Source organism: Furipterus horrens, unplaced genomic scaffold (assembly GCF_987537825.1).
Source record: "Furipterus horrens unplaced genomic scaffold, mFurHor1.1.pri manual_scaffold_3, whole genome shotgun sequence".
Classification (NCBI taxonomy): Eukaryota; Metazoa; Chordata; class Mammalia; order Chiroptera; family Furipteridae; genus Furipterus; species Furipterus horrens.
The window spans coordinates 72,005,370-72,127,265 of record NW_028327173.1 but is presented as its reverse complement, the minus strand read 5'-3'; the positions used below and the strand labels follow the sequence as shown (position 1 = coordinate 72,127,265).

Here is a 121,896-nt window from a genome sequence, read left to right as displayed (position 1 = left end):
CCTCTAAGCTTTAATCAAGAATTGTTTGCATGGTATTAGAGATTATATAAAAAGTCAAGAAACAAAATGCCAAAGCAAATTCAGCAAAATAATAAAATATTTACATTATTTAAACAGCTCGTATTTATTCCTGTTTCTGGGATTACCCTTCTCTTCAATGAATTCTTTTTTTAAATTATATTTTATTGATTATGCTATCACAGTTGTCCCAATTTTTCCCCTTTTACCCCCTTCACCCAGCACCCCCACTCCCTTAGATAGTTCCCCACCATTGTGCATGCGTATGGGTCATGCGTATAAGTTCTTTGGCTACTCCATTTCCTATACTGTACTGTATATCCCCATGGCTATCCTGTAACTATGTATTTGTACTTCTTAATCCCCTCACCTCTTCACCCATTCCCCCACACCCACCTCCCATCTGGCAGCCATCAAAATGTTATCCGTGTCCATGATTCTGTCTCTATTCTTCTTGTTTAGTTGGTTTTTTTGGATTCAAATGTTGATAGATATGTATTTATTGCTATTTTATTGTTTATAGTTTTGATCTTCTTTTTCTTAAATAAGTTTTTTCTTGTCTGGGAAGCTCTTTATCTGCTCTTTGATTTTAAATGATAACTTTACTGGGTAGAGCAATCTTGGCTGTAAGTCTCTGCTTTTCATGACTTTAAATATTTCTTGTTAACCCCTTCTAGACTGCAAAGTTTCTTTTGAGAAATCAGCTGACAGTCTTATGGGAACTCCTTTGTAGGTAACTCTATGCTTTTTCTCTTGATGCTTTTAAGAGTCTCTCATTATCTTTAAACGTTGGCAATTTAATTATGATGTGTCTTGGAATGGGCCTCTTTGCATCATTCTTGTTTGGGACTCTCCGTGCTTCCTGGACTTGCATGTCTATTTCCTTCACCAAATTAGGGAAGGTTTTTTTTCATTATTTTTTCAAATAAATTTCCAATTCCTTGCTCTTTCTCTTTTCCTTCTGGCACCCCTGTGATGAGAATGTTGGAACACTCGAAGCTGTCCCAGAGGCTGCTTACACTATCCTTGGTTTTTTGTTTTTGTTTTTTTTCTTTTTACTTCTTTTTTAATTTTTTAATTTTTTTTTTTATTTTGGTTTTTCAATTACAGTTGTCCCCTTTTCCCCTAATTTCTCTCCCCCACCCAACCCACCCCCTCTCCCGCAGTCATATCCCTCCCCGTTGTCCATGTCCATGAGTCTTTTATACGGGTTCTTTGACTAATCCCTTCCCTTACTTATCCCCCTTCTCTCCCTCTCCCCTCCCCCCTATTGACTGCTATTCTGCTCTTTGTTCTATTTAGTTCCTTTGTTTGTGTTGTTCTTTAGTTTCCTGTATTAGGTGATATCATATGGTATTTTTCTTTCTTTGCCTGGCTTATTTCACTAAGCATAATTCTCTCTAGTTCCATCCATGTTGTTGCAAATGGCAGGAGTTCCTTCTTTCTTTCTGCTGCATAGTATTCCATTGTGTAAATGTACCACGGTTTTTTGATCCACTCATCTACAGATGGGCACTTAGGTTGTTTCCAGCACTTAGCTATTGTAAACAGTGCTGCAATGAACATAGGAGTGCATAAGTTCTTTTTAATTGGTGTTTCAAGATTCTTCGGGTATAATCCTAGTAGTGGAGTCGCTGGTTCAAAAGGCAGTTCCATTTTTAATCTTTTGAGGTAATTCCATACTGTTCTCCATAGTGGCTGCACCAGTCTGCATTCCCACCAACAGTGCAGTAGGGTTCCCGTTTCTCCACATCCTCGCCAGCACTTGTTGCTTGTTGATTTGTTGATGATGGCCATTCTGACTGGTGTAAAATGGTATCTCATTGTGGTTTTTATTTGCATCTCCCTGATGGCTAATGATGTTGAGCATTTTTTCATGTGTCTATGGACCTTCTGTATGTCCTCTTCGGAGAAGTGTTTGTTCAGGTCCCTTGCCCATTTTTTAATTGGGTTGTTTGTTTTCTTGATGTTGAGTCGTATCAGCTCTTTATATATTTTGGAAATCAGTCCCCTGTCTGTGATGTCATTGGCAAATATGTTTTCCCATATAGTTGGTTTCCTTTTCATCTTGCTGATGTTTTCTTTTGCTGAGCAGAAACTCTTCAGTTTGATGTAATCCCATTTATTTATTTTTTCCTTTATTTCTCTTGCTTTAGGAGATGTATCCGTGAAGAGATTGTTACATGAGATATCTGATATTTTCCTGCCTATGTTTTCCTCTAGGACTTTTATGGTGTCACGGCTTACATTTAAGTCTTTTATCCATCTTGAGTTTATTCTTGTGTGTGGTGTAAGTTGGTGGTCTAGTTTCATTTTTTTGCACGTCCCTATCCAGTTCTCCCAGCACCATTTGTTAAAGAGGCTCTTCTCACTCCATTTTATGTTCCTTCCTCCTTTATCAAATATTAGTTGATCATAGAGGCCTGGGTTTATTTCTGGACTCTCTATTCTGTTCCACTGATCTATATGTCTGTTCTTATGCCAGTACCATACTGTTTTGATTACAGTGGCTTTGTAGTATTGTTTGATATCTGGTGTTGTGATTCCTCCTGCTGTGTTCTTCTGTCTCAAGATTGCTTTTGCTATTCGGGGTCTTTTTTGGTTCCATATGAATTTATGGAGTATTTGTTCTAGGTCTGTGAAATATGTCATTGGTATTTTAATAGGGATTGCATTGAATCTGTAAATTGCTTTGGGTAGTATGGCCATTTTGATGATGTTGATTCTTCCCATCCAAGAACATGGTATTTGCTTCCATTTATTTGTTTCTTCCTTAATTTCTTTCTTCAATGGTATGTAATTTTCAGAGTACAGGTCTTTTATCTCTTTGGTTAAGTTTACTCCTAGGTACTTTATTTTTCTTGTTGCTATAGTAAATGGGATTTTCTTTTTTGTCTCTGTCTCTGCTATTTTATTGTTGGTGTACAGAAATGCCTTAGATTTCTGTATATTTATTTTGTACCCTGCGATTTTGCCGAATTCACTTATTATATCGAGTAGTCTTTTAGTGGAGTTTATAGGATTCTCTAGGTATACTATCATGTCATCTGCATATAATGAAAGTTTTACTTCCTCTTTCCCAATTTGGATGCCTTTTATTTCTTTTTCTTGTCTGATTGCTGTGGCTAGGACTTCCAACACTATGTTGAAAAGGAGTGGAGAGAGTGGACAACCTTGTCTAGTTCCTGAGTTCAGGGGGAATGCTTTCAGTTTTTGTCCATTGAGTATGATGTTGGCCTCAGGCTTCTCATATATAGCCTTAATTATGTTAAGATAGTCTCCCTTTATTCCCATTTTGTTGAGTGTTTTCATCATAAATGGGTGTTGTACTTTATCAAATGCTTTTTCTGCATCTATTGAAATGATCATGTGATTTTTGTCTTTCATTCTGTTTAGGTGATGTATTATATTTATTGATTTGCGAATATTAAACCATCCTTGCATCCCTGGAATGAAGCCCACTTGATCATGATGTATGATCTTTTGGATGTATTGCTGGATCCTGTTTGCCAATATTTTATTGAGGATTTTAGCATCGATGTTCATCAGTGATATTGGCCTGTAGTTTTCTTTCTTTGTTGTGTCTTGACCTGGTTTGGGGATTAGGATAATACTGGCTTCATAGAAAGAGTTTGGGATTTTCCCCTTTTCTTGGATTTTTTGGAACAGTTTGAGGAGGATAGGAGTTAGTTCTTCCCTGAATGTTTTGTAGAATTCGCCTGTGAAGCCATCTGGTCCAGGGCTTTTGTGTGCCGGGAGATTTTGGATTACTGTTTCAATTTCCTTTTTTGTTATTGGTTTGTTGAGACTTTCCACTTCTTCTTGATTCAGTTTTGGAAGGTTGTATGTTTCTAGAAATTTGTCCATTTGTTCTAGATTGTCAAATTTCTTGTCATACAGTTGTCTGAAGTAATTTCTAACTATCATTTGTATTTCTGAGGTATCAGTCGTGATTTCTCCTCTTTCATTTCTGATTTTGTTTATTTGTGTCTTCTCTCTTTTTTTCTTGATTAGACTGGCTAGAGGCTTGTCGATTTTGTTGATTTTTTCGAAGAACCAGCTCCTAGTTTTGTTGATCTTTTGGATTGTTTGTTTAGTCTCTATGTCATTTAGTTCTGCCCTGATCTTGATGATTTCATTCCTTCTTCTTGCCCTAGGCTTTGTTTGTTGTTGTTGTTCTAGTCTTGTAGCATTGTGGTTAGGTTTTTTATTTGAGATTCTTCTAGTCTTTTCAGATATGCCTGTATTGCTATAAACTTCCCTCTCAGGACTGCTTTTGCTGTGTCCCACAGGTTTTGGGTTGTTGTGTGCTCATTATCATTAGTTTCTAGAAATTTCTTGATTTCTTCTTTGATGTCATTGTTAACCCATTCATTATTTAATAGCATGTTATTCAATCTCCATGAGTTTGGTTGTCTTTGATTTTTTTTTCTGAGGTTGATTTCTAGTTTCAAGGCATTGTGATCTGAACAGATGCTTGATATGATTTCAATTTTCTTGAATTTGTTGAGGCTTGTTTTGTGACCTATCATGTGGTCTATCTTTGAAAATGTCCCATGTGCACTTGAAAAGAATGTATATTTTGCTTCTTTGGGGTGAAAAGTTCTATATATATCAGTTAGATCCATGTGGTTTAGTGTGTTGTTCAATGCCTGTATATCCTTGGTGTTTCTTTGCTTTGATGATCTGTCTATTGTTGATAATGGAGTGTTGAAGTCCCCTACTATGAGTGTGTTGTTGTTGATATCCTTTTTGTGGTCTTCTAGTATTTGCTTTATGTATTTGGGTGCTCCTATGTTGGGTGCATATATGTTTATCAAAGTCATATCTTCTTGATGGATTGTTCCTTTAAGTATTATGAAATGTTCTTCTTTGTCTCTTTTTATTGTCCTTGCTTTGAAATCCATTTTGTCTGATATGAGAACTGCTACCCCGGCTTTTTTTTCCGGTCCGTTTGCTTGGAATATTTTTTTATATCCCTTTACTTTCAGTCTGTGTAAATCTTTTGTTTTCAGGTGTGTTTCTTGTAGACAGCAAATACGTGGATCCTGTTTTCTTATCCATTCCGTTACCCTATGTCTTTTAATTGGAGCATTTAATCCATTTACATTTAAGGTTATTATTGACGTGTATTTATTCATTTCCCTTTGTATCTCTGTTCCTCTCCTCTCTTGTTTTTTCCTTCTTTTTCCTTAGAACACTCCCTTTAGCATCTCTTGCAATGCTGGTTTGGTGGAGATGTATTCTTTCAGTCTTCCTTTGTCTGAGAAACTCCTTATTTCACCTTCTATTTTGAATGAGAGTCTTGCTGGGTAGAGTATTCTTGGTTGTAGGCCTTTGTTTTTCATTGCTTGAAATATTTTTGACCATTCCCTTCTGGCTTGTAATGTTTCTGTTGAGAAATCAGTTGATAGCCTTATCGGAGCTCCCTTGTATGTTATTTGCTGCTTTTCTCTTGCTGCTTTTAGAATTCTCTCTTTGTCTTGGAATGTTGCCATTTTAACTATGATGTGCCTTGGAGTGGGTTTTTGGGGGTTCCTCTTGATTGGAACTCTCATTGCTTCTTGGACTTGCATAGCTTTTTCTCTCATCAGGTTCGGAAAATTTTCTGTCACTATTTCTCCTATCAGATTTTCAATTCCATGTTCCTTTTCTTCTTCCTCTCGTATTCTGATGATCCTTAAATTATTTTTCCTAATGCTATCCTGTAATTCCCTTACATCTTGTTCATATTTTTTCAATCGTTTTTCATTTTGCTGTATTGTCTGGGAGTTTTTCTCTACATTATCTTCTAACTCACTAATCCGATCCTCTGCTTCGTTTAGTCTGCTTTTGACTGATTCTACTGTGTTTTTCAGTTCAGAGATTGTATTCTTAAGTTCTTCCTGGTTCTTGTTAACAATTTCTATGTCTTTTTTGATGCTGGTGTAGTTCTCTGCAAGTTCCCTGTAATTTTCTTGGAGCTGTTGGTAACTTCCTTGAAGATTGTCATAGTTGATTTTAAGGATGTCGAGTATATTGAGCTTCTTTACCACCATTGTTTTGAATTCCATGTCTGACATTTGGACTATGTCTATTTCCTCTATCTCTCTTTCTGAGGATTCCTCTTTTCATTGAGGGGTTATTTTTGCGTCTTACCATGTTGGATTCTTTTTGTTTTTATTTATTTGTTTGTTTGTTTTTTGGGGGGGTAGTCTGCTTTGACTTCCCTCCTTTGTGGTGTAATATTCTTTATCGAAGGTCTGGGAGTTTCAGTGGTGCAGTCTCTTTGATATCCTGAGCCTGATGTTCTTGAGTTACCCTTTATGTCGTTTGTTTATGCTGTTCGGTTATATTTCAGATGTTCTTTGATAGGGTCTTCCTTCTGGCTAGTTGGTTGAGAGTCACTCTATCCGCTTTTTCTTGAGTTCTTTTGTGGATATGCTGTTAAAGACATAAACACACAGCCCAGGCAGGAGACCCACACCCTCAAAAAGTATCCCCGACTCTATCCTGCTATCGTTAGCCAACTAGCCCGTATTAATATAAATGTAATGAGAATTGAGCTTTTATACTATAAGAAGAATAGATAAGAGTTGTTATTGGGGAGGAAAAATATAATTTTTGATAGAGGGGGTGATAGGTTAATAATATTTGAGACTGTGCAAGCCAGTTAGTAATATTTACATTGTATGTTAATAAAAATAGAAGAAAAGGATAGAAAAATACATAATATAGTAAGAAAGTGGGATTGTATTGTATTTGGGTTTATATAGTAATTATATTATATTATTTAGAGTGATAGGGGGGCTAAGCTAGACACACAAACGAATAAACAACGATTAAAGAGAAAGGATGAGAAGGAGAGGTTATATGCAACACGTTAGAGATAAAGTTTGTTATTATTGGAAGAGGTGGAGGAAAAACACCCCCCCAAAAAATCCCCAAGAAAATAGAAGAAAGAAAAGAAGAAAGAGAGAAAGAGAAGAAAATAAAAAATTTACCACAACCCCCCCCAAAAAACCCCAAAAGGTAAGCAAGAAAGGAACAAAGAAAGATAGAAAAGAAAGAATACAGAAGAAAGAAAGAAAAAAGAGAGAAAAAAAAAATTGAACAACAACAACAAAAAATATATATATATATATATACCCCCCAAACCCCCCCCCAAAAAACCCCAGGAAAAGAATAAAGAAAGAAGGAAAGAAAAGAAATTATTAAGAAGAAAGAAAGAACAAGGGAGAAAAAATTTGGGAGAAAAAATTTGGAAAAAAAAAAACGATGTTTTTACTCCGTTTTAGCCTTGGTGTGTTGCCTTCTTTTTCTGGGTCCGCAGCTGGTCTAGTGTGGCAGGTCAGAGGTTCTTGTTTTTTTGCTGGACTGGTGTGCGCACCCGGTTGCCGCTATGGTGCGCACCCGCGGTTGCCGGCAAGGCGCGCTCCCTTGCTGCTTGCTGGAGCCAGTTGAGGTGCCCTTGCGCGCGAGCCCCTGCGCGCTCGGGCGGCCCAAGAGTTTGCCCCGCGGTTGGAGCCCACTGCTGCCGGGCCGCAGTGGTTCCCCGTTCGCGCCGAGGTGCCCCTGCGCGTGTCCCTGCACTCGCAGGCAGCCCGAGAGCTTTCACCGGAATTGGCTCCTGCTGTCGCTGGGCTGCGGCAGTTCCGCGTTCGCGCCGAGGAGTCCCTGCGCGCGTCCCTGCACTCGCGGGCGGCCCGAGAGCTTTCCCCGGGATTGGCGCCCACTGACCCCTGGCTGAGGTGCTTTCGCGCTTGTGCGCCACCCCGTGCCCTCAGTTCCGCTGAGCCGAGCTCCGGGAGTTGGTCTCTCGCCTCTTAGGGCAGGGCCGGGGACACTTGTGCTCAGTGGAAGCGAACGTTTGTGGGTCGTCGCCTCCCGCTGTTCCCGTGCTGCAGCCGCCCGCCTTCCGTCACCCGTCTGGGCCGGCACAAACAGAGCCTGCGCTAGTGGTCTCCTTTCCGTCCTGGGGCCCTGCGCCCACGGGAGCTGTCTAGGGGTGTCTGTGCACGGTTCTCTGCCTGTTCAGTGGGCCCTCCCTGTGCCCATAGGGGCACTGATCTTATGTCCGTTGGGGAGTGTCCGAGGGATGCCTGGACTCACGGCACCGCGCACCTGGGCCAGTGAGTGAGAGCACTTCCCTATGTGCGCCCCCGCGACCCAAGGGTAGGGTTGGGGAGTGGATGTGCGCGCCTCTGCACCTGGGCTCCTCCAGAACGGCCTACCACCCCCAAACTTTCCTCCCCTCTCCACCGTCCACTAGAGAAAAATATAAAGGAGAATTATGTTCTCACTTGCCCGGCAGCACGCTGTCTCCTGTCCTTCAGCGCCAATGCCACTTGGTCGAGTCCCGTCTCTGCCAGCGGGCAGAGATCTGCTCTCCGCCTGACTCCTCTCCGGGGCAGCCTGTGGTCGCCAAAAATCCTTTGTGTGCTTCCCGCCGCAGCTCCGGCAGCCGCCCCAGTTAGGAATCCCATTTCGTCCCCTTTTTCTCCGCTATCCTCACTAAACAGGTTGTTCCCAGATGGATTTTCTCTAATCCAGCAGTGCCTGGGCTCAACTCCCACCAATGTCCAGCTGCTCACTGAGATGTTCTGTCTGCAATTAGCCCAAACTACAGACGGGTCTCCGGAGCCTAAAACCGCAATCTCTCCTCACTCCTCCGCCATCTTACCTCTCCCTCTTTTTTTACTTCTTGTTGTTCTGATTTTTGTTTGTTCGTTTGTTTGTTTTTGCTTCCTTATGTTCCAAATTGCTTATTTGATTCTCACCTTCACTCACTCTACTGTTGTTTCCCTGTAAATTGGTCTTTTTTTTCAATTAGTGTATTCTTCATTTCTGACTGGATCTTTTTTATGCTGTTGAGGTCCTCATTAAGTTCCTTGATCATCCTTATAACCAGTGTTTTGAACTCTGCATCTGATAGATTACTAATCTCCATTTTGTTTATCTCTTTTTCTGGAGTTTTGATCTGTTTTTTCATTTGTGCAATGTTTCTTTGTCTCCTTGTTTTGGCAGCCTCCCTATGTTTGTTTCTATGTATCAGGTACAGCTGTTATGACTCCTTGTCTTGGTTGCATGACCTAATATAGTAGGTGTCCTATAGGGTACAGTGGCACAGCCTCCCATGTCACCCAAACTGGAACTCCAGCTATGCCCTTCATGAGGGCTGAGTACACCCTCCTCTTACAGTTGAGCCTTGGTTGCTATTGGCAGGTCAATAGGAGAGATTTACCCAGGACAGTTAGCTGCAAGGATTGACTGTGACCACTGACCACCAACCTCCACCCTCCATGGAGGATCAGCTATGCAGGGAACAGGGTGATGGTGCTCCAATGTGGTCTGTAGCTGTCCACTGGATGCGCTGGCCTGGGAGTTTCCCATGTGGTGCAGGCCAAGGTCAGCCCCCACCTGTGTTTTACCCAGGGACCCCTGCCTGAGCTATAAAGCAATCTGAGATGGCTGCTACTTTTGCTGGACTTAGAGATTCCCAGGCAAAGCCAAGCTGTGAATCTAGATTTGCTGCTGCTAGTGCTGGGCCTGGGGCAACTTAGCAAGAGGTACAGGGGCTGGAGGCTCACTGAGGCCCACTGTTGCTTGTTTGAGAGGTTTTAGGAAGTTGTGAAGAATGAGCTAAGACTAGCCATTCAAGTGAGAAAGCCACTGTTAACACCTGTAAGTTGGGTGGGGTGGAACCTCAGGGGATCTCCAGGGTGGAGCAAACACTGTTAGCGAGCTTGAAGGAGTTTCAGATATGTCACCTGCCTGCCAGCCCTGTGCCTGTGTGTGGGGAGGGTTCAGAAAAGGGACAGTGACCTCTGTCCATCTTTTTGTCTGGGAGAAATCTGTCCCCTAGCTCTTGCCTTGATACCAGACACTTCAGTTCCTCCCTGTATGCCACTAGTGCCTTTCAAGCTGCTACCCTAGTCCTGAAGCTCAGAGGGAGGGAATCTGAGTAATTCCATGTGTGGGTTCTTTAAGGGGAAAGCTTGGAACTCCAGAAGTTTCTTCCATCGACTCAATTCCCACTCGTTTTGGCTGCCAGAAGTTATGGGGACTTTCCTACCTGGCACTGGAACCCTGGGCTCAGGCTGGGACTCTCGCTCTGGAGATATCACTCCTGAATTTTTACCTACTACACGGGGATGTGGGGCCAACCTGTTCTACATCTGCACCCCTCCTACCAGTTTGGATGGATATGGTTTCTTTAATTCCATAGTTGTCAGACTTCCATTCAATTGAATTTCTGACATTTCTGAATGATGGTTGTTCTATATTTTAGTTGTAATATTGATGTGGTTGTGCGAGGAGGCAGGCTGTGTTTACCTATGCTGCCATCTTGACTGGGAGATCTTCAATGAATTTTTATTCACCTTCATTCAGACAACAAATATTTATTCAAGATTAGGCACAATTTCTAACCTTCAACTAAAAGGAGGAGCTTCTTTTCCACCCCTCTCCTACTTCTTACCAACTGGAATTCATCTTTCTTTTTCATAGTAGTTTGTCTTTTAATATAACCAATTACTCTCAACAACAGTAAGTTTCTGGAAGAAAGCTCCATAAATGTTCAATTTGAGGTGAATTCTAAGTCTACTGTATATGAAATTTAATAGGAATAAATAATCTATAGGAACGGATGATAAAATCTTCCCTGATCTCACTGGTTTAAGTTTCTGTTTAGGCTGAACTTGTCTGGAAACTGCCTTATATACCACTTACAGTTTCATATGATATGCTTGGGCCTTGTCTCCCAAACTACAGTTTAAGCTTCTCAAGGACAAAGATCAGTTCTTATTCTTTGACTTCAGACACTGCCCAGAAAATTGCTTTAGGTTGACCTTTAATTGATGAACATGAAAAATGAGCAGTTTGGAGGAATGCCTTTGAGAAAGAAAATGAACTAAGAGTAGAGCAAAGCGAAGGAAAAGGGTAGAAGGGGCGCTTTTACATTTACACCTGTTTATGAGCTCTAAAACCAGCTAGTATTTCAAAACCTTGGAAGACACCAACGCTGTTTTTTTTAAGAGGTATGTAAGGAACTCACCAGTGTGACCGCCCATTGGCTGGGGGCCAGACAGTGAGCGCAGTTGGAGGCACTAGGTAGAGTTAGCCTGCCCACCCTCCTCTGACCGACAGGGGGAGCTCCGCCGAGAGCCGGCTCCGCCCCGCCCCACCGCGCCCAGCGCACCCCGCGCGCCCTCCGACTGCCACGCCCGCCTCAGGCCGAAGGCTGGTCCTCGGCGGGCCAAGGATCTCCAGCTTACTTGCTGCTTCGCTTCGCCCCGCCCTGTCAGGCTTCGCAGCGGGACCGGTAACGGTTACGAAGCACTTTTACTCCGCTAATACTGCTTAGTCATTGTCTTCCAGGAAACGGCTCCCTCCTTTGGGAGTCAACTCGCCTGGGGCGGCTGCAGTACCAGGAGCCGTAGCCACCAGCGCGTCTTACTCGGGAAACCGCTACGCCCCCGCCGCCCGGCTTTCCTCGGGCCGAGCGCAGGCCGAGGTCTCGCTGCGCAGGGCGCGCAACCTTGCGCCCGGCTTTTCGGCCTCGGGCACTCTGTCTGCAAGGCCGCCTTCTTCCCTGCCTGTGGCCCCATCACTGCTTAGCCCCCTTGTCAGCCGCTGCCATGGGCACCGACAGCCGCACAGCGAGGGCGCTCCTGGCGCGGGCCCGCACCCTGCACCTGCAGACCGGGAACCTGCTGAACTGGGGCCGCCTGCGGAAGAAGTGTCCGTCCACGCACAGCGAGGAGGTGAGGGCGGACGAGGGTGGCCGGCGGAGACCGGAGACGAGGACCTCCCGGGCCAGGCCGCGGGCCTGCCGGGCGGGCGGCTATGAAAGGCGAGGGCGGGTGGTCGGGCTCAGCGCGCACCTGGGCTCCACCCGCGGGAGGAGGCTGGGGCAGCTGCCCGTGCGACATCGTACCCAAAGCTGCTATTGGGGGTAACGGGTCTTTAAAAACTTGGCAGGTGCAACTTCACACCGAATGACGCCTCCATTCGTAGTTACGGCTGATATCCAAACTCGCAAACGTGTGGGATCCCTCACCCTGGCTAGAGGGTTAGAGAAAGCCTGTACATCGCTAGGTCCCGCCCCCTTTCCCAGTATGTGTCCAGGTGAAAAATAGCTTATAGAGAATGGTTTTTGAAGAATTCAGACTAAGTAGCAGTAGTAGTAACAATCCACTTGGCTTTTAGGATGTTGACAATAGTTTCTCTGTTGTTGTGAGGCAAATAACTAAACAATCAAATCCGGCTTTGAAGCAAAGTATACTCGTGTATTTTTCTTGCCAAAGATAAATCTTAGTTTATTTGTCTAAAGAATAACCACTAGTCCGAAAGTGGCAGAGGTTAATCTGGAATCATACACTTGTTACCTAGCTGTTCATTCCTGCGTGTACAATCATTGACGATGCACAGTTAATTGTGGAGGCATGTTGGTGGTATGGGACAATTTTAGTATTAAAAAATAACAATAAATAAAACTTAAATTTAGGAGCGCTGTGACTTTGGGAAAGTTACTCTGACTCTGTAGCTTTAAAGCTGGATAATGCCTTCATCAGCGGGTCGTTGTATTAAAATATATGTGGAAACATTCACCATAATGGCATTTTCCGGTTCAATCAGAAAGATAAATGTTTTTTAAATATTTTCTTAATTTTTCAATTACAGTTGACATACAATATTATTATATTAGTTTCAGGTGTACAACATAGTGATTAGACATTTATTTAACTTACGAAGCAATCATCCTGATAAGCCTAGTACTCATCTGACACCGTACAATTAAGACAAATCTTGATTAAAAGAAAAAAATGCCCTAAATTATATAATATGTTGTTATCAGCTGTGTTCCTAGACAGTTTCTGTTCTTTATACAAGATGCTGATGATTATACGGCAGCACATGGCATTCCTCTGAGTATGCACTAGACCTGTGTACAGGTTTGGTGCTGGGAGTGAGTACCCAGCAAGAGATGAGAACTCTGGTTGTAACTTGAATAGGAATCAGAATCCTGTGCCTATTCTGTGTCTAGTATGTCTTGTTTTGTTCAAACCACCCCCTTGCACTATTTCTCCCAAAGATAAATATTTCTATATTTAGTTCTAGACCTTTAATTATCTCCAGTGCTGCTGGTTCAGTACACCATTTTGCATGTAGATTGATAATATTGGGTGAAATTTTCTCTTATCACACTATAACACTCTAGAGTAGTGGCTTTCAATATTTTTACCGCAGACCCAGTAAGAAATGCATTTATTTTGCATAACTGTATAAGTGTGTGTGTGTGTGTGTGTGTGTGTGTGTGTATATATATATGGTTTCATGAAAAGACACTAACCCTTATTATATATTGTATATTCTGATGTTTTCCTATCCTATTTTAATTTTTTAAAAACTTTATTTCTTAATGAAGTTATGAGTCACATCCCACATTTTTAAAAACATCTTTCAAAAGACTAAATCTGGTTTGTGTGGGTTTGAGAGGGGGTGCAGCATAAGAGGGAAAAAACTAAAGAAATTAGAAAATATTTGAGGAACACTTGAGATATGGCAGCATGTTGTAGGGAAACTATGCATGTTTTATTTCCATGTAAAAAAGAACTTTGTAATAACCAGGGTTTCAAATTAGAGTATGCTACTTGAAACAGTTTGACCTCATTGAATAAAGAAACTGAATAAATCACTCATTATTGAGAAAGTATACACATTGAGTAGAGAGTTTAATTGACTTTTCTAGAAGTTTTCTTCTACATTTCCTTGTTTGTTTTTATTCTGTGATCTCTGCCCAGATGTTTGGTTACACTGGAATTTTATGAAATTAGATTTTGTTTTTTAAATGCATCATTATGGGACTGTTTTGCCCAGTTCTTTGTTGTAAGGATAGTTGACCAGTTGAATCATGTGCTATTTTTAAAACTCTTATACAACCGCAGATTTAACGATACTCTTATGTTTTGATGATACTTATCTTCAATGACAGTGTGTGTTAAGAATAAAGAAAGCAAAGAACAAAAACGTACAAGGTTAATGTTCAAGCAGTACAGATAACATGTAAAAGATTAAAACTTACTGGGTTTGTGATATAGTCAGTTAATTTCTCCTATTATTGCAACATTGGACTGTTCTGTGATTTATCCTGACGTTTTTCAGAATCTAAGATTAATTAAAGAAATAGTTTCAAGAAGGGGATAAATACTCAAAAACCAGAAAAGCCTTAAGTATGCAAAGGAGCCATCCTTTCAAAGGAAAATTTCATCAAATTCTCCCATGATTTGAGCCAAAGCACTCCTGATAGAATTGTTAACTTCCAGTCCATCCTGCTGCCTCAGCTTTTACTACTTTTTAAAAGAATATTGACTTGTAATTCTGTTTAATTTTTATTTACTGACTTAAATTTGATTATAAATATACTTTCTGTAAAGATATAGACCTTGTAAATTAAATTCATGTGGGATATTATATTGTCGTGAATTATAAATCTTAACATAGGTGACCCTGAGCTCTTCAATTGGTAAACCGGTTGCACTTACAATTATCTGTACTAAGATATAAGCAATAAAGTGCTTATATCGGTCTTTATCGTAAGTAGTCACAGATCAGATAGTTCAGAAGTTTAGTCTCTGTTATTGCAGTTGGGAAAGTGCTTTCACAATTCAACTCATTTGTTTTTTCATTAATTGTTCACAGAATGCAGAGCACTGTGCCCTTGGGTATTTATAAGGCATTGATTTCAAACTGCTAGTGTTGACCATTTGTAGTCATAAATCAATTTAGTGAGTTATGGAACAGCACATTTTTTTAAAGTATATTTGATTACACTATTACAGTTGTCCCAATTTTTTCCCCTTTGCCCCCCTCTGCCGGGTACCTCCCTTCCCTCAGCAATACCCCCCTTAGTTCATGTCCATGGATCATGCTTATAAGTTCTTTGGCTTCTCCGTCTTTGTTTACTTTACTATTCTTAACATCCCCCTATTTTGTACCTACCAGTTGTGCTTCTTTATCTCTGCACCTTTTTCCCCATTCTCCCTCTTCCCCCTCCCTGCTGATAACCCTCCATATAATCTCCATATCTATGGTTCTGTTCCTCTTTTAGTTGTTTGCTCAGTTTGTTTTTGGTTTTTAGATTCCTTGGTTGATAGTTGTGAGTTTGTTGTCATTTTACTGTTAGCACATGTTTTTCTAATTAGTGGAAGCCATCAGAGTGTGCCTGGCATGTAGTGAACATAATATTGTTATGCAAATTTTTGTCTGTTATATATGTATGAGGTCCTCACTATGTGACTGTCTGTCTTACTTTGGACCACTGTCAAATAAGTTTGAAATGTACTGACATAAGAGATAAAAGAATATAAACACTTAAATGAATTTATAACAAAATATAATGTTAGTGTAAAAATTTTATTTGTTTATATAAGAAAACATTGAAGACAGGTTGTAGATGTACCCAAGTGTTAGGAAATAGCACATGAACTGACGTGCACATGGACTTTTGTAAGATAAGGCTGTAGTGGTTTTCAGACTTTAGAGTACATATCAATTGCTTGGGGTGCTTGTTAAATAAAAGTTCTTCCCTTATACGGTGATTAAACAGGTCTATCATGGGGCTCTGAAAATTGAATTTTTAATAAATACCATAAATCTGATGTAGGAGTTCCTCTGGGTACATTTATAGAATATTTGTTTGTCTTTGAGGACTATAACTTAGTGGTTAATATGAAATCTAACCAGGCTGCCTGGACTTGAACCTGTATTTCTCCATTATAAACTTTATTCTTGAGTATTTTTTTTGTTTGTTTCTTTATGGATGTTTTTATGTCTCAAAAGTTTACTTAAATTTTTATCGATACAAAGACTTTTAAAATAGATTACTGCTTTAGGTCATCAACATTTGAGAATTAAAAGTAGGATAAAAGCATAAATTTATCTTTGTTGAAGAAAACAGCTTTGTAGAACTAAAACTTTGGTTTATATGATAATTCCTATTGACATCTTTTTCCTAAATATCAAACTAATGTGCTCTTATCATAGAAATACAGAAAAGTATATAGAGTTTGATTAACAGTTTCAAAATGCATTTCTTTTGCAGCTTCGAGATTGTATCCAAAAGACCTTGAATGAGTGGAGTTCCCAAATCAGCCCTGATTTGGTCAGGGTGAGTAAAATATGGGTCAAGAAATCATGTAGTCCAAAAAGAAGTGAAGTAAGCAGGAAATTAATTTCCTCGGTTTTGATAGGGAAGTCAAATAAGCAATTAACATAAAACTCCCTGTGGCTGATATGCTGAGATGTTAGGCTTAAGCATAAAACAGGAAATCTAGATTGTGTAGTCAAGGCTTCACCTAGACAAGATATTGGGATTCTGTGTGCTTCAGAACTCCCACCAGAGTTTCCTCACAGTGTATTTTGTTCCAGTTTATATTTAGCCTGACAAAGGTATAACTATTATTAAACAGTGTTGGTTTGTAGATTGCTTTGATAGAGTATCACCCCAATAATATAGTTACTAGAAATAATTTCTGAAATGTCAGTTTCTGCTGAAACAGTAAGGAACTGTGTTTTATTAAATGTCAATATATGGCTATTATCATTAATGTTACTATATAGAACACTTGACTATAAACCTCTCTTTGGGATCCAGCTTAGCCAAAGGTATGTATCAAATTACATAGACTATTGTAAAAGAATGGAAGAAGTTGTGTGCTGGACATATTTGTTCCCCTGGGCATACTGCAAGTTTTATAACTATAGCCGCTAGACATGCGATGATTAATGTCTACTATCAGTCTCAGTTTCTCTGAAATGACCATTACTCGATTTACGTATGATTAGTAAGCACTGCACGAAGACATTGTAATATGCTCAAGAATTGTGAGAAAGGGCTTCACTGCTTACTTTGTTTTAATCTTGTAAATGTGAGTTAATATGTTTCTGATTAATATGTGCTAAATTTATTTTTCTCATAAATTATTCATTATGCATTGGAATGACTTCCTTTTTTTTTATTGCACTCAGAAAAAATGTTTTCTTTAAGATGTTTGTGATTAATGTAGAAAGTTTTTAATGTGTCATTATCCAGAACAGATAATATTATTATTATTATTTTTCTAAGTAAAATTATCTACTGTACTAGTGGTTCTAACTCCTTACAGGCCTCCTGCCCCCATTTATTTATTTATTTATTTTTTGCCGTTGTGTTTTTTTGAATCATGCATCCCTTTGAGTACCTGATCAAAATGCCATTTTTCTCCCCAGAGAACACACACGCACACATGCACACACACACACAATGTTTTACCTGTATTTCAGGGCTTTACAAACCTTATGAAGCCCATTCTCTACCACACCGAACCCTGTTATTTTGGGGGTTCCCTGCTTTTAAAGGGCATTATGGACAGTAAGAAGTATATAGCTAATCTGAAACCTTTTATACTTATTGTAAACATCATATGTTTATTATAGGAATTTCCAGATGTCTTGGAATGTACTGTATCTCATGCAGTAGAAAAGATAAATCCCGATGAAAGAGAAGAAATGAAAGTTTCAGGTAAAGTCTAGCCTTTCTAATTCATTATGTTTAGTACAGTAGAAGTGATAGTGAGATTTTGTCAGGCATGGGAATAAGCCTTTCTTTGCTTCTGGTAATGAGTGACTCGATTATTAAGTGTGGGGCATGTGAAAATTCTCTGAACATAATTTTAATGTCAGCTCTTAGAGGTAGTTATAGGAGGTCAGTGTTGGTTTCTTCAATGGAGTCACAGTAAAACTTTACCTTGCTGTTCTTCACAGCCTGTTTTGCTTTTAATCCTCAGCCGAGGACATTTTTTTCATTGCTTTTAGAAAGAGAGGAAGGGAGAGAGTGGAATATCGATTGATTGCCTCCCGTATGCACCCAGACTGGGGAATAGACCTGGGAACATAGATTCCCAGACTGGGAATGGAACCTTCAACCTAGGTATGTGTCCTGACCGGGAGTTGAACCTACAGCCTTTCAGTTATCGGATGATGCTTTAACCAACTGAGCCACACCGGTCAGGGCCACAGCTGTTTTTATTAATTTATATTTTGGACTTCAGAGCAGTGGGAAGATTAAGGTAGAGGAAATGGAAAGAATAAAGGGAAGTCTTAAGAACATTGTCTACTCAAAGCAGGCATAAGCCCTCCCTTCCTGGTGGGACACTGCTAAGTAGTGGCTGAGATAGCCTGGCAATGAAAAAAGAAGTGTGAAACAAGTTGCATAAAGAGAAATAAAATACATATTATACCCATTCAAGTGACTACTTTACAGAGATTATGTCAAACTCAAGGAATGAAAAAATGAAAAGGTGCACTGTTCTTGCACTCAGCTTATTGTCAGCATAGCACCTTGATTAAAAGCTTGAGCCTGACTAGACTGAAATTCCTGAGTATGCAGATACTGACTGGTATAATCTTAGACTAACAAGTTATTTAATCTCTCTGAGCCTCAGTTTCTTTATCTATAAAATGGGGATGCATCTGTTTCACAGGCTTATTTGTAAGTTAGATGAAATTACAGAAGCACTTACCACAGTGCTTGGCACAAAGTTAAGTGCTAGTTAACTATTATTTATTACCATTTGTGGTTGTGTTATGGTTATTTTTTTGTGGTGGGGGGTGGGCATGTAAGATGAGATAGGGCATTGTGTTTTGACTCAATCATAACTGCCATTTGTTGAGTCTTACTTTGTACCAGGCACTATACTTGGCACTTTTAAAATTATATTTCTTATAAGTCTCAAAACAATTCTACAAGGTAGGTCTGTTAATCCCCCATTGCACAGGTGACATTAAATAGCTTGAAAGTTGTCATACAGCCAGTAAGTAGTTGAACCGGGACTCCACCCAGGTATGCCTGACTCCAGAACCCATTTCTTCCTATCAATATCACATTGCTATTTGTGTTGAAAAGGAAGTAAAAGCAACATTTTCTCTGTGGTTGATTGCAGTTCACCATGGTTTAGGTTCATCTCACAAGTTGTCCTCAATTCCTGGAGGGCTTGATAAGATCAAAATTCTCCCAATATGAAGAGCTTTCCTCTATCTAAAAAATGCCTCTTCTTTCAGAGAGAGGAGACCATTTCAAATGGCACTAATTTATGATCAGAGGCATTGTGATGGGGAGGATTTTATAGTGTATAATTATGGGAGCTAAGGTTGGGCCAAAGTGGTGAGAGTGACTCATCTGGTAGAACTGTGCTGGCTTTTAAATAGAGAAGTAGCATGAGGAAAGCAATGTTTTAGGAAGATTATCTAGCAATTAAAGGAAATGAGAAATAAAAGAAATGTACAAGGAAAATTTGTTGTACAGTATTCCCTCACTTATCATGGGTATTACGTTCTAGATCCCCCTGCGAAATAGGAACCTTACATTTATTCTACACTCTTAAAGCTAAGTAACTTTAACAACATACGTATACAGTACCGCAAAATCCCACGATATAGCAAAAAATCCGCGATAAATAATTAAATATAATATTTTTTAAAACCCCGCGATACAGTGAGGGTGCGATAAGTGAACCGCGATATAGAGAGGGACTACTGTATATATTGAATGCCATGCCCTTTATATAGGGTATGTCATTAGCCTGTTTTCTAATCATTCCCCTTTGGAGTTTTTTCTCTTGCTGCTCTCCTACTGCTCCATTTATCTATTTGAGTAAATTTAGGTTTTTGAACAATGAATTTACATAAAGTAATTACAGACATGTAAAGTTGAGTTGGAATCGAGCCAAAGCCATAATCTTATAAATTTATAAAATAATTCAAAATTTTTCTGGTTAAAGCTGAGAAAAGAAATTGCCAATTAATGTGGTCCTGGAGAGGTATATATTGTATCTACTAAATTAGCAAATATATATATATATATTTTAATAACATTTTTTATAAGTCTATATTGTTAGAGCAACTCTGGTCTGGTAAAATTTAGGAGGTGGTCTAGTAAAATTTAGGAGGTAAATAGAACAATACTCACAAAAAAAATCATATTTTTTGACTCATAATCTCATTTCTGACAATTTGCCCTTGGGAAATGCTTCAGCATAATGTTGAACAAAAAGTTATTGAGATGTTTGTATTAGCATGATATGTAATAACATAATGTTCAAAAAGCAAGAAATCATTTAGTAAATTATACCTATAAAAATTACAGAATAATGTTCAACTATTAAAAATGAGGGTTAGGGGAGATTAATGGTGATGGATGGAGACTTGACTTGGGGTAGTGAACACACAATACAATATACAGATGATGTATTATAGAACTGTACACTTGAAACCTTTATAATGTTATTAATCAATGTCATCCCAATAAACTCAATAAAAAATAAGCATGTAAAATTATTAAAAGTGCAGAGTACAGAAAGATTTAAACAGTACTTGCTTTTAGTGGTGAAACTATTGGCATTTTTTAGAGGGGTCTAGACTCCTTTGTAGGTTTCCCTCACTTCTAGAGTGAATACATTACTATTATGGTAAAAAATTAAGATAATTACTGAAAGAGAAAAATAATTCATAAAGGTAGACCAAATAGAATTAGAAACAGTGTTAGACCCTGTTTTATATGACCAAGAATTAGAAAGTAAAGTCTAAATTTTTTTAAATGATTATATTAGGAAAGTTGGCTTGTGAGTGTTTTGTTTGTTTGGGTTTTTTTTGTTTGTTTTTGTTTTTTTGTTTTCTCAGTTTTCTTCTCATGAGAAATTTTAATTTGGTCTATGTACAGATTTTTAGTTTATTGGAGAAAGTAAATAATATGCTTCATTAATGATTAATTTATAAAATGTACATTTTGAATAATAAGTTTCTCTATCTGACCTGCCTTCTAACAAATGGGTAATTAATGTTTGCTTTTTGGTTTTGACAAACAGATATTTGGTTGCAAATAGCATATAGTTTAAAAATGACAATAGAAGTAAACTTTTATATCTTAAAATGAAAACTAAAATTATGTGACTAAGAGAAAAAAATAATTCACTCAGGATTATGTGTCATCTTAGAATTAGCAGTGTTAATACTATATAGTAGAATGTTACTCAAATGTGGTAATCAGTTTTTCTTTGTTACCCAGCAAAACTGTTTATTGTAGGAGCAAACTCTTCATCAGCAACTAGAAATGCAGTTGACATGGGTAAGCAAAATATTAACTTTTTATTCGTATAGTGGACTTTAAGTTAGAGCCATATTAACTATGTAAGAGGATGTATAAGAGGAATGTAAAAGATGTAACATAATTAAATGTTAACTATATGTTTGGAGGTAGAAATTCTAAATCATATTCTTAGCCCTTTTAATAGTATAAATGAAATACCAAAACAGCTACAACAAGCAAGCAAAGCCTTTTAATCTATTTTCAGTACTTGGTTTAGGTTATTGTGGTATTAACAGTTATTTAGTACTTTTTTCTTTTAAAACATTCTTTCAGTATTTATATATTTTGGACACTAAAATAATTAGCTCTTTCGTATAACTGTTCAATGAACAATTATCAATAAAATAAACTCTTAAATTATTTGTATAGAAACTAAGAAATTACCTACCTGTATAAATATAGATTAAGACCATACATTCAGTTTTTCAGAGTCTCAAGTTTATTTTTTGCTGTGACTACCAATTGCAGAATATTAGGTCAGCATTCTTGTGATCATCTTTATGAGATACTAGTAAAAATAGAGAAGAAAATGTTACGAAGATAAGGAAGCCACCAAAAGATCCGGAGACCTAGGAAATAAGGAGGTCTGTTCACCCAGAAACAGGAGCCTGAAGTAGCTATGGGTTCCCCAGGAAGAGGCAGGTCAAAGAAATCCACTAGCCTACCACATAGACCAAGTGGATTAATGGACACTTATATTTTTATAAAAGATGGAAATAGTAACAGATAAATTATGAAACTGAGTAAAATAATCTGCTATATAGAAAACCAGTGAATATTTGGACAGAATTCAGTGGGATGCTTGAAGGGCATTAGAAGTACTTACTTTTACTATGTAACAAATGTCCCTCCTCTTTGTGTTTTCCTTCGCATAAGCCTGTTCAATCCTTGGAGTCGCACAGCTGGATTCTGTGATTATTGCTTCACCTCCTACTGAAGATGGAGTTAATCTTTCCTTGGAGCATTTGCAGCCTTACTGGGAGGAATTGGAAAACTTAGTTCAGAGTAAAAAGATTGTTGCTATAGGTACCTCTGACTTAGACAAAACACAGTTGGAACAGCTCTATCAGTGGGCCCAGGTAAAGGACACCTAGATCATGGGCACTCTGGGGAGGCCTGTCTTTTACTGTCTTTGCTGCTTACTTTTGAGCATTATCACATAGTGGACACTCACTGTGGGGTGACTATTCCAAATGTGGAAGTTTTGAGGCTGGCTTTATATATAGCACTGGATTTTTTCTCAAATATATGTCTAGTTTAACTTATTAGTCTCATTTACAATGAGTGACAAAAACACTAGAAAATGTGTATTGAAGCATTCATAGCCAAATGAATTATGTCTGTTTCCTTCAGTTTTACTTATGTGATAAAAATATGACATTTTTCTTTACTTATTATCAGGCCATGGTTCTAATTTCCTAAATAAGAGGACATCATATATAACAAATATTTTGCTGACTGTTGTTTAAAGACATATAAGACTTAGTTCATACAACTTGATAATGGAGTGGGCATCATAAATTAATCCCCACCACTATCTGGCCTAATAATGTACAAATTATTAGGGAGTTTGCTTACTAGTATTTTACCTTTATTCTCTGTAACTCTCTTTGTTAACTTGTACTTCATCCTCAGCCTCGTCCTTTTCAGAACTTTCAGTTCCTTATGGACAGGAAGACCCTAGAGAAAGTGGTGTCCCTTCTCCCTTTGACTTGGTGGTAGCTGGAATGTGGCTAAGATCCTGCTGGAGAGACTTGGATGATCCAGAATGTACCTATAAATTAACCTGAGGAGCTATTAGAAATTATCTGATTTTTCTCATTTTCAAAATGTGTCTGATCAGTAACCATATTTTATACTTTAACATTAAATGTACTTATTTGTATTTTATCTTCACCTTTAAGACATATGCCCTCTGTAGTTGGAACCATCACACTTATCAAGTTTGTTTCTGGGGCAGATGTATTAGATTGCAGATTCTAGCAGGATACGTTTTTTTTACCCTCACACAAGGACATGCTTCTTGATTATATAGAAAGGGGAAGGGAGGGAGAAAAACATTGGTCAGTTGTCTCTCATACACGCCCGACTGGGGATTGAACCCACAACCTAGGCTTGGGCCCTGACGGGGGATCAAACCCAGGCCTTCCGGTTTATGGGATGACACTCCGACCAGCCGAGCCAGACTGGCCAGGTAGCAGGATACTTTTTAATAGTGTGGTACTATATTGGCTTTTCCCTTCCAAGAGCTATTTTTCCTTTCCTTGTTACTGCTAACATGAGTTAGAAAAGCATACATTAATAAATACTTCATGTAAAAGTATTTTAAAAACTTTAAGCACTATAGAATGTGATATTTCATATTTTTCTAAAATTGAGTCCTTGTGCTACTGTCTGCTTCTAGTGGTACTTAATTTAGTGGAGATATGATTTTTTTTTTTCACTTCTAGGTAAAACCAAATAGTAACCAAGTTAATCTTGCTTCCTGCTGTGTGATGCCACCTGATTTGACTGCATTTGCTAAACAATTTGATATACAGCTATTGACTCATAATGATCCAAAAGGTAAGACAGATTTTTTATTTATAGAATTTGATGACTAGCTTTTATCTTACAGGGAGCTACTTGTTAAAATTGCATTTCTAATTGTGTACAGTGATGAATGTACCTAGAACTATTCTTAATGGTTAGTTCAAAACATATGCCTTTGTTTTAGTTTCAGAGAGCTTCACTTTGTACCAATGGGGAAAAAGTGAAGGGAAGGAATTGTTTCCTGAACATTAGCCTGTTGAGATTTATAAATATTAAGTTACACAGAGAAGATCTTTTAAGATACTCTAAATAGCCCTGGCTTGTGTGGCTCAGTGGATTGAGCGCTGGCCTGTGAACTGAAAGGTCATCGGTTGGATGCCCAGTTAGGGCACTTGGCCGGGTTGCAGGCCAGGTCCCCAGTTGGGAACTTGTGAGAGGCAGCAAAACATTGGTGTTTCTCTTCCTCCCTTCCCCTCTCTCTAAAAATAAATTTAAAAAAGAATTTTTTTAAAGGAAGATATGTTAACCTAGATGCACAAATATAATGGACAAGGCTTGCTTAAGGCAAAAATAAACTTTTTACTAAAGAAGATATATGCCTGGAATGAGACTACCCGCCATGACCTGTCCAGTTAGGAATTTCTGATCAGCTCACCCTGTGAGGTTACTTTTAGTTAGATTTATTACAATGCCCTCTTTTTGTCCACAGTATCAAATGTTTTGTTTTTTAAGTCATCAAGTTATAAAAGCATTTAACTGTGCTTCTCATCTAAAATAGAATTTTGTTTATAAGCTCTCAAAAACCCTACCTGTGTTCTAAACTATTCTTATTCCTCAGAAAGTATGTATTTTTCATTATTCTTTGTCCTAGAAATTATGGTAATAATTTAAACAGGATAAAATTGTGAAGTAGGATCTTTCCCTTTATTATTTGCTTTACCTTTCCTCTCTTCCCATTAAATCTAATCTGTTATCCCTTCTTCCCTCAAGATCCTTTTCTGTGTTAGACTATCTGATAAACAAATCCATGTTATTGTTCCTTTTCCAAAGAGACATTTGCATTCTGTTTAAGAAAACTACTTTTACTAGCTATGTGGTCTTGGTCAAGTTATCTAACCTGTCTGCCTTGGTGTTCCCCTGTAAAGGCAAATAATATTTCCTATCTCATAGGGTCAACATGTGGATTCAGTGAGTTAATATATGTAAAGTACTCAGCAAAGTGCCAGGCACATAATGATAGGTAACATTTACTGAGAGTTTACTATTGATGCTTTTTAAATATCACAGCAGTTCATTTGGAGCAAACAGGTCCTTTAGTGCTCTCAAATCATACATTATAGGAGGTCACTTAATATCTAACTGTATGGTTGGTTCTGACCCTAGTGGAATCTTTTCATATTGATTGATTCAATGGACACCTATGTGCCAGGTCTTGTTTCTGAGTACTAGGCATATAGAACCAAGTCAGACAAATACCAACCCTCCTGGAATTTATTTTCTAATGGGAGGAGGCAAACAGTAATATAAATGTTAAGTGTGATAATAATGGTATATGCTATGGAGAAAAGCTGGCTGAGGAAGAAGGGTGCCCAGGTTAGGGATTGTTTTTCTATATAAGGTGGTCAGGGAGGCCTCCCTGCTAAGGTGATGGTAATCAGAGGTCTGCAAGAAGGGAGAGAGCCCTGTGGGTATCTGGAAAAAGTGTTTAGGAAAGGGAGCAGCTGATGCAAAGCCCCCACGGTGTGAATGTGCTTGAGGATTCCGGGATACAGCTACGAGGCCATTGTGGCTGGAGAAGAGGAAGTGAAGGGAGTGGTACATCAGAGCAGTAGTAGAGGGCTTGGACATGAATATGGAATTAGAAAATAATGATTTCTTCAAAGAGACCAATTTAAAAGATAACCATTGGCAAAAAATTCTTTAAATGATTGCTGGTGCTGAGGATAGGGTGAGATTGGCACTCTTAACATTATCAGCTGCTGGAGGAAGTGTAAAGGATGGCCTTTCTGGAAAACAACTGGCAATATGTTTATATATCAAGTCTTCAAAATGTACTTGTACTTTGACCTTGTCACTCATTAGCCAGGCATGCATTTTAAGGATGTTCATTATAGCATTATTTTTATTAGCAAAATATTAGGAAAAAACCCTACATTTTGGCCAACAATAATGTATAAATTATGATAACTGCATAATGTAATACTGGGAAATTATTTTAAATGATGCTTCCATGAAATACTTAATCTCATGAGAAATATAAGTAGAAAAAATAAGTAAATTAGGCTATAATGACAGTATGATTTCTGGTTTTTAAGATATCAAGATAGATATAGAAAAGAAGATGGGGAAAAATACATGGCAGTAGAAATGGTTAGTTTCCAGTTGATAGGATAATAGGTAATTTTTCTTTTTTTCCCTCCTTTCTATTGTACTTTCTTGTATTTTTCCTAGCATTAGAATTGCCTGGAGACCTTCAAAAAATACAAATATCCAGGCTGCATTTACTAGAAGTTGTGTATTAAATAGACTGGGGTACAGGTATAGATCCGTTCTGAGGAACTGCCGGGCTCTTCCTGATATTCTGGTTCAGTTTCACAGCACACATTACGGATAAGCATGTTTTATATTCAGTTTTGAGGTGTTTTGTTGTATTTAAATACTTCCCTCCATAGTCAACTGTGTTTGTTTTCAATTTAACTCCAAGTTTTTATTCGTTGTTGTTTGTTTTAAGAACTGCTTTCTGAAGCAAGTTTCCAAGAAGCTCTTCAGGAAAGCATCCCTGGCAGTCAAGCACACGAGTGGGTGCCACTGTGGCTACTGCGCTACTCAGTCATTGTTAAAAGTAGAGGAATCATCAAATCAAAAGGCTACATCCTACAAGCTAAAAGAAGAGGTTCCTAACTATGACTTAGGATCACAACCTACTGACTTGTATTTTCCTTGAATGTAAGATAAAATTGAGATGTGTAAAAATCTAATTACTGCTGTGTCGCTGAGGCAGATATTCTTTAGTTATATTTTTGACATGTTACCTGTCAAGTTTTAAATACTTCTCTTGCCTCGTATCAGTTCACTCACATGAACCTCTGTATTGTTTTCATTAAACTATTGTTTTCTAATTGAAATTATCTACAAAGAAAATATTTACAATATATTTTTCCTTTATTTTTATGACTAATGAAAATCAAGAAAATGTGTTGTTAGATATATTTTGGCCTAGGCATCAGGGTAATGTATATACATATATTTTATTTCCAAAAAATTCATTAATTGCTTCTTACTCTATAGTATAACTAAATAATTTGGTTACAATTGTTAAGACTGAAATACTGGAAGATATTTTTCTGTTGTTAAGATGATTATATCTCAGAGTAACTGGAGTAGCTAGGATTTATTAGTAGTGTAAATAAAATTCATTTCTTCAATACATGGATAGAAATAATTTTTTTTTGTTTGTTTACTTAGTAACTTAATAACCTTACTTGTAGTTTACCTATAATGATTTAACCTTGCATTCTTGTGCCATATTTTCTCTTGCTATTATTTAGAATGACAAACCAAAGTAAATCTAAAAAGGAGACTAGAAACTTTGAAATTATTGTTTGGGGGTTTTATAAACAACTGTTATCATCTTCAGATTCTTTTTAATTCTTGATTCATCCTTAATATTTTGCTATTCATTCAGGAATTTCCAGTAAGTATTGAGCACTTACCATGTGCTGGGCACTGTGGGGTCTGGAGAGAGAAGGGGGCGCAGGGACTAAGAATCAGTTGTTAAATATGTGATATTTGTTCCCCACTAATAACTTGATTGCGAGGGACTAAAAGCCAGAAGAGGGGTGAAAAAGTTTAATTTATAGCCAGTGTTGTCTGTTTAGACAACTTTGAGATACTGTCTTAATTACTTAAAAGCAAAACAATATAATCAAAACTTTAGAGCTAGAAGAAACTATACATCGTTCGGTATAATTCCTCATTAGTTTAAGAACCAGAAAATAGCAAATAAATAATCTGTGACCTTTGATATATACTATAGGTCTCCTTAATTCTATAAGTTCGAAGAGTTCTTTAAAAATCTCTTATCTCAATCAATACTTTTAAACCATGTATTTTACTATGTGGTATATATATAAACTAATATATGAAACTAATTTGCCCAACTTTTTTCAACTAAGGGAAAGAACTATGGTTACATATTCAAAGTAAATATACTAGACTTTTTCTATCATAGATAAGGTTTTGTGGTTTGGTGGTTGGATAATTTGATCATTAGAATTATGTTAAATCAGCTGACTTACCTGCTAAAACTTGTTTAGACTTTAAGCTTCTTAAAGCCTTAGATAGCCTTTATATTAATTGTAAGTAATGTTATTAAATGTATATCGTTAACTTTTTTATTAGTAAATGTACATTTTTCATATGAAATAAGTCTAAAAACAAATGCTCATTTTAATTTAAGTGTATACAGTGAGTTGGTCAAGATATTTTAAGAAGGAATTTTAATATCACATTTATTGTTACTTTTTAAACTCTGGACTTACAAAAAATGGATTGTTTGAAGGCTTATTTTGAAAATGGAAAAACAATTTATGTTGTTAATGTATCCAACCTTAAAAGATTTTCTGTGTTCTTTTCCCCCAACTCCTGACAAAGATTATAGATTCATTTTGTGAAGGGGATCATGTATGAAATTTTTTAATGAGTTTTTGTTTGTTTCACTTCTGTACTTTTAATTTCTGTTATTGAATAGCCTTTTTTTTTAAACTGATTTTCTAAGGCTTTATAATTTTCCAAGGTGATGTTCACATCTTTTTGTGTATGTGTATGAACTGTCAGAAAATAGTGAATACTTTTCAAATATTTAAGAACTTAATGTTTAAAAAGCCATAATGTAAAGAACAGTGATACTACCAAATAATTCCTTAAAGCTGAGTTATCAATAGTGTCTATAACAGATGTTTTCTGGGGAGATGTATATCCAGTGGACCAAGGTAGAAAGAATTTATATAGTTGCTTGTTTTTTCAGTAAAACATGAAAAAAAAACTGCAGCTTATTATTACATTTTCAAAATACACTGGAGCCTTACTTAAACAAAATGTACTGTAACTTGTAGTTTGTTCTGTGATAAGTCTGTCTTGAATTCTCATCCAAGAAACTGTAGTCACCAGAAGGACCAAGGTGTCTTATAAAATATGTTCGTGTGGTATAAATTCTGAAGCCCTCTTGTGCCAGTAAGCCAGTATATTCATTTAGGGATAACCCATGCTAGAGTTTGAATCACAAATAATAGCTAATAATTTTTCCATTCTCAAGATAGAACAGCTACGTGTGAAAGGGAAATAAAGTCATTATATGTTGAGTAAATAGTTCAGATGTTCCCTATCAGAGAGCTAAGTTATAACTGAAATAAAATCTCAAGTTTTGGTAATGAGAGATCTAAGGCACATTTGATTATCTCTGTTTTCAGAAGAGATTTTCTTTCTAATATTTCCACCCAGCATTTTCAATATTTGGGAATGTAAGTGATTGGTATATTTATTGTATATTGGCTGACAGTTCATCTTTCTGCCAGTTGTACATTTAGAGAAATCTAAAGTTGTTTTAATGAGAATTTTAACTTTGTTTTTTTATACTCATATATCAATTTATGATTCCAAACCTATTTTTTTAAGTTAACTTCCTAATGTACCAGAACTTGTATCTGTCATTTTCCCATAAAGCTGGTGATGGGATATGTCAGTTTTATTTTTGAAAATAGCTAATATAACTTTTCCCTACCAGCTAACTCAACTGGTATGTGTCTGTAGTGGTACACTATAAAATACATGCAAAATATAAAGCATTATTAATATTTATAATAGTTTTAAATTTTACTTATGAATTTAATTAAAATATAATAAGTTGTTTCAAGAGTTGAAAGCATCCTGAAACATTATGGTTTTGAACTATTTGAACTCAAACTGAGTATAACTTGAAAATAAATTATGAATCGTTTTTAAATATCCAATCCATAAAGCTATTCATGCATTCATTCAACAGATATATCAGATGCTTACTATGTGACAGGCACTGTCCAAGATATTGGCAGATAGACACAAATGAAAAAACAAACCATATCTTTATTTGTTTATAGTATATGGTATATTTGGTGGGGGGAGATTTGTATATGAACCAGAGCAATAAAAATATGCACCTGTTAATAATAGCTGTGGTGAAAAGGGATTGGGAGTATGTGGAAGAAAATGGGGCTTGGAAGTACTATTTTTAGAAGACTCTTCTGAAGAAATTAGCGTTAGGGTAGGATCAGAGGAGGAAGTGTGGGTGGACCTTCTGCCCAGAGGCCCTCTATGCCTGGTTTGTAAATATGCTTTTATTGAACGATGAATAGTTTATGTATATAAACTAGAAATTCAGTGAAAACACTTTCTTCAAGAGCGTGAGCTTACCAGATAGAAAGGAATGACTTCTGCTGAGACAAGATTAGGTAAGGTTGGAGAAGTCATGTTTATAAAAGAGAGGCTAAAACTTGCCGAAATCCCCTAAATATGTAAGGATATAGCTTTAAGTAGTTTCACTACCAGAAAAGTCACCTTATATGTATCCCTCAGCAATGAATAAATTATAAAATGTCATAAGATTTCCGTGTGTTGATCTGTTATTTAAAGAAGACTCATATTTTACAATACATATGACTTATTTTGACTCAGCTCTTTTTTTCTCTGTTTCTTTGCTCAGTGTTGATTCTTGCATCCTATTCCATTTATGTTCATTTTTTTCTTGCTTATGCATGTCCTTAGTAATTACCAAAGGTCTTTGGGCAGTAAACTTTAGGTCCTGTTTGTCTAAAAATGTTCTTTATTTTGTTCTCAATTTTAAATGATCATTGGACATTATAGAATTTTAAGTTTCCAAAGACTTTCCTTCAGCAACTTGAAGATAATATTTTATTGACTTACAGTATATATACTCTTGCTAATGAAAATCTGGATTTCCTTCCCTAGAAATAGTCTTTTTGTCTACTTGCTTTTTATATTTTTAGCAGAAAATTTCAACTTATGTTGATATGTACAGAATTATAACAAAGCAGGAAAATTAAAATTAGCTTTTTTCCCCTAAGATTTTATTATCTTCAGAGAGAGGGGAAGAGAGAAAGAAAGGGAGAGAAACATCAATGTGTGATTGCCTCTCGCACGCTCCCAACTGGGTACCCAGTCCAAAACCCAGGCATGTATCCTGACTGGGAATCAAACTGGCAACCATTTGGTTCTCAGACTGGCACCCAGTCCATTGAGCCACATCAGCCAGGGTTGCAAAGTTTTTTGATAAAAAACTTAATCATAATAGAAAACATTGAACTAGACTTAATCAAAATTTAAGTCTTCTGTTCTTCAAAAGACATTGTTAAGAAAATGAAAATGCAAGCCATCGCCCTGGTCAGCGTAACTCGGTTGGCTATCATCCTGCAAAGCAAAAGGTCACCGGTTTGATTTCTGGTCAGAGCACATGCCTGGGTTGCAGGTCTGATGCCCTGTTGGGGCGCATGCGAGAGGCAACTAACTGATTGATGTTTCTCACATTGATGTTTCTCTCTCTCTTTCTTCTTCCCTTTCCCTCTAAATGAGTAAATATTTTAAAAAGAAAAAAAACGCAACCCATCAACTGAAAAATTTCCAGTATATATTTGTGATAAAAATAGACAACTTTTTAAAATTGCACGTCAAAGGACACCACCAAAAAAGTGAAAAGGCCACTCACAGACTGGGAGAAAATATTTACAAATCATATATCTGATAAGGATCTTGTATCCAGAATGTGTAAAGGTATCGTATAACATAGTAATACGACAACCCAATTAAAAAAATAGCAAAAGGTTACTACTTTTTTTTTCAATGATACCATTAATAACCAATAAGAACATTAAAAGATGCTCAACATCTTAGTCATCAGGGAAATGCACTTTAAAACTACAATAAAATACTACTAAAGACCAGCAATACCAAGTGTTGGTGAGGATGTGGAACAAGCAGAACTCCTGTATTGCTGGTGTGAATGTAAAATGGTATGATCACTATAGAAAATAACATTTTCTATGAAATTATACTTAGCATATGACCAGCATTTCTATTCCTATTCAATCAAGAGAAATAAAAACATGTCCCAAAAAGACAAATATAAATGTTTATAGCACTTTATTCATAATAGCTGAAAATTGGAAACAACCCAAATGCTATCAACAGTTGAATGGATAAATGAGCTGTATTATAATCATATAATGGAATACTAGTCAGCAATTAAAAAGAATGAAGTATGGTATACACAGTAGATGAATCTCAGAAACATGCTGAGTGAAAGAAGCTAGACATGAAGAATACATATTGTATTATTTCCTTTACATGAAATTTTAGAACAAAATTATTCAACAGTGACTTATCTTTGCTGTTTGGGTACCTCAGGTCTCTCAAATGGTTCAGTCCAAGTGTCAGCTTAGTCTCACCTGTATGCTTATTTGAGGTTGCTTTTAAGCTTGCTTATGTGGTTGCTGGCTGGATCTAGTTCTTGGTTAGGTGTAGGCCAGAGGCCTCCATCACTTTGTTGCCACATGGCCCTCTCCATAGGGCATCTCATTACACGCAGCTAGCTTCCCACAAGTGAACAAGTGAGAGAGTACAAGATAGAAGCCAGCCTTTTTTGGTAACCTAATCTTTTTCTTTAAGCAACTTCCAAACATTTTTAATGCTAATCCACAATAAAATACCGATTGTATGAAGCAATCCAGACATACACACACATATATATATATATAATCTGAATAAATGCATACAGGTAAGTTTCACAAAACAATACTTTTATATTACATGTGATGCTCTGACTTTTCTGTTCCATCTTTTTTTTAATGCCGGTTATAACCCATTAGGTTGATGACCACTAATGGTCACACCCTATCTGAACATGCCTGCCTTCAGTAGTGCTTCTGCAACATTTCTAATATTTAATATTACCTAGAAACACAAAAGAAGTACTGTCACCATGAACAACTGACAGCTTAATGCACACTGAATCTGTGTGGGCTGTGAAAAACACCTCCTCAAATACAGAAAGAGGAACCCAGAACATTAAGATTAGGGATTTCCAAAGAGTTGACAGATCAGTGTCACGAGCATAGGTTCATGATATAGTCCTTCCTATAAGTCATCTGGGCAACTGCTCAGCTAGCTGCCTGCTGAGCAGCCTGGCACCAAGGAATAGACAAGAATCACACAAGGTAACTATGCTAGTCACTCAGCTTTTATTAAATGCAGGTTCACTCAAAGTACATCAATATACATTAATATCATACTCACTCTAACAATCTTAAGAGAATTATAACACACACACAGCAACCAATGGGAGATAAAGAGCCCAAGTACCAGAGTCTCAGTCTGCAGGTCTGGGAGACAGCACAGTGGGCAGAGGAGTTGTCAGCATCTTGCAAGGAAGGATCTCCGGAGCCAGGTGGGCAGCAGGGTAGACAAGGTCCTCAATCCAGCAGGGCAGAGCTTCTGGTGGCCTGTGCCAATCCAGCATGGCACAGAACAGCACTCTCCCATGTGGAGCTCGGTGGTCTCAGCAGTGGTCTGGAACCTGCCTCAGTTATACCTTTAAAGTGGTGTATTCCACCCTTCTGGATCTTTTTGATAAATGTCTTGGCACTCCTGGGATTTCCCCAGGAGCCTATCTATGGGTGGTCCGCTCTGCAGACATGGCCGTTCTGATCACATGTGCAGCTCTCTTGAACACTCCACTCTGCCAGGCATGGCTTAGGTAATTTCCCTCTTGAACCAAAGTGCCCTGGTGAGTGGCAGCTATCTTGATTGACACGACTAACTCCATTTTGTTTTATATACTTTATCCTATCTTGACCAGACCAGTGCCATTTTATTGGTTCTGCTTTCCACAATCAGTCATCAGAACAGCATGAGCAAGGATTTACCAGACATACAGCTTTTGCTCTGACACTTAGCCCCGGGGATTCAGTTGGCCAACTCCCTCCGTGGAGAATCTCAGCTCCTCCTCCAGCTACTGACTGCTTCCTTTCCTCTTGGCCCTTAACCAACCCCAACATGTGCAGCCCATAATAAACTCCACAGCTAATAGAATCATCCAAACTGGAGACTCTGTTCTGCTAACATCACATTTTTGTGTCTTCTGGACACTCTTCCCACAAAACACTAAGAAAAGATTTTGTGGCCTCCCTGGAAATTCACAATGCATGTTTGCATATAGAAGACTGAAAAGTCCTACAGTAGAAAAATCTGCTAACCTTTAATCTTTAGATTTTACAAGTGTATTTATCCACAGACCCTCCCCCCCTCGTTTTTTCCTACCCTGCCATAGAGTTCCTTTATGCCTAACTCACCCCTGGGAATAATTGCGGAGTAAATGAAATGGATCTTTGTTTTAACTGTCTTCTAGCATATCTCAGACTCCAGAAACCATCACCGCCCCCTTAGGTCTAAGTCCCTCTCCCATTCCCCTTCTCGCCTGTCCTGAGCATCTTCCTGTCTCTAGTGTCCCAAGGCCCAGAGGGAAGAAGATTGAGGTAGAAAACAAAGGGATTGGGCCTAATGGGTTACCTACCCCCCATTAGAATTGGTACAATTCTTAGTACTTAGCAAATTGACTAATTCAGGCATTGCAGTCACTGTTTCCTGGTAGATGGGAGCATGGGAGGTGGGGAAGAAGGGATGGAGGTGAAGCCCTGAGGCCCAATTCCTAGCCTTCTTGTTGGAGGGTCCATGTTCATTCTTGCTTCTCTTTTCCAACTGATGCCCATGTGATGTGAGCAGAAATCCATACCCCACCCCCACCCGGGCATGACATTTCCCAGGGTTGTCCTTTCCCTAGGATCATCTCTGGAAGCAAACTGTTCCTTCCACCTTCCATTGGAATTTTTACCACCTGCTCCCATTCTGTTCTCCTCTCCCCCTGACCACAAACACCTTCAAGCCTAGTTAAGTAAAATTTCCTGTTGGCCAAGGCAGTTTTGGGCCACCCCAGTGTGGCAAGGTCAGTATTTCTGTAGGACAAACACCATGTGCTGGGCCACACTGAAGAGGAGGCTAGAGCTAAGGAGAAATGGTATTGTGCCCCACCCCCAACCTCAGCCTCCCACCCTGCCTGAGGGAAAGGTGTCAGACCGCATGACCCCACCCTGCAGTGCCTTTGGCAGCTTCCTCCCTTGGGGCCCTAGGTGCAGCAGCTTGGAGAGGAGGTTGCTGAACCTGCTCCTGGTGGTGGCTGCTGGCTCTGGGGACAGGCCTGGGCTGGACACGGTGAGGTTCAGCTCCTCAGAGTCCACACAGAGCCCATCGGAGGAGCGCCCAAAGGTCACCTGGCTGATGTCTAGGCCGGCCACGGAGCCTGGGGAGGCACACAGCACATCGGCAATGAGCGCAGAGCTCTCCATCCAGTCCCGCAGCCACTCCAGGCCACAGTCGCAGGGCCACAGATTGAGGAAAAGAAAAGGACGGCCCAGGACGAAGCTGCGCTGGAAGGCTGCCCAGGTGAGCACGATGAGGTAGTTGGTATCGGGGTGCAGAGCGAGGAGGCCCGAGAGGTTCTGGAAGGTGCCCTCCTCCACAAAGGTAATGCTGTTGCGACCCAGGTAGAGCAGCAGCTGGAGCTGAGCCAGGTCAGCGAACCAGGTATGTCCCACGTGGCCCAGCGAGTTGCCACCCAGGTTGAGCGTAAGCAGGCTGCGCAGGCCGCGAAAGGCATCGGCGGGCAGCTTGGCCAGCAGGTTGTCGTTCAGTAGTACGTGCTCCAGGACACTGCAGTCGCAGACCGCCCGGGAGTGGAGGCGGTTGACTAGCAAGGCGGGCGAGTGCCTTCACTGTGGGCCCTGTGGGGAGCTGGAGGCTACTGCGGTCCACCTATGCGTGCGTCAGGTCACCTCATCTTGAAGTGACATCCATCACACCTGTCATTCTTTCCATTGTAAGTAAGTCACTAGGTCCAGTCCACATTCAAGGGTTTGAAACCAGGAGATGAGATTGGGGAACTTCTTATAGGTCAAATTTAATTTAACATGAGCAAATTCATGAAAATATAAGTTAAGGTCGCAGGAGTGGTTTTAAGAAATTGGGAGCGTATAATAGGTATTGTTCATCATCATTCTGCATTATTACATATAAAACATTAGTTTTAAAGTTTTTGTAGAGATTAGTTAACACATGTAAAGCACTTAATACCTAGGATATAGTGTTGAATATTACTATGATGATTAATGCTTTTATCGTTCTGCTGTTGTGACCTACAATAGGTTCACTTTCCTTCCTCTGTATACTGTTCTAAGGCTCTTCAACCCAGCCTTTCTCTTCTGTTCTTCCTCTTACATAGTCTCACTGCTGCTTGGCTCTACTAAAATTCCTTCTTTATGCTCCTCACCACATTCTCCACAAGAGCCAATCTAATTTTTTTCTATCCTTCTGAGAAGATGTATCTTCTATTTACAGAGAAAATTGGGGTTACCTTTCCAAAGTCCCCTCCTATTTTCTTCTCTCCACTTTAATTTCCCAGCATTCACATTCTCCTCTCTGCTTCAAATATCAGCTCTTTCCTCCTGCCTTCAAGGAAGGAGCATTCTTCTGTGGCTATGCCCTCCATCTCTATTTTCTTTGTTTCACTCTTGAATTGGGAATAGGCTTGGCTGAAAATAACAGAAAATTCCCAAATAACAGTGGCTTAAAAAAAAAGACAGGTATTTTTCTCAGGTGAAACAGATCTAGAAGTAGGCTGTTTAGGACTGATATGGCAGCTCCACTAGTTGACTTGGACCCATGTTATTTTCTTTCTCACTCCTCTGCTGTCCCTAAAATGTGGCCCTCATCCTCCTGGTACCCAACTTGCTCCTTGAAAACCAGAAAGCACTTTCCAGGGAGTAAAATAAAGTTAAAGAAGGCAGGGGAGGACCTCTTCTCTTTTAAGATGTCCCTTAGGACTACACAACTCTCAATTTATATGTATGTAGTTGGCCAAAATTTAGCCACATCTGGCTGCAAGGGAAACAAAGCAAAAAGTTATTTAGCTGAATGGCAGTGTGCCCACTGAAAATATCTGTGCTTTATGACATTAAGGGGGGATAAAAGGTTTTTTTGTAATAAAGAAGTAGAATTGAATACATTTAGTGAGGCATTCATCCTTTCTCACCTCCAGCAATATCCATCTGCTTTTCAATCCCTTTCCATTCCCCTCAAACATTCTAGCTTTCCACCCTTTCCCTAAAAGAAACCCAAAAGCTTCTATTGATTCACATCATTCTCTTCCTTTGACTGCAAAAATTTCGTATCACTCTTTATAATTTTACATTTCCTTTCTGCTTATTTCCAATCCTCAGTCATCATCTCACATTTAGATTATCTATAGCTCCCTAACTAGTCTCCACATTCCCAGAGTACTTAACATAAGCATCTTTACCCCAACCAAGTCTTCAAATTTAAATTTTATTTTATTTATAATTAACTTCATAAATAATACAAGAGTAAGGACTGTAAAAAAAAGTATAAATAATGCAAACGTCTAATTTGGCCACACCCCTGGCTACATTAAAACCTTTAGAACTGTCGAACAAATTAAAGGATTTTATAATTCATGTGACGAGGGTCCTATGTCCCTGCGACTTTCACCGCCCCAACTAGGTGCTCTCTCTGCAAAAGGATGGTCTATCTCACGTTCTTGCCTGAACGCTAGACCGCACACGCCTGCGGAGCCCCAGGTCAGCGCGCCTGGGCCTGGACAGGAAGGGCGGAAGTAGGCAAGAGGTTCTCGCGAGGTCCGGAGTCCGCGCGGGAAATGCGAACGAGGCGGTTCTCTGACGCACTTCCGTGACGCCGGTAAAGAAGCAGGCCGTGGAGGCCCACGCCGGTAAGATGGTGGTCACCAGGTCTTCGCGGCCTCGGGCTGCTATTCCAGCTACGTCTGCTGAAAACTCCGGGCAGAAGGTAGGAAACAGGAAGGCCCCCTCATTTCTGCTGGCTGCTTCGCAGAATCTTTCTCGGGGAGGTGGGGCGGCGGAAACGTCCCGGGAGCGGGAGGGGGAGCAGCAGGCGAGGAGCGTCGGGACTAGCCTGCAGCGCTCTTGCGTCCCAGCCCGGCGCGGGGCCTGTCGCTTCCTCTTCAGTTCTTAGTGCAGTCTTTAACGCAGTCCTAGTACGGAACAGAGAAGTTAGGTAACCTGTTTTGGGTAGTCCAGCTCTGTAATGCAGATGGATTGTTCAAGCCTTTTAACTTTACTGTTAACACTGTACTAAGGATTAGTTTTGGCCACCGAGCGTGAGCCTAATGTAGCAGGGTTGGAGAGAAGTGCACCTTTTGTCGTGGGGAGGCTGGCGGTGATCCCCACAGCATCTCCTTTTGACGTAGGGGATGTTAGAAATAGTAAAAACCGAAACCAAGGAAGCCGAGATGCAAGATTTATTAAGAGGAACCTGCCGGGCTGTCTCAAAGGAGAGAACAGCTGCTGGCGTACAGGCTGACAAGGTTTTAAAGGGAGGGATAGAGGATGACTGGAACAGGGATGGGGCGCCTAGTGATTGGTTTGGCCTGGGGGTAATGGCAGGAACAATGGGTTGAGTCTGGGGGTAACGGTGCGAAAATTGGTGGGAACAACAAGGCACTTGGTGTTCTGTTGGGTATGTCGTTCGGGAGAAGGTACTTGGTGATTTATTGGGCATGTTGCTGGGGAGAAGAATAGAATAAGGGAGTAAAAAAATCTTCTACCTCCTACTGGTGTTTTACAAGATTTGAGGAACTTTTCACTGGACTTCTCAGTAGTCATTGTTTGTGGTTTTTACTTCCTGCTAATCAGTTTATTGGGTGGGGATTTTTGAGGCTCTTACTGAACCTAAGAGGGGAGATCTACAGTAATGCCGCCTGGTGGCTCTCAGTGACGCTAGTCGTCCGCTGCCTCTGATTCAGCGATGAAGGAAAACGAGCGTTAATTCACTTAGGTATGTAAAGGGAAGGGCAGCGATCGATTCTATCGATGTGTGTTCCTAATCATATCTTTGGTCAAGTTGCTATTCTGCCTATTCTCTCTTCCCCATATGTGTTGTAATGAAGGTCCAAATGCAGGGGAAGATTCAGTATGTAAGTTTTTAATTTTATTTGTATAAATAATGGGTGGTGGTAGTGGTCGTGGTCGTTTTTGTGTTCATCTTGTTTACTGAGTTTTCTTTTTTCGGAGGTTATTTATTTATTTATTTTTAGAGAGAGGAGAAAGGGAGAGAAACATGAATGTATGGTTGTCTCTTGCACACCCCCAACTGGGGACCTGCCCTGCAACCCCCAGGCATGTGCCCTAACTGGGAATCCAACCAGCGACCCTGTATTTTGCAGGCCAGCGCCCACACTAGCTAGAGCTATTTACTGAGTTTTTTAGTGCCCTCTTAAAATTTGATCCTGAGAAGAGTGTCTCATTCACTTTGCCCATGTCCCAGTCCTACCTAAATTAACTGTGTCTTCTCTGGCTTACAGAATTCTGCTAAAAGAATTGAAGGGCATCTTAAAGGCAGGAAAGAATCTCCATCTGATGACTCAAGTACTGCTGAATCACAGAGCAATAGGAAACAAAGTCCAGTCCCTAAAACTCCTAAAACTGAAAAGAGCAAGAGCAAAACTACAGGCTCATTACCAGAAATGAACAAACCATCTACTGATGGAGAGACCTCTGAGGCAGAGTCGAACTGTTCTGTGTTCGAGCTCCAGGATTCCATTTTAAGAGTAACTAGGAGAAGGCAAATCTTAGTTGCACGCGACCCCCTGTCCAGTGGTCGGAAAAGGCTGAAAATAACTCCAGTAAATGAGTCTCATACTGAAGAAGGCTCTGAAGCAGAATCGCTCATTTCAGGTATTTCTAGAATTGTGCCTTCTACAAGAACCAGAAGTAGGGCTAAATCCCTAACAAATCCAATCCAAGAATCGGAAACAGGAGCTATTTCTGATGCTGAGTCTTCATGCTCAGATATTTCTACATTTTCCAGAATTGCAACTAGGAGAACAACAAGGAGTATGCAGAGGAAATTACAGGCACAAATAGAGGAGAAAGATACTAAGATTATACCAGGAAGTGAAAAGCAAATGGCAAATACACCTGTGAATTCAGAGGATTCAGGTACCAGACAAACGTCTCAAGCAAGATCACTTCCTCAGATAAATAATCCAAATTTCTCTAATAAGGAAATCCATAATGACTTTGATGATGCTTCCATCCACAAAAAAACAGGAACAAAATCAACAGTGCAAGAATACCAATATCTAAATACGAGAGAAGAAAAACAGGCCAAAGAAATAACAAAGCACAGTTTTAAGAGTTTAGATAAAGAAGCCAAAGGAATGATAAGTAAAGGAAAAGGAATTAATGAGAACAATTCTGAGGTGAGTTTTTCTGAACTTCAGGATAGTAGCCTTCAGCAGTTAGCTTCTCAAAGGCAGTCAACACCTCAAAATAACAAAACCACATCAAAGCCTTCAAATCGGAACAGTAAGGCTGCTATGAAATCATTAGCTCAAACATTTGCAGTTGTGGAAATAGGCAGATGGGTTGAAGAGAGAAAGAGCACCATAAAAACAAATGACTTCATATCTAGTAATGATGAGGGTAGTGATGAAGAAGCGTGCACAATTATAGCTGTCAATGACATGAATAAAGAAAGGGATGTAGATTTTGGGTGTGATACTGAACTGTACAAATCTGAGCTCAACACATCTCAGGATATGGGTGATTCTGTTTTATTACTTCTCAGCAGCGATGAAAGCCAGCAGCCTGAAAACAGTGAGACCGAAGAGGACACTGTGTGTTTTATTGAAAATAGTGCTCAAAGGGGGTCATTAAATGGAGACTTAGAGAATAAGTTATGTGACAATGCATTGTTTGTAGTTGACACAACTCCTGGACTAAGTGCAGATAAAAATTTTTACTTGGATGAGGAAGGCAAGGCAAATGAGAGTGCCACTGAGGAAGAAAAAGAAGAGCAAGGAGAGGATGAAAAAAGTGAAGGAGAACCATCAGACCAAGACAAAAATAAAGATGATGAGTGTAGTGATGAAGACGACTTACTAAATGACACAAAGTCTAAACTGTAAGTTTTACCTTTATTTTAAAAAGTTTTTGATATCTATTTCAAAAGACTAATTTACTGTAAAAATATAAAATATTAGAAAGCATGGGAATTGATAGATATTGCCTCAGGCTCTGTATGAAGGAGCTCTTTTATCCAGTATTTGCCTAGTCTCTGTGGATGCCTTTGTTAGTCATATTTTTCCCACCAATGATAGCTAAAAGTGCTTCTTTTGGTGATACTATTAAAAATCGTCTGTCAGGATTTTCCTGCATGATTGTTAATAGCAATATAAAAGGGAAGGGAAATAACCTGTTTTTTTACTATATATCGATTGTTGGGAAATTGAAAAATAAAAGCCTGAGAAAAATAATAACTTATAATCCCATCTATCCCCCACTGAAAAAAGCATTAATATTTGGGGCTACTTTTTTAGTTTCTTTTTCTCTATTATAAAGTTGTTTTTCCCAAGTACATGCCTCTGGTAGCAGTGTATCCATGAAATATAGGCATCCTTCTAAAGAACTATATATTAATTGGATGCCCAGTGAAATCAATCTCAGGGTAGGCTCAGGCATTCTTATTCTTTGAAAGGCATGGTCCTCCTTCCTAGGATAATTCCAATGTCCATTCAGGGTTGAGGAACACTGCCAAGGCACTGCAATAGAATGATTTCACTTTCCAAAAAAAGTTGTTTATCAAAACTTTCAGCTTCTCAATTTATGTGAATAATTAGGAAAGAAAGTGACTATAAGTCCAAGTGTACTTGTTTATAAAAAGAACCTTCAGTATTATAAAGTAGGGATTCTTATTCCATAAATACAATGGGACCCCTGGCCAACTGCAGAAGAGTCTTAATTTGTTAGGTCTGGGGTATGACATTTATATTTTTAAAAAGCTCCAGTGGAAAATACGGATGCTTGTCACTGTTTCAAATGTCCTTAATTTAGAAGCGCTACCAAATACTTTTGGTTACTCAGAAGAATATTGTAAATTTGAATAATTTCCAAGTTCTGTCTTTCTCATTGGTGTTAGAGATGGAAATATGTACGTTTAGTAACTCAATACCTATATATGAAGTTGAGCTGAATTGCCAGATGCATCTCCTCCTCTGTGATTCTTTTTTAATAAAAATCCTGTTATGAAATTATTGGCATATTATATGGCCTTAATCCTCTTAAAGAAAATCTGGGGAATAAATTTGGATGTGCTTCCAAAAAGCTTTTTTATTTAATTTATTATTCATCCCAGAATTTTTTTTAATGACTTTATTAGATTTAAACTATGTATTTGTTCAGTTTTTTCAAACTTCATTGTAAAAATAAGGATTTTTTTTTTGTCATTAACAGTAAAAGGGGAGAGAAGAAAAAAAGTGATTTTAAAATAGTTTCAATTGTTTCTATATTGATTTAATTACTAGATTTTTAAGTGATCATTTCTCTTTCAGTCTGAAGTTGACAAGCAGCAGCATAGACACTGGTCTGAGTATCAAGCAGTTGGGTGGTTTATATATAAATTTTAATGCAGACAAACTACAATCAAACAAGAAAACCCTGACACAGATCAAGGAGAAAAAGAAAAATGAGGTAAATTACATGAAATGTCCTGGAGGCTTTCATAAAACTAGCCAGTTACTTCTAGAAGTGCTTAATCCTTGGTAAGAGACTAATTTTCCTGCAGTGAAATCACATCAGCCTGCTGTGGTCCTTTTTACCTCCCTCTTCCCAAAACAATCATTTCTCATTTTTTATAAAGTCCTAGCTATAAAAGATGACACTTGAAAACATCAAGTAATACAGGATCAGTGTTCCTCTTCTTGCACCCACCAGTTATGATCCCAGGGATTGTGTGTGCTTTTTTTTTTTAAACTTCACTTTTAGTTCTTAACTGTTCTGGACCGTGGTGAGAATCTGAAAGGTGTGAGTGCCTGCCTCCCCCACCAGGATAAAGTGCACATGTGCACATGACATAAAACTGTACATTTAATTTCAGAAGGAAATTACAGGGTAGGTAACCTTATCCAAACCCCCAGCTTTAGCCACTGTCTTACACAGTTCTTCCCACATCTGTATTTTCTAGCCTTGCTCCCTCTTAACATCTTTCTTCAGGTCTTAGATCTAGGTGCCTGTCATTTGTTCATTTATATGTGCTCAGGCACTTGACCTCACTGATGGTTCCACTTCTGTTCCCTGCCTGAACCAGCTTCTCCTTTTGTATTCTCTATCTTGGTTAATGATGCCAAAGTCCTTCTGTGTTGCAGTCACTAGGGCTAGGCTACAGTGCTTACATACTTTCTACTCCTTCTCACCCCACTGTAATGCGCTCATGCAGGCCTTTATTTTTTATCTAGACTACTGCAGTAGCCTCCTTACTGTTTGTTCTTCAAGCTATTCTCCATACTCTTGCTAGATTTTCTAAAAATGTAATCCAATCATGATATTCTCCTGTTTATAAGTCCTTCAGTGGTTCCTCAAAGCCTTCAAGTGCCTCTGTTCCTCCAGCTCTATCCAGCTGCTGTGTTCTCACAATCAAAGACTGCTATTGTTACCTAAACATGCCCTGCTCTTTCCTGGGCCAATACAGAGATCATAGATCATTGTCTTTGGGAAACATTCTTTGACCCTAGTCCTTCCCCTAACCACCTCTGTGCTTCTGCAACAACCAATATGAGTCAGATTCATTGTTAATCATTTGTTATAATTGTTATTTTACTGAATTTTATCTTTGTATTCCTAAAACAGAATTTCTCAGCCTCAGCAATATTTATGTTTTGGGCTCGATAATTCTTTGTTGTGGCAGGGTGTCTGCACATTGTAGGATGTTTAGCAGCAGCCCTAGCCTCTACCCACTAGGTGGGAATAGCCACCCCCCTTACCACTACTACCAACACACATACACACACCTAAAATGTCTTCAAATATTGCCAAATGCTCCCAATTGAGAACCACGGTCCTAAACCCTAGAACAGTACTTAACACACAACAAGCTCTTAATAAGTTGTTAAAAGTCATACTCTTTTTCTGAGTGATAGGAAAGTCTAAGTGGTATTGTTCTACCCAGAAACTTCTAAGCCTGAACCTGAATTGGGGATGTCTGAGTTGATAATGTCAAATATTACTGACCAAATTAATATTGCTGTATTCCTGTGAACTATTTTGAGTACTAAGCAGTAGTCTTCTTTAGTTCTTGTACTGCAGGGAATGACTAATAACTGTGAGGCTTCTCTGACTATTTAATCATCCTAGGCACGTAACAAAAAATGCAGGAGTAGTTTAGGAAAAGATTAACAGATTTGACTGACTATACAAAATTTTAAAACTTAAGCAATTAAGCCTTGACTAATGTGGCTCAGTTGGGTGTCATCCTGCGAAACAAAAGGTCACTGGTTTGATGCCCAGTCAGGGCACATCTCTGACTTGCGTGTTCAGGCCCTAGTCAGGGCATGTACAGGAGGTAACCAACTGGTGTTTCTCATGTTGGTGTGTCTCTCCCTCTCTTTCTCCCTCCCTCCCCCTCTCTCTAAAAATAAATACGATCTTTAAAAACACACATACACACACACTTAAGTAATTAAAAACACCTTAACAAAGACAAGTAAAAGACCACAGATTAATATCAAGATATAAAATACATTCTACAAATATTAGGTACACAATCCTATTTAAAAATGAAAAAGAACCCAAAAGAGTACAGATATTCCCACAGGAGAGGGCTTTATGTGTAAAGATGATCAACAGCCAATGAAAACAGCCAAGAGACACCACTGACAACACACAAAAACATAATACCCTGTGTTGGTGGCAGTATAAAGAAAAGGGCCATGATTACCTGTTGGTAGGAGTTTTATACTATTTGAATGCAAGACAGTTTACCATTACAGTAGTCCTTCTCTATATTGCAGTTCACTTATCGCGGCCTCACTATATCGTGGGATTTTTAAAACTTATATTTAATTATTTATCGCGGATTTTTTGCTATATCGCAGGATTTTGCGATACTGTATATGTATGTTTTAAAGTTACATAGGTTTAAGAGTGTAGAATATGTTTAAGAACATAACTAGTGTTTATAAAAGTGTAGAAAAGGTTAATAAGGGAGTGGGAGAGGTTAATAGGGACTGGGAACGGTTTATAAGTGTGTGGGAAGGGTTTATAAAGCCTTAAAATATATATAAATACTAAAATAAGTGTAAGGTTCCTACTTTGCGGATTTTCACCTATCACAGGGGGGTGGGGAGTCTAGAACGTAATACCCGCAATAAGTGATGGAATACTGTACCAAAAAAAATTTTGAATGCCAAACTTTGGAATCTGTTCTACATAAATAATCACAAGTATGCAGAGGTGATGCTTACAGTGTTTAATGGAGAGTTTAATGGAGATGAATTAATGACAAGAAAAAATGATGTATAATAGCTATTAATAAGAAATTTGTTGCTCTATGTATAAATTGACATTGAAAGATCATCCAAGATACATTGAGTTGCAAAAAGCAAATTTATCCAGATAGTATTGTCTCATAGGTATAACATAAAAAGTATATTGTTGATCAAAATCTATATTGCTGTAAGTATTAATAGTCTAGCCAGTCTCCTCAGGTTACAGGCTGTTTTACTAACATCAAAAGAACTTACTAAAATCTAGTCAGGTTTTTTTTCACCCCCCCCCCCCTCAGGGATTTCAAGAGCCATTATGGCATTGTTCCCATTATCTTTATTTTCCAGTTGTTTTTTGCAGGTGGCTGGTTGCAGACCAATAAATACAAGTGGACATGATGTAAATCTGATATGTTCATATTCACATTAGTAAAAGAAATTTGAACTGATGATTGATTTTATAGATTTCCTAAAGTAATCCTTCAGTATGCCTCCTAAAACATTTTTTTTAAAGATTTTTACTTATTTATAGAGAAAGAGGAAAGGAAGGAGAAAGAGAGGGAAAGAAACATCAGTGTGCAAGAGAAACATCAGTGTGCAAGAGAAACATCACTGGGTTGCCTCTTGTACACACCTCAGCAGTGTACCAGGCCCGCAACCCAGGCATGTGCCCTGACTGGGAATCGAACCGGGCAGCCTTTCACTTTGTGAGATGATGCTCAACCAACTGAGCCGTACCAGTCAGGGCTCCTAAAACATTTTTATTGTAATACAGTTTACAAATTAAGGACAGTAAAAATTTTGCTGTAGTATGTCTGTATAAAGAAGTTTGATATATTTGGAATAGTCCAGTCTGAGAGATGTTTCCCTAGTAAGACAAAAAGTGTTGAACAAGTTATGTGACATTCTGAATTTTTAAAACCAATTTAATATTTTTATAGATTTTGCAGAAAGCCATAATTACTCCTGATTTTGAGAAAAACTACTGTGTCCCACCATATCGTGAATCAAAGTATCAACTTCAAAAAAAACGCAGGGTAAGTGCAATGACTCATTTAGAATCTTTAAGATTTATATGGCTATTGTGTTCAGCTCATATACAACATGGTTATACAGTTCAGAAATATATTTTCAAAGAAAATTGTCATGGATACCTGTGGACCCATAAAATATGGTTCCATAAACACATTTTACATAGATTTTCACAAAGTGAAAGTGCACTGAATGGTGCATGTAGGTACAACTTTTTCCCCTCCTTAAAAATAGTGACTCTCACCATTTAAGGTCACCGTCCAGACCTCTTGGCTTATAAGTACTGTTCACTAAAGGCTAGGAACTCTTGTCTGTTACACGCTCTTGTAGGGAACTTAACGTAGCAGCTAAAAATCTGTGGTCTATTTAGTCTGCCAAATGAAAGAATAGAAACAATTTTCTTTAGTAAAATATAAGGGATTGCTTCCACCTGGCATTTTAATAAGCATAAAGAAGTTATCAGGAGAGTTTGGAGGAAATTTGAGGAAGTTACTCCAATAATGTCTTGTCACTAATACAAAGCACCTTGGCACATGGTAGATGCTTCATAGCATGGGTTGTTTGAATAGAAAATAAAATTGAGCAAATCACTTGCTAGGAGTTTTTAAAAGAATAGATTTTAAAGAAAAGTACACAAATTTCTGGACCTTTGGAGTAAATGACTTTGGGATACCTGGGTGACTGAATAAAAGTGTTAATGTTTACATAAAAGCTTCAAAAGTGAAAGTTTTTTCTGTATTACCTCTTGTGTAGTCTATTTTAGACAACAGAAAGTCAGCAATTCTTACTAAAGTACAAAGTTAAATTTAAAGGAGACCTCATTTATAAAACTGATAATGCTTTACCTAATTTGCCAGAGAAATCATTTTTGTTTCATTCCTTAATGAAAGATGAATCTGAAGACTAATACATTCTGTAAAATAACCTTGTTTTTAATTAATGAAATTTTCTGTATGTATGTACAATTTTGAGGGAATAAGATATAGTTTATACACTGTTTATTGAAGTTTGAATTTTGTGTGTGTTTTTGAAATCTGAATTTCAGAAAGAGCGACAAAAAACAGCAGGTGATGGCTGGTTTGGTATGAAAGCTCCAGAATTGACAGATGAACTAAAAAATGATCTCAAAGCCCTGAAGATGAGAGCTGGGATGAACCCAAAAAGATTTTACAAGAAAAACGATAGGGATGGCTTTCCTAAGTACTTCCAGGTATGAAGCAAATGGAATAATGGATTTTAGCTTGGAAAGGAAGCACTGTAGTGTGATCTTCCTGTTTACTCTGAAAATGGATGAATATTTACCATGAACATCTGCTCAGGCCATGTAGTAATGGCCAGAACCCAATTCATGCAGCCACCAACTTGTAATGGCTTTCCATATAGAGAGACAGTGTTGTGTTGCAGATGGTAACCAGGTTTGTAGGTCAGCTCTCTAAAAGTTATGGAACCTATAAGATGGGCGTTCCATCTGTGACTGGTACTAGCCTAAGAACAAGAATTCTTAACAGAATGGAGGACGAAAGGAAATCATTTACACCAACTCTTCTGTTTTTCAAGGTAGAGGGGTATCCCTAGGAAAATTCTGAAAATAAGTTAAAATTGGTTTTCAGAGTGTTTTCTGATGAAGTCCAGTGGAGTCATTCCCTGGGAGCGCTCAAGTTCATTTTGTTCTTCTTAACTACCTTTCACATCACTCAAAGGACTCATTATTATAATGGTCCTTTGCCTCCAGGTCTGCTCTCCCTTATAGTCCATCCTCCACATGTAACCAGTCATCTATCCTCTAAAACGAAAAAGGGTAATCTGTTCAGGATACACCTGTTAAAGGTATCACAGATATCATTCAGCGATACCTTCAACAATTCTTTGTGACCTATAGGGTAGAGTATCTACCATTTGATATGGCCCTTCATAGTCCCAGTCTGCACCCAAACCAGGTCACCTTGCCTTGTCACAGAGCCCTCTTAAATGCGGACAAACTTAACTACTCAGCCTTAAAATACGCACAGACTGTTGTTGCCATTTGACTTTGTATGTACTTGGCTCTCCCATGTGTACTTGGTGGAATTTTATCCATATAAACCCAATCTAATATGTCATCCTTTGGGAAACCTTTCTCTCTTAGGCAGAATTGGTCATTTAGTTTTTAGAGCATCTGTAATGTTTTGTTTAGCATTATACAGTGTTATGTTTTAATTTTTTAGTTACCTGTCTGTGGCTTTTCCTTTTAAGACTCTGGGCTACTTATTGCCAGGGACCAGCTGATAATTATCTTTGTTTCCCTATACCTAGGACAGTGCCTGGCACATAGTAGACACTTGGTAAAATTTACTTGGTTGAATGTATGAACTAATTCTAGAGTGGTCAATAAGAAGGTTCTAAGCTGGGAGCATTTATAGTAATCTAGGGGATCAGATAGAAGGTGTATAGTACAATTTATCAATTTCATTAAATGGGAAAGCTAAAACAACTTCTAGTTACACTATTCATGAAGAATTTACTGTCTAGCACTAAACTATATAAAAGGAATTTTGGATTTATTACAAACTAATGAAATGTCATTAGGACCTAATGCAGATTGAATAGGTGATTTATTTTTGCTTTTAAAGATGGCAGTTATGTATGCTTAAGTTTTCATTCCTTTCAGTAAATGCATGTTTTAGAGCTACCCTGAAATAGGAAAGCAGGTATTGCATGACTTATATGAATCAATTGTTCATAGATTGGAACCATTGCTGACAATCCAGCTGACTTCTACCATTCACGAATTCCCAAGAAACAAAGAAAGAAAACTATTGTGGAAGAACTGCTGGCTGATTCTGACTTCAGAAGGTAAAAGAATTTATGTTTCAGTTTATAACATGTATGCTTTCCTTTAGAATACGAATAAACAAAATTTCAGATTACTTTTAAATGCTTTAGCACCCTTTCTCAACAGTACTACTTACGTTTTGGATGGGATGTGCATTGTAGAATATTTAACAACATCCTTGGCCTCTTACCCCAGTGTATGCCAGTAGCAACCCCCATTCATGACAATCAGATATGTGTTCAGACATTTTCAAATGTCCCCTGCAGGGTATAAGCATTCCCAGTTTAGAACAACTGCTCTAGGGAGAAGCTGAAAATACCTGATTAGAGGAGAATGAGCCTGCAAAGGAGACTGGGAAGGAATAGCCAAGGGGCCATTAAGAAATCCAGGAGGGCACAGTGTCGTAGAAGTCAAGGATAAGAGAATGTTTTAAGCAGGGATAAGCCAGTGGGAGTAGTTAACAAGAAATGCTGCTGAGAGATCAAATGAAATAAGAACTAAAAACTTCCTTTGGATTCAGTTAAAGTAACTTTGGCAGGAGTTTTAGGGAGTGATAGGGAAGAAAACAACTGGAGAACGAGTTGAAAATGAAGAAATGGACACAACTCTGAAGTTCTGTTGTGAAGAAGAAGAGGAGGCAGGACTAGTAGATAAAGACTTAGAGGATTTTTTTAAGATGGGATAATCTGAATATGTTTAAATGTCCTTGAAGCAGCTACATATATAATATAGGAGATTTAAAAGCATACCTCATGTAGAAACCTCTGCTAAAGTTCCAGATTGGTTTAATAGCAAAATTAAAAATATTTATCTAGGGTTCTAAAAATAATGTAGATTGTAGGTATGGAAAGCAGATTGAGCTCAAAATGTTATATAAGCTATTTAATGAGTCCAGATAATGGTAAAAAAAATTAGAAATAAGCACTATTGACATTGCTCTGATTTCTGAGATTGCCATCATCAAGACTACAAAATGTAGGTCAGTTTTTACCCACAACATGTGGTTAACACTTAGTAAGTGTTAAAAACACATACACAAAAATCTTAGAATAAGGAAGTTGGGGCAGTAGACTAGAAACGTAGCAGCCTGAAACTCATAAAACTGCAGATTAGAGGTTGTCATATCAGTTCATTGTTTCCCATACGTCGGTCATTGAATACCATTTTCAAAATCTTGTACAATTATTTGTATACTGTCTCCTTTATTTTAAAAGGAAGGAGACTTTATATTGCTACCGTAACTGGGTTTGTTAATATTTTCCTATATATATTAAGATAAACTACATTACTTAAAATGAATATTGCCCTCAATTTACATGCCAAAATATGTGAAACATTCTACTAGCCCATCTCTTTATGGAAAATTTTAATCAGTCCCCTCTGCAACTGGCCTGAGGTTTTCTCTGACCACTTTGGGATAGGGAACTTCACTAAATGTATTTAATGCATCAGGTATTCATTAATGGGAATGTCCTGGAACAGAAGAAAATGCTTTTCTGTGTTATATGTGGTTTTTGGTTTTGTTTCACTTTTAATCTAACCTTAGATTTGTTAGAAAGTCTGTGTAAATTGTGCTCATGGGATTGAGTAAGCTGTGAAGTTAAAGGGCTTAAATCAGGGGGCCCCAACCCCAATACTGGTCCATGGCCTGTTAGGAACCGGGCCACACAGTATGTGAGCTTGAATGTAATGCTCTAGAATCATCCCAAACTAGTCCCTGGTGCCAAAAAGGTTGGGGACCGCCGGTTTAAATAGCTTCTGTTTTAAAGAGAATTTTAGCAATCAGTAGCTTTAGTAATGTGATAATAGACTTAAGTGATACAGTGAATGTGCTTTAAAATAAAAGGAATTTTGTATGTTTAGAGAACTTTTAAACTTTTCATAATTAACTGTGAACTGACAGCCCTTCTTTTGTTGAAGCCTCTAGCTACTATAGCCTTTTTTTTTTTGCAATAAATTGTGCTTTTGTGTTTCCAAAGCCCAATGGAGAAATATAGTCTATAGCAGCAATTCTCTGGTCAGAAAATGTCTTTAAACTGTGAAGAATTATGGAAGACCTAAGGAACTTTTGTGGGTTACATTTATCAATACTTATAATAGAAATTAGAATTAAGAAACTTAAAAATATTTATTAATTCTTTTAAAAATAATAATAGACCTATTACATATCAACATATTTTTATGAACAAAACAAAATTAACCTAAATTTAAATTTCTTTAATATCTGACTTAAACTTGGAGTCTCATATGTGCTTCTGCATCAGTCTTCTGTGATACTACACATTGTGTAGCCTCTGAAAAACTTTCCTGCACATTCTTGAGATAATGAGCATGAAAAAAGGCAGCAGTGTTTTAGTATTCTTGTAAAATAGTGTTTACCTAATGGACCCCTGAAAGAGTCTCATTCCTAAAACACACTTTGAAAACCATTGGTCTGTGGTATATTTCTTAAGGTTCCAAGAACTATATTGTATGTTTTCAGGTAAGTGTAAATTTTTTGTTTTGCTTAGTCTTATAACATTTTTAACTCACAAAAATATTTAAAGCATTTGATATTAGCTGAATGTAGTGCCAAGTCTCTAGTTACTGAAAGTTTACATAAGCTTCCCTCTACAGTTGTCCCTTTTCCTCACTAGACCATAAGCCTCATGAGGGCAGGGACTTTGGCTGTCTGGTTCACTTCCTGTCATTAGCTCCTAGTGTGGCTCCTTACACATGGGAATTTAGTACAAATGTGATGAATAGGTGGTAAAAATGCAAAGATATAGAGAGAGAGATTTAAAAGGGGCCTCCACCTCCCCAAAATGTTACATTAACTTATAATGGTGTCTGAGGTGTCCTACTTTAGAACTAAAGATTTGGTTTTTATTTTTAGATATAACCGAAGGAAGTACTCAGAGATCATGGCTGAAAAAGTAGCAAATGCGGCAGGAAAGAAGTTTCGAAAGAAGAAGAAATTTCGCAATTAAGATTCGCCAAGCAAACCATAGTATTTACATCTCCCTTTTATTTATTTACTAAAGATGTTTTTAGAAACTTAACACCATCACAAAAGATTGACGTAGACTGACCCTATTTATAGGGATTTCTGTTTGGAAAAAGTTGATCTGACAGAAAAACAATCACATGCCCCTTTGAATAATAAGTGTGTTTATGAAAGACCCACCCATGCTTAGACCCATTGAGGGGAAAAAAGGAAAAGAACCTTAACAAGCTTAATTGACTTTTTGTAAAATTTTCAATGTTTGGTTATTTAAAGAAAATTGAATTGAACAATATTCAAAAAGTATAAAGTTTGCTAACATTCAAAAAACTTTAATATGATCAAAGACATATAAATATTGTGATGAACAACATTTTAAATAAGAGTGTGTATGTATGTGTAGTGAGAAGTGGGACGTGGTAGACGGGATATGCCCTTTTGTCAACTGTAAATTTTTTTTAAGTATATTTTATTGATTATGTTGTTGCAGTAGTACCACTTTTTTCCCCTTTGCTCCCCTTGGCCCAGTAACCCCCCTTCCCTCCAGCAATTCCACCCCCTTAGTTCATGTCAGTGGATCATGCATGTAACTTCTTTGGTTTCACCCTTTCCTATATTATTCTTAACATCCCCCTGTCTATTTTGAACCAACCGATTATGCTTCGTAATCTCTGCACCATTTCCCCATTTCTCCCCCTTCCCCTCCCAGCTGATAACCCTCCAAATGATCCCCATACCTATGATTCTGTTCCTATTCTGGTTTGCGTAGTTGGATTTTGTTTTCATTTTTTTATATTTGGTTGTTGATAGTTGTGAGTTTGTCGTTTTAATGTTCATATTTTTTATCTTTTTTTTCTTAAGTCCCTTTAACATTTCATATAATAATGGCTTGGTGGTGATGAATTCCTTTAGCTTCACCTTGTCTGGGAAGTACTTTATCTGCCCTTCCATTCTAAATGATAGCTTTGCTGGATAGAGTAATCTTGGTTGTAGGTCCTTGCTTTTCATCACATTGAATACTTCTTGCCAGTCCCTTCTTGCCTGAAAAGTGTCTTTTGAGAAATCAGCTGATAGTCTTATAGGCACCCCTTTGTAGATAACTCACTGCTTTTCTCTTGCTGCTTTTAAGATTTTCTCTTTATCTTTAGGTTTTGGCATTTCAATTATGATGTATCTTGCTGTGGTCCTCTCTGGGTCTAGCTTGCTTGGGACCCTCTCTCCTTCCTGGACTTGTATGTCTATTTCCTTCACAAAATTTGGGGAGTTTTACTTCATTATTTTTTCACGAGCTTTCAATTTCTTGCTCTTCCTCTTCTCCTTCTGGCACCCCTATGAATTGGATGTTGGCACGTTTTCAAGTTGTCCCAGAGGTTCCTAAGCCTCCTCATTTTTTTCAATTCTAGTTTCCTCCTTCTGTACTGGTTCACTGTTTTTCCTTCCTTATGTTCCAAGTCATTGATTTGAACCCTGGTTTCCTTCCCTTCACCATTGGTTTTGTGTGGCTTTTCCTTTGTTTAATTTAGCATAGCCTTCACTTCTTTCCTTATGCATTTGCCATACTTAAGCATATCTGTCAAGCCTGTGAGCATCTTTATCACCAATGTTTTAAACTCTATATCTGTTAGGTTGGCTAACTTCTCATCTGTGAGGTTGGCTATCTCCTCGTCACTTTGTTCTCCCACTGCAACCTTGATTCGTTCCCTCTTTTGGGCCATACTTCTCTTTCTCGTCATCTTGACAGGCCCCTGTGTTTGTATGCCTCTGTGTCTTAGGTAGGGCTGTCACACCTGTTATGTTTAAGGGGCAGAGCCTTAGGTATTCGTCAGTACAGGGTGACTTGGTTTCACCAGGTTGTGGCGCTGTATGTGGGGGAGGGGTCTGAGAGGGAACAATGCTGCCTGCCCAGCACTCACCCCTTTTCCAGGGCACTTCTCCCACTTCCGTATGGACTTGCACCTCTCTAGCCGTTGCCCTGGCTGTGATTCCCAGAGTGGGTGGCTCTGCAGACGTTCTAGGACCACATGAGCCCTTAAACAAGCAGACTCTGCTGAGAGACTGGCAGTTTCTTCCTCCGCCCCAACCCCCACTGGTTTGCACAGTCAGAAGCAATGAGGCTTTATTTTCCCTGGTGCTGGAACCTGAATTGGGTGATCTGGTCTGGTGCTGGGAGAACTCTCCAGGTGTCCCTCCCTACTTTTTAAAATGTGTGCCCCTCCCAGTCGCTCTGCTCGTCGACCGTAGCTGTGTATTCTGCTGTCTTACTTAATTTGTAGGACCCAAATTCAAAGCCATGTCCTCTGAAGAAGGGAAGCTCTTTGTTGGAGGGCTCAACTTCAACACCGATGAGCAAGCTCTGGAAGATCACTTCAGTAGTTTCTGGCCAATTTCTGAAGTGGTCGTCGTCAAGGACCGGGAGACTCAGCGATCCCGGGGTTTTGGATTCATTACCTTCACCAATCCAGAGCATGCCTCAGATGCAATGAGAGCCATGAATAGAGAGTCTCTGGATGGTCGTCAGATCCATGTGGACCATGCAGGCAAGTCAGCCCGTGGAACCAGAGGGGGTGCCTTTGGAGCCCGTGGGCGTGGTCGCAGCTACTCTAGAGGTGGTGGAGACCAGGGTTATGGGAGTGGCAGGTATGACAGTCGACCTGGAGGATATGGATATGGATATGGAAGGTCCAGAGACTATGGAGGCAGCCAGGGTGGTTATGACCGCTATTCAGGGGGAAATTACAGAGACAATTACGACAACTGAGATGAGGCATGCACACCTAATGTAGATACACAGGGAATAAAACTTCTGATCCAGGATCGTCCTTCCAAATGGCTGTATTTATAAAGAGTTTTGGAGCTGCACTGAAACATCTGTTTTAGTACATAAATGTATTTTTGAATTGAGCTCCCAAGGTAGCTTGTTAAAGACCTTTTAGAAAGTTCCGTGTGGTGTTTTTTTTTTTTTCCCCTCCCATTCAAAGACAAAATCTGGGACATTATTTAGTTTAGGCTCAGGATTCTTGGCCACACACACACACACGAATGTTTGACCAGACTTTTTTTTTTCCCACCCCCCAGAAATAATGTGCATCTAGGGACATTTTCAAAACTTATACAGTGTTTACCATGGTTAGGAAGCAATTTCCAAATGTAACTATAGGAAATCAAGAACATGATTACTTTAGAGGTGTTTTTTACTGAAGATCACTGCCCTGATTATGTAGATGTTTCTTAAAATACTTGTGAATGTCATATTTTTTTAATACTGGAAGAAAAATATTCTCTTGTGTTTTCATGTAGCATTTAGGATGTCCTTCATGGAGCCTATTAAAAAGATGAAACCTAAAAAAATAATAATAATAAAAATAAAATGTGTGCCCCTGCTTTCTGCTGGCTGCTGCCGCCACTGCACTGCATCCTCTCCACCCTGGCTCCGCTCCTCCTGTCTGGATGATTATTTCTTCTTTATATCTTTGTTTGTTGGACTTCCATGCAGTTTGATTTTCTGGAACTTCTGGTTGTCTCTAGTTTTGAGGTAGTTGTAGTCCTTCTTAGTTGTGCAGGGAGACGCAGCGAGTCTGTCTAGATGTCAGCTGTAAATTCAGGTCTGGGAAATACAAGTACAGCTATCTGAACTGTCATACAGAAATCTGCTTGTGGCCAGTATAATAGTCATAGTTGAAACAAAAGGAATGGTACATAAGGACATAAAAGTAATGAGGACTACCTAGAAAGTTTGGGTTAAAGCTGATTAAAAAGAAGGGCCTTCAAAATACCCAAACATCCTGATCAATTTCCAAAAAAGCCTGTCTTATTCTCAAGTGTTTTTAAGACAGCTTATTTAAAAATGCCTACAACACAACTAGTTTTTTAAGTGAGGAAACCAGGAAAAGGGAAGGGAGGATGGAAGAAATTAGATGAAGCCAGGGTGAGTTAATAAAACAATTCTGTGAGACTTTAATAGTTGATAAAGGTGGGCCCTGAATATTTTGGCATCTAACACAAAAATTACTTCTGTGTCAGTGTTCTGACACAAGATAACACCACCTTATAGAAGTATTCCTGTTATTAATAAGATCTGACAAAATGTCCCTGGGTCTCCCATAATAAGGATGTCAGATGAGTGGCAGTACTTGGCTGTCCAGAGGATAAATTGGCAAGGTTTTTAAGAAAAGAGAGGGGTAAGGGGCAGAGAGGCTATATAGAAAAGTTCAATAAAACCCTGAGTAAGGTGTTTTTTGGGGGGTGGGGGGGCATAAATTCTTGAGATCCCACTCTTAGAGCAAATTAGAAAACATGCTCATGAAAAAAAGTGACTACTGTTGTTTGAATAACTATTACTAACATTTTATTGGAAGTTATCAGTAAGGATGAAAACAAATTCTTTCTAGGTAACTGATTCCACAAGCATCTAATTAAAATGTAACATTCATCTTGTTACACAGTTTAGGTAACCTTGCGTAAACCTATGAGGTGGGTGCTACTATTATCCTCATTTTGTAAGTGAGGAAAGTGGGGCACAGACAGGTTAAGTGACCTGCCTAAAGTCACAGAGCTAGTAAGTATAATGCTGTCACTTTTGTTTTGGTCTTGCACTATAGCTATCTGCATATCTTTTTCATCATCACCAACAGAAACTGCTGAACTTTTCCCATTACAGTTATAGGACACATGATTTTTAGCTGGGAATGTCGCCACCCAGGGGAGGGGGAGGGGAAGCTAGATTCCCACCTTTTCATACAATGCAAGCAAAAGTGCCCTTCAAAGAGGGTAAGTTTGGAGTGGGGCTCTGTCCCTTATTTTCTCCCAACTAACAAGTGTGTTGATCTGATGATAGAAGCAGTCATCTTAGAACATGAGGTGGGAGCTGATTTTTTAAGGAAGAAACAATGAGGAGGAGCCTGGATCTCTCATGATCAAGTAGCTGCCATTCTCAGGACTTTGACAGGAGAGAAAAGAAGCCGATAGCCAAATCTACTGCTATTTTGAGTTTTCTGTCACGCAAAGCCAAAACCAATCCTTATTAGTGGACTCACTAATCCATAGCTGTCTGTTCCTAACTAGGATGAACTCTTTAAGAAAATATAATTGGTCTCAGTCTTATTTCCTTCCAACATAGTTCCTTGCACAAAGCCAGTACTCTAAAAATAGCTATCACATTGAAGGTGAATGAAGATATATATATATATATATATATATATATTTATCATGTATATACATAATACATATTTTTTGCTTTTATTGAAATATATTTTCTGGGCAGTGCCTGCTACCTAACTCAGTATGGCCTCTTTGGTACTGAAAGCTGGAGAATAAAAAACCAGTAACAAATAAGCCTGGATATTTTTGAATGCACAGTGCATTGGAACTAAAGGCATTAGGTACACAAGAACTGTGGGGGCTAGGAATGGCAAAAGCTTGACCCAGGAACCTCAGGGAAGTGGGCATAGGCTGCTATAGATGAAGTGGCCAATAACTAAGGCCAGCATCTCCAAGGTGCACTCAGCACCACGTGATGGGATGTAGAAAGCCCCAGATCAGCAGGACGTTGAAATGAAACCACTTCTGGCTACTAGTCTTTGAGTCTGTATTGGCCATGAGTGGCAATAAGATGGAATGTCACCCTTCGCGGCAGCTCCCACTTTTTCAGTATCTTACTGGAATCCTGGGTGTGTGAGGCAGAGCTCTAAAAGAACACGAAGAAAATCGGTCCTCAAACATAGCACCTTCAATTTTCCCTTCTCCACCTTCATGCTTTTATCTCTGCCCTCTTTCTACTTGCCTCAGAGAGGCAGTCGTATTTCCATCATTCCTAAGCTAATCCTTTCACCTTATTCCCATTAACATCTTTGCACTGTAATTTTCTTATCCGTAAAATGAGGGTAATTCATACTTCTTAGGATTTGGGAGATAACTAAATGGCAAGTGTTAAAGTTGTTGGCATAAATCAGGTGTTTAGAAAAAATGTGAGGTGTTTCCCTTTTCCTCTTGACTGCCTTCACTAGAGGAAACCTGCTTCATCAGTTCTTTTTTGTTTTTTTTTTACATGAACAAAATTTTAATACAGCTCAGGTAAATAAAATACTGTACAGTGTAAAAGGTCTAGAAACTAGGACTTCAAGTCTCGTTTTAAAACACAGCCATTAAGCGTCACTAAAAAACCAAGCAGAATACAAAACGGTCACCAGGGCCACAGTGAGTCCCTGGCAGCTACATCCCAAGGCCTTTGTGCTGAGCAGCAGCCCCCTCAGTGGGTATCACACTGATGTGCGGCGTGGACACAACCCGTGTACAGCCTCAGGGTGGGGAGGGGGGCTGCATCGGGGTCCCGCTGGTGCTCGGGTATTCTCAAACGAACAGGCTACATAAGGCCAAGAACTGGGGAAAAGAACAAAGGCCAAGAACTGGAAAAAAATAACAAAGGCCAACAATTGGCCACACAAAGGATTAAGTTGGAACGTGTACCCCCCCGCCCTCCCGCCCCCCACTGTCCAAAGCCCCAGCCTTCAACTTCTGGGTTCTGGTTCTTCCTAGGAGCCGTACTTGGATTCTTGTAAGTTTACTGTGAAACGCTGTCCACGATAGTGCCTTCAAGCTTGGTCTAACCGTGGCGACTTCTGTGGCCCTCATGTACTGGGGTCTGATCTGCCCCCCGTGCAGAGCTCACAGGTCAGCCAGTTGAAGTATTCTAGAAGATCAGGATATTCACTTCCATAGGGTTGATGATAATCTGTTTGGCCAGCATTTTTTTGTGATGCTTTTTGAACTCCTCCTCATCTCCTTTCTGAACCAGCATGAAATGATCTAGGACAGAGTTATGCTTAAAAGACTCAGAGGAAAGGACTTGGAAGATGGGGTGATTCACAATCTGGCCACAGCCTAGGAAGAGAAATGACCTCTTTTCATAGAGTTTCTGCATCTCATTCATAAACTCAGCATTCTTGAGCACACTCATACGCCGTGGAATATAGGACGATGCTGCGAGGGTTGGTGTAGACACCATGGAGGTGGAACACGCTCCGCTTCCGCTTTCCCTGTGCCCACTCAAGGACCTTTTCGTCATCAGTGAGGTCAAGGGATTCAAGTCGTTTTCCCTGATCTGCTGCATACAGCTCTAGGATGTTATAAAAATTTGTAGCCAAGCCAGGGCTCCGTTTTCCATCAGGTTGAGAACTGACTGAAGCAGCTGTTTTCCAGGGTCTTCAATCTTTGACCCCAATCCATGAAATACTGCATATAAACAGTCCTTCAAAGACCTGGATGCAACATTACTAGTATAAGGAGAAAGCTTAAGAAGAAGGTCACGGGACACAGGAACAAGATGCTCGTCTTTGTGGAGACGTTTCTGAAAATATCCGCTGGCATCCTCATCTAGAATTCCAAATTCAATGGCAGCATCCAGTAAGGCCTGGATTAAGCCCTTCCAGGATTTCAGGGCTGGGACCTGAGGTGCCACCTCAGCACTGACGCCTGTTCCAATCACCAGCACGAGCTCCTGGGGATTCTTACTTGTCAATCCCAGAAACAGCATCTGGGGGTCAGAGAGGCAGTCGTTTTTCCATCATACCTGAGCTAATCCTTTCACCTTATTCCCATTAACATCTTTGCACTGTAATTTTCTTATCTGTAAAATGAGGGTAATTCATACTTCTCAGGATCTGGGAGATAACTAAATGGCAAGTGTTAAAGTTGTTGGCATAAATCAGGTGTTTAGAAAAAATGTGAAGTGTTTCCCTTTTCCTCTTGACTGCCTTCACTAGAGGAAACCTGCTTCATCAGTTTTTTTTTTTTTTTACATGAACAAATTTTTAATACAGCTCAGGTAAATAAAATACTGTACAGTGTAAAAGGTCCAGAAACTAGGGCTTCAAGTCTCGTTTTAAAACACAGCCATTAAGCGTCACTAAAAAACCAAGCAGAATACAAAACGGTCACCAGGGCCACAGTGAATCCCTGGCAGCTACATCCCAAGGCCTTTGTGCTGAGCAGCAGCCCCCTCAGTGGGTATCACACTGATGTGCGGTGTGGACACAACCCGTGTACAGCCTCGGGGTGGGGAGGGGGGCTGCATCGGGGTCCCGCTGGTGCTCGGGTATTCTCAAACGAACAGGCTACATAAGGCCAAGAACTGGGGAAAAGAACAAAGACCAAGAACTGGGGAAAAAAAAACAAAGGCCAAGAACTGGGAAAAAAACAAAGGCCAACAACTGGCCGCACAAAGGATTAAGTTGGAACATCTCCCCCCCCCCCCCAACTGTCCAAAGCCCCAGCCTTCAATTTCTGGGTTCTGGTTCTTCCTAGGAGCTGTACTTGGATTCTTGTAAGTTTACTGTGAAACGCTGTCCACGATAGTGCCTTCAAGCTTGGTCTAACCGTGGCGACTTCTGTGGCCCTCATATACTGGGGTCTGATCTGCCCCCCGTGCAGAGCTCACAGGTCAGCCAGTTGAAGTATTCTAGAAGATCAGGATATTCACTTCCATAGGGTTGATGATAATCTGTTTGGCCAGCATTTTTTTGTGATGCTTTTTGAACTCCTCATCTCCTTTCTGAACCAGCATGAAATGATCTAGGACAGAGTTATGCTTAAAAGACTCAGAGGAAAGGACTTGGAAGATGGGGTGATTCACAGTCTGGCCACAGCCTAGGAAGAGAAATGACCTCTTTTCATAAAGTTTCTGCATCTCTTTCATAAACTCAGCGTTCTTGAGCACACTCATACGCCGTGGAATATAGGACGATGCTGCGAGGGTTGGTGTAGACGCCATGGAGGTGGAACACGCTCCGCTTCCACTTTCCCTGTGCCCACTCAAGGACCTTTTCGTCATCAGTGAGGTCAAGGGATTCAAGTCGTTTTCCCTGATCTGCTGCATACAGCTCTAGGATGTTATCAAAATTTGTAGCCAAGCCAGGGCTCCGTTTTCCATCAGGTTGAGAACTGACTGAAGCAGCTGTTTTCCAGGGTCTTCAATCTTTGACCCCAATCCATGAAATACTGCATATAAACAGTCCTTCAAAGACCTGGATGCAACATTACTAGTATAAGGAGAGAAGTTAAGAAGAAGGTCACGGGACACAGGAACAAGATGCTCGTCTTTGTGGAGACGTTTCTGAAAATATCCGCTGGCATCCTCATCTAGAATTCCAAATTCAATGGCAGCATCCAGTAAGGCCTGGATTAAGCCCTTCCAGGATTTCAGGGCTGGGACCTGAGGTGCCACCTCAGCACTGATGCCTGTTCCAATCACCAGCACGAGCTCCTGGGGATTCTTACTTGTCAATCCCGGAAACAGCATCCTGGGCTTTTTGGTGGGGCGTGTGCCATCACCGTCTGTATCAGAGGCTTGGTTCCTTGTAGAATCCATCAGGTTTGAGACTGCAGAGCCGGGTGTACCCTCAGCCAGGAGAACGTGCGCCTGCTTCATCAGTTCTTGAAGGTAACACTGTCTCTTGGTGTTCTTCCTACTTCTGGCTACCCTCTTGGTCTCTTTGAAGACCTCATTCTTTGCCTATCCTTCAAATGCCTGTGCTCTGGGCTTCTGTCCTCAAGTGTCATCTCTTCTCACTCTACACTCTCCCTGCACGATCTTGTCTATGTCCAGAATCTTAAGTGACATCTATCTGTAGGGTAATGAATTTCAAATCTCAAGCTTAAATCAGTCTCCTGAGCTCCAGACCTTCTCTTCTGTTCCTCCCCTCTCTTTCCACATACCTGTCTTCCTTTAGTTCTTTCATTCAGTAAATAAGTTTATTATTGAGTGCTTGCTATGTGGTTGGCATTGCATATCCACTGACACTACATCTTCTCCGGAATGTTCCACAGAGACCTCAAACAACCCAGGCAAATCTGTACTTGTAGTTTTCCCCCAAACTCAGTTCCCTCTTTCACTGTCTCTAGCATCTTGGACACTTTCCATAGCAGGTCTTCTTCATTTAGTATTTTTAAAATATTTTATTTATTTATTTTCAGAGAGAGGGGAAGGGAGGGAGAAAGAGAGGAAGAGATACGTCCCCAACCTGGAATTGAACTGGTGACCTTTTGTTTGCAGGCCGGTGCTCAACCCACTGAGCCACACCAGTCAGGGCAGAGAGTTTCCTCATTTTTTAAAGGTCTGCATTATACTCAATGATATGAGGCTACCACACTCTCTTCAAACAGGTCATTATTAACACATCTAGGTTATTTCCAGGTTAGGACCATTCTAAACAATGCTACATTTATGGTAGATGATTAAATCAATCTTTTTAAATATGCAAAATTGCAAAAGATTAGCATACTACAATAGATATGTACCACAACCAAGTGGGCTTTGTTCCAGGAATGTAAAAAAGATTAAATATTAGAAAATCTGTATATTGTACAATATTAGTAGATCAAAGGAGAAAAATCTCCATGGGTTACTGACAAATAGTGATAGGTATTCTCTTAATGTGATATATGTGTGTATGTATGCACCTAATAGTTTAGTGGAGGAGCATTCCTGACATGATCAGGAACAGGAAAAAGCCCACTATCACCATTTTCATGTAAAATTACTTAACATTTTCTGTATATGCTAGCTGATACTATTATAAGAGTAACAAGATGAGGCATAAAAATTAGGAAGGACAAGGTAAAAATATCATTTGGCCTCCCTTGAAAACATATTTCCAGAAAATACAACTTAGTCAAATGAAAAGCTATTTTTCCTTTTTAAAAATTGAGATGTAAATCACATACCATACAACTGCTTCTTTAAAAAGTATACAGTTCAGTGGATTTTTATATATTATGAGTTGTGCAATTATCACCACTAATTCCAGAACATTTTCATCATCCCCCAGGAAAACCCCATACCCATTAGCAGTCACTTCACATTCCAGCATCTGAAAACCACTAATTTATTTTCTGTATTTTGGATATCTAATATACAGTTGACCCCTGAACAACTCAGGTTTGAACTGCACAGGTCCATTTACATGCATATTTTTTTCAATAAACACCTGTACTGTTTCCATGGTTGGAAGTCTGGACATGGAGGGCCAACTGTATGCATTGATCTATGCCATTTTATATGGGGGACTTGAGTATCTGTGGATTTTGGTACCAGAGGTCCTGAGACCAATCCCTCAGAGATACTGAGGGACAATTTAAGCTTTGGGGAAGTCAAAAGTTATATATGGAGTTTCAACTGTATATGTGTGGTGGGGTGGCAGGGGGGAGGTTGGTGCTTCTAACTTCTGCATTGCTCAAGAGTCAACTGTAAATGGAATCATACAATATGTGGTCTTTTGTGACTGGCTCCTTTCACAACAAGCTCATTCGCATGTTTTCCAAGTTTATCCATGTTGCAGCATGAATCAGTACTTTGTTGTTTGTTATTGCTGAATAATATAACATTCCATTATATGGATGTAGCATATTTTATTCATCAGTTGACAGACATTTGTGTTTTATATACTTTTTGGCTATCAAGAATACTGCTACTGTGAACAATGATGTACAGTTTTTTGTGGACATACGTTTTCTGTTCTCTTGGGTATATACAATACCGGTCATACAGTAACTTTATTTTTAACTTTTCGAGGAATTGCCAAACAGTTTTTCAAAGCAACTCACCATTTTACATCCCCACTGGCAATGTATTGGGGTTCCAATTTCCGTACATCCTTGCCAACAATTGTTATTGCCCATTTTTAAATTATAGCCATCCTATTGCATGTGAAGTGGTATCTAACTGTGCTTTTGAACTGAAAAACTTTAGTAAAATAATTCAGTATAAGATGGCTGGATATTAAATTATTATTTTTTAAACCTTAATATACATAACCATAACCAGTTAGAAAACATAAGGGAAGATAAGATCCCAACAAAAACAAAAAAATATCCAGGAATAAAGTTTTAAAAACTCAAGATATATATAAAGAAAACTTTGACACACTGCTAATGGCACATAAGGGCTAAACAAATGGAAAGACAGGTGTTCTTAAAAAAGAAAAAATTTCCCCTGCTACTCTTAAATAGGAGGACTCGACATCATGATTACAGTAGTTCCTCTCTATATCGCGGTTCACTTATCACGGTCTAACTATCGCGGGATTTTTAAAAATATATTTATTTATCGCAGATTTTTCACCATATCGCGGGATTTTGTGGTACTGTATACCTATGTTGTTTAAGTTACGTAGGTTTAAAGAGTGTAGAATCAATGTAAGGTTCCTACTGCGTGGGGGGGGGTCTGGAACGTAATACCTGCGATAAATGAGGGAATACTGTAGTTCAATTCTCCCTATATTAATCTGTAACTAACATGACTCCAACACAAATATCTCCTAAGATCAGAAATTAAAGCCAGCCCTAGGTGGTGGTGCTCAGTGGATTGAATACCAGACTGCCAACCAAAGTGTTGCCAGTTTGATTTCCAGTCAGGGCACATGCTTCCATGGAATGGGGATAATATCTACCTGGCAGGATTGTCAAGAAGATTAACTGCAATAAAATGCATACAGCACTTAGAATAGTACCTGGTATATAATAAGTGCCAATCATTAATAGTTTTTGGGAAAAGTAGTAATTTGAGAATAGGTGGTAAAAAAATCTTTAAAAAAGTTAGGAAGGAGGACTGGCCCTACTGTGATATTAAAATAGCACAGTTCTGGTTAATCAGAATTAAGACAGATCAGAAGAATGGAACGGAAGAGAAAATCCAGAAACCAAAATGTGTATGGGAATTTAGAAAATGATAAAGGGGTCATTTCAAATTAGTGTAGAAAAGAAGGAGCAGTCATTATCAGTGATTCTTGGGCAAAACTCCCATCTCACTCCTTATACAAAAATACATTTCAGATGAAGTAAAGGTTTAAGTATAAAAATAAAACTAAAAGCACTAAAGTGAAACATGATAAAATTATTTAATAATCTGAAGGCAGTATAACCCCACACCTAGAAGCCATAAAAGAAAAGTGATAAATCCAAATATATGAATTTCTGTAAGACAAAAAATAAATACTATAAACAAAGTCAAAAGACAAATAACCTGGAAAAGAATAATGATAATCACAAAGGGCTGGTTTCCTTAATATGTAAACAACTACAAATCAGTAAGAAAATGACCAATGATGCAATAGCAGAACTCATGAAAAACACAGCAGATAAATCACAAAAAGGAACCCTAGCTAAATGGCTCAGTAGGTTAGAGCATAATCCTGATAGCTGAGGCTTCAGGTTCTATCCCAGTAGGGACACATACAAGAATCAACCAGTTGGTGCTTCTCTGTCTCTAAAATGAATTTTAAAAATATCACAAGATGGAAATAAACGATGCTCAGCTTCACTCAAAATAAAGGACATGAATTGAAACTACAACTAGAAATCTTTTTTCACCTGTTGGATAACATGCGGGCTGTGGGGGGAAATAGGCACTCCCACACAGGCTGGTGAGAATAAAATGGTACAATCTCTATAAGAACAATGTCGCAATAGCTATCAAAGAATGCACAAACAAACCTTTGACCCAGCAATTCAACTTCCTAGGAATATACTTGCCCTTGCGTACAATAATATAAGAACAAGGATGCATTGTTTGTAATAGGAAAATATTGGATACCTAAATACTAAATGACTGGGAGCTGTGATACATATGTATAATGGAATAAGGCAGCTCTACTTACACTAGTAAGTGAAAGAACAAGTATAGTACACTACCAATTGTGTATCAACTACGTTACTGACATCAATAAACACACAGTGAGACAATAGATATAAAAATGCTGATGTGCGTTAAATCTGAAAATATTTCCAATAAATATTTTCACTAATGCCTTAGAGAGAAAATTGCAAGGCTTGGATATAGGAACAACAAGGATGTTTACTCTTCCCTGTACCTTTTTTGACAATTTTGGACTTAGTATCTTTTGCACTAAATTGAGTTGTTTGTTACAATGTATTTTGAAAATTCCACTCATTCATTAATGTATTCGCATTTAGTGAGGTGAAACCCTAATCTTGTGCAAAATTTAAGTTGTCAGAAGAGTTACAAGATGGTAATCTCTGCCTGGCAGAGTGGACCTCGGACCTCTGCACTGGAGTTCTGGGGAGGGGAGCGGGCATTCTTACCGAAATACAGATTCCTTGGCTCCACTTCTGATTGACTAAATTACAGTCCCGGAGTGACACCCAGAAAGCTGCATTTCTGACAGGGCCCCCACGGGGGATTCCATTAAGAGGTAATTGTGAAGCCTTCTGGGCGGAAGGGGCAGTTGGCCGGCACAGGGCAGCACCGGGAGTCACGCGTTTTCCAGTCCTTCCTCGCCCCTCCCCAACTGCCACAATAGCCCTTGGGAATATCAACTTTGGAGCACCTCCCCCGCGCTCTCCTTGATGGCCAAAGGCGTGAGGCTTTGCTCTGCCTCCGCCCAGGGCTGCTCTTCCCAGTTCCTGGAGCGGATTCCGAGTAGGCTGTGCCCAACCCCTGAGACACCAAGTCAGGGCAAGTGGGTTGCTGCGGGGCCCGCACGATTCACTATAGGTAAAAGGGCTGCAGAAGCCGGAGGCAGAGCGGGAAGAGAGACAGGTCAGGAAATAGGAAGGGAGTTAAACTGTTCAGGAAAAAGCGAGGAAGGAGAGAAAAGATAAGGGTGGAAAACAATTGCTGAGGGAAAAGGGTACGACTCCGCCGGGACTCGAACCCGGAACCTTTGAATGTCTTCAGCCTCTAGAAGTCCAATGCGCTATCCATTGCGCCACGGAGCCACCTGTTGGAGTTTCTGTGCATCTGCTACATTAAGCCAGAGGCGACGACTCTGCGCCCTTCCCAACGCCCCTTCGGTCGTCCAAGTCGCCAAGGCCAGACCACCGCCAGCCAGAGTAGCCACCCTCTTCCAGAGGCCGGCCCTCAACGAGCTCGGCGCAACCCTCGAGCCAAACGCACCGCGAGCCCGGCGACTTCCTACTGGTACGTCTGAGGGCAGCCGCAACCCAGATTCTGGAACGCCCGAGCCGCCGTACCCAGCAGCGCAGGACAAATCACGCCTGCTTTTTCCTGTCCCGCTCCCTTCCTGCCCGGGCGTCCCGCCTACCGGGTCTCTCCCGCCCTAGCCGATGCAGGCCCCACGGCGGCCGTTGCGCCGTTAAGCCGGACTAGTAACGCCGGGCACTTACGTTGCACCTTTTAGCGGCCGACCCCGAGCTGGCGGCCCCGCGTGGATCCCGGGCTCGTCCCTGGCCGTCTGCGGCCAAGACCCACTGCTACGAGTGCGGGCCGCGGAGACGTCTGTGGGCGTGCTTGCGAGTATCTATTTGCCCGGGGTTTGGTAAAACGGGGTTTGGGTTGCACTTCGCTCCCCACAGACCCAGAGCCGAATTTCTTAGGCATCCGGGCTCTGGTGGACTGAGGGGGGCGACGCGCCCCCCCTCCGCCGCAGCATCCGCCGAAAATTCGTCCAAGCGCCGGGAGCTGCCCCCGCGGGTGCAGCACAGCCGCCAGGAGCCTGCGGCTGCGTGGGCGACACCCGTGAGGCAGACACCTCGCGTGGGGGCGCCGGGAGCATGCGTGTGCGGGCGCGGGCGGCCGCGGGGTTTCCCTGGGATGGCGAAGCCGGAGCGGTCGCCACGAATCAGGAGAATGATTCCAGGCGGGAGGGGGACGTTATTCAGTGCCCCAGTAATCCCCATTACTAAAACCCCGAAGCCACTTGAAATAATCTAAATTAAAACAGCGTGGTTGCTATGCAACCACTGCCGCATGAGAAAACCCCTGGCCTCCCGTTCCAATCAGTTTGCAGCTTTCCGAACCCACCTGCGTAGAAATTGCCGGGCTGCCTCTGTGCCCATCCTGCAGCCTGGTCCACTGCCCATTTCTGCACCGAACCACGGTCAGCCACAGCCCGCCCTGTGGTCCACGCCATTCCTCCCTGTACAGCATCTTCGGGCATCAAAGCAGTCTCAGGCAGTGTTGTAAAGAGGGAAAGGGGACTTCCAGGAACATCCCAGTGCCATAGGTATCTTTGCATTCTTAATTTAACCCCACTACAATACTATCGGCAGGTACTGTTGTCCCCTTTATAAAGAAGGGAAATTGCTACCAAAAGAGGTTAGGTACACTGTGTATGGACTAGCTAGTAAGCGTCAAGAACCGTGAAGAATCAGATTTTGCCCTCCTTGCAGGCTAATATGTCAGCTTGCCAGTTTCATGGGTGCTGACAGAACACACAAGACTACTGGATCAGAGATGAAAGATTTGAAGAAAAAGCAATAACTAGCATGTGAACATGCTTGTGTAGGTTCTCTGAACCCTAGTTCTCACAGAAACCAAGCAGATGGGCCCAGGTGCATGCTGGCACACAAAATGGTTGCATCACAGGAGAGAAATGCCAAGCTTGGTGAACCCAATATTTTACAGCAAGCGGTAAGCAAGCCTGCTCTTTATTCCCTGTCCCTCAAGGTTGCTCCCTCCAAGAATGTGCAAGGATGAGAAGGGCCCTTGGTGGGTTGCCTCTCCAAACAGTAAGTGGCAGGGACCTGGTTTCTGCCAGGCTGTTTCATTCCACCATAATAGAAATATTGTTCCTTGCCAACATGCATTTTATGTTTAACATTGTTATGTCCCCTTTAAGATTAAGAAAATAAAACTCATGTCTTCACATGCATGGAGGAAATCTCACATATACAAAATTGGCCATTAAAACAATGTGACTTAAATCATAGTTATTTAAACAAATTTGTATTGAACTCTGCAATGTGCCAAACACTGGTGGCATCTGAGAGTCTTCAGTGATCCTTGGAATTGCACATGGCAGAACAGGGGAAGAGAGATGCCAGTAGGAATACCTACAGAGGAATTTGGCCTGGAGGTGGTGGAGCCACTCTCCAATGATAAGTCATTGATGTGAGTAAGTAAACATTTAGACTCATAAAAGTTTTGGGCCAGTGAATTGGGAAAGAAACTTTGTGCTAAGGAAAGGTATGTGTGTCCTTAATTCCAATTAATGAATCAAACAATTTTAGATATGTGATTCCTATCACTAGTTGAGACCACACCCCCTATGTCATGCAAAACATTACCAATATACAGATCAGTAGACGGTGTGGGCTGGCCCTGGCTGGTTTAGCTCAGTGGATTGAGCGTCGGCCTGCGAGCTAAGTGTCGCTGGTTCGATCTTCCAGTCAGGGTACATCAGAGAAGGAAAACTCTGACTCCAAAAAACCTCCGCTGCCTTGCGGCATACCTCTTTAGGGGAAAGGCTAAGGGAGTAAACCCCGACAGAAAATCCGGAGCCGGAGTCCCTAAGGCGGTTTGACGTTGTAGTCAACACCGGCAACTCCTGCGGCGCACCTGAAGCCAAGCTGTATCGACTCCGTCTTTCCCTTGGACCCTTCAGCTGCGAAGAGAGGGGGGGTCTGCTGCATGGGCAACAGCAGACCCTCCATATCACCCTGCCCAGGCTCTGTAGCTTCAGCTCCACTGGAGAGGACACTCCAGCGTCATCGCAAGATGTCAATTCAACACGGGAGGAGACAGATGCCGTGTCACTCCCGAGTCGGACTGCACAGCCATTCTCGGCGGTGCAGATAGACACTTAAGAAGCTACACCATCGTCTCTCGAGACGGACGGCTGCCGACGACGACGACGAGACGGTGTGGGAAAACCAGGGTTGTGTGACAGACTCTTTGAGCAATCAAGGTAGTACTTTTCACGCCCTACAATTAGAGGATTAGGAAAGACTAGCAGAACAAGGGCTGCATGTGTTCTCTGACAATGAATGATTTATAGTGACTCTGGCTTCAGAGACAGCAATGTTAGCATGTAAAAGGAATGAAAATGTGTATTTAGTTGCCATCTGAGGAAAAAGACCCAGTAGGTTTTGTCTTCCCCTTTTCTAAGTCTGAGAGCTGAATTTTCTCAGGCAATACATACAGTAAGCAGCAGCCATTACACAACCGGAATCAAGCATTCCTTCAGGTAAAAAAAAAAAAAATCGCTTCTTCTTTTCTGCCAACAGAGGGAGCCAAAGCATGGACTATAACCGCCTATGAACATGCTGATCTCTGCTCAACTGCAATTTGAGTTCCCTGGTAAGTGAAACCCTAAATTGAACATTACTACTTCATTTTGGTGTTTTAAAGTTCAAATCCATTATACATCTCTGAGAGTCTGCAATAACACTTTTCATGTTTGTACAGCAGAATTAAGTTACTATGTTTTCTTATTTGCAGTGCTTGGAAGCAGCTTCAGCCTTCACCAGAAGATCTAGAAATCTATATTGTTATATATTTTCACTAGCTTTGCTTTGTTCTGGAGGGAGAAGGTAGTTGGAGTCTCAGTTTAATTCAATTCAGTGAGTATTTAAGGACGATGCAGTTGGACCTATTGTGGGAGACAGAGTGGATATTCAAGACAGAATTCAAGGGTACTTCAAATTCCACGGGAGGAATATGACCTATGAATATGAAGCAATAAGCAAATAATGCAAAATATGAAAAAGTGGCAGTGATTGGACAACACTACAGGTAAAATCTTTTTGAGTTTACACTCCCAAATAACAAGCACTTAATACTCTGCTAATTATAAAACATAGCCCAAAATGAAATTTTAAAAGGATGAGACTAAAAACAAACAGAGCGCTGATCCCTAGGGTGACTCGGCCGGTTGGGCATCGTCCCACAAAGTGAAAGTTTGCTGGTTCAATTCCTGGTCAGGGCACATGCCTAGATTGCAGGTTCGGTCTCTGGTTCCGTCCCCAGTCGGGGCACATGATCGATGTTTTGCTCACTATCTTTCTCTCTCTTTCCCCTCTCTCTATAAATAAATTCTTTAAAAATATATTTTTTTAAAAAAACACTAGTAGCAGAGGTTAGGAGCACAGGCTGTGGAGTCCAATTCCTGGTGTTCACATCTTGGCTCTGCCTCTTATTTGCAAGACATGATCCTTAACTTCTCAGAGCCTTCTTTTCCTCATCTGAAAAATCCTAAAATAGTGAGGGTTACAGGAATTAATCCTTTCAAAAATTTCACTCAGTCCTGGCATGTGGTATGTTAACAACTTTTGGGTGTTCTTAACAAGCAGCTCTAAATAAAAAAATTCCACATCTTGCAGGAATAAAGAAAAATAGAGATACAGCATGAGCTAAATTTTTTGCACCCCAAGAAACATTCTCCACCTTCCTACCCCACTCCTACCTGACTATAGATATCATGTCTGCTACCAAACAGAACCCTCAGTTTCTCAGACTGAAAACATCTACCTTCAGCTTCATGATTTCCTCACAGTTCTCTCCTCAGGAACCTTAGGTGGGTTCTTATTTTCATCCATCTCCAACCACATAGTTTCCCAAAACAAAGGTGCGGTCCACCCCTAGAGGACTATGAAGACTCATCTCTTGCGAGTCAAAATCTACTTGCAGTACTTAAATGATGGCCATTTTTACCCTAAAATAAATCTTAACACCAAGTTTCAGCCAAGCCAATAACCAAACTATACTATATGGCAATATGGGAATAGGGGAAGGAAAAGGAAAATTTTCCAGGATGAAGAAATTTAGACATTAAGATAGAAAAGAGGGACAAATGGGTCTTTATGATAGGAGAGGAGGAAGGTAAGGTTGGGCAGGAAGGATTGAGGCCAGATGTAGCAAAGGGGGTAGGGGCAGGCTTGATTAAAGATGAGGAAAATGGATTTAATGCAATAGGCAATGGGGAGCTACTAGTTTGTTTTGGCAAGAGAGTAGATGTGCTTTAGAATGATTGATTTAGGGGATGGTGAAATGGGGGCTGAGCGTCAGGGGGATTATTACATCCCGATGAATTTGTACTTGGTATGTTCCTATGACTTCATCTCTTCAGCAAGCAGTGATTGAGGGTTAGTTCACATACAAAGAAAAAAGCCATGTGCCTGGCTTGTAGCCTAATAGAAATGATGTAGTGGTATGGGACTTCCAGGGAGAGAGATCGATCACATCCTGAGATGGGTAATTAGGGAGGAAGGCTGCATTTGGAAAGGACTATTGAACCTAGGTCCAGCTTACACACAAGAATGCTGGGCAGGGTTAGCACACAGACTAGGTGATGTGAAGAAGAAGATAGACTAGAAGATGGTAGAGGCTGAGCAGTCCAATGCAGTGTCTAAATGGGTCCATCTGAAGGACATGGAGTCCAGTGGCGATGTTCTTTGTTTTACTAATCTTTGGTTCTTGCCCACTTCCTTCTTGTAGTGTGTGGGAAACTGCTCCTTGTGGTTTCGAGAATTGTAGCCCAAGCCATGAGCCAGGCCCCCAGGGAGGCCTCTGTGTCTCAACAGAACACTGGAAGGTTGTGCGGCAAACAGGACCGAAGGCCATTCAGAGGGTTTCCATGGGAACTGGATTGAAAGAATGCTTATTATGCTTTGGAGCTTGCTCTGCTTTTCTTATCTCTTAGTTAACTATAAACAATCTCTAGCAAGGAATATATGAAACCTTCCATCTAATGCTAGTGTGGCATCAAGATGTTTAATAGACCCTAACAAAGATGGGTCACTGTGCCCTCTCTATTTATATCTGTAATCTGTAACTGTCAACTGTAATCCAGGCACCTAAAAGCTATTGATGATTTATGAATTTTGACTTTGTATCTCCCATGCATACCCTTCTCAATAAAACGCATGAGCAATGGAGGTCTTGTACTTTCTCCACTAGAGGTAATAGCTGCCTCCTTTTCCTCCCCGACAAAATACAGTGTCCTGGATAAATTTGTTCCACCGTTGTCGTGAAATCTCTGCTGGACAGAGTAATTTCCAACTGAGCGGGTGCGTCGGAAGCAGCTCAGCCTCAGAAGTGATCTACCCTATGCATTTCATTCTATCTTCAAGATGTCAGGTAGATGATCTCAAGCAGTAGCAAGTATGCTGGCTGAAATTCTACTTCCTGTCCTGGGATATCTGTCCTTGAATACAGATGATTTACTTTTATATCCCTGGTAATGTGATTGAATAATTGTGAAGTCATTTGTGTAGTGGTGGGTCACTGTGACTTTTCTCAGCCTGCCAGTAGCAGACTTTAAAATTCCAGAAAGAAAAGGCCTAATTAATATCAAGGTCTCCATCACAAACAAGAGACCTAAAGAGAGGGGCCCCTTTCCCTCTGTTTCACTGGGAAACCCTACTTGGTAGCTAAGGGGTTGTCATATTTAAGTCTATGGTAAACAATAATGATAAATGGAAAGACGCCCAGGGTATGGTCATAGCAGGTTTCATGCCTTGAACATGACTCATGCAAGTGTTGAAAGAATGCATGGATGTATGGGTGAACAGATTAATTCTTCACCTGCAACACGATCAGGGCTGATACCCAGCTGTAGTGCATATAAGGGCCAAGGTCTATTCCCACTGATCAAGTCTCCACTCTGCTGGGCCGGCACCCACACTGTACACTGGATACAGCACCTAGTCTGGGAGAATGTGGCTCCACATTGCAAAGTGGGTTACAAAGAAATGTTTAGAACCCAGTTGATACAGCATAGTCTTAGGGCTATTTAGAACCTGATTGGCTAGAACTCTGGAAGGAGCAGGACCTGAGAGTCTCAGAGCTGCAATAAGGTGGCTCCTGGAGCAAGTATCACAACTTAAAGTAGATTGAACTGAGAAATGATGAATACAGCTATTGAGTAAATCTGGAGGTGAAACCTGAGAGCAACAAAGGGGATACAAAGACCAGGAGCAAGAGATGTGTAGGCTGCGACTCACTGAAGTTGAAGGGAATGGAGAAGGAACAAGAGGGAGGACATATCAGTTAGATTTCGCTGTGAGTGACAGAAAACCAAAGCAACAGATTTTTAAATGAACTAAAACTTTATTCTGTTTTAGGTAACAAAGTCTGGAAGGGAGCCGTCTGATCCAGCAGCTGATAATGGCAGCTTCAGGCATCGGGGTCCCAGGGTCCGTCTATTTTGATTCTTCGCCATCTTCAACATGTGGCTCCTAACTCATGGTCACAGTTGGCAGCTCAGACTCCAGCGAGTTGTATGGCTGAAGGAGCAAGATGAGGTTTCTCTGCCCTGGTACTCGGGGCATTTTAGACCAGATAATTCACTGTCGTTGGGGGCTGTCCTGTGCATTGTAGGATGTTTAGTAGTATCCTTGGCCTCCACCCACTAGGTGCCAATGTAACTTCCTCCTTCCCAGGTATTACCAACAAAAATGTTGCCAAATGTTGCCAGATATACCCTTGGGGGTGGGGGCAAAATCTCCCCAGAGAGAGATGGGTTGAATTCCCAAAGCTGCACCTGATTCGTATGCTTACATGCCTTGATCAGAAATTAATCATGGACTCAACTCTTAGTCACAAGGAGCTGGGAAATGAAATCTTTATTCTAGGCAGACATGTGCCAGCTAAAAAATAAGGATTCTATTACTAGAAAGAAGGTAAGAAGAGATATTGGGAAATAATGCAAGAGCAGGGATTCAGACTTTGGCTATTTTGTCCCTAAACCCAGCTCCTAGCTACTGGTTAAGGATGAACAGACTTCCATAGGAAAACCTGTGATTCCAGCTGCAGACCATGGCATCCTGGATCTATGAGGTGGAAGCTCTCCTCCCAGAGACTGAGCCCTCAGCTGAAGAAGATGAGATTGCGTTCTCACTCATTGCCTTTCAGCATGTTGCCTTAACTCAGGTTAGGAGTATGTTACAACACACTGAATTTCCTGGTCACCCTTTGTTTTAGTACCCATGAAATGGCCACAGTGCAGTTTCTTCCCTTGTTCCCTCCCTTCTCTTTTCTCCTCTCCCTTCCTCCTTTCTTCCCTTTAAAAGTACTAATAAGAGGATTGAATGTAGAATCAGGGGACTGAGACCTGGCCTGGTCCTGCCACAAACTTAGGGTAAGTCACTCAACCTCTCTGGCTTCAGTGTCTTCATCTGTAAAATTAGAGCTGGACAAATGATTCATAGGTTCCTCCCTAACTCCAAGAAGCTTTCATTCTCCGAAGTCCACACAACTGCAAGAATAACAGAGAACCCCCTTCTCTGAGGAGTCGTATCAAGACAGCCCCTGGCTAGGTCTCTTGTTTGCTAGACTCCCCTGTGGTATAAAGTCCCAAGCTGGCAGACATCACTTAGATTCCCCCCGCTGGCTCCAGATAGGTCTGCTTTGGATCAATGGCACACTGGTCTTGCTAAATCTGACCAGCTCTTTACAAACCGGTCCTTGTGCCAGCCAGATGGATGGGATGCTTCCTGGGCTCCCACCTAAAATTGAAATGGCCCTTGTGGTGGCACAGCTGTCCTTAAAAGGTGGTTTTGTTTCATTTTTCAGATCCCCATGTTCTGTTTAAATTCTGTTTCTTTAAGCTAATGTGTTTTCATTTCTTTACTTGTTCAATAAACACTTCTTGAGCACCTGTTACTTCCTCTGCAGGGCTCCAGGAATACAACAATAAATAAGTCACAGACCCTCCCTTTCTGGAGCTGGCACTGAATGTGGCCTTCCTGGTCTTCCCCGATCTTCTCCTACCTGACTCTCCAGCCTTTTTCCCTCCACCTGCTACTTGGTTCTGCTTGGGCTCGCCGGACCCAGCCTACACACACACATACACACACACACACACACACTCATACACATACACACACATGTGCACAAACACACCCCTGCCTCTCTCCCTGGCCCTGGCTTCCTCTTTCTTCAGGCTTCAACCGAAATGTTCCATCTTTAGGGAATCCTTTTCTGTCTCACCCCTGACCCCAGGTTAAAGTACACCTCCCTCATATATACCTCCCATAGAACCCTGACTTTCCTTTTCAAAACATTCACCATCTTGTGACTGAAGTCTTCTCCCTCCAGCCTGTGAACTGCCTGGCAGCACTGCAGAGCCGGATCTGTCCCCGTCACTGCTGGATCATGTTGTAGCTCACAGTAGGTCCTCAACAAATGAAGCAGAAATGAATACATGGATGAATGAAGCTGTCAAAGGGAGAGGCACATAGACAAATATGGTCTGTCAAGTGCTATACCAAGACTGTGAGCAAAGGCTGGTGGAGTCAAAAGAGCTCCTGGCCTCTGGGAAAGGATGGGTGGGAAGGCTTGGCAGCAAATTTGTACCTGGTCTTAAAGGAGTAGGAATGAGTGAAGTGCAGCGGAGAGGAAAGAGCACCTCCAGTGGAAGAAAAGGCATAAGTGAAGACAAGCGGCAGGGGCTCCGGCTTTCCCAGGACCTGGGGAGAAGTTCCGTGGGGCAGACCCGGAGCGTCCAGGGCTGGTGGGAAAGCTGTGAGCTCCCAGCCCTTGGCCTGCCTTTTCATTGGAGAACCTGCCAACTCACCCCCTCTGCTCTGGCTCTCCCCTCCCCCTCCACCCACCCCAGACACTTTGCTTAAGAAGCTTTTGCTTTCAGAAGCTCTGGGTCTGGAGTCCTGAGGTGGCAGGCCATTCCCAAGAACAGAAGTCTCCCTCCCTCTCTCCCTTTCTTCCTTCCTTTCATTCTTCACCAAATTCAACTCATATTTCCTGAGCTCCTTCTCTGTGTCAAGAGTTGGAGAGAGAATTTTCTTCTCACTCTCATGAAGCTTTGAAAGATGAATCCAGCCAGAAACCAGAAATGGAACCCCTGGGCTGGAACTGGGTATGGTTGGAGCAGCAGCAGAGGGCTGGCATGTGGGCAGACAGGCAGAAACACACTCTGGCTGGATCCTGAAGTAGGCACACATGCAGAGGGGCCAGGTTAGCTGAGTGGCCCAGGCAGAAACGGGGCAAAGAAAGAGCAGAACAAGCCTCTCTCCCGTTGCCTGCCCTTTAAATGTCACTCTCTTGTCTGCTCCCTGTGGCCTGAGGCTGTCTGAAATCCTCAGGCAGTGAGGAAGGAGGGAGGCTGAGCTTGGAGGGTAAAGGGGCATCCTGAATCCACATCGGAAGAGGCAGGCAGGGAATGCAGAAAGGCAGGGAGTGTGACCTTGTTTGCTTTCAAAAAAACAAAAAACAAAAAGGCCTCTCTCCTGCTGGGGTGACCTCTGGTTCTCTCTGAAGAGACCTTGACTTTTAAATGCCTTGGTTGCTTTTTCTCCACCGGGGAGGAGCTTAAGCCTGAAAAATACATTACCTCACTGCAGGTAGGAGAGAGAATATGTCAAGGGAGGCTCCTCAACACAAAACAATGAGACAGGATGAGTCCTAAAGGCCAGGCCGCCATCAGTAAGTGCACCTCAGGCTAACGTGTGTGCCAGGGACCAACGGCCAAGATGGAGGCTCAGGGGTGGCACCCTGGAAAGGAGACAGGAGCCATGAAGTTGACTTGGGGACATAGGTTTCTCACTCAAATATTTCATCTTGTATTATTGAGTGGACTTCTGTGTATCCTGGCTCTCTAATTTGACCTTGAGTGGTGAGAAAATGTCATCTACTTACATGTCTCCCAGGGAATCCATTCCAGAGCTGACTGAAACCCACTAAGGGGTCACAGTCAGTACATACAAGTTTTGATGAATTGCTGGAGAGCAGGGGAGGGGTTATGGCGTGGAACAAAACCCAGGTCTGCAGCATGCAGCCAGGCCCGACAGAACTGCCCCTCAGAACCTTCCTCCGGACAGCCAAGTCCTCCCATGTGGAGGGATCGCCCCTCAGGCCACCTGGGTGCACAGAGCAAAGTGCCAGAAGAAAACTTTAAATCCAGATTAAGTGCATTTTTGATGAGACAGAGGAAATGAGGAGGCAGAAAGGCCCTGGCAGGCAGCTTTGGGTTTACAGAGGGCACAAAAAAATGTCATTTGAGGAACAGGGAGAGGAGACAAAAAGGTTAGTGTGACAGGACCCAGGGAGGAATAAAGCCAGGAAGCAGGGTAGGAGGGAAAGAGGGCCACAAAGAAAGGAGGTGGAAGAACAAAGGTGAAGGGGATGGTGCCTCTCAGCATATGGGCGGCCCGGGTGGAAGGAAAACCACCAGGCCCCTGCTCAGCGTTCCCGCTGACATTGAGAGTTATCATCAGACGCCTGCAGAGTGTAGCGCCCCACGTTGGAGGGCTCCAGGCCAGCCCTTGCACAGGAAGGTCCTGCACAGAAGAAAGGACAGGTCCCCTCTGGCTTCCTTAGTGGGAGTTAGCCTCCAGCTACCAGCTGGCCAGCGATGAGCCCCTACTCCTGGCCCCTCACGTGTGCGTACAACTGCCAAGCATCACTTTACAGAGGGGCAGTAGCATTGGGAATTCCAAAGAAAGATGTGGAGAAAAGTTATTTCTGTCCATACTCTTTTATTCTTTGGGAACCCTGAATGTATTGGCAGGGACAGCTCACAAAACTTGTGCAAGGGTACAGGCCAGGCCATGTGGGTCAGGCCTAGGCTGATGGCCCAGACTTAACTTTTTCATTCAACAAACATTTGTTGAATGTCTGCTAGAATAGAGCAAACAAGACAAAGTCGCTGTGTCTTGTATTCTAGTTTACCTTCTAGTCATGGGTGATAGACAAATGAACAATAAGATACTTTGTAGGTGTGTTAAGCAAGCTCCCTGGTTTTTGTTATGTTGTTGTTTGTTTTGGTTTTGTTGGTGTCTTTGCCACTCAGCTAGATTGAGGCTGCTTGGGACCAGGTCTTCTTAACTCCGATGGCAACAAGGCAGAGCAGAAACACAATCAATACTTCTGGGTGTTGACACTAACTTAATTTTGCACAACATTTTATGCACTTTTTTCCTTTTGGCATTTCCAAAATAGTCAATAATCCTTTCAGGGTAAGAGGGAAAGTGAGGCTTCTGAGGGTGTACTCTTCCCAGGAAAGACAACTGCCTCCTCAACAGTATTCCCCTAGCTCACCTTTTTACATGCTTATCTCATCCAGTGATTCCCGGCTTTAGGCGTTTTGATGATAAATCTGCTAGGTGCTTTTGACTCTTTTTATTTTATTTTTTTAAAGATTTTATGTATTTGTTTATTTTTGAGGGAGGGCAAGAAACACCAGTTGGTTGCCTCTTGCACGCCCCAACCAGGGCCCTGGTCCACAACCCAGGCATGTGCCCTGACTGGGAATCAAATCGGTGAACTTTTGGTTTGTGGGATGGTGCGCAACCGACTGAGCCACACCAGCCAGGGCTGCTTTTGACTCTTAAGAAATAAAATGCTGCCAAAGAGGATGTGGGGGACCAAGGGAAGCCTGAAGAACCTAATGGCTGTGAGCACAGTTTTTAGAGTCAGCCCGAGTTCATGTTCCACCTCTGCCACTTCGGAGTTATGTGAAGGCCAAGCCACTTAACTTTTCTTACTTCCTCATTTGAAAAATGATTTTAAAATATACAAACAAACAAACAAAAAAAAATCCATCTCAGTAGGTAGCTGTGAGGTCAATCTAATGAAATAATATAACACATGTAAAGCACTTAACACAATGCTCAATAATTGGTAGCTTAAAAAAAAAATCCGTGGAGCCCCGGCCAGTGTGACTTAGTTGGTTGGAGTGTCTTACTGTAAACCAAAGGGTTATGGGTTCGATTCCCAGTCAGGACACATGTCTAGGTTGCAGGTTTGGTACCAACTGATGTTTCTCTCCCTCTCTCCCTTCCTTCCCTTCTCTCTAAAACAATGAGCATGTCCCCAGGTGAGGATTAAAAACAAATTCAGCCACGCTCCTAGCACCGCTCTCTGCTCCGGTTTCCCGCATGCCTCCCGTGCCTACCATGACCACCACTCAGCAGCTGGTAGGAAGATGGCGCTTAGTGGAGAGCAAAGGCTTCAACGAGTACATGAAGGAACTAGGTGTGGGAATGGCTCTGCGGAAAATGGGTGCCATGGCCAAACCAGACTTTTGATGGCAAAAACCTCGCCGTAAAATCTGAGAGCACATTGAAAACGACACAGTTCTCATGTAGCCTGGGAGAGAAGTTTGAAGAAACTACAGCTGATGGCAGAAAAACTCAGACTGTCTGCAACTTTGTAAATGGTGCATTGGTTCAACATCAGGAGTGGGATGGGAAGGAAAGCACTATCACAAGAAGACTGGAAGGCGGGAAAATGCTGGTGGAATGCATCATGAACAATGTCACCTGTATTCGGACCTATGAAAAAGTAGAGTAAAAATTCTATCATCCTTCTGGACAGGAATTAGCTGTCCAAGCTCAGTTCAATGAGCAAATCTCTCTGTGCTTTCGTTTTTTTCCATTAATGTTCACTTACCTTCATCACAAACGTTTTACATACAACTATTTCCAAGTATTGGTTTAATTAGGACCAACTCTTTGGTTAGTCAATAAATGTGTTTATGCTAAAAAAAACAAAAACAAAAAGCAAAAACAAATCCATGTATTTTAAAAATTATTTCCCTATGCTGTACTTTACAACCTATGACTGCTTTTATAACTGGCAATTTGTTTTTCCTAATCCCTTTATCTTTTTTGCCCATCCTCCCAACTCCTCTCACACCTGGCAACTATCAATTTGTTCTCTGTATCTGAGTTTGTTTCTGTTTTGTTTGTTATTTACTTTGTTTTTTAGGTTCCACGCATAAATGAAATCATATGTATTTGTCCTTCTCTGTTTGACTTATTTCACTTAGCGTAATACCCTCTAGGTCCATCCATGTAGTTGCAAATGGCAAGATTTTATTATTTTTATGTCTGAGTAATATTCCATTATGTATGCATCACCACTTTTTTATCCACTCATCTATCAATGGACACTTAGGTTGCTTCCATATCTTGGCTATTGTAAATAGTGCTGAAATGAGCAAAGGGGTGCATACATCTGTTCAAGACAGTGTTTCTGTTTTCTTCAGCTACATACCCAGAAGTGGAATTTCTGGGTCATGTGGTAGTTCTATTTTTAATTTTTTGAGGAATCTTCATACTGTTTTCCATAGTGGTTGTACCAATTTACAGTCCCACCAACAGTGCATGAGGGTGCCCTTTTCTCCAAACCCTCACTAACACTTGTTTGTTGAATTTTTTGATTATAGCATTCAAACAGGTGTGAGGTGATATCTCATTGTGATTTTAGTTTGCATTTCCCTTATGATTAGTGTTGTTCAGCATCTTTTCATGTGTCTACTCGCCATCTGTATGTCCTCCTTGGAGAAATGTCTATTCGGGTCCTCTGCCCATCTTTTATCAGATTATTTGTTTGTTTTGGTGTTAAGTTGTATGAGTTCATTATATATTTTGGATATTAACCCCTTATTGGGGTGATCACTTCATAGGTTATATAAATGCCTAATCACTGTGTTGTACACCTGAAACTAATCTTATATTGTATGTCAACTGTAATTAAAAAAGAAAACCAAACAAACATGCAATAGTCACTTTAGGAACACTCGGCTCTTGGCCCCCCAAAAACAGAAAGCAAGTCCATCCTGGCCTGCTCTGGGGGTGACCTTTTTCAACCCCTACTTTGATGCCCTTTCCTCATATATGCAAGTGCACACTCACACATAAGGCTAAGTGAAACTCCTGCAGAAACAGGACAGGAAGCTGAAGCAATACTGTAAAGTCACAGCAGGGATTCCTGTTACCAGGACAGTGTTGGTTTAACAGGATGTAGAGGGACTAGGGAAACAGATGGCTGAAGAGTAAATGTTGTGGAACAATCCAGGGAGGTATTGCCCTCCTAGGCTCAAGACAAAGTACTATTATTATAGCTGGGTTTTCTTTCTTTCTTTCTTTTCTTTTTCATTTTTCTTTCTTCTTCTTCTTCTTTTTTTTTTTTTTTTTTTTTTTTTTTTTTTGGTTTCTTAATGTACAAGGCATTTGCTCTCTTGGCCCTGAAGGCAGTTTCAGGACTTCAGCAAAATACAAGTTAGGACCTGTTTTTATAATTATAGCTGATAGTTTAGGGGATTTTGTTTTGTTCTGTCTTCATTTTTGCATTCCTGAATATTTTGGCCTTAGCTGTGATGGTTGTTTTGACATTGTCAATCAAGGACTCAATGGGCAACAGCTTAAATGCCTTCAAAATTACCATCAATTTCTTGTTTAAACAGTTTTAATTTCTAAAGGATTTTATTAATTATCAATTAAAGTAAAACTAGAAATTGCAGCATAATTTCAAAGTATTGCTTGGAGGATATGGTCACAAGAAAACATAAACTCTATTCTCCTGTCAATTGCCAAGCAGAAGTCACGCTACAATAATAAAATAACCAAGATCATGCTGGGCTTCCATTGCAGCTAATTCTTTTATGTGCTTACTGTGTGCCAGGTGTGGCCCTAGGTTCTGGGTATAAAGTGGTGAAGAAGACAGCATAGTCCTTGCCCTCATGGAATTTTCTATTTTCCCAAATAGCATTCAGCTTTTTGCATAGCAGGATGGCCCAATTATTCACTTACCTGTTCTTTCAGAAGTAATGATGAATTTGTGAATGTCCCATTCACATTCTTCCCCAGCATTTTTTTGTGTCTGGAGTGTACACATAAGCGAAGAAGGAGGGCAGGTGTGAATTGAACCAATGTAAACCTCACACAGACTCTGACTATGGCTGCTTAATCTGCACTCTGTTCTAACCTGCTCCTAACCAGGGAGATAAGCATGGTTGCTCCCTAACAAACCATTGTAAAATTATGTTATAAAGTGGCCCAAACATGTTTCCTATACATTTATTGATATATAGGGCATCTCTACACAAATGGTGCATAGCCCTTTTCATGTTTTATTTCATTTTTCACTCAGAAGCAGTCTGTGTGGCAGATGAATCAGGTAATGGTATCTTGCACACGGGTGAGAAGTCACTTGCCTCCAGTCACGTAGATGAGGGGGAGCTGGGCAGATGAGCCTTTCTCTGTGGGCCAGGGCTTCCCCCCACCCTGCCAGTGCCTTCTGGGTACTGGCTTTACCAACAGGTACTGAGCACCGGTGTGTGATGTTCCTTCCTGAGCAGGCTCAGAACCCCATTCATTGAGTCACTGCTTCTTGAGACTCTAAAGAGCCTCCAAACATGAAAACCTCACCAATGCTTCAGAGAATGACTCAAGTTCACTACTCCAGATACTTCTTCTCCAAAGTAAGAAAAGAACTAAATAATTTCATGTTGAAAAGTGTTTCTTTTCTCTCTTTCTTGATCTACTTATTTCTTATAATTCTCCTTCTCTGGGCTTCTCCTTGGGCCCTACAAAAATCTACTGCTCTGACATCCTGGGAGGGCACTTAACAAATATAAAGCCATAATGATGAGGCTCTGACCCAGGTGGGAGATATGAAGTATGACTGAGTCAAGTGGGATATGAATAGCCTGCATCAGCAGCCAGAGCAATTTTATCAGTGATGCAATTGCTGCACTGCTTGTTCCTTTTACCCAATGCACTATAAGCTCTGTTGGGCAAGTGTGCATCCTGCTCTCACAGTGCTGAGCCTGGCATTTGTTGGTGCTCAATAAATATTTATTGAAAGTTGGTAAGAAGGCAGGCAGACAGCATCTGAGAAGGATGCAAAGAAAATGGGGTGAGAGACTAGGTCAGGGTGAGAATAGAGTTTGCACGAAGCCCCCGGTTAGCACAGGTGAAAGCCCAGAGCCTAAATGTGCTGGAAACACAGGTTCGCTGAGTTTGGTGGGGGTTGGAGGGTAAGAGCGCATGCTCCACGAAAGGGGGTGACTTCTCAGGGCTCCCAGCCTGGGAACAGCAGTGTGGCAGCAACCCCTGGAGGTGTGGCTGTAAGGGCTGTTGTATAGCCCAGTGGTGACTCCCAGATGGACCCTTTTGAGCTCCTTCACAATATGACTCGAGGGAACCTGTTGTTCACGTAAGCGTCAGGTAAGGAGGCAGCTCTGCCGTGGCGGCCGCAGACGGGACCCATTGGAGGCTTTGCAGGTAGTGGACATGAGTTCTGAAGAGCAGCTTTGGCATTCAAGGACATCCAGGAGGTATCGTAGCAGCCAGTACATACATCAGTTTAAAACATCACCCTATGACCGCCTTTGTAGGACCCTTTAACACCCAGCCACCCCTTTGAGGGAAGCATGGCAGGGACTACCATGCTCATTTTACAGATGAAGAAATGGAGTTTCAATAAGGCTGAAGGACTTTTCTGAGGTTTGACAACCAATGTAGTGTCCGAGTGAGCAGAGGCACAGCAACTGCAGTGTTGTAAATAGCCGATAGAGAGCATCCTCCACAAAGAGGCTTTACAGAAATCAGAGCTCAGATTACTGTTATTAGAACACACAAACATCATGGACCCCCTGGTTAAGATAAACAGAGAGAACGTAACATCATCTCCTGTGATTTCCTTGCCCCAAAATGCTTACCTAAATCTAATCCTGCAACACTGGCTAAACTCAAATTCGGGGACACTTGACCAAATAACTGGCCAGTGTCCTTCAAAAATGACAAGGTCAAGAAAGTCAGAGAAAGGCTGAGGAAATAATCCAAATTAAAGGAAACTAAAGAGACATAACAACAAAATACTATATATGATTGCTCTTTGATTGGGTTCTTGGCTCGGGAAAAAATATAGGTAAAGGACACTACTGGGACAATTGATGAAATTGAATTTGAACTGTAGTTTATATAATATTCTATCAGGGTTAAGTTTGTACTTAAGTTGATAATTGTGTCTATAAAAGAGAATGTTCTTGTTCTTAGAAATAGGAGTAAAGAGACATAGTGTCTCTAATTTGCTTTTAAATGGTTAAGAAAAAATACAGAAAGAGAATGAAAATGTAGTAAAAGAGATGGAACAAAATGTAAGTCATGGGTGAATCAGGGTAAAAGGTACATGAGATTTCTTTATACCATACTTGCAGTTTTTCTGTAACTTCTGAATTATACCCAAATAAAAAGGTACCCCCCAAAATTAAAAAGATTCTGTCCTGGTTATCCAGAGATTGGACCTTGTAGCCACACTTGATTCTAGGCAGACAAATGTTCCTCTTGGGGGTGAGGGGCATGGAGAGGCCTCTTCTCAGTGAGAGTGGCTTTAGCCACTGTGGAGCTCTGACCTTAGCTTTGGGCTAGCCAGAATGGCTGCACACAAAGCTTACCTGATAACAGAATTGCCTGACCTAGAAGATGACCTTTGGTGCAAATGTTTTGAGAAGAGGACGTGTAATTCACACCCATACAGGGAAAAGGAGCAGTGGATCTAGCTGAATGCAGAATGGAGCTAGCAATACTTCTACATCTCAGTGGGAGCTGGGGACACAGGAAGCTTTCTGAGGCTTGTGAAATACATAAAAGGAATATAATTTGGGATGGACGGGACCTACCACCTACAGCCTTTTAACCTCCCAGAAGGTTAAAATTACCAGAATCTGAATAAGCAGGGGAAAATATTAACAGTAAAAATATATGAGGAGCAGCCATAAAAAAAGACATGAAGTGGGGCCCTGGCCAGGTAGCTCAGTTGGTTAGAGCTGTGTCCTGATATGCCAAGATTGCAGGTTTGATTCCCAGTCAGGGCACATACAAAAATCAACCAATGAATGCATAAATAAGTGGAGAGATAAACAGATTTTTCTCTCTCTCTCTCACTAAAATCAGTTTTTAGAAAACCACTTCATTAAAAAGAAAAGAAAAAGAAAAAAAAGGACATGAAGTAGGGAAAGCCCATGTGAATGGTGGAGAGTAGACCAATTGCGTTAGAATCTCCTGGAGGGCTTCCTCTCTCACCTGCCCCAGAATTGTCATTCACTGACACTTGGGATGGGAATTGAGAACTTACATGTCTTGCAATCTGGACCACACTTCGAGTTGCATTGGTGTAGCAGATGATTGTGTCCAGCCTACCTTCACAGGTGTGAGGGACACAAGAGATCCTCAAGCAAAGTATTCTAAGAAGTCCAAGAGTGACTGAGGTTAGCTAGCTGGCTGATAGCAATAAGGGACAGACAGTAATGTGGATGAAATGCCACATAAACTGAGTTTCAGAAGAGATGGAATGGAGGAGGGCCTTCTAAGGAGAGGAAACTTCACATGAGCAAAGAGTAGTTCAATACAAGTTCCTCATTTGGATTCCCTGGGGGAATAGTGGGCCCAGTGGTAGATTGGAGCAAGGAGAGGCTGAGAGACAGGTAAGGGATTTGGACTGTGGTAGGAGACAGTACAGAGACTCCAATAGGGGATATAACCAGAGGAAGTGTTTTCAAAAGATTGACGAGGCAGAGATATGGTGGAGGGTGGACTTCAGGAAGACTAGAGGCAGGGAAACAAGATAGGTAGCCCTTCCTAGGCTTCATAGAAGATGGATCTGAGGTAAGGACATGGCAGTGAGTGTGGAAAACAGGGAGTTAAACGTTGTAGGTAAATGGAGGCTTGAATTACACCAAGAATCTAGGCTTTTGGCCTAGAGTTACCACTGAAATTGATATCAAGCATTCAAGTTTGCAAAGATACTTTTAAAAATAACCAATCCTCTAAATATATGTAAGGGATGTGTAGAATTGAAAATTAAGTGTGAGCTTTCATATGAACATCTTCAGTCATCTTCTAGGCAGGAAGTGGGCAGATGGAGATAGTGATGTGCTGATAAATACTGGGTTGGCCAAAAAGTTGGTTTAGTTTTTTTCCAGATGATGGTTCCAGTAGTACTTAGTTGTCTTTAACTTCATTCAAACCAATTTTGTTAGATTGTATCATGACAGCTGTCATATCAGCATGCATTGAAAAAAATTGCTGTGCAGCCATTTTAATATTGAAGACAGAAGAAAATACACAATATTTTCAGCATATAATGCTTTATTATTTCAAGAAAGATAAAAAAACAACTGAAATACATAAAAAAAGATTTGTGCAGTGTATAAAGAAGGTGCTGTGACTGAATGAATGTGTCAAAGGTGGTTTGTGAAGTTTCTTGGTACTATTGACATTTTGGCCAAGTAATTCTTTGCTGTGGGGCTGTCTTATGCGTTGGAAGATGTTCAGCAGCACCCCTGGCCTCTACCTACTAGAGGCCAATAGTGGGAGGTAGCTGACATACTCAAAATATACAAATCAATAGTTATTGGTGAAAATGAAAAATGTGTCTTTTACTTTATGGAAAAAAATGTAACAGACTTTTTGGCCAACCCAGTATTTAAAGACAGGCTGGGGAGTAGAGGAGAAGAGCCCTTATTATTAGCATTTGTCAATTTCCATGCTTTAGAATCCTCCCACAGGGGCTAATTTCAAGTTACCAACATGATATCAACCAGTTTGTATAATTTAAAAAGTATACTATTGGCTCTTGGGAGGCAGTGTGATGGGTCACTTAGCACACTCCTGAATGGAGACCAAATGCCAAGGAGATACTGGAGCCACTTAAGCCCAAGAAGTGGCTTCCCAGCGTTGGTCTAAGGACCCAAAGAGAAGCCCATGGGTCTGATGGCTTTGAGCAGCAAGCATTAGGTATCACCTAACTGTGGCTCTTCCCAAAGAATGGCAAGTGGGAGATGTGAGGTTTGTTCTATGGTCCCCAATGCCCAGAGAATGATTTCGCATAATAGAGGAGAGCATAAAGGAAAGAGACTTAAGCTGAGAGGACAGAGACCCAGTTATGAGCCTCTCCTGCTTAGTAGCTCTGTGCTTAACTGCCCTGAGCCTCAGTCCCTTGCCTTTAAAATGAGGACACTACTAACCATATCCCCAGAGGAATGCATAGACCAGAAGCATTCAACACTTGTCAGAACTTCACCTGTCCTTCCCCTTTTTACCCCTCCTCTGCTAAAGTTTTCTGGATATCACCCCTCCCTTGGGTATATTCTGGCTCAGGCCCTGTTTCTGCCCTGCAGGACCAATGGTCTCATCTCTGAGGACTGTCCCATGCACTGGGGAGTGGACCCTGGGAGCTCTCTCTGCCAGCTGGCCACAGAGGGAGAGAGGCTTCACCCTGCTTTGGTCCCACCTGAGCTGCATGCACTTCCTGCCCTTGGATTCCATGAACTTTTTGATAATTTTTTCCTTCACTTAAAATTGAGATTATTCCCTCCTACCCAAACCTGAGACACCCTAATTACCTTCCTTTTACAATTCTGATATAGACAAAAGACTTGTGAGGTGACTTAGCCTTTCTGGGTCTGTTTCTCATCTATAAAATGAACAGATGAACAAAGTGAATGTAAGTGAATTCCAGCTCTAACGTACAGCTCTACTCTTTGTGTCTTTAGGCTAATACGCAGTATGTCGTAGTGACATGCCCACTCTGTTTCATTAGTCATGAATGAGTTTGTTTTGAAGACCAGAGACCTTCATACCAGAGCTGAGTAACTCCCTAGCCAATCCTATTTGGGCCCAATAGATGGGTGCACCCTCAGCTGGTTCAGATCACATGGCTGTAAGAGGGTTCTGGGACTTATGGGGGATGGCGGAGGGCTACTGGCTGCTGGCACTGGCATGGAGAAGGCTGGTGCTGTAGGAAGGCGAGATTTTCATAAATATTTTTGAAGCTGTGCAGAAATCCTAGGGTTCCTGACCCTGACATCAGATGGAGCTGTCTTGGGTCAGTTGCCTGAGTCTTTGAGAGGTGGATGGGAATGGGGCAGGTGGGCACTTAAATCAGACATGACAACCTCAAGTATTTCACACTGGAGACAGTTTGCCTGTGCCCCTGGAAAAACTTAAGGGTTATACTTTAAAAGTTTTGTTTTTTTTTTTTTATTGTAAGAGTAAAAAATGAATTACTATGGAAAGTGTATAAATTATGAAGAAATAAAACACTGTTATCCAAAGACCCAGAGATGACTTCTAACACCGATTTGATTTATAGCCCTCTAACTTTTTGCATACTGTATATTCCATGCAACCTTATATCAGAAATTCCTCATTAAAGATTTTAATTAACAATGTGTGCAAATGGTTTAAGATCAAATAATACCAAACATCTTATGAAAAAAAAGTCATCTGCCCCACCCTGTCTGCCCACAGTCCTGCTCCCCTGAGACAAATTTTCAGCATTTCTTTTAGAGTGCATTTGATGGTTACTTCCATACTTCTAAATAAGACGCTATTTATTATTTCAGCAACTTTAGGCTTTCTATTGACTTCCTACTGTGATAGACCAGTCTGCTCATTTCTGTCCCACTCCCACTTCCTCCCCCAGCTTTCCTAAATATAGTAGTTAAATCACTATTCTCAGAGCTTTCCCTGGTCTCCTCTTCAACCTGAAAGAATACAATTAAACCCCTATTTCCTATTCCACCAACTATAGATTTTACCTCTTTACCCCTTCGCTCTGTGAGGCAAGGACAAGGCACTCCTGCCTTTCCCTTCACCTCTTTTTCTTTCCACCTCACAACCTTTGTCAGCCTGCCCTATACTTTTACTTTTGTTTTGAAATCCTTGTTGTTGTTTGTTTGTCTAAGGTTGATTGTAAGAGTTAAAGACCAGAAATTAATTTTAATTTTGTTTGGCTATGTAAATATAGGTCACAGCAGATCAAAGTCGTGAACTGGGATTACCTTTATTTCTTTATGGGACCAATGTCCCTACTCAATAGAGAATGTTTCTAGAACAAATTTAAGTTATTTTATATTTTTTACATTTCACCAATTTCCTTTATTTTATCCTCATATCATGTTGTCCAAGCTTTCAACCTATTTTTCAAGCTACTTTTCTATTGATTCTTTTCACCTTGCAAAAAACAAACAAACAAAAAAAAAAACAACAACAAGAATTTGCTCTGCTGCAGCTCTCTGTGGTTACCTTCCTGCCCTTCCTTGTTTTCTCTGGGTCTGCAGCATGGTTGTCATATTGCATTTCCCTTCACTGTTTTCAGTGATTTAAGACCCTGATAGCTTCCTCCTTTTTAGTTCACGCTCTCATTTTGCTGGAGTCTATCCTTGCTAACTGCCTCGGATAAAATTTACAAGAGGTAAAATTTAGAGTACTTTCAGACTGCAAATGCCTCAATTTTCTTTTCACTTGATTAATACATTGGCTGTGTATAACAAACATCAGATCCCTTAAAGAAGAGCCTGTTTCTTTTTCTCTGGACTTTTAGCATCCAGTCTTTGGTCTTGGTGTTTTGAAAGTTTTCAGTGATTATGTCTAGGTGTGGATTTTTAAAAATTCATTGTGCTGGGTATTCATTGGGACTAGCAGGCAAAGACACACACCCTTCTTCACCTTAAAAAAATTACTTACTATATTTTTATTTTATAGCTTCCTTTTGTTTTAACTTTTTCTCTTTTTGGAATTCCTGTTATTTAGACCCGAAACCTCTAGATCATCCCTTTATATCTTTTGTCTTTTTTGTCATATGTTGTATTTCTTTTAAAAATCTTAAAATTTATACTTGGGAGATTTCTTAAGTCATCATTTAACCCTACTATTATTATTGTTATTTTGACAAAGATTTTTAATTTTAAAGAGCTCATTTTTTGTTCTCTGATTGTTTCTCTTTCATAGCACCCTTTTCTTGTTTTACCACTAAGATATATTTCCCCAGTTGTCTCTGAGGTTTTTAGAAGCTTTTGTTTATTTTCTTATTTTATTTTTAAAAAAGATTTTACTTATTTCTTTTTAGAGAGAGGGGATGGGAGGGAGAGAAACATCTATGCAAAACATCAGATAGGTTGCCTCTTGTACTGACCCTAACCAGGGACCTGGCCTCAACCCAGGCATGTGCTCTGACTGGGAATCAAACCAGTAACCTTTCAGTTTAGGGGATGACACCCAACCAACTGAGTCACACTGGTCAGGGTTGTTTATTTTCATAATCCTTTCTGTTCTATGAATTATTGATATTTGTTATAGAATCACAGTTGCCTGTTGGTTTATTTTTTTCTTACTTCTTCCTATTGCTGATTTTCCTCCAATGTCTGTTTACTTTGGTTTTTTTCTTTTTTCTTTTGTAAGATTGACGCAGTAAGGAGGCTGACAGGAAGTTTGAAGAGCATAAGCAGAACCTGTCCACTCTCAGGCTTCGCTACAGAAAGTTGGCAGGCAGACAGTTTTTGCTGTTGTTGTTGTCGTTGTTCTTGTTAAGGGTCCCTAAAGGCAGGAATGCAAAGGGCTCCATTCTGAACTTCCAGACTCCTATTGGCTGCCCAGTTCTTCACAGGTGGTTTGTACAATTTCTTCAGAAATGGGCCCTCCGATGTTTGACCTAGAGAAAGTGATTGGCACCAGCCTAACCTGGGCAGAGGTGTCAGCTGTGGCACATATAGAACTTCAGTGATTTTCAGCTCCATTTGCATGCCTACTATCTGGGATCCTGCGTATTTCCAGGCAGAGGCATCTCTCAGTCTGTCCATCAACAGACCTGAGCCCTCATTGGCTGCTGCCACTTCACCTGCTGTATTTGTCAGTATTCACCCAACCCTTTCCACTTCCAAGAAATTTGTTGAAATCTCTGTCTGCTGAAGGCCCCTTTTCCTGTTTTCTTCTTCATTGTGGATTTGTGCCATGTTAATCACTTTATTGTTATTTTAATGGGGGGACCTCAGAAGACATTTATGCTAAATCCTTAACCTGAACTGGAAGCTTGAAATAGCCATTTAAATTGCCACATGGTACTCAGTAACATGGTTTTACCTTAAATTTTGGCAAGTGTATAAACAATGTTGTGATTATGATCCATGTAGCTAGGTCTTTACATACATTCATGATTAGTTATTAGATAACTTGTGAGAAGAATTGCTGCATCAAAATGGAAGCACTTTTTTAAAAAATAAAATTAAGACTTCCAGTCAAGATGGCGGCATAAACAGACATGGCTCGCCTCTTCACTCAACCACATCAAAATTACAACTAAAATATAGAACAACCAACACTCAGTTCTGTCAGAAGTCAAGTTGAATAGAAGTCTGATAACTATGGAATTAAAGAAACCACATCCATTCAGACTGGTAGGAGGGGTACAGACACAAAATGGTCTGGTCCCTCACCCATGTGTGGTGGATAAAAACTCTGGAGGGATACCTCAGGAGTGAGGAGTCCCAGCCCCACACCAGGCACCCCAGCCCAGGGTACCAGTGCTAGGAAGGTAAGTCCCTATAACTTCTGGCTGCAAAAACCAGCAGGGATTAAGTAGGTGGAAGAAACCACTGGAATCCCAAGCAGTTCCTCTTAAAGAACCAAGACATGGACTCATCTACTCAGACTCATTCCATCTGAGCTCCAGCACTGGGATAGCAGTTTGAAAGGTACTAGTGGCATACTGGGAGAAACTGAAGTGTCTGGCATCATGGCCAGCAGAGGCCATTGTCCATTTTCTAAACCCTCCCCCCACAGAGCTGGCAAGCTGGTGCCATATCTGAGACTCCACCAACCTGGCTAACTCTGTTTGACCCACCTTGGAGATCCCCAGAGACTCTGCCCCACCCAACTTACAGGCACACCCAAGCTGCTTTTCCATATGAATGGGTGGTCTTGGCTCATGCTTCACAACTTCCTAAATCCTCTCAAACAAGCAACAACTTGCCTCAGTGAGCCCCAGGCCTGGCACCAGCAGCAGCCAGACTAGATTCATAGCTTTGCTTCACCTGGGACTCTCCATTCCCAGCACAAGTAGAGTCATCTCCGATTGCTTTATAGGTGAGGTAGGGTGTCCCTGGGCAAAACACGAGTGGGGGCTGACCTTGGCTTGCACTGCCTGGGAAATCCCAGGGCCAGCGCACCCAGTGGGTGACTACAAACCACATCAAAGGACCACCACCCTGCCCCTGCACAGCTGATCCTCCAAGGAGGGTGGAGGTTGGTGGTCAATAGTCACAGCCAATCCTTGCAGTTCACTGTCCTGGGTGAATTCTTCGCATTGATCTGCCAACAGCAACCAAGGCTCAACTACAAGAAGAGGGTGTATTCAGCCCACGGGCTGTGCCACTGGGCCCTACAGGACACCAACTACATTAGGCTGCACTCCCAAGGCATGGTGTCAAAGAAGCTCTACCTAATACATAGAATCAAATATAGGGAGGTTGCCAAAACAAGACAAAGAAACTTGACTCAAATGAAAGAAAACTCCAGAAAAAGAGCTAAACGAAATGGAGATAAGCTATCTGACAGATGAAGAGTTCAAAACATTGGTTATAAGGATGCTCAAGGATCTTAGTGAGGACCTTAACAGCATAAAAAAAAGATCCAGTCAGAAACAAAGGATACACTCATTAAAATAGAAAAAACAAAAAAACAAAAAACAATTTACAGGGAAACAATAGTAGAGTGGGTGAAGCTGAGAATCAAATCAATGATTTATAACATAAGGAAGCAAAAAGCAACCAATCAGAAAAACAAGATACAATAGCTAAGTGCTGGAAACAACCTAAGTGCCCATCTGTAGATAAGTGGATCAAAAAACTGTGGTACATTTACACAATGGAATACTATGCAGCAGAAAGAAAGAAGGAACTCCTGCCATTTGCAACAACATGGATGGAACTAGAGAGAATTATGCTTAGTGAAATAAGCCAGGCAAAGAAAGAAAAATGCCATATGATATCACCTAATACAGGAAACTAAAGAACAACACAAACAAAGGAACTAAATAGAACAAAGAGCAGAATAGCAGTCAATAGGGGGGAGGGGAGAGGGAGAGAAGGGGGATAAGTAAGGGAAGGGATTAGTCAAAGAACCCGTATAAAAGACTCATGGACATGGACAATGGGGAGGGATATGATTGCGGGAGAGGGGGTGGGTTGGGTGGGGGAGAGAAATTAGGGGGAAAGGGGACAACTGTAATTGAAAAACCAAAAGAAAAAAAAAAGAAAAAAAAAAGAAAAACAAGAAAAAAAAATTAAAAAAATGAAGATAATGTAAGCAGCCTCTGAGACAACTTTAAGAGGTCCAACATTTACATCATAGGGGTACCAGAAATAGAAGAGAAAGAGCAAGAAATTGGAAGTCTATTTGAAAAAATAGTGAAAGAAAACTTCCCTAATTTGGTGAAGGAAATAGACATGTGAGTCCAGGAAGCACAGAGAGTCCCAAACAAGATGGGTGCAAACAGGCCCATTCCAAGACACATCATAATTAAAATGCCAAAGGTTAAAGATCAAGAGAAACTAAGCAAGAGAAAAGAAGTTAGTTACCTACAGGGGAGTTCCCATAAGACTGTCAGCTGATTTATTTATTTATTTTACTATATTTTATTGATTATGTTGTTACAGTAGTTACAGTTTTTTTTCCCTTTGCTCCCCTCTGCCCAGTACCCCCACTCCCTCCAGCAATCCCACCCCCCCTTAGTTCATGTCCATGGGTTGTGCACATAAGTTCTTTGGCTTCACCCTTTCCTGTATTATTCTTAAATTTCCTCTGTATAGTTTGTACCAACTGATCATGCTTCTTAATCCCTGCACCATTGCCCCATTGCTCCCCCTTTCCCCCTACCAGCTGATATCCCTCCAAATGATCCCCATACCTATGATTCTGTTCCTATTCTGGTTTGCTTTGTTGGATTTTTTTTTCATTTTTTAGATTCAGTTGTTGATAGTTGTGAGTTTGTTGTCATTTTAGTGTTCATAGTTTAGATCTTTTTCTTAAGTAAGTCCTTTTGACATTTCATATAATAATGGTTTGGTGATGATGAATTCTTTTAGCTTTACCTTGTCTGGGAAGCACTTCATCTGCTCTTCCATTCTAAATGATAGCTTTGCTGGATAGAGTAATCTCGGTTGTAGGTCCTTGCTTTTCATCACATTGAATATTGTTTGCTTTCTTGCCTGCGAAGTGTCTTTCGAGAAATCCGCTGATAGTCTTATAGGCACTCCTTTGTAGGCAACTCTCCACTTCTCTCTTGCTGCTTTTAGGATTCTCTCTTTACCTTTTACCTTTGGCGTTTTAATCATGATGTGTCTTGTTGTAGTCCCCTTTGGGTCCAGCTCGCCTGGGACTCTCTGTGCTTCCTGGTCTTGTATGTCTATGTCCTCCGCCAAATTTGGGAAGTTTTCCTCCATTATTTTTTCACAGAAGTTTTCAATTTCTTCCTCTTCCTCTTCTCCTTCTGGCACTCCCATGATTCAGATGTTGGCACATTTAAAGTTGGCCCAGAGGTTCCCAAGACTCTCCTCATTTTTTTTCAATTCTTGTTTCCTCATTCTGTACTGGTTGACTGTTTCTTTCTTCCTTATGTTCCAAATCATTGATTTGAACCCCGGTTTTCTTCCCTTCACCATTGGTTTTGTGTGGATTTTCCTTCGTTTCACTTAGCATAGTCTTCATATCTTCTCTTATGCATTTGCTGTACTCAAGCATATCTGTCAAGCCTGTGAGCATCTTTATCACCAGTGTTTGGAATTCTGCATCTGTTAGGTTGGCTATCTCCTCATCACTCAGTGCTCCCATTGCAACCTTGATCCGTTCCCTCTTTTGGGCCATACTTCTCTGTCTCCTCATCTTGACAGGCTCCTGTGTTTGTTTGCCTCTGTGTCTTAGGTAGAGCTGTCGCATCTGTTATGTTGTAAGGGGCAGAGCCTTAGGGATTTGTCAGTACAGGGCGACCCAGTTTCACCACGTTGTGGTGCTGTTTGTGGGGGAGGGGTCTGAGAGGGAACAATGCCACTTGCTCAGCACTTGCCCCTCTTCCAGGTACTTCTCCCACTTCTGTATGAGACTGGCACCTCGTCAATTTGGTTGTTGCCCTGGCCATCATTCTCAGAGTGGGTTGGTCTGTGGATGTTCTAGGACTGTGGGTGCCCTTTAAACAGGTGGACTCTGCTGAGAGACCAGCAGTTTTTGCCTCTTCCCCAACCCCCACTGGTCTGCATAGTCAGAAGCAATGAGGCTTGATTTTCCCCAGTGTTGGGACCGTGAGCTGTGCGGTCTGGTCAGAAGCTGGGTATGCTCCCCAGGTGTCCCTCCTGACTTTTTAAAACGTGTAACTGTGCTTTCCACTGGTCTGCCACTGCCATTACCGCTGCTGCCAGCACACTGCGTCCTCTCCTCCCTGGCTCCACCACTCCTACTTGTCTGGATGAGTATTTCTTCTTTATATCTTTGTTTACTGGACTTTTATGTAGTTTAATTTCTTAGAACTTCTGGTTGTTTCTAGTCTTGAGGTAGTTTCATTCCTTCTTAGTTGTGGAGGGAGACACAGCATGTCTGTCTATGCCTCCATCTTGGCCAGAAGTTCCATCAGCTGATTTCTCAAATGAAATTTTGCAGGCAAGAACAGACTGGCAAAAAGTATTTGAAGTCATGAAAAGCAGGGCCCAACAGCCAAGATTGCTATATCCAGCAAAGCTATCATTTAGAATCGAAGGGCAATAAAGAGCTTCCTAGATTAAAACAAAAAACTGAAAACAAAACTGAAGGAGTTCATCATCACCAAACCATTACTATATGAAATTTTAAAGGGATTTATTTAAGAAAAAGAAGATCAATACTATGAACAGTAAAATGGCAGAAAATACATATCTATCAATAATTGAATCTTAAAAACAAACTAAGCAAACAAGAAGAAAGAGACAGAATCATGGATATGGAGAGCATTTTGATGGTTGCCCAATGAGAGGAGGTTTTGGGGGAATGGGTGAAAAAATGAGAGGATTAAGAAGTACTAATAGGTAGTTTCAGAATAGCCATGGGGATGTAAAGAACAGTATAGGAAATGGAGTAGCCAAAGAACTTATACACATGACCCATGTACATGAACAATGGTGTGGGTATTGCCTGAGGGAGTGGGGGGTGCTGTGTGGAGTGGGGGCAAAGGGAGGAAAACTGGAACAACTGTAATAGTATAATCAATAAATTATAATTTTAAAAAATGAAGTGATTATTGATAAGTAAAAAACAACCATTAACATTAAAAATAATAATAATAAATAAAATTAAATCTTAGCTAAGAGTCTAACAATTATACTCCTAGATATTTACCAAAGAGAAATGAAAGGATATTCCCACACAAACATTTGTACACAGATGATATTCACAGCAACTTTATTCTATCTACAAGGGCCCTTAAACTAGAAACAAACAAAATGTCCATCAAGTGATAAATGGTTAAACAAATTGTTTTATATTTGTACAATAGCATACTATTCATAAATAAAAGAGAACAAACTACTGGTACCATAACAACATGAATGAATCACAGAAACATGCTGAATGAAAGAAGCTAGACACGAAAGAGAGCATAATGTATTATTCTAATTTGCACAAAATCTAGAATAGACAAAATCTATAGTGAAAGTAGATTAATGGTTGGCTAGGGCAGGGGTGAGGGGACAAGAAATATTTTGGAGGTCATGTAAATGTTCTATATCCTGATTAAAGCGATAATTTTAAGGTACATACTTTTATCAAAACTCACCAAACCAACGTATATGCTTAAAATAGAATTTTTGTAGGCAAATTTACCCCATAGCAATAGTTTTTAAAGTAAAAATAATATGCAAATTAAAATAAGCCTATTGCCCTGGCTGCTGTGGCTCAGTGGATTAAGTGTCAGCCTGCGAGCCAAGTGTCGCTGGTTCGAGTCCCAGTCAGACACATGACTAGGTTGCACGTCAGGTCCCCAGTTGGGGGCGCAAGTGAGAGGCAACCATACAGTGATGTTTCTCTCACTCTCTACTTTCCCCTCTCTCTAAAATAAAGTAAACAAACAAATACATAATTAAAAATATATAAAAAATAAAAAATAAGCCTATTACATTTTTTATTACATTTTCTTAGTACATTGTCATTGCCAGCAACAAAGAAAGGAAAGTTTCCAGGGAACTTTACTTTAGAACATGAAATTTCATCATAATTTCACACTGCCTCCCCTTCCTACCCACCCCAAGTTACAAAAACAATTATCAGTTTGGTAATTATTCTTCCAAATTATCTAATAAGTATACCAATACATAACAACATGTACACTTTTGGAAGAAATGGGATAATACTATATACACATTCTTGCATCTTGTACGTAACATTTTTTGGCTTTTGTCTGATACAAAGAGCCCAATCACTTTCTCCAATAGTGAGTGCCCAGCAAAGTGTTCTGAACATAACAGGTTTTTACATGTTAGAGTCAGTGTCTTCACTTACTGGTGAATATGGCTTCTTGCTTCAAGAGAAAATATTTTAACAACATTTTCAGTTATCATGTTTATTAAAATCACACACTATAAATTTTTGGCATAAGTTCTTATAACCTAAATTCTTTCTATTACTGAAGGGGAGGCAGGTCTTGGTGGGGTCCCTCATGGTGGTTGGCACGGAGCAGGTGACTTGGTGTGGCTTATGGATGGTGAATGACCAGAGAGTGAAGTTCTACAGGGCTTGCAGGGGGAATGGGAAGCCTCTGCCAGCTGGAAGAGACTGGTAGGCACAACAATTTCTGACTTTATTTCACTTTAAGTTGTCACCCGTCATCTGTCTTGTATGCCTTCTTCCCTTCACCTCGTCAAGCTGATCACCAAGCCCAGCATATCCAGTTGCTGAGGATGCAGGACTTCTGCTGGCTAAAGAATGGAACCCTTGCTTCTTCCTCCAACAAAGCCATGGGCTGCTTATATGGTAAACCATGAGCATTTTTCTGAGAAATAAACCCCAAGAAAATGTCTTAAAGGGTTACACAGGAGATGGGTGGAGTATAGTTTTCTAAATTGATACAAAAGGATCTTCTGGAGAGTGGTTGAAAATACAGCTTTTCAGGCCCCATGCTAAGAAAGTTGACGTAGGAGGAAGTATCACAATCCCACTTTGAGGAACACTGATGATAACTAAAAATGCTCACTCTTCAAACTTCAAGTTTGCTTCTGTGCTGTAGGAGGTCCTGAATTGACCTTGGGTCTCTTTCTTTACCCTTTCAGGAGTGTCTCAGGCTGAAAGTTTGATTTTTGACGCTATTAATTATCTATTGCTATGTAAAAAGCCATCCAAAGCTTAGTGAGTTAAAACCCCAATATTAATCTATTTTGCTTATGGATCTGCAGGTTGGGCAGGTCTGAGTAGGAATGGTTTGTCTCTGCTCTACACGGCCTCAACTGAGGCTACTCACATCTGGACTCACTGTCCAGATGGCTGGCTCACATCGGTAGAGCTCCCCACTGTTGGCTCAGAGCCCAGCAGGGTATGTGGGCTGGGTGCTTCGGTTCTTCTCAAAGTGGGCCTCTGCATGGGCTCTCGGGCTTCCTCGGAGGATGGAGGATGGGTTACAGAAGTGAGCATCTCCAGAGAGCAAGGCTGGAATGCATGACATTTTTATGACCTAGCTTCATCCGCCATACTATTGTAAAGTCCTTCTCAGGTTCAAGGAGAGGAAAAATAGCTCCACCACCTGAATGAGCGTCAAGGTTACATAATAAAAATACCATATGAGATAGGAGATATTATTGCAGCCATCTTTGAAAAATATAGTCTGTAATAGATTCTGACCTATGTTGTATTACATTTATAAGTTTTTCTGGTGCATATCCACTAATTACTGTTGGTTTTGTTCTATCTCATTTCATCCTCTTCACAACCCTACGAAGTAGTTATATCCCTTTTTACACATCCAAATGCTACTCATATACATGTTTGGTTTAGCTGGCATCTTATTTTGAAAATTGTGAAATTTTATATAAGTATCTGACCTGGCTTCTCTTTACAATCAGAAGATTGAATCCCTGTAGGCCAGGCTTTCCTCATCCCTGCAATGGGCTAGAGCTGAATAGTGGTGGCCTCCTTAGTGAAGACCCGTCCTCAGTCCATTTGCCACAGTCCCTACCTGTCCCTATCACCAGTCACTTGTTACATTTTCTGTCTCACAAGATTTGACTCTGAGGCTTTCTGCTTTAGTAAAAATAGACCCAGATTCTATCATAGATAAATAGTAGCAATATCTTTTTCTTTTTTAGTTTTCAAAACATTCTTTATAGAAATCTACTTTTTGGGGTTTCTTTTTCTTCTTTTTAAAAATCTGCTCCTTCTCTGGTGGAGACTGTTAGGTCACAGTTTCTTGTTTGAAGAGCATCTTCAGCTGTCTGCTCATTTGAAGAATGGAGATGAGTGGTTTGCCCCACCTCCCAGAATGGTGCTGCTGCTCAGTCCCAGCCCCCTCAAAGCCTGGCTCTTCTGGAAATCCCACCACTGAGCAGAATTCTTCCTGAGGCCCAGCGTTTGTCATGGTCACTGCCTGATAAATGCTGGATCCTCAACAGGATTCTCAATGGGAGTAAGGGAAGCTCATACAGAGAGCACCACGTCAGCATTTCTCAGCGCCACAGGCTCCCCAAGAGCCAAGTCAGCCCACAGGGACGTTCTCTCTGGAAGATAAGAGTCCAGTGTTCATGCCACTGCTCAGGACCAGTTCTGAATATTCCTAATGGCTCAGAGGCACAATGCTCACTTTGTCCTTTCAAAGGTTTTGCTTTTGTTTCCAAATGTCAACAGATAACTATAAGTGTTGATTAAACAGACAGAAGAGCATTGCCCAAGGAGAGCACTCCCTGCACTATCTTGGTCTGGCCCTTCAGAAGAGCTCGGCCCACACTGAAAGGACAACAGGCAGGGGGGCCTGGCTGAGCCCCTCTGTGTAATGGGAACACTTTCTTCTCCTTTGGGGCTTGAGATTCTCTTCAGTTTTCTAACGCTGGGAAGAATTGCTCACCCTCAGCACAGCAGGTGCTCAGGAGTAGGAAAGTTCTGTGGTTTCACTTATTTATTAGAGCATGCTCAGCCATCAGGCTAGACTGCTCCCAGCTGCCTCTAATCAATCACATTCCCTACCAGTAATCTTCACATCAGTAATTGTAATCCTAAATTCTATGTTATCATTTTCTTGCTATTTGTTAGAGTTTGTTTACCATCTGTTTCAGATATCTATAGAGGGTTAACAAACACCCCACAACTTAATGGTGTAAAACAACAGCAGTCTTTTTATTTCTCTCTTTCTCTCTCACACAAATCCAGAGTTTGGCAGAATTCTGTAAGGAAAACTCATCTCTTCACACAGCACCAGCTGAGCTAGCTCAACTGAGGACTTTTGGGTCTTCTCGATGATTTACTTACCCGCTGGCTGTTGGAGCTGGGCCGAGGCCTGGGGCTTTGGCTCTTTCCATGTGGCCTGGGCTTCCTCACAACGTGGTGGCTGAGAGCCAAGGATGGGCATCCAGAGAGAGAAAACCCGGTGGACGCTGTATCGCCCTTTGTGACCTAGCCTCAGAAGTCACATAGCTATTAGTTGAAACAGTCACAGAGTCCCACTTGGGCTCAAGAAAAAGGGACATCATCTGCTGATCAGAGAGTGGCAAGGTCTGGAAGAGCAAGTAGTACTAGAAATATTCTTGCAGCCGTTTTTGGGAAATGCAATCTACAACACCGCCTATGTAGGTACCTCTAGATAATACATTATTTAGTTTTACATGTTTAAACTTTATAAAATATTTATACTAAATATAGTTTTCTACAACTTTGTTCCCCCAACATTTGAGAGTTGTTTATATTGTTAGAAGTTTATTCAGTTTTGAACTGTGTGATATTTCATTGCAACCATTTACTATAATTTGGTTGTCCACTCTTTCGTTGTATAGTTATGTTGTTTCCAACCCCCCTTTTTTGGGGGGTTGTGTTTATGCCTTTAGCCACTTTTACAGTGCTGCTATGACCATTCTTGGAGAACTTGGTTAGCACATATGAGCCTAGAGCAGTGCTTCTCAACCAGGGGTTGAGCAACGAAGACAAAGTCACCAATGCATGTACTCCTGGGCACAGACACTTTGCTAAAGCATTTTACACCACAGGAAAGACCCCATTGATTCAGCAAATGCCCCAGATATTTTTGGTTTTCGTGACTGGAGCAGGGACTGCTGCTACTGACATCTAAGGGGCAGAAGCCAGGAATGCCGTAAACATCCTGCCGAAGCACAGGATAGCCCATGACAGCAAAGAATTATCTAGTCCGAGCGGTCAGTCATGCCAAGGTTGAGAAACCTTAGCTTAGAGCATACATGTAGGAGTAGAATTCCTCAGTAATAGGGTATTTACGGTTTCAAGTTTACTTCAGGATACTAAATAGTTTCCCAAGTGGCTGAACCAGCTCATACTCGCAGAGTGGGATGCTCTAAATCTTTTGATAGTCAACCTTCTTAATTTTTGTTAATTTATGTTTTCTTCTCTCTGAAATGCATGTTTATATGTTTTACCTTTTTTAAAAAGAAGTGATTCGTAGGAGTTCTTTACATATTCAGGATATTAATCCTTTGTTGGTTGTGTATGTTGCAAATATCTTTCCCCAGTTGGTGGCTTGTCTTCTCTCTTCTTCATAGTTCTTTTGATCAACAGAAGTTCTTAAAATTTTATGTAGTTAATTTCATTAATTCTTATACTAGCCTAATTTATAGTATGTAATTTGGGTTTACCATTTAAGAAAACCTGTCTAGCCCTGAGGTTCTCACTGCCTCGCCAAAGCTGACAAACTATTGGATTCTCACCCCTTCCAGGTGGTGAGACCTGCTTGGTTCTTGTGGGTCCTGGACTTCAGCCTTGATTTCCGAATGGGCTGCACTTTTTCTGCCAAGACTGGATTCTTTCCATGACCACTCTACCCCTCTCTACCTAGGACCTAACTCTGCTGTCTGGGGCCTGGCCTCAAAATGAACTGACTTCTTTCCTGGCTAGGCAGCTCAGTTGATTGGAGTGTCATTTTGTGCACCAAGGTGTGGCCAGTTCAGTTTCCAGTCAGGACACATACCTAGGTTGCAGGTTCAATTTCCAGTTGGGGGTTGGTACAGGAGGAAACTGACTGATTTTTGTCTCTCTTTTTCCCTTCCTCTCTCTCTAAAATAAATAATTATATTTTCGATGAGGATTTTTTAAAAATGAACTGACTTCTCTGGAACAGCAGTGCCCAGCAGTGTCAGTCAGCACTGCTGGAAATGCCCCTTTAGATATCAGCTTTGGCAGGATTTAGTCCCAGTTTTCTACAGCACTGGTATAGTTTCATCTGGACCCACCTAAGACACTCTCCTTTAGGGCCTGGATCAGTAATGGGGTAGAGCTGAAAATGCCAAGTCGTGCCCAGGACACTGCTGCTCACAAGAGGGGAGCTCCAAGATGAGCCTATTGCTCTAACCATGACCTTCAAGCCAGGCCTGCCTGCCCAGTGATCTTCAAAGCTACCACAGTTGAAGGACAGCCTTGGAGCTCTCTGCTCCATCCAGGGCAGCTAACCCAGAATTAACTTTGGTTCCCTTCTCTTCCCTTTAGCTCTACCCATGTCACAACCTTTGGTGCCTCTTCTGGGCCCTGTCATCCTTAAACTTCACATTGGTCTTGGTTTTTCTGGCTTTGACACTTAGGACCTTTTAAGGGGTTTGGGTAAAACTTACCTTTTGGTTCCAACAGTTCCTGTTGCCCCAGGAAAGGCACCTTATCTTGGCTCAAGCTCCCATGACTCAGACCCATGGATTTGGGTAAAGGTGAAGATAGAGATTTCCAAGCATCCAGCCTGAGCAATTGCTAGGCCAAGGAGAAGATAAATCTTAATGTGGGGAACAAAGAAAAGGTGAAAATAAGAGTCAAAGCAGCCAAGCAGTAGGAAGATAGAGGAGAATGGACAGGTAGAGTGAGGTAACTTGAGACCCAGAAATGTACATGATGGGGAGCTAGCGCGGGGGGCATTCTGGCACACTAGTGAAGAGCACAGTCTTTGATGAGGATCCTCTTGACCTTACTGGTTGTGTGATCTCAGGCAGATTATCTTCCCAGAGCCCTGTTTTCATCTGTCAAGTGAGGATGGCATAATAAATTGCATAATTTAATGAAGACTAAATCATAATAAATATATAAATTGTTTCCATAGTATTTGTTCAAAATGATGGCTGTTATCTCCATTAGTCCATGAATAGAATGCCAGCTGCCAGGTTTTTTTATGGGTGTATTGGCGCAGACCAGGGTTTAGTAAACTCTGGTCTATGGGACAGATCTAGCTTACTGACTGTCCCTGTATGACCCATGAGATAAGAATTGTTTTTACACTTGTAAATGGTTGACCAGAAGTAAAAAGTAATATTTCCTGATGTGTGAAAATGAAGTGAAATTCAAATTTCAGTGTGCATAAATGAAGTTTTGCTGGAACACAGTCATGCTATTTGTTTTGTACTGTCTTACTTCCCACCTCTTTACAGAGAGTTTGCTGACCCCTGGCATAGACCCAGCAGACCAGGGGCAAATGCTTTAGACAGCTGAACCTTGCAGAACAGGGCTGTCTCCCCTACTCACAACTCTGCACATACTGGTTACTTTTTCCTGCCTACCAGCCCTCCCCAGGTGCCCCAGAGAACCTTTTGGTCGAGTCAGCCTTGTTTGACTCAATGCATTCATGCCAATACTGTATTTCTGAACAATGAGGCCAAGTCATTGCAAGATCATACAGGGGAGCCAGGACAGGACTATTTTGAGATAAAAATAAAATAAAATATGAAGACAAGAACTGCAAATGCAATGGATATTACCATTCACCAAATAATGACCAAGTGATACTGTTACAGAGCTAAAGGGGGTTCTTTCACGTGGCACGTTGGTGTAAAACCCAGTAACTAGTGTTGAGGAAAACAGGTCTTTATTTACAATATTCCAACCTGGGGAGGGCAGTGAGCACTTCAGCTCAGAGCCCTGTTCCTGTATGGAACCCAGCACTTCCCTTGCTTCCCAAAAGGCCAGAAGCCAAAAACATTCCCAGAAGTTCCCCATTCCTTATCTGTCAGCTGTCTCTTTCAGGATCTGGGGTACAATTTCATCAGCCTCCCTATAACAGCCCAGGAAAACATGTGCTTTGTCCTTTCAAAGCCACATGATATTCTCCCTTTCAGAGCCGCATGGAGTTCTCCCTCTCCTTTACAAGCCACATGGAGGAGACTCCCTGCAAACCGTGTGGATCTCCTCTCCTCCTCTTTCTAAAATGGTTGCCGCCTATTTTTAAATCCCTGAGTGCCTCCTGTGATGCAGTGGGCGTGGTAACCAGTTCTGACCATTCACAGAACCTTGCGCAGGCTCTGTATGCTCTTACCATTCCATGGTCAAAACCCCTCCCATCTCTTTGGGGCCTTGGAAGAACTAAATCATTTGCATAACTAAGACACTATCTACTAGCCATAGTCATGCAAAGGGATCTTAAAAGCTGTTCCCTTTTCCCCATCCCCCAACCCACAGGCTCTGGGGATTTTTGGAGACCCCCACTCTGTAACAATACTCAGTCAAATTTCCATGTGTTTTATTCTTTGTTTAATAATGTGTATGGTCATTTCCTTTAAACCAACATGTCTTATTAACCAGAATGCTCACATTTCTGACCTGACCACATAAGTTTGTAAATCAAATGCAATTATCCATAAAGTATGTCAAACCCACCCTCAAAATGCAGTTTTGAGCTCCCAGCTCTGTTTCTAGGGCAAGTCCTGGCTCCCACCATCTTCTTTGCGCTTCTTCTTCCTTGTTCATCTGTTCTATTTTCCTCCCAAGTCTCTTGTGCTTAGACCATCTGATTGATGTAGGTGGCTGAGTAGAGAGCACATAAAAGTCATTGCTTTTGAAGAAGCCAAGGAATTGTGAGGTCAGCATTTTTAGAGAATCATCAGCCAGATTTTGACATTCCCCAAGGTAATGGTAAGTGCTGGAGTAGGAGGAACAGTAGGAGCCAATTCTTCAATAACTACTATGGGGGACCCAATGTTTGGTACGGAACGTCAATGAAAAAAAGCAGAAGGGAGAAGTGGATGGCATGAGAATCAAAGGATGATTTTATAAAGCAGGGGACAAGCAAAGCACCAGGGAAGTAGGACAATGCTGGTCTCCTCTGGGTCCCCACAGGATGTGGGAGAATGAGTAGCCTTCCCCGGAGAAGGTGGTACAGGAAGGGAAAGGAAAGGAGCACTGGGGAGAAAGGCTGAGGTCTGGGTTGTTATTTACCTCATGTGGGACCCCAGAGGGCATACTGGGGAAGGGTGGTAGGAAATTCCAGGAGCAGTGGGGGCTGAGGTCAGTGAGAGGACACTGTGAACAATTCAGGGTTGAGGGTAAGAAGACGCATCCTGAGAGGTTTGCATTTTAGGTGGAGACCAAGGGCAACAGGAACCTGAGTCACCTAGGATTAGCTGACCCCAAATGCTAAATAAAGCACTGGGGTGAGGTTGTTCCTGTCCAGGGGCCAGGGGAGGGAGGGTGTAGGTGTGAGAAGCCTGATGCCACCTGCGAGGGTGGGAGGTGGATATTAAAGCTGCCATGAGCCATTCCCTTGTGTAAAACAATGCTTTAGTAAAGTGCCTATATCCAGGAGTATGTGCACTGGTGACTTTGTACTCATTTCCTGGACAACTTAAATACCGTACGTACAGTTACTTAAAAGCAGAAGAGGCTCAGGTTTCTAATGATGCTCTGTCAACATGACTAATGCTGCCCTGGAATGCCCTTCTCCAGGTATCTGTGGGGCTCATGTTTTTCTTCACTGGGGTTTTTCTCAAAGACAGACCTTCTCTGACCCCTGTACCAAAAACAACCCTTCTCATTACTTGCTATCATCTCTCCCTGCTTTATTTTCTTTCATTCATTTATGTTTACCTGACTGTAAGCCCTGTGAGGTCAGGGGCTTCCTTGGGTTCTCTACCCTGTTCCCCAATGCCCAGAGCAGTGCCTGACATAGAGCAGACAGAGCTCAGTAAATATTTGTAAGCGCATGAATGAATGGATTGATGGATGGGGATCGTGAGCACAGGCAGACCTGGCTTCTGGCCATTCACATGGCCCTCAGGAATATCATTTTCTAATAGAAGCTGTTGTCCTGTTAATGATCTTGATAACCTTGGACAGTCTCTCTTCACCATGCCTCCTACAACAAAAGTGAATTGCCTGAAATTCAATGCCCACCCACATCATCTCAAAGTTTTATACAATTCAATCTGATTGCTAGGAACTCAGCTGCTTGCTTTGACCACTCCCTCCCCCTTTCTTGCCTACTGCTTTTTCTGATGTTGGCCAAGATTTCAGAACCTGTGATTAGGCTCAGAAAACTGGGACCCTCCCATGACCCTGTACCAAGACTTGAGGTTTTTAATACCAAAGACAGTGAAACATCTTTTTCCCCCTCAAGAGCCCAGAGACTGTGGGAGGATTGATAATTAAACATATGATTATATGGCAGTGTGATAAGAACAACAGCAGGGAAGGGGCTACCTTCAGAAAGGTTTCCCTTGAGGCCCTGACTGCTGTGGCTCAGTTGGTTGAATGTCATCCCCTAAAGCTAAAGGTTGCTGGTTCAATTCCCAGTCAGGGCACATGCCTAGGTCGTGTGCTTATGAGAGGCAACCAGTCTGTCTCTCCCTTCCTCTCTCCCTTCCCCTTTCTCTTAAAAAAAAAAAAAATTTTTTTTTAAAGAAAGGCTTTCCTTGGAATGATATCAGAATATTAAGCTAAAGGCTGGGAAGAATGGGTAGGATTTAGCTAAGCAAAGAAGGGTTGGGTAAAAATATGTATTAGGGAAATTCCCTGAGGCTAGAGAAGAACTAAAGTGCTGGAAACCCAGAAGGGGGTGGAAATAGTGAGTAAAGCCAGAGGCATACAGATTGAGATCCCTGCTTCAACACTATGTACTTAGCTGTGTGACCCCGGGCAAGTGAATTAGCCCATTTGAGGATCAGTTCCTTATTGTGAAAGAGAGCAGTAGTATCTAGGGCAGCTTTAGGAGGGAGTAGAGGTAAAATGCTTAGCAAAGTGCCTGCCGCCCAGTAAATATTGTATGTTGTACTCTTGTACTAGCAAGTACTAGCCACAGTGCCCAGCACATGGTGGGTGCTCAACAGAAATGTGAATGTACTTCAGGCTCCTAAAGGTGTCAGTTCTCTCACAGCCACCCAATTCTTCACCACCAAGAAACCTGCTTCCTTTGCTAGAGGCTCAATCCTTTCCTGGGTCCCAACCCAGAGAATCTGTCTGCTTTGTACCAGGCAGACCAACCCACTGGCACTTTTTCCCACTACAGCCCATCGGACTTGCTGCTTTAGGAGAACAGCAGAAGTCCCTCAAGAAGTGGTAAAACTGAAAAGCCAGGTCATTTTTGACCAGACCGCATCTGACTGAGTCCAGATCTGGATGTGGAGAAAAAAGTGTGAGGGATTCTAAGGGATACCCAAGTCCACCCAGGCTCTCTCCAGAGTTCTGGTGGTTCCACAGTTTTGTTTTGTGGTTTAATTCAGGCTAAGATGAGCCATAATTTATGTACAGTAACTTATGGGTCGAATGGCAACAGTATCATTAATTTTTCCTGAACTTTTCTAAGAAAAAATTAAATCTACAGAAAAGTTGAAGGTTCAGTAATACAATGAACATGGGTAACCCTTCACCTAATTCATTAATTGTGTTTTGCCGCACTTGCATGCATTCTCTAACTCCTTTTCGCTGAATAATTTCTTGCGTTGACAGTAAGTTGCAGACCTGTGGACACCACCCTAAAACCTACAGCATATATTACCTAAGAATAAAGACATTCTGTGACACAGCCAAAGCGCTTTATTGCACTTAGGAAAACTAATAATCCAGTACTATCATCTAATACTTAGTTCATACTTAAATTTTACACTTGTCCCCAAAACACCTTTTATTTTTTCAATCCAAAATGTTATTAAGGTACATACTTTGCATTTGGTTGTTATGTCTTTAGTCTCTACTTAAAACTAATGGAATCCCTTATCTTCCTTTGTTTTTCAGGACATTGATTTGGTTTTGGCCTCATAGAATGTTCCATATTCAAAATCTGTATGACTGTGTTCTCAAAATGTATTTCAGCCAAACATTTAAAAAAATTTTTTATTTGTTTCATTAGAAAACAATACCAGTATGTACATAGTGAAACAATTTTAAAACTCTAGAAAGATGCAAAGTATAAAGTAAAATTCTCTATTTTCTTCTGCCCACCAGGGCTTTGTCCTAAAGGACACACTGGTAGCAGTTAACAGTGTATCTCTCTAGAAAAATAAGTGCCTTTACCTGCATATATAGCTATATGTAGATCTGTTTTTACACCATCTAGCTCCTTTTCAAGCTTATAACCATGTGATTCTATTACAATTATTTTTCACCTTGTTTTTTAACTTTATTTATCTTAAATAATGTACCACAACAATACACTCAGATTGTTTTTATCTTTTAAACATCTGTATAGTCTTTCATTACATGGATATGCCATAATTTGTGCCATTTTCTATTGATTGAAATTTAGGTTATTGCCAGATTTTCTTTTTTCTATTACAGATAATTTTGCAATAAACAACCTTGAATGTACACATGCTATATCTTTGTGATACAGTAAGCTCATATAGGTGAAGTTGCTGGGCTAAAGAGTGTTTGCATCTAAAAGTTGGACAGCTTATGGCTTTATTCACTTTCAGGGTACCCGGGGCAGGGGTCGGGGGGAGGTTGGGCTGCAGTGCTGGACACAGAATCTTTTGAGTAGCATCCAACCAACCAAGATGGAAAACCCAACTATACTACCTTGTTTTTCAGGAAAATTACAGCAATCCCATGAATGGAATATATATCCCAAAAGTAGGTTTACAGTTGTAAGTATGTGAAACACAGAGTTTATTCTTGTATTATATATTTTTCCATACAAACAACAGTAAACCTACTTTTGCTCACCCCTCTATGTGTGTGTGTGTGTGAAATGCTAAGTCCAAGAAGTTTCAAAGACCAAACTGTGTTCACAGATGTATTGTTTTTGGAAATGGGTACAAGAATTGGATGAAATGTCTATTTTCTTTTTAAAAAATTTATCTTTATTGCGTTTTTCCCATTACCATTTAATCACTTATACCCCCCTCCCCGCTCTGCCCTGCAATCACCACACTGTTGTCTGTGTGCATGAGTTCTTTTTCCTTTTTGCTCAATCCCTCCACCACCTAACTCCCCCTCCCCTTAGCTGTCAGCCTGCTCTCTCTCTCTATGAGTTTGTCTCTATTTTGCTTGTTAGTTTAGTTTGTTCATTTGATTCCACATATGAGTGAAATCATATGGTATTTTTCTTTCTCTGACTGGCCTATATAATGTTCTCCAAGTCCATCTATACTGTCGCAAAGGGTAAAATTTTCTGTATAGTAGCCTCATTATCCACAGGGGGTATACTCCAAGCCCCCGAGTAGATGCCTGAAACCATGGAAGTACTGAATGCTACCTATATATATTTTCATATACACACATACCTATAATAAAGTTTAATTTATGAATTAGGCACAGTAAGAAATTAACAACAATAACTAATAATAAATTGAAACAATTTACAACTGTTCTTTGGCATATCTGAATTGCCAGCACCACTACTGTTGTTGCAGCCATTATTAAGCAAAATAAGGGTTACTTGAACACAAGCACTGCAGTACCCTGACAGTTGGTCTGATAATGGAGAAGACTACTAAGTGACTAATGGATGGGTAGTCTGTATGTTGCAGATACTCTGGACAAAGGGATGATTCACGTCCTGGTGGGACAGAGCAGGATGATTTAATCACGCTACTCAGAATGGCATGCAATTTAAAACTTAGGAATTGTTTATTTCTGGAACTTTTATTTAATATTTTTGGACTGCAGTTGACCATGGGTAAACTGAAGCTGCAGAAAATAAGCCACAGATAAGGGGGACCAATGTATTGCTTTAAGAGTTGGAGGATGAACATTCTTGAAATATGAATACTGAAACAATGAAATGGAACTGGATGCATGGAAGGGTAGTTGAGGAGAGCCTGGGGACATAAGTAATATGACTACTGAGAAAGAAAGAGTTTCTTACGTCTATGCATATTTCTGACCCCCGAACAGAGCAGAGGGATCAGTAATTCCCATAACTAGACCTTGCCAAGCTGTTAACAATACTATACCAGAAGAAAACCAGCCAGTTAATAGAGGGAAGGCCCAAGAATTAAATTTCTGTGATCGTGTTTACTCATCTCCATATAACACAAACATTCCTCAGAGTGTTGTCACACCTTTTCAGATGAGTAAATTAATTTTGTACAAGGCAATGTTCTATCTACATCCCAGCATAGAGTGCTCTAATATATGTTAGGGGCCCTGGCCAGGTAGCTGAGTTGGTTAGAGCATCACCTCAATATGCCGAGGTTGAGGGTTCAGTCCCCAGGCAGGGCACATATAAGAATCAACTGGTCGAATGCATAAATAAGTGGAACAACAAATCGATGTTTCTCTTTCTCCCGCTTTCTCTCTAAAATCAATAAATAAAAAATTTTTTAAAGATATACTGTTAATGGAAAAAAAGCAAAATGAATTAAGGCATGTACAATTTATCTAAGAAAATATACTCATTACTTAGTTTTAAAAATAATGAGAAAAGTAAACCCCCAAACATCAAAAGACCAATCAGCCTATGAAAAGGTACTGAACATCAGCAGTCATCAAGAAAATGCAAATTACGCCCTGGCTGGTGTGGCTCAGTGGATCGAGCACTGGCCTGATCTATGTATCTCTCACACACTGATGTTTATCTCCCTCCTTTTCCCTCTCTCTAAAAAATAAATGTCAGAACATGGCGGCAGCTGGACTGCCCACCTGGACTTTTGCTGTATGCAAATGAACCATTTGCAAATTAACCTGAACATAGCCTCTTTCATAGGACATAAAAATGGACTTTTCTCGTTCTCAGAAGAAATGCTGATAGACTTAGCACGGTATATTGACTGGCCTGGTGGGGGGAAAGCAGGGAGATGTAAATAACCTGCTGAATGTGTTGATGGGTAAACTCACCCTAACCATAATGTGTGTTTGGCAAAGTGTGGAGATGGCGCCTGCAGCCATACAAGTAGACAATTCCTATGAACCTGTGTGGGTGATGAAGAGTCTCCACTCCCCCTTCTTTCCATCTTTCCCTTTTCTATTTCTCCATTTCCTCTTTCCTGTTTCTATGGGCCCACTGGGTGGACTGGGAGTCACCTTTTTCCCTGCTTCCCTTGCTCCTATGGGCCCTCCAGTCGGTCTGGGAGTGTCCTCTTCCTTCCAATCCCGTCTGGCCTCTTCGTTCAATAAACCCGGTGTTTAATCCTAGAATGGTCCCCGGGTGATTTCTCAGAGCAATGCTACCTGACAATAAATAAGTAAATGAAATCTTAAAAAAAAATGTTTTTTAAAGAAAATGAAAATTACAATTAAATAATACTACACATCCACCAGAATGGCTAAAACTAAAAAGGCCAAATCAAATACCAAGTGCTGGCAAAGATATGGCTCGGTAGTTATGCAATTGGCTTGTAAATGCAACACTCCAACCTCTGCCTCTATGGTCACGTGGCCATCTTCTCCCTGAGCCTATCTGTGTCCAAATGTTCCCCGTTTTCTCAGGATGAGTTAGGGGTGGACCTCATTTTAACCTGATTACTTCCATGGGTATGGAGGTTAGGACTTCAACATACCTTTTGGGGGGGACACAATTCAACCAATAATCATTAAGGGAAGCTAATATCACAGGAAGACACCAGACATTATATATTATTGCCAAAGAATTAGAACCTAATCAGACCAAGTCTAGATCTAACTACCAATTTACATGAAACAGAAGGGAGAGAAGAGCATGTTAAAAACAGCACAGGCATAAAATTGGCAAAGTCCAGAATGTGGGATATTCTTCAGGACAAATGCCTTTGTTTCTCCAACAAATAACTTGCAAGGAAAAAACAGAGGGAGAGAAACCTATAAATCAGTGTCCCCCAACTTTTTTGGCACCAGGAATCAGCTTTGTGGAAGATAATTTTTCCACAGACAGGGGTGGTGGGTGGATGGTTTGGGGATGATTCTATCACTTTACATTCAAGCTCACCCCCTGCTGTGCGGCCTGATACCTAACAGGCCCAGTACTGGTCTGCGGCCTGGAGGCTGGGGACTCCTGCTATAAATTATAATGAATGAATAGACCTAGCACCCAAATCCAGTGTAGAGATCTTGTTTGGGAATTTAAATACTTACTAGATATTTGATGATATAAAGAAATTATTGATATTTTTTAAAAAAACATATCTTGGTATGGTGGTAGTGTTTAAAAAAGAGAGATCTTACTATTGGAATACATACCCTCAGATAAAATGAATTGATGTTTGGAAGGTGGGAGGGGAGTGGAGGATGGGTTAGGTATGAAACAAAATTAGCCATGTTAATTAATGAAGCATGGTGTTGGCTACATGGGGATTCATTATACTGTTTTATCTATATGCTGAACTTTTCTAACATATACAATTGTAAAAATTTTAAAACGTAGTATGTTCATTCAGTGTTTCTCAACTTGGGGCTCTATCAGACTTGATCTTCAGAAGACATCCCCCTTGTCAGACACACTGAAATCTACTGCTGGATGTACTTTTGTAGAACATTGAATTTTCTCTTTTCAGAAGTATTTACTGCAGCTTGATTGCTGATGGAGAAATTTCACTGGTTGCAAGCTCCTGCTTAGCTGACAAAAATAGTTTTCATTAGGCAAGAAAGGAATTTTCAAAAACTATTAAAAAAAAATACTATGTACATAAAATACACAGGGTAAAAGGAAATCCAAAAAGTGCCCAAAAAGTAAGATCACTCCTTCCACCCCAGTTCTCCTCCCCAGAGTTCTGTGTGTTCTAATTTTCTTGTGAATCACTCTATTTTTCTAGGCACATACAAAAATGAATTTAGACCTTACTGCAAATACTATCTGCAACGTTTTTTTCTTTCACCCAGCAGTATATTTTTCCCTTTTTCATAACAACAAATACAAATCCTCCTCTTTTTTATTTCACTATATGAAAATACCATGACTTATTTCAGCCCCCAACTGCCAAGCATTTTTTTCGTTATTTCGTCTTTCCGATAACGTTGCAACATACCATGTACGCACACAGAAAAGGAATTTTGTTGAAAATTGTATCTCCTAAGAAAACCTCCTTCATTCCTCTACCTCCCGGGACAGGAAGTGCCCTGGGGTGTGAAGCAGTGACGCTGCACACCTCCTGGACCTGGCAGACAAGCCTGTACCCGGTCCCCCGCCCCCCAGCGCTGCGCATCACGCTGACACCCGCCCAGCTGAGGGTGGCGGATGCGCTCCAGAGCCCCCTGTGTAAGATGCCCCAGCCGGAGACAGGGAAAACATCTGGCACCAAGTCATTAGGTAAGTCTGCTGGCTTTGAGGGAGTCTGGGACGGAGGGGTGCTAAACTCAATTCTGGTCACCGGGATGCGGCAATTGTTTAGTTGGTGGTAGGTTTAATTTCAAGTTAAGGCACTAAAATGCTAATGTGGCTGAAGCCTCTCCTGGCTACCAGCGGCTCAGTGCCTAGCATTGTCTCTGAAACGTGGCACACCGAGTGGGTTGGCAGAGTAAGCTTTTATTTTAGTTTATTACTTTTTTTGAAGGTGGTTTGTCTTTAATCCCCTGGAAGCCCTGTGTCAGCAAGGCTCTTCTTTTCTGTGCTGTGGGACTTCATGTGGGCTTCTTGTGCCAGAAATGGGAATTTCTTGGCAAGGAAGAGAGGCAATTTGAGTAACCCCTACACAGACAAATACATTTCACTTCAACAAAGCTTTTCAGGTGTCATTGAAGATGTGTGAGAAACCAGATAGAAAGCTATAGAAAATGCTCTTTAAAAAAGCATTCTCCAGTGGGTGGCTTTAGTGAAGCTTTTGCCACCCGATCACCTGAACTGAGTAAGTTCAGGTCATGGCTTTACATAGAAGGGTTTTGTTAGACCACAGGGAAAAGATTGGGGAGATAGTCGGCATCTCAGGCTTCCTTTCCAGCTTGGACAATGAGTATCAGGGCTCAGAGCAAAATGCACACGAATTGGTTTGTTTACTCCTCGTAAAAAGATAAAATGTTTAGGTGTCTGTTATTTGAAGAGTAGAAAAAGGTTTATTTACAGTCTCTCCCTGAAGAGTGAAAGTATTTTGGAGTGGCTTCTTATTGCTCTTAACTCCCTTTGCAAAATTTGGCCAATCAATAGTTATTAGAAGACAAGCATGTGCTTATTTTGAAGGGATCAATGAAGTTCTTGTTCATCTGTTAAGTTTTTTTTTTAGTTATTTGTTTGTTTACTTATTTATTTATTTTTAGAGAGAGGGGAAAGGAGAAAGAGAGGGAGAGAAACATTACTGTGTGGTTACCGCTCACTCGCGCCCCCATTTGGGGACCTGACGTGCAACCTAGTCATGTGCCCTGACTGGGAATCAAACCAGCGACACTTGGCTTGCAGGCCCACGCTCAATCCACTGAGCCACAACAGCCAGGGCTCATCTGACAAGTTTGAGGTTTCCATATGGCACTTGGCTTAAGAACAGAGGGTACTAAGAAAGAATTGCACGAGTTGGACTTGAGGTGGGGATCCAAGGAATGAGGGAGTGGGTTGTGGGGAAAGTGTTGTATCTTGGGAAATGGTAGAGGTCCTCTCGGTTCACCACAGAAAATGCAGGATGAGTTGGTTGGAAGTAGAGGACTGTTCTGTTAAAAAAAAAAAATTAACATCAAGGAAAAATGAGGAAAATAGCTCATGAAGTATTGTGTTGGGGTGGGTGAATGCACTGACCTAGGAAACACTGGTCAACCTGGGCATGCGGCTCTAGATTCAGTTTACTGCCGATTGTAGGACCAAGCATCAGAGACCTTCGTGAGCAGGGCCCAGGGGAAGCCAGTCACCAGGTTTCATGGGGCTATGGAAGACAATTCTGTCCAGAGACCAAGTGCATTAGTTCCCAACTGAGAAGGACCCTGATTATCTAGGTACTCATCCAGGGAGGCTCTCTGGCTGGCTCCTCCCCTTCCCCACCCCACCCCACCCCACCTGCAGCAATGTCCCGTTTCTCATCACCTGTTCAGTCTCCCCGAACAGCTTTTATGTTCTGAACTAGTTCAGTTCCATAGAGAAGCCTTTGTTAAGCATTCATTGGCCTATAATTTTTTTCACTCTATGAAATTTTCTTAAGCCTTCTAACATTGTGAAGTGCCTCAATGATTAGGTTTGAACAACTGTGGCCTTCAGCTGCCTGAAGCTATGTAATGCCCTCCTTGTTGATTGTAGACTCAAACTCAGGGATCTTTTCAGTCAACAGGAGGAAATACTAGAAAGGGGTAGAGGGTCCTCCCTTCCTGCCTTGGGGTCTGTAAGCTAAGACCTGTTCTTACAAGTAAGCTGCGTTTCCTCAATCTTGATTCTAGTTCCTCTCAACAGATCAATTTCCTAAAGGGGCAGAAAACCTGCTTCAGTGTGGCTTCCCTCACTGATTACCCCTGGGCCCTTTGACAACTCCTTTAGTACAATATTTTTCCTTCAGTTAAAATGAAGAGATCGAATCTGGATGCACAAAGATTTCAATAGCTTGAAACGAGGGGCTGAGACTGACAAGATTACATATAAAACAAGATTAAAATTAAAACAATTAAATTTAAAAGTGGGAGAGTGAGCTACCATTGCTATTCGTATAGAAAAGCTTCACTTGCCCCTGAATGTGAGTCCAGAATGACCTGTGGCCTCCGTATAGATCCCTATTGCAGGCAGCATGGAAGCTATAAGGTTAGAGTCTGAAGCAGAAAGGTTAGAGTCCTGCTTTGCTCTGCTCTCATCTGGCTAAGGCAGCTCTTGCCTCCAGTCTCACATCTGCCTCCGATCCTTTCTCCAACTTGCAATCAGTTTTGAGTGTGTCATTCTCCTGCTTGCAAGCCTTCAGCAGCTCCCTACTGCTCTCACAATAGTCTCACACACTGTCTTTCATGATCTGGCTCCTGGTGACCTCTCTAGCCTATCTCTTGTCTTCCACTGACCCATAACACTGACTCGAGTAGTTCCAAACCACAGGCAGTTCCCAGAGCTGGCCCTTCTCTCTCTCCCCTCTCGAATGCAGTTTCCAACACGCATGCCTGTGAGCATGTGTGCTCCCCTTCACAGTCAGTTTCACCTTGTGGTCTTACAGAGCCTCTCGCCTTGCACCATATCATATGGCAATTGCTTGAGAGTACTCCCCACTCCCACCCCACGACAGTGAGCTCCTCAAGACAGAAATATGTGGGGGGTTTTTTCTGCGCATTCTCAGCATCTTCCTGTAGACACTCAGTAAATACACACAGAACCAGTGGGAGGCTAGGGGAACAACTGAAACACCCCGGTGCATTCAGAGAAGAGTGATCAGGATGGCAAGGGCTGTGGAAATAAGGGCAAATGATAAATAACTAAAGGAACCTGAACAGTTCAGTCTAGAAAAGAGCATCGGTAGAGGCACGATAACAACTCACCTCATATCAAGGGCTGCCACAGGGAGGTGGAATATGATTCACTCCAACCTCTGTAGAGGGCAGAATTACACTTTCTGGTAGGAGGAAGATGGACATGTGCAATCCCAGAAGCAGTCTTGGGGAATACTCTGACATGCTGTTTGGGAACATTTGGTGGAGGAAGGCTACCTTGCAGAGAAGGGATGGCTTCCTGGGGACTTAAAGGGCTCCCTGGCCCTGAAGCCATCTCAGGAGTGTGGTTAGAAGGATTCTTGTGTTGGGTGAGGCGTTCTCCCCCATAATATTGAAAATCCTGCAGAACACAGATTCTAAGATCTGCAGGTCCCTGACAACTCTAATAAAAGTCTGTGAGTCTCTCACCTAGGCCATAATGCCACACAATTTAGAAAGCTGAGCGGATATTCTCAATTTTTATTTCTCTTCTTGCGCAGCTTGGGAGTGTTTTACCTCTTCCATCCACCCATGATGCCTGGTCCACTTAATTGTTCCACTGGGAAAGGAAACAGGGACTTGGAGAAGTTACATAACCTTCCCAGTGTTTGCAGGTCATAATAAGAGGCAGAATCTTAATAGGAAAGAGAACTCTCAAGTCTGAGGTATTAAATCAGATGACTTTTCCAGTCTCTGATGATATTGTGAGCCAAGTTGTCCTATGACGTGTCATGTTTCTTACCATTTCACCTTCATTCTGCATGTAAATTCCAAGAACACAGTCACGGCTCTGGCTGGTGTGGCTCAGTTGGTTGGAGCATCATCTCTTTACACCAAATGACTGCAGATTCAATTCCCAGTGAGGGCACATACCTAAGTTTGCGGTTTTGATCCCCAGTCGAGATGCGTACAGGAGGTAACTGATCAATGTCTCTCTCTCTCTCTCTCACTCTCTCTCTCCCTCTCCCTCTCCCTCCCTCTCTGCCTCCCTCCCTCTTTCTCCACCCTGTCCTCTCTCTCTAGAATCAATAAATATAGCCTTGGGTGAGAATTCAAAAATTAAAAAGAAAAAAAAGAATATAACCCTGGCAGAGTGGCAATAGAGATGGGCTCTGGAACTACATTGATTGTGTGACCTCAGAAAGTCACTTAATCTTTTTGTGACTAATTCAGTTGCCTTGTTTGTAAAATCAATATAATAAAAGAATTAACCTTATAGGGTTGTAAGGAAAAAATGGGAACACAGTACATGGATACAGTAAGTACCTTATATTACCTACTATTATGGGTACTGTATTGGATGAGGACAGGATTTGGGAGTAAAGAGAATTGATTTCTCATTCCAATGCTAAAGGTGTAGTGCGGTGGTCTTCAGGCGCTCTCTGCACAGTTTCTGAAGTTCTTCAGGGAACCCGGGCTGGGTGTAAGGGCTGCAAGATGACAACCATTGGCAAAGAAGAACAAAATGGGGGGGGGGTGCCCCCAGGTGGGGTTCTTATGCTGCTGTCTATGGTCCTGAAACAATTCTCTAGAAAACTGAAGGTGGTGGGGTTGCACCCATAGTCCCATGTCCCGCTCCCCATAACTCCCTGCTTACGGCTAGTCTTCCCACCAAATGAAATTTGGATAAATTGTTGATAACCTTTTGAATCATTAGTTCCTTTTCCTCTGAAGACAGGTAATTTCCATCCCCTGATGTGTTCATAGGAGTGTTGCCAGGTTTTATGCCATCCTATATATCTAATACCTCTGCCCCTGATGCCTGCCTGAGGGACACAGTCAGAAAGGGTGACATAGTGGCAACAAACTTATCTTTGGCTCTGATCTCCCTCTTTGTTGAGTCACTGGAATTCCAAGCCCACTGAAGATATAGCCCAGCTTCTGCCTGACAGTAGCCCAGGGGCCTCATGCAGTTTTTAGCAATTGTTCATGCTTTCCTGAGGCTGGGATCACAGCCACGCTCTGCTCTGCCTCCAGGTGGCCTGAGTTGGCCATTACTGCTTCTGCTATTGCCCATCCTGCACCTCCTTTCCACTAGTCCCCACCTGGGGCAGGGCTGGCTCTCCCCTACCAAGGTCACCACTGCCAAGGTCAAAGCTCTTCTGTTAGTTGCCTCAAAGGGTTCTCTTGCTGTTTCAACTTAGAATTTTTGCCAAGGACTTAGCATTGATTCCCAGTGGAATCTGGGATAAGAAACAGTTAAGACACCCTCCCATTGCCCCTTACCCTACCCCATCCCAGTATATTACTCAAAAGCCTTTCTCCTTTCTTTTTTATAAGTCTGGACAGTACAATCCATCACTGTCTCAGGATAAGGTCCAGGCTCCACAGGGGACTCCACAGGGAAGATATGAGAGGCATGCTGCATCTGTCCTCTTTCTCTGTGTCAGAGTTTTAGCTGACATCCCGCAGCTCAGCTACATTCTCAACACCCTCCTCAAATACTCTCCTGGTGGCCCTCGAGGTGGGCAGAGCTCCTGAGGGGACCCTGCCAACTGGGCTTCCTCTGGGACCCTCCCAATCCACAGGTATCAAAGTGACTCAGGGTCTCTACACCAGGGAAATTCCCCATACCTGATATAGTGTTATTACAAGGAAAGAATTAGAAAGAATTTTCCTTTTCATAGATTCCCTAAGCAGAAAAAAAACTCTTAATGTTGATTTGGCTCATTCTGGCTTCAAGCAGGGTTAAACTCAAACAATAATTGTTTAAACTTAGAGAGAAAAACAACACCTCTCAGAGACTGACATTTTAAAACACCCCCTTATAGGTTGGGGGTTTTCATTGTCCCGCATGGCCACACCACTTCCTTCATAGTATAATTTAAGACCTTTGCCTATTGCTCTGTCCTTAAGGGGAATCAGAGGGAAGATCGTAGCCTGCCTTGGCTGATCGCAATATAATTCTCCCTGCCTGAGTTCTTATCCACCCCATTGCACACACTCTCACACATATTTAGCTCTGAACTGTAATCACCTGTGTCCGACTTGGCTCTCAGAAGTGAAGAGGGAGCCCTGGGTTTGCAATGCCATAAACACATTTTCCCCAAGAGAGGCTTATGCAGCAATCCAGACATTCTCATCGCTCTGCCTTTTAATTAGTTCAGGGAGTTGCAACCTCACAGTGTGGGTGTGCTTGCCCAGCTGTGCTTTTTGGGAAGTTACATGGTCTGTGCTCGTTCTGTCTCCTCCCTCAGTGTTAGGAAATTATAGAGCTGGCTGTCTTTGCTTGTCTTGGAAGTGCGTGCACTGACCTTACCCCCAGAGTGTGGGACACTCCAGGGCCTTTCTGGGTTGGAGCTCAAAGGCCCTTGGGGCCAGTGTAATGATATTTAGATCTCAGATCTCTTCAGCCTGCTGTCCTTGAGTAGGCGGAAAGTCATTGGCCTTTGGGCTAAAAGGAATTGCCTATATCTATGATTGCTCATTTCCCTTGGGTGACCTACTGCAGAATCAGTGCTCACAGGGAACCAGAGGAGGGCTTTTATAGCTTGGGGGGAGAGTGGGGAACCCGCATCTCTCCATTAGGGGCCCAGTTCTGGAGACTGCTAGATATCTTATCCCCATGAATGAGGCCCTGAAGAGCCCTTCCGGCTGCCTTCAGAGGCTGTTCTATCTCCACTCTCCCCAGGGGCCCTGGGATGGCTGCATGGCTGAAATAAAATCTCTCATCACTGCTGAATTTTTAACTTAAACTTTTCTACTCTACACAAGTCCCCTCTTATTGTGTTTATGGGTTCTCCCTCTGGGTCACCGGATCGTACTTTCAGCTCTAGTTCTAAGTTTCCCACTTTTCCAAGGCTCAGCACATCTCTCTCTTTAAATGGATGGGTGATCGTATTTTTCCCGGAATTCTCCCGCAGATAATTTTCCAGCTCAGCTCTGAGTGGCCAGCGCCTCTCCAATTTGCCCACATGGCCTGTGTAGTTTTCTAACCACTCTTTCTAGCTGAAACCCACCAGGGTGCAATTTTCTTTCTTATCTCATCCCTGGCATGGATTCCACTGTTGGTTTCCTCCTATCTGCACACCTGCTTTTTTGTTATTGTTGTTAGGTGGACTTTTGTTTTATTTTATTTTTTAACTTAAAATTTTTTTTTATTATTATTCTGTTAGAGTTGTCCCAATTTTTCCCCCTTTGCCCTCCTCTGCCCAGCCCATCCCCACTCCCACAGTCTATCCCCACCTTGTTGCCCATGTCCATGGGCCATTCAAATGTATTCTTTGACTAGTTCCTTCCCTTCTTTCCACCATTATCATCCTCCTCATCTAGTCTGGTTGCTGTCAATCTGTTCCATGTTTCCATGTCTCTGGTTTTATTTTGTTCATTAGTTTATTTTTGTTCATTAGGTTCTTCTTATAAGTGAGAACATATGGTATTTGTCTTTCACCACCTGGTTTATTTCACTTAGCATAGTATTCTCCAGTTCCATCCATGCTGCCACAAAAGGTAATAAGAGTTCTTTCTTTCTGCTACATAGTATTCCATTGTGTAAATGTACCACAGTTTTTTGATCCACTCATCTACAGATGGGCACTTAGATTGTTTCCAGCTCTTGGCTATTGTAAATAGTGCTGCTATGAGCATTGGGGTGCATAGGTTCTTTTGAATTGGTGTATTCCCAGCAATAGGATCACTGGGTCAAAAGGCAGTTCCATTTTTAGTTTTTTGAGGACCTTCCCTACTGTTTTCCACAGCGGCTGCACCAGTCTGCATTCCCACCAACAGTGCACTACGGTTCCCTCTGCTCTGCATCCTCGCCAGCACTTGTTTGTTGGTTTATTAATGATGGCCATTCTGACACATGCACACCTGGTTTTTTGGCAGCTGTTTGCATCCCTCCTGCCTCACTTGGTCTTTTTGGGTGAGACCTCAGCCAGCCTCCCTCCTTGGCACTTGGTTCCTCCAGGAGGGCTGCTCTTTGCAAACAGTCATTAGTTGCTGCCCTGGCCATTAACTCTAATAATACAGTCTTGCACGTAGCCACT

The 121,896-nt window shown here is 41.0% G+C and overlaps 3 protein-coding genes, 1 non-coding gene and 5 pseudogenes across 8 annotated transcripts; 5 read left to right on the top strand and 4 right to left on the bottom strand.

Annotated features, from left to right (window-relative positions):
- Positions 1-11,219: 11,219 nt before the first annotated feature.
- Positions 11,220-30,351, top strand: GCLM (glutamate-cysteine ligase modifier subunit). The gene is made up of 7 exons (XM_090269754.1): positions 11,220-11,762; positions 16,103-16,168; positions 17,476-17,560; positions 21,101-21,160; positions 22,058-22,260; positions 23,632-23,746; positions 26,445-30,351. Exons 1-7 carry the CDS (start codon positions 11,637-11,639, stop codon positions 26,612-26,614), a joined length of 825 nt encoding a protein of 274 aa, XP_090125880.1. The 5' UTR covers positions 11,220-11,636; the 3' UTR covers positions 26,615-30,351.
- Positions 30,352-34,301: 3,950 nt separating this feature from the next.
- Positions 34,302-36,145, bottom strand: LOC150015306 (nyctalopin pseudogene; annotated as a pseudogene).
- A 1,441-nt stretch (positions 36,146-37,586) lies between these two features.
- On the top strand, positions 37,587-52,363 carry DNTTIP2 (deoxynucleotidyltransferase terminal interacting protein 2). The gene is made up of 7 exons (XM_090269753.1): positions 37,587-37,693; positions 39,228-40,831; positions 42,258-42,396; positions 46,127-46,222; positions 47,263-47,427; positions 48,940-49,049; positions 51,905-52,363. Exons 1-7 carry the CDS (start codon positions 37,622-37,624, stop codon positions 51,996-51,998), a joined length of 2,280 nt encoding a protein of 759 aa, XP_090125879.1. The 5' UTR covers positions 37,587-37,621; the 3' UTR covers positions 51,999-52,363.
- A 674-nt stretch (positions 52,364-53,037) lies between these two features.
- On the top strand, positions 53,038-55,434 carry LOC150015304 (RNA-binding protein 3 pseudogene; annotated as a pseudogene).
- Positions 55,435-58,496: 3,062 nt separating this feature from the next.
- On the bottom strand, positions 58,497-59,661 carry LOC150015303 (protein FAM118B pseudogene; annotated as a pseudogene).
- A 741-nt stretch (positions 59,662-60,402) lies between these two features.
- On the bottom strand, positions 60,403-61,429 carry LOC150015302 (protein FAM118B pseudogene; annotated as a pseudogene).
- Positions 61,430-66,313: 4,884 nt separating this feature from the next.
- On the top strand, positions 66,314-75,365 carry LOC150015300 (uncharacterized). Of its 5 annotated transcripts, XM_090269752.1 has the most exons (7): positions 66,314-66,515; positions 66,699-66,941; positions 68,153-68,393; positions 69,989-70,061; positions 70,203-70,496; positions 72,198-72,839; positions 73,826-75,365. In XM_090269752.1, the coding sequence occupies exons 1-3, from the start codon at positions 66,368-66,370 to the stop codon at positions 68,155-68,157; spliced, it is 396 nt and encodes a 131-aa protein (XP_090125878.1). In that variant the 5' UTR covers positions 66,314-66,367; the 3' UTR covers positions 68,158-68,393; positions 69,989-70,061; positions 70,203-70,496; positions 72,198-72,839; positions 73,826-75,365. The 5 variants fall into 5 exon arrangements, 2 of the variants coding, with proteins under 2 accessions (XP_090125878.1, XP_090125877.1); XM_090269751.1 differs by lacking the exon at positions 68,153-68,393 and having other exon boundaries at positions 66,322-66,515; XR_016509717.1 differs by lacking the exons at positions 66,314-66,515; positions 66,699-66,941 and adding an exon at positions 67,036-67,986.
- TRNAR-UCU (transfer RNA arginine (anticodon UCU)) lies at positions 66,655-66,739 on the bottom strand. The gene is given in 2 exon segments: positions 66,655-66,690; positions 66,703-66,739. It is a non-coding gene; the product is annotated as a tRNA-Arg (tRNA).
- A 4,186-nt stretch (positions 75,366-79,551) lies between the features above and the next one.
- On the top strand, positions 79,552-80,139 carry LOC150015299 (fatty acid-binding protein 5 pseudogene; annotated as a pseudogene).
- Positions 80,140-121,896: the final 41,757 nt, after the last annotated feature.

Bases quoted from the DNA above. Each gene is read 5' to 3' on its own strand.
- LOC150015300 (XM_090269751.1), top strand. From the start codon at position 66,368: ATGGCCAAAGGCGTGAGGCTTTGCTCTGCCTCCGCCCAGGGCTGCTCT. The intron at 66,516-66,698 runs GTAAAAGGGCTG...GAATGTCTTCAG, and splicing joins GCCCGCACGATTCACTATAG to CCTCTAGAAGTCCAATGCGC. The intron at 66,942-69,988 runs GTACGTCTGAGG...TTCTGCCAACAG, and splicing joins AGCCCGGCGACTTCCTACTG to AGGGAGCCAAAGCATGGACT.
- GCLM (XM_090269754.1), top strand. From the start codon at position 11,637: ATGGGCACCGACAGCCGCACAGCGAGGGCGCTCCTGGCGCGGGCCCGC. The intron at 22,261-23,631 runs GTAAAGGACACC...TTTCACTTCTAG, and splicing joins AGCTCTATCAGTGGGCCCAG to GTAAAACCAAATAGTAACCA. The intron at 23,747-26,444 runs GTAAGACAGATT...GTTTGTTTTAAG, and splicing joins GACTCATAATGATCCAAAAG to AACTGCTTTCTGAAGCAAGT.
- DNTTIP2 (XM_090269753.1), top strand. From the start codon at position 37,622: ATGGTGGTCACCAGGTCTTCGCGGCCTCGGGCTGCTATTCCAGCTACG. The intron at 40,832-42,257 runs GTAAGTTTTACC...TTTCTCTTTCAG, and splicing joins AATGACACAAAGTCTAAACT to TCTGAAGTTGACAAGCAGCA. The intron at 42,397-46,126 runs GTAAATTACATG...ATATTTTTATAG, and splicing joins AGGAGAAAAAGAAAAATGAG to ATTTTGCAGAAAGCCATAAT.